The 144179-nt window shown below is 43.7% G+C and overlaps 2 protein-coding genes across 9 annotated transcripts; one reads left to right on the forward strand and one right to left on the reverse strand.

Moving 5' to 3' along the window:
• The first annotated feature begins 6318 nt into the window (after positions 1–6318).
• On the forward strand, positions 6319–98831 carry HAG1 (histone acetyltransferase of the GNAT family 1). 2 transcript variants are annotated; one of them, XM_087385058.1, is made up of 13 exons: positions 6319–7450; positions 14309–14373; positions 14471–14551; positions 24138–24209; positions 34593–34761; positions 66856–66899; positions 88896–88995; positions 95420–95488; positions 97035–97086; positions 97361–97479; positions 97568–97661; positions 97976–98117; positions 98324–98831. In XM_087385058.1, exons 1-13 carry the CDS (start codon positions 6716–6718, stop codon positions 98382–98384), a joined length of 1803 nt encoding a protein of 600 aa, XP_087241184.1. In that variant the 5' UTR covers positions 6319–6715; the 3' UTR covers positions 98385–98831. The 2 variants fall into 2 exon arrangements, with proteins under 2 accessions (XP_087241184.1, XP_087241183.1); XM_087385057.1 differs by having other exon boundaries at positions 6320–7450; positions 97032–97086.
• Positions 98832–120054: 21223 nt separating this feature from the next.
• LOC147894210 (uncharacterized) lies at positions 120055–142214 on the reverse strand. Of its 7 annotated transcripts, none has more exons than XM_087384374.1 (6): positions 142063–142214; positions 141898–141957; positions 125532–125605; positions 121431–121577; positions 120904–121286; positions 120055–120483 (listed from the first exon to the last, which is right to left on the reverse strand). In XM_087384374.1, exons 4-5 carry the CDS (start codon positions 121527–121529, stop codon positions 120945–120947), a joined length of 441 nt encoding a protein of 146 aa, XP_087240500.1. In that variant the 5' UTR covers positions 121530–121577; positions 125532–125605; positions 141898–141957; positions 142063–142214; the 3' UTR covers positions 120055–120483; positions 120904–120944. The 7 variants fall into 7 exon arrangements, with proteins under 7 accessions (XP_087240500.1, XP_087240501.1, XP_087240498.1 ...); XM_087384375.1 differs by having other exon boundaries at positions 125502–125605; XM_087384372.1 differs by lacking the exon at positions 125532–125605.
• Between the last annotated feature and the right edge of the window lie 1965 nt (positions 142215–144179).

Raw genomic sequence — 144179 nt, forward strand, 5'->3', positions numbered from 1 at the left:
AAGAAGATCACCATAACACTGTGTAAGATGTATATATCTCAGAGCAAGAGCTCATATATCTCTCAACACAAAACAGAGATGGAATGCTAGTAATAGCATGCGTACAAGAACAAGACATCGGTTAGCAACCATTGAAGACTGAACCATCAGCCATTGCGACTAACCTACCTGTGCACACCCCTTGCAGTCAGACTGCCGCTAACTCGCATGGTTATGCAATAACAACTACTTGGCCGGTTACCAGCTCGTTGAAGGTAGGATGCTCATGAGTTGTTGTGGATGTGCAGACGGCGTTGAAGCCTTTGTTAGAGTTACGTATGGAGTCGACTGAGTCGATGTAGGGATCCTCGAGTCAGTGGAGAGGCCATCTCTTGTGTAGAAGTTGTGAGGGTTTGCTATAAGAGTGATTGGTATTGGTAGGTCATGAGGAGCCACCTTGCTTCATTGCTAGTCTCGCAGCTGTTGAAGGAGTCAGTTGTCCTACTGATTTCTTCAGCCACTCTCTGTAAATGTGCTCATAATGCAAAGAATGGCACTTCTACTGCTGTCATAGTAGTTGAGCTGAAAGCTACAGTGATTGAAAGGCTAAGGCTTTAGCTAGTGGCAGATTCTTCGGGCAGGAGTTACAGTTTGAAGCTGGAGCTTGGGTGTCAAACAGCTCTCTCACTACAACCTTAATCTCTCTCATACATAATAGAACTCTCAAGGAAACCTATAAATTTTTCAATACCTTAGAGGGGAAAAGAGCTCTAAACAAAGAGATGTAGAGATGAAGATGCCTTATGAGGGAGGGCTTACACCTTGATGAAGCAAGGTCTTGCGTGACTTATGAAACAAGGGCTTGTACTCTCTCAAACTGAATACTCTCTCAATGGAGGATGCCTTGCAAGGAGGGCTTGACACTCATGAAGGGAGTGGGAGCACCATCAGCTCTGATACCATGATGAAGTGAATACTCTCTCAATGGAGGATGCCTTGCAAGGAGGGCTTGACACTCATGAAGGGAGTGGGAGCACCATCAGCTCTGATACCATGATGAAGTGGAGAGAGAGAGAGAGAAAGAGAGAGAGAGAGAGAGAGAGAGAGAGAGGAGTGCACATGATATAGCTACCTATACACTATGTTGTATTGAACATAAACATGAGAATATACACATGTGAACCCCTTAGGGCTAGGGTTAGGGTTTGTCCCTAATGCCCTATCTAGATGGTGCAATTTACACCATCCTTAACATCTCGGTGTATACATCCACAGTTTCATTGTCCATCTGCATCATTCTTTGCAATTGCTTGAGAGTATTCTCTTTGAATTGTGAAGACAGGAAGCACTTCTTCATTTTGTATTTGAATGATCCCATGTCTTCGGAATGTGTGTGCTTTCTACAAGCACAATCCACCATAATTGTGCACTACTTGTCATGTGACTTGTAGTAGGTTTCACCTTCTCAATCTCTTGGTATCATTCCCCCAAAAAGTATTAGTTGAAGGAACTTATTAAAGCATGTAGAGCTTGTCCATCATTTTAACCATCATATTTTGGAACAGTAAAAGTTGGCCTTTCCCATGTTGTCTTTGTACAGCTGGACTCATTTGAAGAAGTAGTGTCATGGTGTCGGTGTAGTGAAGTCTTCACATGACACTTCTTCTTTCTTTGATGTCTCACCCTACTTCTTCCATGCTTACTATCGGTGGTGTCTAATGATTGTCCACTTCCACTTTCTTCATCATCTCCATCCTTCATATACTTTTTGTGACTTCAATCATCTCTTGACATTGTTGCTTCTCATGCCAATAGAGTGCTTGCCACTCTTCCTTATTAGTAAGTGTCATCGGCGTTGGACTTCTCGTGATAGTTTTCCACATCCTCGTCATGATGCAGATCTTCAATACGAGCTATTTTTTATAGAATACGCTTTCCCAACTTAGTTAACTATGTGCATGATGTAAGCAAGAAATCTCTACGCAAGGAAATACACACAGAAACAAGACTTATCTTGATTTAGTTCCCGAGCTTTGAAAGCAGCTATTTGTTGAGTATAGTATCTTTGTGGCCTCTTAGACTCACACGATTCCAATGAGTGGATCCACGTTGCAAAGTACAAAGCAAAGCTCATTTCCAATAGCACTTGTAGTCTCTCATGAACACCTGCTTATGGCCTATAAAATTCCCACTTCCAAAATTTATTGGGTTGCTCTATTTCTTGCACTTTTTCCCTTGAAAGATATCTTTATCACTAGAAATTACAGATTATAGGGCAACAAAGTGACTTGACATAGTGGATAATGATTAATCACAATTGTTAAGCGTGCTTTGGCTAAAACAATCTTGGGATGGGTGACCTCCTGGGAAGTTTTGAGATTTGTCTCACAAGGCTCCCTCGCATGCATCTAGCCTTTGGTGCCAATTATGCCAAGGACTATGACTTGGTTGCCACCTTGGGGAAGATTTCAACAACTGCTTTAATCATAGTCTCTTCATCAGGTCCTTTGAGATTATGTGTACTCTTGAACCTCCTTTACAATTAAATCTTCCAATAGTGGTATTATTAGTCTTTATGGAGGTGACACATATAGCCTTATCTACCAGTGTGGGTTTTGGGTGATGGGCATGTTGGTCAAACTATTCATCATGCTAATTGGCATCGGATGCATGAGTTGAACAAAAAGTTCTTAATAGCCAAGTTGCAGTAGGTGCTCTCCACACTTTCATAGCCATTGCATTCTTGCTTCTGTATTTATCATTCTTGCATAGGTTTGTGGACAATTCTTGCTTGATGTTTGGTCGAGGACCTTCCTTGGCAATTAAGTTAGTGGATTCTAAAGGCCTCTTTTGGCTTGTCTCAGGTCGCTCCTTTGGCAATTCCACAATCGCAGCTTTGCCTTTCAACTTCATGAGGACCTTAGTAGTAGCATGTGCTTGCTACCTTCAAGCTAGTGCATCGGTCATGATAGGCTTCCCTTGGGTTCTCACAAGTAGTTTTCCTTGAAATTTGGTGACCTGGTAGCTAGTGCTTCCATCACCTTGATAAGAATGGGTCACTCCATGTCTGAGTCCGATTCTCTGCTTTCATTATTGTTCTTTGAGAGTTCAATGTGCTCGACATGCCCTCATCTTCACAAAATAAGCACTTGACCTTCCACTTGCCTCGGTATCATGATGCTCAGTTACAAGATCAATCTTGGCTATGATCTTGCCCTTGGACTAAGCAATCATTCCATGCATCTAGCCTAGGTATGGATCCTTGATCTTCCTTCGAGACTTGATTAGCCTTGATTTTTCTCATGCTTTTATAACTTTATCTGACACTCAATCATCATATGTTTTCTCCTATTACACCACTTCTCTTTGGGACTGGGTCTATCTTAAATTCCTAGTCCTTGGAGAGGCTTTCTCAACCCATTCATCAAAAAGTCATTTTTTAGTGTGAGAGAAGATGCAACCTCTTCCTCCTCATCATTGTTATTTATTGACTTCTTGTTTGCTTTTAGGTTTCCGAAGTGCACTCAGCAGTAACTTCTCATATAATGTACAAACAAACTCTAATAACACAACATGAGGTGCAATATGATACAACAAAAAACTCATGAATTGGCAACTGAAGTACACCGCACACTTTAGGTAGGGGATTTCCAAAGCACAACACCATTGATAGCAACAATAATCAATGTCACAAACTTTGATCTAATCTCAAGAAATACCTTGAAACATCAATAGTGTGGAGTTTGTATTCTTTTTATGCATTTTGTTTTCTTTAACTTGCATGAGAAAATAAGTCCTTATAAATTCCCTTTGCCTTGCCTACCCATGACTTTCTCTGCTGAACTGCCCCATTGGACCCTTAGTAGATGTTAGTGACTGTTATGATGAGCAGGTTTATTCGAGCGTGTTTTTCAAGAGATTTAAAAATGTGTATTTCTTTAGGAAACATGGTTTTTACACTTTTATTTTCACTAGAACTAGATCCCTTTATCATAAAAATATAAAGAATTGTCACTCATTCAATTTTACATAACACAAATTTTCTTCTTCATAGATATCCTTTGTATCCCTGATATTACCTTTAAAAAGTGTTGAAAAATAATTCTTTTAAGGAACATCCCTCATAATCACTCTCAATGTAATAATATTATACATACATAATTACTTATTAAATACATTTATATCAATATGACAAGAGCTTTCTAGTGTTTTAATAGCATAAATAACAAGATATTTATGAACATGTTTCTACAGAAGTTTAAATTACTATAAATAAGTATTAACTTGGGCTTATATATCACTTCCATAAAAATATATGTAATATCCAATACTATCTATGCAAGATTTTCCAAATTATAACCCCATATATGTGCTCAAATGGGGTTTTTTGATCAATTTGAGTGGTTGAATGACTATATTTGGACATTGGATGTGAAACTTATGCCACTTTTAAAAGTGTTGTCCATGGTAGTTTCGCCAGTAGTTTCACTAACGAAACTACCTTGGAAGACCTACTTCAAAGGGGTTTCACTGGCGAAACTACCTTGATGGTTTACTTCAATGAGGTCGTGCATGTTGAATTTCTCTTACCCAGGTAACCAATAATGAGGTGGATGAATATGATGTTGTTGTGACTTCATCAGATCCCTTTTTGCTTATTCTTCTTTTTTGCTTGATTTTAGAATACCCAATCATCATATTTTCCACAGTTACCATAGTTGGACCCTGGTGCTATCCTCTAAATAGTTTAGTGCATATGAAACCTTTGTAGGTATCGTCATAGATGTATTGGATATTGAATTGATGATTGTGGGTCTCCTTGTGTTTTGCAAAAAAATTCCTTCCAATTCTACCTTAATCATTGTTTAATCCCTTCTAATTGCTTCCTCAATCATCATTGTAGCATTGCATACATCGAGCATGCATCTTTCATTATTTTGCAACTATAAAACAATCACAGTTGTGCGGATGGATGTTTGCTACCTGCAAGCCACCTGCACACATCGCTTGTTGGACATAATTCTCATTCTATATGCAATGGGTGGCCTGTTACCCCCGAATGAGTCCTTTAACAGTGAACATCCATGCTTGCAACAAGCGGCATATGGGATCCTGCTAATAGATGCAGGACGCCACAAGGTGCCCTCATCTGGATGGGTCGAAAACCTGCCTAAGGCAGTGCTCACAATTATTAACTCACCCTCCAATCATACCCAATCAAACTTTTGGGTAGGTCGAAATGAAGTCAATGCCCATATAAGGCATTGACTATCTAAAGGCGGTTATCCATGTTCCATTACTATGTAACGGCGGTTCTAGATGCGTCTAAAAAGGACGTAGTGAGTATTCTTGTCTAGGTGCTTATTTTTTGACACCCCAGATGGATGTTTGCCGCTTGCAAGCCATGCATTGCTTGCCCACCATAATGCTCACTATTTGCGCACAATGGGCACTATGTTACCCCTGAGTGAGTTCTTTCATAGGGGACATCCATGCATGCAACAAACAGGTGGATGTAGGATGCCCCTGCAAGGTGGCCTCGTCCGGACGGGTATGAAACCTACCCAAGGCAATGCTCATGATTATGAAGGGCAGTTAGACACTACGTCACAGATGCTTGCTTCAACTCGCTAGCACCAATCGATGATAGAACGAAGCCTCGTGGGCGGTGCAGCTCGAATACACACCAAGTGGGGGACACCTTGTTTTTAGGGGAAGCATTCAATGCTAAAGTTTGTGCCCGTTAATTGTGTGGGATGGCAGCTTGCAGTGATTGACTGTGTAGGGGGTCCACTCCAAATTCGAGTTGCCGGATGCCCACTTTGGTGTGTTCTTAAGAGGGCCTCCCCATGCCAACGTTGGCGCCAGGAAGGGCAACCCACTTAGTAGCCTTCACGCTGGGGAAAGAGCATCCTCTTGTGTAGGATGGTACTCGGCTGTCTTGCTTGCATGGTTTTCACTATGCAAATAACTGGCCTCCAAAGCATTAAATTGCATTGAAGGCGGCCAACACACTGATTTTTCCAGTCAAGCACGCCAAGGCACGGTTGGAGATGGCAAGGCTGGATTGGCAGGCAAATGCTAATAAACGAAGTCCAAGAGTTGCTGCGTGGACCGCCCTAACTAGGACTTGAATCAAGATTCAAAACCCATCAAAACCCATTCACGAGAGTTTGAACTACCATGGATTCCAATGCCCGGATAGTTTACAAATTCAAATACAAAAATTTCAATCTTAGGTTTAAGCACATGGTCTGTTTTTTTTTTCCTGAATTCGCCTCATGAATTGCTAGCTCATCGCCAAATTCGTTCTTTCGCTCCCTGTTTTTGGCTCGCAATCGAACGAATTGCCCTCGGAAGAGTTTCAGGTTCTCGCGAGCCAAAATCGGTCGACTTATCGACGTGCAAACATTTCGTAGTTGTGAGCTCTGCAAGAATTGGATTTGCACATCGGCATTGCTTTGAATTTGATCTGGTTTAGTGTGATATGGCTCAGGGTCGATGATTTCCCCCCATTCCGAGCGCAATTGTGCACATTCATGCAAGAGCTAGGATGCAAGAAGTGGTTTACCGCTCACCAGACGGGAAAAATTTGCTCTTGAAGGCGATTTCGATGCAAGACATCCAGCGGAGCTGAAGAATCAAACAAGAAGTCGCCTTTCTTTCGCTGCAGCGAAATCAATCCACGAAATTTTGCGTCCTTTGTTTCACACAGTCTAGCAAGATAGGCAAGAAAATGGATGGCTTTTCAGGGCCCTCTGCGCCTGCCAGCTTGGGCCCTGGCTTCTCTCTGAGCTCCCAATCTCCTACTCCATCTCCTTCGCCATCCCACTCTGCTTCTGCTTCCCTCAGTGGGTCTGGTCAGAAACGCAAACGCAGTGATGACCATGCGTCTTCGTTGGGATTTCCAGGAAATCACCTTCCGCACACGTTTTCTAATCTCCATCCCACTGCCCATTCGCACCCTTCCTCTGTTTCGCATGAAAGTCGCGATGGTCCTGGAACCTCTATGGAAGAAGATGATGAGAATGGAACAGGTGGTGACGAAAGTGGACCGAACCATTCCCAGCTAGATAGTATAAGTGCAGGCGATCCCGAGGGGAGGGAAGAATACGAGGAGGAAGAAGAGGACGACGAAGGCAATGAGGATGATGGGGAGCAAGAAGAAGATGACGGGGAAGATGAGGACGATGAGGAGGAAGATGATACCATGAGGACGTTCAATGCGGCACGCTTAGATGGTAGCGCTTCTCGCCCAGTCACAGTGAAGACAGAAGGCTTTCAAACAAATGTGAAGAGTGAACTAACTGTCGAAGGAACGAAAGATGCAACCCCCACCCAATTAGCTTCCACGGGTACCGTTCAGTCAGGCATTGGAGCAGTGAAGGATGAGCCAAACAAGGTCGCTACTGCCGACACCATTCAGACAAGCGGTGCTTATTGCTCCAGAGAAGAGAATTTCAAACGAGAGGTATTGCATTGATTCTAAGATGTTGGCCGCCTTTGGAGTTTACCATAGAGATTGCATTCGGATCATGTGAGGAAAATTTACGAGGTTCTCATGCTAGACTAGTGTCTTGAGATAATGCAATAGATGTTCATAAGAAGACAAAGTTGGAGTTAACCTCGAGAGGAGGTTTCCGGAATTTTCCACGAGGTTGTGTAGATTGTCTGTCTTACTAATCAACGTGCAAATTAGGATACATTGCAATTATCATTGACCGTCCCTAGGCCCCGGAGAAAGCTGTTGATTCTCAACAGCTTTCTCCGGAGGAAGTTGTTGAGAATCAACAACTTTCTCCGGAGAAAGTTTAAGGTGGCCTTTCCAAAAGATGCAATGACTCAATGCAATATTTTATTTGTTGAACTAGGGCTACAAAACTAAGTTTGTTTGTAGTGTTAGAAAATACCCCCTAGCTCCAATATTGGCTTCTAGCACCATGTTAGAACATGCAATGGAAAATAAATTGTAACGAGCTCACACTTGAAAACTCTGGATCCTACTCAGGATGTGCACATATATGTAAACGAATACCACACTCAGATCTGAAGGAGACAGCAAGGTATGGCAACCAAAATACTGCTCTCTACACTAGGTGGACAGTGGGATACTGCTCCACTAGCACTAGATCTGAGGCTACGTACTGTCGTCCTATCTTCTGCTCACTCCTGCTGCTGTCCCTCAACTCCACTTTTGCACCTCTGTGATCTGCTCACCTCCTGAGCTCCTGTTCTTGAAGTCTCCACTCAGTGTGTATACCTGTATCTTCTTCCCTCTTGATGTCGATGGCGTTGTCCTCAGCCTGTGAATCTGAGCAACGCATGTCCTCCACCTTTTACAAAGGAATTTGATCCGGTGCACCAGCACTCGATGTTTGACATCTTAATTGTCAGTTCACTGTTCACAAATGTGCAACAAAGAAAAAAAAGTAGATAAAGGCTCTTCAAACGTCTTTCAGCCTATGGCCACGGGTTTCCCTCTCCCAGCTCCTCTTCCTTACGTGAGGTCTCCATTTTCGAGACCTCCTTCTAAGTTGAGTTGTTTCTCTTTGGAACCCTCCTTCATGCCCATCACTTGCCACTTGGCTTCCTTATTTGGTGCCCTGTAGGCTGTGTCCCACAAGGGACCCTTCCATAAAAGCCCTCTCATGGGCTTCCCTTTGCACCTCTTCACTAATGCCTAAGCCTCCAAAAATGACTATTAAATTTGCTATTCCGGTCATTAACTCTGCCGGATAGTAGCCATACAACCTATAAATATGCTCCATAAATAGCTTTGCTAATTTATGAGTTTTAATCTATTCATTTGTTGGAATAAAATGAGCCATCTTGGTCATCCGATCCACGATAACACACACAGTGTCGTGCCCCCTCTATGCCCTAGGTTATCCAACAATAAAATCCATGGAGATACTTTTCCATTTACCAGACGGGTTCTTTAAACGATGTAGTAGACCGCCTACCTTAAGACATTCAGCTTTATTAACTTGGCATTCTTGGCATTTCAATACATAATCTTGGGTGCCCTTATTTATTCTAGGCCACAAGTCTTTTCAAAAGTACATGTCTTCTGAATTCTTGGGTGTCTTGCACTTGGACTATCATGACACTCAAAAGGAATTTGGTGCCTAATGTTATTTTTGTTATCCGAAATGCATACTCTACCTTTGTAGAGCAGGTAGCCATTTTCAATACTATATTTTCTTGGGTCCTTATGACCAACTTGTGGTATGTGACCATTACTGTGTGACTTCTCAATGAAAGCTCCTGAACCTGTTGGATCCCTCTTCATAGTTGCTTTCCATATCCTAGAAAGTGAGCATCATGCTTATGTTTTCCTTCTAGGGACTCTAGGAAATCATTTTGGAATTGAGTAAAACTCAATTCATTAACCATTGACATTCAACTTAGGGAATGTGCTACCACATTGCATTTTCCCTTCTGATATGTCAATTGAATACTAAATTCTTACATTAATTCAGCCCATTTAGCTTTCTTCCCTTTAAGCCATAGTGGAAAGAGGCATGATGTAAGAGGCGCGTAAGGTACGAGACTTTAAAGGTTCTTAGGTTTTAGAGGTGTTAGATTTTTTCATATTTTTTTATATTTTCTCAGGGAGGGGGTTGTAGACTTAAAAACTATTCATATTTTTTATATTTTCTCGGGGAGGGGGTTGTAGACTTATAAACTATCATAGGTTCATAGGTCCTCATAGGAAATTAGAAAATAATTCAATGAACATCATATTAATCTCCATCATTGATGAATCATCAACCTAATAGTAAATACTAAAGACATAATAGACATAGTAAATACTACAGACATAATAGAAAATAGTATATACTAAAGGCATAGTAATTAGAAAATAGTAAATACTAAAGACATAAGAATAAATTTTAAATTGCATCATGCACATTGCATGTGACATATTATGTCCTTCTAAATAGGAATACATGCATATGCCATGAATCATTGTGCTCAATGCCCATCATGGACTCGTCATTGGACCCTGATCATCATTAGTGTCATTCTTCTTTCTCATTACCACCATCATTTGAAGAATGACTATCGGATGAAGAAGAAGACCCAAAGTCTCCTTTACTTACTACTTTGCCGTCATTGTCATACTCAAGGCTCCCCCACTACCATGTCTTCAAGAGCCTCCAATGCCTACCCCTACGAGATGTCCCCTGCATCCTTCTATGTTTTAAGCTTTGGCTGATTGCAAATCCATTTGATACTTTCTTAATAAAAAATGATCTTAAATTTAGCACTGTATAAATAGTGCATACATTTCTTTAATGCATAAACTACAACGTACAGCTCCTTCTCATATGCCGAGCAATTCCATTGAGCGCGGCTTAACTTTTTGCTTTCAAAAGCTATGGGTTGACCCATTTTTAGAAGTATTGCCCCAACAACAAAGTCACTGGCATCTGTTTCAATCACAAATGGTTCATTGCGATCCACTACTTTTATGACAAGGGCTGCAACTATAGTCAGTTTAATGTTTCAAAACTCTTCCTTTGAAGTTCATCTGAAACGAAGGTACTTCTCTTCCCCTTAAGTTGATCTATCATCGGAACAGCTATTTGAGCATACTGTTGGATGAATCTTTTATAAAATCTTGACAAACCTAAGAAGAACAGTAATTCTTCTATGTTTGTAGGAGTAGCCTTACCTTTTCCCAGGATCCCTTATTGGGATATAAGATGTCCTAAGAATTGTACTTATTTTGCAAAGAATTTACATTTGAATTCTTTAGCAAAAAGAGAGCCGTCTCTAAGCAATTGCGACATTTTCCTCAATTGTTCCATATGCTTCTTTCTTGTTTTACTATAAATAAGGATATCATCTAGAAATACTATAACAATATGGCCTTAAGTCTCTATTCATAAGTGTCATAAATGTTGTTCGAGCATTAGTTAAATCCAATTGCATTACTTTAAATTGATAATGCCCATACCTAGTATGAAAAGATGTTTTAGGAACATATTCTTCTCTAATTCGTACTTGGGATCTTAAATCAGTTCCAGTAAAATATTTAGCGCCTTGCAATAGATCTCTCATCAATGTGATGAATATGATATTTATTTTTCGTTGTTCTCTGCTCTGAGAGAGAGAGAGAGAGAGAGAGAGAGAGAGAGAGAGAGAGTTTAGGGTAGAGAAATGGAGTCAACAACCGATTGCCCTCCCCCACTCACTATAGGGGAGAATTAGCTTTAAACTTGGAGAACGTGAAAATACAAAAGACACTCCTCAAGAGTGCACGGAATGTGACTTTGAGGATGACACCTAAGAGCTGACCCATAAAGCCTGAGAAACAGTCCAGCCACAACCTAGGCCTCAATGCTGCCCACACTGACGTAGATCACTGTGCGAGGCTATCGAAGAGGATAGTGTTGTCCACGGGCATGTAGTAGAACTATGTGAATGAGAGAAGTGAACGGAGGTGGAACTGAGGATGGAAAGAGCTGAGATACGGAGCTGAGAACTGAGAGATGAGACCTGAGTGAAAGAGCTGTGAAAAGAGCTAATTAAGAGCTATAAACTGAAAGGGTAAAGTTGCTGCAACAGAACACCAAATTTCCCTCTGTTTGCTGGTCCAAACCCTGCTGGAGTGCTGCGTGTACACTCTCATGGAGAGGCTGATCTGTACTGCTGGTTTACTGCTGCTGTACAGGGGATCTCTGGAGAGGACGGGCTGCACAAGAGGGCTGGAGAGGAGCGGCTGAAGGCTGGGACTGAATGAGCAAAAGACTGGGCCAAGAGCCACTTATATAGGCCCCTGAAAGCCAGCCAACCAGCCAGCAATAGCCAACTGGCAGGTCGGTTTTGGCCGACCTGTTGGCTAGCTGCTGGGCCTATAAAAGGCCCTCCTTGCCTCATTTGAGGGGGAGTTTTTGTGGCAGCCTTGAACAGGTGCCTTCCCCTAGACATTGGTCAGCCTTTGGGGGCCTCTCTGGGGCTCCTAACCTAGGCTAAGACCTAGACCTAACAAAGGAAACACTACTCCTATTGAGTTCTCCAGTGGGTACCAGTGAACGAGGACTGAATTAAAGCTTGAGAGATTCACATACGTAGCTCGTGCTTGACTATCCTTGGACTAGGGCTCACAAAGAGGTCATGACATATAACAAAATCACCTTTGGAGGGATCTACTAAGGACTTATTGATGTAGCCATTGTGTCACCTTGCACCCAAGTGCAGGGTTGCATGTGACAAAAACACTTAGCCTGTGTTGCTCTCTTGAGCTTGTGTGAGCTCGTAGTAGTACCCTGCAATCCGCCTTCCTAACAACTAATTGTAAGGCAGTGCTTGCTCCTGATTGTTGTCTTCCTTAATGTTCCTGTGCACCATGATCCAGTAGTGTGCTTTTGGAATATGCGTGGACCTAAGATTTTCTTTTGCTGCAAACTGTAGCTCCTCTGCATATATCAGATGGCTGCTGATCTGCTCGGTAGACTTGGACTGGATTGCCCAAGAATTGAACTACAAAATGACCCCCTCTAAGGGGGCCCTTTTATAGGGTTGGAATGCCATGTGGTCGACTTTTCTATAGACTGGGCGACCCAGTTTTCCAACCACTGGTGGGTGGACCTCCACAGATTGCAAACAGTGCTGAAGTTTGCCAAGCTTGCATGGAGGGAAAGCAACACTGGAATGCATTCCTGAAGGAGGCTACGCGACGAGCTAAGGTTCCACTTGAGTTGGTACACTCTTGAAAGATGTGCATGACATCACTCTCAGGAGCCGGGTATCATCTGACCTTTATCAATGATTTCAATAGGATGATTTGGATCTATTGTTTTGCAAAGAAGCCTCAAGGTTTATCAAGTTCATGTTGATATTTCGACAAGTGGCGTTATCTAGTGGAGCAGTGTAATGAGGGAGCCCCAACCCTCAGCCACCTAGCCACTCCTAGAAGATTCATCCCTAAAACTGGATCCGGGGTATCGAGGTTTCTATCACCAAGGCTTTATATGCCTTGACATTGGCCTACCCCCTTTGTATGTGGGATTAAGCTATCCATTTAGCCCTCTTCCTGTTAACACTTGCACCTTCATGCACTCCTACTAGACCTTGTTGGGTTTTTACTAGCAAACCAGTCGGCTATTTTGGCAGGATCGAGAGCTCCCTCACTACCTATGAATAGGCGGCTATTTCTAATAATTTCTATGCAGCTACTGAAGCCTCTGAAGGCCTTGCAGATTGTGTAGAGTGTGGCAGAACTTCTCTTGTGTAGATCTTAGTAGGTGGCATCCATCCTTGACTACTATTTTGCCCGGCAAATCCGGTTGGATGTACTTGGCTCATCCTTGAGCAGTTTTCCCACGATTTGTGGATGGATGTACTGAGTTCTCTTTCCGCTGTACTTGCTGTATTGTCTGTGTGAGCTTCAGTGGATGAGTGCTGCTGCTTTTGTGGGAGATCAGTGAGTGATTTGAGTTTATTCCTTTGTGTTAGGGTTTTTGTTGTTCAAATAGTGACATTGGTAGGGATGTCATAGTAGATAGTCCTTGCCATGCGTGATGGAGTTTATGGTTTTCAACCTCGTGAATGACTGTCATGAGATTGAAATTGCATTATTTGTTGTGTTTTTAGAGGATAAATTTTGGGCATGTTCATCTAGATATACGGTCTACACCCACCATTGGGCGTTGATGACATCAGGGGGATGCCATACTAGCTAGTCCTTGCTATGCGTGATGGAGCTTATCGTTTTCAACCTCGTGAGTGATTGTATGGGATTGAAACTTCACTATTCCTGGATTCATGTAGATATATAAAAGCTCGTGCATCAAAACATAAGCTCTACCCTTTGTTGTAGCTCTCGTACAAGTCTTGTTGGTTAGTACCTAAGATTCTACCATGAAGACAAGATCAACATACACCTTAGATCATGCCTAACAGGCTGTTTTGAGGTTAAAGCCTAATAGGCTGTTTTGCGGTTAAAGAGTCAAGCTTTATGTATGTAGATTGTCGTGAAATAATGCTTGCAGGCATACTTAACACATTTGTAGATGAAAAAATATCTTGAATAGGTTGAGCATTTAGGATTCTACATATAGTTAGAGTATCCCGAGTTTGTGTTCATGTCCTTCAAGTGTTGAATTTTGTCTATGCATGTTGTTGCAGAGTCCCACTAACTTTGTGGGGTCTCACTTTTGTTTTTTAGTATCAAAGCTTTAGCCTTTTAGTCATAAATTATCCCCTAGGCTGGAATACGTTTTGGTCTTGCAAGATGTCTATTGACATAATGGCTTTAGTAGAAGTATTCAGATTGTGGTTGAGAACAAGAGGGTTGACAACAATATTTGCATGACAGGAGGATGCTGGGCGGCTGAAATTTGTATGCTACTCCAATGATGGTATTGATCAGCACATGATCTGGTAATGCTCAGATTTTTGTTATGTTGATACTTGCTTTCATTGTGTTCAAATGTGGTGTTTGCAATCATGATAGATCTATACTTTCCCTTAAATGCAGGCTTATAGGCTTGAAGAACATTTTTGCAAGACAGCTTCCGAATATGCCCAAGGAGTACATTGTGCGACTTGTAATGGATAGGTAGTAATTTGCATGTTACTTGTGATACCATTGTCTCCTTTATGCTTATAACACACATTTTTTAACAAAGTGTATGCAAGAGAGTGCCGTCTAAGTATCTGCAAGTCACAATTTGGTGAAGCGTGTGTTCTAAAGTAGCGAAACAGCTTTGAATGTCATCTTGATGTGTTGGAGATCATTTCCCACCCATGTGGCAAGTGTACACACAGACACATACTCACACGCACGCATGCACGCACGCAAGGGGAGACGGGCCAACATCACACACACACACGCACATGCACGCCGAACGCGTGTATGCGCACACACTCGCAAGGGGGAGGGGCAAATATGCAAGCGAGGAAAAAGGCACACGTGCCTCCCTAGGGTTGGTGGGGTCCTACGATCTTTAACTTAATGATTCAACGAAACCTTGGTTTTGACACCAAGTGTAAATCTAATCAGCATGCCTAAAACCCACCGTCTCATTAACTTTTTCAAGAGTGTCCCATGTTAGGCAATGAATAGAAGACCATTCTAAGCCTCGTTTGGGTCATCATGGTTGAGTCTGTCCTTCACCTCCGGAGTGCCGACATAAACTCAGTACGAAGACTTTGTATAAATGTATGCTCAAGTATGTGTGGGTGTGTGGATTTGTATGTGTGAGAGCATATTTTTATACTATGGTCTACACCCACTGTTGGGCGCTGATGACGTTAGTGGGGATGTCATAGTAGCTAGTCCTTGCTATGCATGATGGAGTTTATGGTTTTCAACCTTGTGAGTGACTATCATGAGATTGAAATTGCACTATGTTGTGTTTTTAGAGGATGAGTTTGGGAATGTTCCTGGATTCATCTAGGTATATTGGTAGAAGTCCCAAAAGTCGTGCAAATTTGGAATGTTGTGAAGACGAATGGAGGCGAGTATGCAAGGAGCTGGTGTAGAAACCTCATTAGATTCAGAATAGGGTAGAATAAGAGAGAGTAGTATAGAAGGGTATCAACATGACAAAGCCCTAACTCAAACCCTGCTAGGGTTTAAAGTGCACACACTCACCTATTGCAGAAAGCTTTGAACTTTATATGGAGAATGCTTTGGTGAAAAGAGCTACGATGTTTTGGTGTGTAGGACAATAGATGTAGCTGATCTCTCCTGCATGCAATCTCTCTTCTTTAATGGGTTAAAGTGGTGTTTGTTAGGACTTGGAAGAGTGCAAAAAGGCTCACAAATGATGGAGCAAGTGCCAAAAAAGCAAGTCCCACAAGGAAAAAAGCACCAGGATAAAGGGCGCCATTAATGAGGCCCCCATGGGGTTCTAGAAAGGCTAAAAGAGTTGCCCCAAGATGGGCAAAAGCAGGAAAGCTCAGCTTTTCTAAAAGGTAGCTTTTAGAAAGCAGGTCTAGCTTTTTGCTAGGCCAAGTCTGTAAAAGAAGGGCCTCAGGGCTCCTAGATTCATTCAAGAGTTTTACTCAGCTTCATGCTCTTCTCAAAGCCAGTTTTACAAAGTTATTTTCTATTGCAATTGCAATGAAGACCTTCGGGGGGAGGCCAGCCCTCCCTAGTGTGGTGTATTGTCTTTCTCTCTCCCTCCAAGTCCTCTCTCTTGTGCTGCGAATTCCTTCTATTGCTCCTGCATCTCCCAGGCTGAATTGTGAATTATTCCAGCACCTAAATCTCTGTCCCCTTTGCGCATGTGAGGTCTAGAGAGAGAGAAAGCTTGCTGTGATTTGTTTTCCTGTCACCAAGAGGCCACCTCTTGCTGTGATTTGGATTCCCAGGCTTCCCAAGTGTTCTAGGCTTGCTGCGAAGTGATCCAAGAGGCCAAGAATCTGTTGTGAATTGGGTTTTCAGTCCTCCAGAGTTACCTAGGTCTGCTGCGATTTTTTCCAGGAGGAGGAAACCTTGCCGTGATTTGTTCAGGAGCTCTTTGGAAGAGTTCTTGAGGTCTTTTCAGTGGTATTAGAGTGCGGTCTGGCCAATTTTGTTGGTGGCAACAATCCTCCATTTGAGCCAGGATAGTAGCGACTTCACAAGATCTGCGAAATTTTGTTTGCTGACGTGAAGATCTGGAGCAGAAGAACCTAAGCTCATCGCAATTTAATTCGGGCTGACATACACTATAATTTGGTCTGGCCACTTTCCTTGGTGGCAAACGATCCAAAGAATCCTCCGTGTGAGCTAGGATAGTAGCGACTTTGTAACTGCGTTTGCATGAGAGTTTGCGGATGTGAAGATCTAGAGCAAGAGAATGCAAGCTCATCGCAATTCAATTTGGGACGACCTACACTTGGTCCAAACTCTGGACTGTGGTTGAATCATACAACCAACAACCACTCTCACCCTTACTTCATCATGCATCGGGCTGCATCCTGTCTTCACTTCTAAGTGTTTACCTCCCTTGAAAGGAGTGGGGTTTTGCAGTTGATTGTTTTAGGCTGAGCCAAGCTTGATTCAATTTGGGTCCAATTTTTCATCTCCCACATCATGGTTTTAGAACGAGGTAGTTCAGCCACAAGACAACCCAGTATGAGACGTCCTATTGCACTTGATGAAGATCTTGATGAAGAGTTCGTGAAGGAAAGAATCAAGGAGTACCTGTCCCTGAAGTAGATTCCTCGTTTTCAGTACTTGTTTGAGAAGATGATGGCCAATCAAGTAGGCAACACCATGCTTTAGGAAAGCGTTCTCGAAGTTCCCCTTCAGTTCAAGGATATTCGGATTTGAAGAAAAGAGGATGAGCTGAAAATAGCTTCTGATTATAAGTCTCGATTGTATCTGTGGACATGGACGCACTTTCCCAAGCACTCTATTCAAGGAAATTTCAGAAAAGTCCAAGCTTTGAAAGTACAGGGCTGCTCTGCATCCAAGTATACATACCCAAGTAAGCATTCAGCGCCAGAGACTGTGAGATTTCTAAAGGACTCATCAGACCCAGTTCCTCACCCTTTTGTTCACCTATGCTTCTAGTTTGAAAGAAAGCTGGCTCCTGTTGTATGTGTGTTGATTATAGTGCCCTCAACAAAATGACAGTCAAGGATAGGTTTCCAATCCCTTGCATAGCGATATATTGGATAGACTAAAAGGGGCCAAGATCTCTAGTCGCATCGATTTGAAAAGCGGGATGTTCATAAGACAGCTTTTCGGACCACTTTCAGATTGTATCAATTTCCGTGATGCCCTTCGGGTTAACCAATGCAGCAACCTTTCGACCGCATGATGGATAGGATTTTCAGGCCTTATAGGCACTTTACAGGTATCTTCTTTGATGATATTTTGATCTTTTCAAAGACAAAGGAAGAACATAAGGAACATTTGGCGACTGTGTTTCGAGAACTTCGAAACCTCAAGCTTTTCATTAATGGCAAGAAAAGTGAATTCATTACCTCGGACACATTATCTCAAAAGAAGGGGTTCGGATGGATACCGCCAAGATGATACCGCCAAGATAATAGCTCTACATGAATGGCTAGAACTCACCTCGGTACATGAAGTACGCAGCTTTCTCGAGCTTTGCTCTTATTACAGATGCTTCATCAGACACTTTGTGATATAGCAGCCCCATTACATGATTTGACCAAGAAATCTGTAGTCTTTAGGTGGGGAGAATGGGCAAAGAACAACTTTCAATACTTTCAAAGAAAAGCTAACCACCCCGCCGATCCTCATTGTTCCACATCAACACAAACAGCTCGATGTGGACTGTGATGCATGTGGAGAGTGTGTGGGAGCTGCTCTTCAGTCATTCATGCCTTAACCATTTGGAAGCATTATCTTTTGGGAGCTGACTTTACAGTCAAGGCTGACCACTAGAGTCTCAGGTATTTCTTGACCCAGACAAAGATCTCTGAAAAGCAGATGAAATGGGCAAACTTCTTGTTCATGTTTCATTTATACTTCAGGAGACGGAACAGGGTAGCAAATGCTTTATCTAGAAGTCCCCGTGTGAACAATGTTACCATAGCTCATCACAGGGACCTAGAGGCCATGAAAGAGCTTTACTTATAGGATCTAGATTTCAAAGAGACCATGATAAATATTTAGCAAGGACAATCATCTAGCTAGTACACACTTAAGGAAAGTGTCCTTATGAAAGATGATCACCTTTGTGTGACTCAAGATATGCGAGCCAAAGTTTTGGAAGAATGTCATGGGTCATCGGGGTATATCATCTTCTACACAAGCCATTGAAAGATATTTCTTTTGGTCAGGAATGTAGAATGATATACACAAGTTTGTGATGGAATATCTCATGTGCCAAAAGGTGAAGTATGATAGGCACAAGGCCCCAGGATTTCTCATGCCTCTGCCAATACTGCAGGGACTGTGGGAGAGTATTGCGATGGACTTCATCTTTGACTTTTTCAGATCTAGGTATGGGAATGATGGGATAGGGACAATAATTGACAGCTTCAGGAAGCAGGCCCACTTCATTCTGGTAAGAAAAAGCATTAAGGCAGACCGTATGGCGAGGTTATTTCTAGCACAGATCTTCAGAAACCATGGGATGCCTAAGTCGATTGTGAGTGATTGAGACCCCAAGATGACTAGTTTCTTCTGGCGAGCATTGTTTGATAACATTGGTACGCCGTTGGATTTCTCATCTCCATTTCACCCTCATCTGTCCCCTTTTGCACGTGTGAGGTCCAGAGAGAGACAAAACAAGCTCCTTAGATTAAGAGGCTAAGCATTGCCCCTCAAAGACAAAGTGAGATAAGTGTGGAAACTTAGGTAGAGCTGCAATGTCCTAGAGATCAAATCTTTTTAGAGATATTCTCATCAGTATTTAGGAGTTGCTCTCTAAGTTCCTAGATCTATGCCACATTCTTCGACATATTGCCACTGTCATGCATATAGAGATTCTCAAGATCCTTCTTGAGAAATGAAAACCCTGCCTCATTCTTTGCCTGATACATGGTTTGTAAGACATGCCATGCACGCGTAGAGGCCCTACAAGACCTGATGTGTGGAACAGTAAACCTTTTGATTGACAAAGAAATCAAAGAAGATCCTGGGCATGGCGGGCATCCCATCTCTGTTGTTTAGCTATGATAGCTATAATTGTGGCATGTCACGGTGTGGTTACCATCGTGGCTTGTGTTCTACTAGGTGTGGTTGTGCAACAGGTGCGGCATCTATGGGACGTGAGTCATCTCGATTCACTAGTCCCCAATGCCCATAGACCTTTGGCGACCAAGCTACTAGCACATTTTTAACCATGAAACTCCATAAAGAGTAATTGGTGCCATCAAGTATGTCCTCCAAGGACAAAGCTCTACCAAGTAGATTATCATTCTGAGCCATTTTCTTAAAAATGCATAAATTGCTTGTAAATGTTACTGGCTGTGAATGGTTTCTAAACCAAATAAGTACTCTATCACGTCACCACAAGCCAATGTTTGGATAAATAACTGCACACTGAATGTATATGCAAATAACTGTTCCCTTGGCATGAGAGCCAAGAAAGAAGTAAAGGAGAGCAAAAGTCCCAAATTTATGAGGGCAAAGAAATGCGAGCACAAAGGATTGAATCCTTATCACAAAAACCCCCAAATGAATGGTAGCAAACAAATATCAGGAGAAACACGCAGTCCTTTACTGAAGAAGGGGATTAGTCATTGGATGTGCATTGCAAACTGAACTAACAGTAGTGCTGATTTTCTAGCATAAACTAAATTGAACTGAAATCTGCCTTGAAATGATGTCCAATTTATTGGTGGCCAGTCAAAAATATGACTGACCAAGTAGGAAATTACCTCTAGAGGTGTTGGCTAGTCAAAACTTGGCTGACCAGCCACGTTCTATGCAAAACAAAACTCCTTAGAAGATGGCAGCCAATCAAAACAAGGCCACTATCTCAACATTTGTCGTGATGAATTTGTCCAGTTAGGGTGCTAGGCAATGGAACTAAGACAGGATGGTTTGATTCCACGAGCTAAACCTGCTTTGATACAAATGAAGACGAATGGAGGCCAGTATGCAAGGAGTTGGTTTAGAAAACTCATGATCTGGAATAGTTCTGAATGAGAGAGTAGTACAAAACCCTAGCTCAACCTTTTACTAGGATTTAGAGCACACACTCACCTACTAACTGAACCACCAACCTTGCTTAGGAGTAAAAATCCTATACAAGGAAAAGGTGCCCTTAATCTTCTAACCTTCTTTCCAAGGGAAAACGTGCCCTTGACCTTCTAACCTTATTAATAATAGTGAAACTACCTTAATATTTCTGACATGTTGTGTATCCAAATGGCAAAACATGAGATGGTGATCCCACCACCCAATAGGAGTAGGGAGCGAGCCTTTTGAATATTCTAGATGACTAAGCTATTTATTTGAAATTGGACCTTGGGTCTACAATTGCAGAGGAGCTATGGGTCTCAAGGAGGATGACTTTCATTTGATAACTAGCACCTCATGGGGCAACACCTTTTAAAGAGTTGAGGACATGTGCTAGTTCAAGTGATTTTAATGTCAAGGATTGGGATTTATCAGCTTCCTCTCTTTTTTGGGATATAAGAACCATATGGTATTGCCACCTTGGATTTACATCGACACCAATATGCAAATGACATGGCAATGCCTTCCAAGGCTGGGTAGGAATAGGTCGGTCAGGAACTCGCTTTCTCTCCCTCCCTCCCATCCACCAAAGGATGCAAGTATCATAATATTCAATGTCTACGCTTTATAGTGGGCTTGCATAGGATGATACATATCCTTAAATAAATGGAGCTGCTCACTTACCATAGGTGCACACTCCAATATTTGTTGAATGTTTGCAAATTTATATTCAAGAACGACTGTTAGATTGAGGCACATTTTCCTCTCTTTGTATTGTACCTACTGTTTTCTCTTGCTTTAGTACTAGCTTATTTTTAGAGGTCGAGTCTTCGTGATAAAAAGTCATTACCCTCCTGCCAATTCATCTGCAAAAGGATGCAAGGATGATAACCTTCAGTGTCTACGCTTTATAGTGAGCTTGCATAGGACGACATCATTAAATACATGTCTTTGAATAAAATGAGCTGCTCATTTATTGCAGGTGCATGCTCCAGTATTTGTGGAATGTTTGCAAATTATATTTAATAACGATATTTAGTTTTAGGCACAGTTTCCTTTCTTTGTATTCTGCCTATGATTTTCTCTCGCTTTCGGGGAGTTACTACAACGCCATGTTTGGAAATACAAAGTGGCATGCGAGACTATCTACTACGCTGTGCGGAAGTGTACTGAATGTGTGTACATAGATGCATGCAAATAGAGAACTCAAGCACTAGGGATGCTTTATTTATGGTTTACAAATGTAAATAGAGAACTCAAGTACTAGGGATGCTTTATTTATGGTTTACAAATGCTGGCGAAAATGCCTAAATGACTCACTGTACATGGCTGCGAAACTGGATACAAAGATGCATCATGCGGGATACCGCTGATGGTGAAACTGAGGCAGATGGCGGCCCACTGAATGCAGAATGCTTGCTGAACTGATGTGCATGGTGGCTGCTCCTAGATCTCCTTCATAACAGGTCGGAACTATGCTGGAAAGGACCAGATCTGATGCATGCTTGGTTGCCTGTAGGTAGCTGTGGCAATTCGGTGAAGATGTGCCGCCGTTGTTTTGAGATGGCGATGAGGGGCAAAGGTGTGGGGCAGAATAGGCAGAAGATGGCATGGAATAGTCATGCCCAAGAATGGGAGCGTGAAGCCCCTTAAATAGGGCCTGGTCAACTAGCCAGGGCAACTCACTGACAAGCCGACCAGCCATCTGGTCCAACCTGGTCTTCCCTGTTCAGCCCTCCTCCGAAAGGCAATTGGTTGCTTGTGATCGGACCTTCCATATTGACCTTCTTTGATGTCCTTTCTGGTGGTTTTAACTGGTGATGAAAGCTGAGCTTAGCCAGCCAGTGTGTCACCATGCACCTGACATAGGGGTGCATGTGACATTAGTACTAGCTGGTGTAGATGATATTCTCTCACTTTAGTACTAGCTTGTGTGTAGAGGCTGAGTCTTCACGATAACAAGTCATTATCCTCCTTTGTCCCCTTTGTCCCAAATCCCTTTGTCAGAAATGACCCAACAGAGGGTACACACAGCGGAAGACTTATAGTAATGCCCAGGAGCTCACACAGTGTGATGTGGGTGTGGAATCACAAACTTCATAACTTAATGTGCATAATATAGATGTGCAGACTCATCAATAGACAATGAACCAGCCAGATAGAGAAACCACCAAAATATATATTTCCGTCCAAAACTATGGACACAATACAAAATAGATAGATCTAGAGTCCCAACAATGGTGTGGTCCTCTTGATCTAACCACAAGGTCCTTCTCCAGTTTGCTGGCTATCTCTAGACTCGAGCCCGCGTGCTCCACCTCGAGCGTCTGTAGACTTTCCGTCCAGTGTGTTCTTCTCCACCTTACTGCCTGTGAATCAACCTAGGTGGGCAGCCCCTGCCAAGCTTTGTCTGCAGCACACAGGTCCCTGTTCCACTGCTCCAACCTGCTTGTGAATGGCTGCTCCAGAAGGTATGATGATCTCAGCACCTTGCTGCCCTAGAAGACAGCCAAGGTCCAGCCTCTCCCTAGAGCTAAGTCTGCTGCACCTGTTGCACTCTCTCACCTTGTGTAGATAGGCCCAGAGAGTAGGCTTCCTGCTGCTCCTTTCTGCCCTGGAACTGCTGGCTATGCTGGATATTAAATGAGGCCAAGAGCCTCTCCTTATATAGGCCCTAAGGCCTGCTGAGAAAACCGACCAGCCAGCCTCATACTGGACGACCAGACTGGCCGACCAGTCTGCTGCTGGTCCAGCCCTTTAAGGGCTCACAAAACTAGGCCTTTATGGCCCACACTTTTAGGGCTTTTGGCCCTCCAATCTAGGCAAGGGCCCAGCCCCTAGGTCAGCCCTATATAAGGCCTGGTTGGCTGCCTCAAAGCAGCCCAACCAGCCTCTCTCCTGGCCGACCCATGTGCTGGTCTGTCCTGCCTCTGCTGCGCCACTCTGATCTGCCCACTTGCAGGCCCGCTCCATCACTTGGATGCCCTGCCAGCTGCACTGTAGTTCACGCCATTTGTTGCAGCCTTCTTCTCTTGTGAGGTCTGCCCATGTGGCAGCCCCCTCTCTCTCTCTTCTCTGGGCATCTTCTGCCCTAGGTCTCCCTCCCCCACGCTCTCCTCATTTGAGGGCTTACAGATGGGGAGGTGACCTTTCCAACACCCTTCACATTCCACTCAATATTTTTTTGGATTACCGGATGGTCATGGGCCTTGAAATAATGCTATGATCTCCTTTGCTCATTCATCAGTATATCTTTGTATGATGAGCATATTCTAGTCTTACAAAGGTATGTCTTTGTATGATGAGCAACTTCACTAAGACCATAGTTTAGCGATCTTTTCATATTTCCCTTGAATTGTATGTCTAGTTTCTCTTTAAAGTCAATGTGGTTACTATGCAACATCTTTTCTTACTTATGATTTAGTTTTGTCAAAGATTTGTGTATGCAATTGAATGTTGTAACTCATTGTGTTTTAAAAGCAAAGTATTTCTGTGGTCTATGTGGTGGATAGTCTCAACTTGTAAATATTTTTGTGACGATGCCTAGGAGCCACAAATCGATGATGATCATAAAGCTAAATCAAGTTGTTGGGGGCATCACATACCGACCATACACAAGGTATGCTCTATTTAGCCTGCTATGTCCGACAATTGTTGAGTGTTGAAGAAGGTAAACCCCCTTCGGTCAGCAAGACAATTGTTGAGTGTTGAAGAAGGTAAACCCCCTTTGGTCAGCATGATGATCTTGCTGAAGGTATTATTCGTACTTGGTTGAAGCAATGGCTGAGCAAAATGAAGTGGAAATTCTGTGGGTGTTGGATGAATGATGGGCCTTTGTCTTCAAGGGCAAATACAGATGCTTTTGCTGGAGGGATATATTTCCTTGTAGTTCAATGCATGTTTCCATGATTGATGTAAGAAGATTTGAAAAGTGTTGTATGAAACAAACACAATAGTGCATCACAATATGTAATTGAATCATAGTTACCTGGGAACGGCGTTTCATCTTCTTGGAACGTGGAAACGCCGTTTCAAGAAGCAAGCCGGAATTGGAACGGCCTCGGAACGTTTCCCTTTTTTTTTTGTTGCTGTTTGAAAGTTTTAAATGGGTATTTTAGAGCTTATATAGAAAGTTTAAAGCTGTAAAATGTTAGTTTCTTTCATTTTCTAACATAGTTTTATGTCGTATGATGACGTGTCGTGTATGACGTGGTGTTCCGGTTCCTGCTTCCTCGTTCCCCCTTCCCGGAATGTTCCACCTCGAATTTTACGTTCCCGTTCCTTGGTGACTATGAATTTAATGGGTGTATGAAGCAAAAGCATAGAAGATTTGTATTTTCTGTCTACAAACTCCTATCGTTACCAAGTAGCGTGAATGCCGCATGAAGCTTCATGTTCATCAGTAATTGGTCAAGCAAGAGTATTAAAAAAAAGGCCATCTTTGCATCATGTCATATAAGATACTGAGAAATTCTATGACCCTTAAAGTCCAACTGAAACTGTTCACTTCAAAATTTGGTTTGTCAATTAGAAAGCAATCTTGATATTTCCCTTGCTCTCTGTTGCCTCCCTCTCCTCTTTTCCATTTGGCTCAGCTCCCTCCTTGATCCTCTTGTTACTGGTTGTTGCAGCCTCTCCCCTCCATCTCTCCTCGCCTTCTCATTTTCACTCTCATTTTCAGGATCCTTGGATCAAGTCTTTTCTCTTTGATTTTTTGGTCCAGCCAATGGGTATGTATGGCAGTCCTTGTTGGGGGATCGACATATTAGAAGTAGATTGGGATCGAGTGGAGAGGCTTTAGGTTCTCTTGCTATCATGGATGATCCGCAGTACACCTTTAGTCCCACATGAGATAGTTTTGGTCCAGTTCAGAGCATCTCCACTATAGCTTGACTTAGCATTTCAGGTTATACGTAGCTTTAAGAAGTATGGCTTTTGTACCACAGGCGGAGGTAGGTTACCATGGTTGGCCCCATCTTCATCCATGACTTTAGCGGTCGAGGGTGATCAGAGGTGAGAGTTTGGGGCTCCACATAGATAGATTAACCCCTTTTAGTATAACATTGAGGCCTCTTCTGTTGCGCTCACCGATCATGAGGTAACTAGGTTATCTGTAAGGATCTCTTACAGCTACACACATTCTGGACCCGGCTAGTACCTAGCGAGCTCCTTGTGCAAAGGGGGAAACATGCAAAAACTTCGCATTTGGATTTCAAGGCAAAAATCCAAGTGTATCTGGTAAAGTCATCAATGAAAGTGACAAAATAGTAAAATCCTCTAATAAGTGTTTTTGCAGCAGGTACACTTTGTGAGAGCCACACATTTGCAGTGAAAAAGCTTTGAAGCTTGTGCAATAAATTGCCTTTTGGATTTGGGAGATTGCCTCCTCTCATTTGCATTGTCAGTTGGTGCCTTTGCGTTGCTTTTTGGCACTATGGTTGGCAATAAGGATGACTTGTTTGGGATGCTTGGGTCTGAGGACAAACTTGATGGCACAAATTACCCCGTGTGGGCTTATATGATGGGGCATGCCTTAGTTGCCAAGAATCTTTGGAATATTGTTACAGGTACTAAGGTTAGACTCACTAGACCTCCTGCTTTTGGTACATTTGGTAATACCTCTGGCTCATCTAGTGATGGGTCTAATGCTACTTCTAGTGCATCTGTCTCTTACACTACAGGTACTTTGCCTCCTACTCAGGAGCAGATTTAGTGGGATTGATGTGATGTCAAAGCACATGCCTTGATTGCTTTGTTAGTGAAAAGGTTTATTATCCCTTGTATCCGTTTATGCACGACATCTAAACAAGCATGGGATTAGCTTGCCTCCTAATATCAGGTGCGGAATGAGGCTAGAGTGGCCTATCTCCACAAGCAGTTGAAGGATTTAAAGCTTGAAGAGGGTGGTAACATGGATGCCTATCTTACCAGTGTTAAGGATTTGAAAGAGTAGTTGGCAAATATTGATGAGACAGTCCCACATTCTTAGCTTGTATCCACGACACTTGATGCATTGCCTGATTCCTACCAGGGCTTTACCACTACTTTGCGGTTGGTTGCCATGGGCAATGCTAACCACTACTCTTTTGACCAGGTGGGTGCCCTTTTGTACGGGAGGAACAAAGCTGTGTGAATAGAAATGCTTCTATGGCTAGTGATCAAGCCTTTACCACACATCATAGAAACAAGGGCGAGGGGAAAGTTCCAGTTCGTAAGCCCCTTCATATACATGCTGGTCATTCCTCTAATGCATCTTCTTCTGGAGAGAAGAAAAAGAAAAAGAGATGTAACTATTGCAGGAATCCTGTGCATGACATCATTGAGTGCAAAAAGAGAATTGCATTTGAAAAGGAGTCAGGTCTTGTAGTTTTTGGTACTCCTAGTACAGATGACAGGCACATGATCAACATTGGGCTTTTCTTGTCACTTGTTAGTGCAATCCTTCTATTCATGATGCCTGTATGACAGTTTTTGATGCTTCGGATGCCTGGTTCTTTAATAGTGGTGCTAGCAAGCACATCACTTCCTGCGGAAAGTTATTCAGCTCACTTATAGATGCACCAAACGGAGGAACCGTTACATGTGCAAATAATGCATCTTATTCAATTAAAGGCATTGGGTAGGTTGCCATTACTTCTGTATCAGGTGGTCTAGTCTCTCTACACAATGTACTATATGTACCAGGCATCCGCAAAACCTCATATCCATTCCAGCCTTAGCTGCTTGTGGATATTAGGTTCTCTTTGATGGTGTTAGTGGGGAACCGTTACATGTGCAAATAATGCATCTTATAAAGTTCAAGGCATTGGGCAGGTTGCCATTACTTCAGTATCTAGTCGTCTAGTCTCTCTACACAATGTACTATATGAACCAGGCAAAAACCTCATATCCATTTCAGCCTTAGCTACTTGGGGATATCAGGTCTTCTTTGATGGTGTTAGGTGTGCAGTCTATGATGTTACACATGCCTTCACCATGGTGTTGACTGGCATATTGCTTAGAGGATTTTACAGGCTTGATGCATATGACAGATGCTTGGATGATGCTGGACTTGCAATGCAGATGCTTATGCTGTTGATGCTTCTACCACGGCAGATACTCACTTATGGCATGAGACCTCAACTTTGGAGCTTTGATGAAGTTGTATAAGGAAGATATGGTTGTTGATCTTCCTAAGATGCATATGCCCTCAAAGCATGTTTGTGAAGCATGGACTTTGGAGCTTTGGTGAAGTTGCATAAGGAAGATATGGTTGATGATCTTCCTAAGATGCATATGCCCTCAAAGCATGTCTGTGAAGCATGTTTACATGGAAAAATGTACCGCTTTGCATTTCCCAAGGATGGAAAAGTTGGTGCACCTCGCAAGTTGTATTTGATTCACAGTGATGTTTGTGAACCCATGCAGGTTGCAGCTATCCAAAGGCAAAACAAGGCCTTACAAGGAAACATGGGGCCTTTCCACTATTCTAAGGAACGAAAGAAAGGATTGTTTTGCTGGAAATAAAAGAAGTCAATGCAGCAGGAGCTTACCAAGTGATGTTGACCAAAATTATAGTAAGAAAAAGGCTCCAAACTTGAGCACAGGTAGTCACCCTCGTAGGAGAGGTGAAATGGACAGCAAATGGCAACTGAGAGTGCCAAAAGAAGCTGGAATATGGAATTACAGCAAGATTATATGCTCCATAGCAATCAAGAGCTTGTGTGGAGGCTCCCACAAATGAAAGCTCGCAGCTCGAAGTAAAGAACCAGAAAATGAGAGCAAGGAGACTGCAAGAGAGGTCTCCAAAATGCAACAACAGGCTCCAAATGACCAAGTCAGCTGGTGTAGGGCTACTAAATGCAGTAGGAAGCTCCACGTGTGCAAGGCGGCTAATGTAGGTGCTCCATACTGCAGCAGCAAGCAGAGCAAATCGGCTGTCCAGAGCATCTGAAATGGCCCACATGTGTGAAAAGCGGCGGATTTGGGGCTCCTGTAGGCGTTGAAACAGCAAGGTGGCTCCTTTAGGGCTCCAAAATGCAAACCAGGGCCAAAATACAGCACTGGGAGCAGTAGGCTATGTAGCAGTAGCACCAAAAAGGTGTTTTCCCACGACGAAAGTGCTTGGGAGAGGCTCCAGGCATAGTCACAAGAAATGTTTCGAAACGTGAAAACGTGAAGCGTTTCTAAAAAAGCAAAATTTTTTTGAAACTCCTGGTTGTACTCTCTAGTGCCAAAAATGCCTATAATATGTCCCACATATATATGTAATGTTAAATTGATGATAAACATGTAGAAATACTAGTAATACCTACCATAAACATCTAGAATAGCAGCCATCCATTAAACATGTAGAAATACATGTAACCTACCATAAACATATAGAAAAAACATTAATACCTACCATAAACATGTAGAATAGCAGCCAACCACCATTAAAATTTAAGCCTCGTATTTATCACTGAAGTTTTCAACAGACATTATCCATAAATGAGTAGCAGCCAGCCAGCCTAGAGCCATGCTCCAGCCCCATGAATGATTAATCAGAAATTCAGAATTCAGATTTATCATTTGAGTCAAGAACACTGCATAGTAAATATTGAATAGTCAAGATATAAGTTCAAGTTTTGAAGCTTGAAAGTTCAGACATCAATTTGAAACCAGTTATAACTTATAAGTTAAGAGTCATGACTCAAATGCCAGCAGCCAGAAAGCATAAATTGAAACTTAAAAGTAGCAACTAGTAAACTGTAACTAACTAGAAGATACTAGTAGCTAGCTACAATCTCCCAAATACTGATTCTACTCTTCAAGGTCCACAGCTGGCTGAGATTCCCCATCAATGTCATCAGCATCAGCATCAGCATTAGCATCAGAACATAGTCACAACAAAATGCGTTTCATTGGAATTGAAACGTTTCGAAACGTTTCTCACCCAATGAAACGTGATTGGGGCAAATGAAAAATTGGGGCTTTATCCAAAGTCTTGTGATTTGGGGCTTTTTCTAAGGTTTCTAGACATTTGCGCCGACCTGCTCATCTTGGTACCCGTCCATACGTCCATTGAATTCGTGACCTCCCAGCATAGCGTGACGATCATGGAGCCCTGACAAGCCCGTACTATTTCGTTCGTACAGTGTATGGTTTGTCCGTACGACGATGTACAGTTTGGCTGTGAGCTTACGTACGGGACGCCCTTGACGTGCATCTTCCGTACAACCAGTACAGACCTAACATGAACCCTTCCGTACAATTATTGCGTAGACCCGTACGGTCCTTGGCGTAGGCATCCGTATAGTTGTACGGGTCCTTGACGTGGACATCTTGTAGTCGTATGGTCATAGCGTGGACCTCTTGTACAGTCCTGAGGTACTTACGTACGGTGAGTTGTTCTCTTCTTTCACCTAATTTCAGAGTCCTTCCAAATATGCATGCATGCACAGGCTATAGCCTCACTGTGAATGGGTTGTTGCAGGCAAAGCTTAGACCTACCTATATCTCTACTGTCAATTGAGTTCTCTCTTGCAAAGCTTAGAACCTACGTATATCTGACAAAGTATTTATCAGGTATATGCTGTGATACTTGAACCTTTCATCTTTTTTGGTGCATTATGCTGGCAGCTCTTTCCTCTTATCTGTTCAATGTTGTCAGTCTTAGTGATTGGAGCTGTATGTACTATGCACAGGTCATAGCATTGTATCATCATCTGAAGAGGATGATGTATATGAAGAAGAAGCAGAAGAAGAAGAGGCAGGAGTAGGTGCAACTGCAAGAGATGTAGATGCAGCACCCTCTCCTCCTGCAGCAGCTCATCGCCCATGGGTCTGTGATCGTGTGGCACGCAGTAACAATTCTCGCTCCTCAGCGAGATAGGCATACACATCATCATCCTCATTGCTGGGATGGAGCAAATCACCATCGTCCTCAGGTACCTCCACGTGTATTTTATTTGGATTCACCTCGATTGGACCTTGTGTCTTCTTCATTTGCCGAAGGAGACACAAGTTTGCATGGACATACACAAGCCTACCACAAAAATTATAGCAGTCATGCTTCAAAGTTCAACACAACTTTCGAATTTTCAGATTTCAATCTTGCTGTAAATTTGATTACTTACCTCTCAAGTTGAGGGGTGGATAGTCTATTTCTTTTCTTGGTGTGTATAAGGGAGAATACACTCCAATTCCTCTCGCAGGCACTAGATGAGCAGTCTTGTGAGAGGACTCTAATGGCAAGCAGCCTCAAGGCCGGAGTGCTCTTGCCATACTTGTCCCACCATGAAATAGGCCTCAATTGGGGGCCTCACAGATGCATGCATGCACAAGCTGTACCAAACTCCCCAAAGGAGTTTCTGAATGCGAGTTCATCCTCCACGGAGTTCTGCTGAGTTGCATCAGGGTATGCTCTCTCTAGGAACTTGGTCCATCCCTGTAGGCTGTGACAACTCCTTCATCATCAGTTTGGCCCTCCCTTCTCCATAGAGGGTGCAAAATGTGGGCTACTGCATGGATTGGCCTATGAAATTTATTCCATCTAGTCTCCCATATATCCAAGATTTGTTGCAGCCTGCCATAACAATGAACACATCCGAAATTCTAAGTAAAAGAAAGTCTCACGATTATTGATATTAGAATAATTTGAAATGGAAAGGAAATGCAGGCAAAAGATGAAACTTATTACTTGGATGTACCTATCTCTCTGCAACCAAGTGCAGCCCTTCATTGCCTCTCCAACCTTCTCCATGAACTCATACACCAATCCTATAGTGCAGCCCTCTTTGTCAGTGAGGCGAAGAGTAATAAAGAGGGGCTTTACAATGCCAATGATTTCCTCAGCTGCATGCCAAAAGTCTCCATCAAATATGATGTCCTCAAATGCCCTTGCCGTTGGTTTGTTGGACTTATCCCATCCTATCCATTCCTCACTCACAACCATGCGTTGCAAATTGGCCTTCACTTTTACCAAGCGTGCCAAGATAATGAAGAGATAGGCAAAGCGAGTTTTGGGGGGTTTCAAAATCTCCAATGTGCTGTGCTCTCTGAAAATAGCAAGGGCTCTATGCTTTCAGGTAATGAAGGTCACCGAAGCTCGTGCCTTATCAACCACCGTAGCTACCCATGGAAGCTTGCCTATATCCTCAATAAGGAGATCCAAACCGTGTGCGGCACAAGGTGTCCAAAAAATGTGGCTGTACTCACTCTCTATTAGTGCACCCATCCGTTGACAATTACTAGCATTATCAGTGATGACCTGCACCACGTTTTGAGGTCCCATATCCTCAATAGCCCTCTTAATATGACCATAAATATAATCACCTGTATGAGACTCATTGGCTGCATCTATGGACCTCAGAAACACAGTGCCAACACAACATGACACAAGGATGTTGATAAGAGGCCTCCTCTTTGTATCTGACCATCCATCAGACATGATAATGCATCCATATGTCTTCCATGCTGCCTTAATGGGCTGAAGCTCCTTTTTTACCTCGAACCGCTCTGCATGCAAGTCTCGAGTGCACAGCGTCTCTGAAGATAGAGGCTTAAATGATGGTCCTGCATCTCCCACTGCTTGCACAAACTCCATAAATGCAGGAGTTTGAGCAATATTAAATGGCAAATCACACTCGTAGAAGAACCTGTGACATGCCATGCCCTACGTGCATTTCTGGATAGACCTACAGCCCAACCAGCCCGTAAAGTTCCTGCCCTTGCTGCTCTGCTTTTCCCCCTTGCTGAATTGGATGAGGCTGCACGCATATCTGTAGATACAACCTGTGTAGGTAATGTAGTGGCCGATGACAAAAGCATAGGTGGTGGTCTAGATGTAGCATTCAATGGAAGACTTGACATGGGACTCCCAGGAGGAGATCCATGCATAGAAATAGCTTGGGGAGCCTCAAGTCTCTGTCTCTTCGATGAGCCTGGAATGCCTCCCAAAACAAGAAGCACATCATCTGGGACATCTCCTGCACAACTATTTACTCCCCTTCTAGAGATGCCAAGCAAGTGAGCTCTCACACGAGGTGCGCTTCCACGATAGGTGCCCCCACAGTGCTTGCACTTCCACTTCTTTGTCTCGGAAGCACCATAAGATTCCTCCACATCCACCTCCTTCCAAACGGGATCTTTTGAATGGCCCATTTTCTTCCCTTGTGAATCAGAAATTTCAGATAGCCTAGGCTAGTAGGCCCTAGAAGGCTGAATCAGTGAGGCTGTGACCTGTGCATAGTACATATAGCTCCAATCACTAAGATTGACAACATTGAACAGATAAGAGGAAAGAGCTGCCAGCATAATGCACCAAAAAAGATGAAAGGTTCAAGTATCACAGCACATACCTGATAAATACTTTGTCAGATATACGTAGGTTCTAAGCTTTGCAAGAGAGAACTCAATTGACAGTAGAGATATAGGTAGGTCTAAGCTTTGCTTGCAACAAGCCATTCACGGTGAGGCTGTAGCCTGTGCATGCATGCATATTTGAAAGGACTCTGAAATTAGGTGAAAGAAGAGGACCAACTCACCGTACGTCAGTACCTCAGGACCGTACAGGAGGTCCACGCTATGACTGTATGACTACAAGACGTCCACGTCAAGGACTCGTACAATTGTAAAGGATCGTACGGGTCTACGCAATAACCATACGGAAGGGCTCAGGTCAGGTCTGTACTGGTTGTACGGAAGATGCATGTCAGGGTGTAATTCCATACGGAAGCTCATAGCCAAACTGCATGTCGTCGTACGGACGAACCGTACACTGTATGGACGAAATAGTACGGGCTTGTTAGAGCTCCACGCTATGCCGGGAGGTCACGAATTCGATGGACGTACGGAAGGGTACTGGGATGAGCAGGTCGACACAAATATCTAGAAACCTTAGAAAAAGCCCCAAATCACAAGACTTTGGATAAAGCCCCAATTTTTCATTTGCCTCAATCACGTTTCATTGGGTGAGAAACGTTTCGAAACATTTCACTTCCAATGAAACGCGTTTTGTTGTGACTATGGAGCCTCTAGGTAGTTACTTGTGAGTCGTAGTTGACTAAGCAGTCAACTATATTTAGCTCTTTTGCCGCCATTTCCATGGAATTATTTAAAGTATGTGCTAGCTTATGTACAGTGTGAATGTCATCATTCATGATTTGTATCCACTGAAAACTTAAATTTATCCTTATTTTTTGGGAAACCTATATCAATACTTGCACCTGCAATTTTTCCATAAAAGGACTTACCTAAGGTTCCAAAGGCATTAGCAATTGCTATAGGAAAAGTAACAAGCCCATTGTGTGTCTCACTTCCCTTGGTCTCCAACATGAGCCCATTGCAGCATTCCTCTCTTCTTAAAAGGCATGCATTGGCATCCTTGTGCTGCAGGTATCCTCTAGGCCTGCTTCTCCCCTCGTTGTGCACTTAGATGCAAGGCGCACATGGCAGCCCGCGCTCTCTGTCAATCTTCTTCTTTGTACATGCAGTGCAAGGCAAAGGACTGTCTTTCCCATTGCACATATAGCCGACTTCAAGTCCCATCATCATTTTACCTTTTTTCTTTTGCTTCATATCTAGATTCTATCATGATTCATGCATGCATTTGCACCATTTTTATCTTGCAAATTGTTACGTTCTCGCAACATGTTGTAGGACTTGTGATTTCACAAGTATAATTCATATACTTACATATAAACGAGTTTTGATGTTGGAAAAGTGATTGATGAAAAAAATGGATTAGGTTGATGCAGGCTGAACTTTGAAGTATTGTTATGCACCTAGCTAGGTGATCAATTTGCACCATTAGAAATGTTACAGTTTGGGCTGCTAGGTGGTTGTTTCTTCTTTTTTCTCCCTTTCTGACTTTCTGTGCACATTTGTGTGTTGGGAGGGGGGGGATGTGATTTCTTTTTGCTTTTGTTGGGGTTGTGCCTCGGGGGGGGGGGGGGGGGGTACCTCTCCACTTTATGTTGTTTTTCATATATAGAACAGCTGCAAATGGTAATTACATTTTGCAGCTGTTTTTGACTTGCAGTCAGAAATTTGGAGAGATAGCCTTCTGTGCAATAACAGCAGATGAACAAGTAAAGGGCTATGGAACACGGCTAATGAATCATTTGAAGCAGCATGCTCGAGATGTTGATGGACTGGATCACTTTCTCACATATGCTGACAACAACGCTGTCGGTTATTTTATTAAACAAGTACTTTCGGCTACTTATATTTTTGCTTTGTTAGAAATTGTGAATTATAACATAAAAATAGTCAAATAGTTGCTTTCTGCCAAGATCAGTCGCAAGAGGCTTCCGAGTGTTGGTATGCTTTGTCTTTGTTGGTTTGTTTGGCTGCTACTGTCTTTTTAGTGCAGATCTTAAACATTAATTCTTGTCTTTTTAGTGCAGATCTTAAACATTAATTCTTGGATGTGATTTCTTGAAGAGAGAATCTGTTACAAAGTGTTCAGCGTGAGCTGTCTGATACAAAATCCAACGTGAATCAATATTACAAGAGCTTCAAGCTTATTTCAAATTGGCAACATGCCACTTGTCTAAAATCTAGACTAAAGTCCTATTACATGCCACTAAGGGAAACTCTGGAGTCTTCAAAGCAGTTGGTCACGCGAACCGTCTCCTAGATGCTTGTTAGGCTCCGTAGTGCTTAGGGAAAATAACCCTTCCTAGTACTTGCAACAATTAATTAAAGCGCACCACTATGGCACCCATTAATTGTTAGCGCTTTGCATGCAAATAACACAATGTGGACTAATTCTAGTCATGCTGGGGACGCCCACTGAACACATGTGCACATATAACAAATATATAAAAATATATTTATTCTCTGGTTGATCGGAGTCAACACTCTTGATAATAATTAAGGAGCTTTGACCAAGGATCGAGGTGCCTTAATTATAATCAAGTCTCTCCAACCGAAGTTGGCACATCTTGGTTAACTGTAGTTAATCCTCTTGGCGCATGCCAAGTCTTGTTGATCGAAGTCAACACTCTCTGACCGTAGTCAGCTCTGTGGTTCTCTGGTTAATAGTTAATCCTCTTAGTAATAAACCAAGTCTCCCCAACCAAAGTCAAGCTTACTTGACCAAAGTCAAGTATCTTTGATCCTAGTCAATTCTTTGACCATTAAAGGAACTCTTTGACCATAATTAACACATATGAAAACTCTTTAATTATGATCAGATAAATGGTCAACTGTACTTTGACTTAGGATATTTACATTGTGGTGACATGCCCTCGGCTTCTATTTAGTTGACCTCAACTGAAAAGCTTCCTTGTAAACATCCAAAAGTTGTGGATGATTGGACAGCATGTCTTTATCCATCCACTTGGCATCCAATGCTGTATAATTCTTGAATTTTACAAGATACCTATAAAACTCCTTGCCTTTTGAGGGCCTTTGCGTGTTGGGGTAAAGGCACATTGCCACCCTTTTGTTAAAGATAAGACATCTATGACTGTCTTAAGACAGTCATAGGGTAAAACCTAATCCTAATAAAACTAATGAGTTTGTGGTGTGGCTCATCACTTCACACCCGCACACCAGAGTCTTCTCTCTCTCACACTCTCCTCCCTCTTGCTCTTTTTCCCCCTTCAGGCCTTTCAACTGGTATCAGAGCCATCTCTCCCTCTACCCTAGCCTACCCACCCCCCTCGACCTCTACCTAGCCTCTTCACGGGCCAACGGGCCAGAAGGCTGACAGCGCCGTACGGACGTACGTCGTCCGTACATCCGTACGGACGGGCGTCGCACCGGCAGCAAGCGGAGCACAGCGACGGCATTGCATCGCGGGCGCGGGCACAGATCAGGGCGCGGGCGCGGTCGCGGGTGTAGAGCAGGGCACGACGCGGGCGCGGGCGCGGGCGTAGAGCAGGGCAGCAGTTGCTAGCTGCTAGCCTGCGCAGGGGCAGCCTGTGCACAGCACCAGGCTGCGCGGAACCAGAGCGCGCAGCGCGCGCTCAGGTACGGACATCCGTACCTGCTGCTGTACGGACTCCGTACAGGAGCCGTACATCCGTACGGATCTACACTCCGCAGGTACAGGGAGCTGCATCAGGGAGACAGTTGAATTTTTTTTTTCTTCTCTCTTCTGGGATTCCGTACACTGCGCAGGTACAGGAAGTACAGCAGGCGCAGATTTTTTCTTTGGGAAGAAAAAGAAGGAGAAAGAGCTCTCTGCTCTTGATTCAGGGTCATTTTTCAGTTCACAAAACTGTGTTATCTTGAAAGTACAGCAAGTACCTTCATTTACCTCGTGCTTGAGGTGAAGAGAACCACAGTGTGTGGTTGATTGCACAGTTATCTGTTTTCGTGAAGGAAATGCCTTGATTTTGCAGAGGACTTTTATGCTTTTACTGGGCTTGAATCTCAGTTTCCGGGTGAGTAGATCATAGGGCTTTTGCCTGGCAGTTGATGCTTTGTATGCCTTGAGGTAGTGTGGTGCCACAGAGCACACATTTGCCTCGATTTCCGCAGTGTCGAGGTGACATTTTCTTGCAGGTCACATTTCTTGTGCAACACTCCGAGAACCTCAGTTGAGCCACGCTTGGCCAGGGCACATCGAGTTTACTCGGTCCCTAACTGTCCATCGTTGACAGTGCTCAAAAGGTTCATCATTGAGTGTTTGTACGTTGGGATCTGTGTATGTCATTTCTACACAGGACAGTATATGCATTACACTGTTGGTTGATTTTGTCAGAGAGATTTTCACATTGCATGCTACCTCAGTGTTGAGGTGTTCTTCACTTGGTTCAGGTGTCAGATCAAGGGGCTTTTGCCCAGATTTTGTTTGATAGCACTTGGGATACCGACAGAGATCTTCAGATGCATTTTATCCCCTTGGCAGAAGGGTGATTGCTTGGGATTTATCCCATTTTCTGTTGCAGGTTTTGTGACAGGCTGAAGTGTCATTTTTTTTTTTTTGGGTGTTTGCCAAGTGGTTTATGCATATTAACTCAGTGCAATACCTCATCTGAGGTGGGAGAAGTGATCAGTACAGCCAGTACAGCAGTGTTTACAGCAGTGTTTGTGCCAGTACAGCCAGTACAGCAGTGTTTACAGCAGTGTTTGTGCTTTGTCAGCTGATTATGCACTGTTAAGCACTTGTTGAGCAGCTGCAGCAGTCTGAAATTATTGTTTTTATGCCTATTTGAGCATGGTACAGTGTTTCAGAAGGTACAGTAACTGGGAGAATTTTCTGTTTTGCTGCAGATTTCCTGACAGTAAAAAACAGCACTATTGTGAGTGCTCCTGGCTCTTGATAGAGCAGGTTTTTTCTGAGAAATCAGAATTTTTTATTCAGTCTTTTTTACTTCCAGGGAATCAGATACTTTCCTTATCTGATATGGCATCAGGGGGAAGTGAATCTTCAATTCTGAACATAAAGAAACTGGAAGGAGCACACAATTATGCATTATGGGCAGAACAGTGCTTGAATGTACTTCTGTTAAAGAAGATTTCTAAGCCCATAAGGGTGAAGGGTGTCAAGCCATCTGACATGGCAGCTGATGATTGGGAAGAGCTTGATTTGTCCGCAAGGGCAGCTATCATGCTCACTATTTCTGACACTCTTGTGTTCAATGTTCAGGCTGAAAAGACCTCTTATGGTCTATGGCAAAGGCTAGAAGAATTGTATGCCCAAAAGAGCTCAGCCAGTAAGGTTTATTGGTTGAAGAAGCTGGTTGATCTTCGCATGAAGGAAGGTACAGCTATGACCTCACACTTGAGTGAGTTCAATGCCATCTTTACACAGCTGATTGCACAGGGATTGAATCTTGATGAGGAGTTCAAGGCTACTTTCTTGCTGTGTACCCTCCCTGAGAGTTGGGACACTTTCAAGACCACCCTGTCAAATTCGAATGTCACTCTTATTTATGCTGATGTAGAGAGCTCTCTCCTTATGGAGGAGATGAGTAGGAAGAATAATGCGAGCAGCAAGTCTTCAAATGCCTTGCAGGTACAGGATAGAGGCAGGACTCAGCAGAAGGGGAGATCTGCTAGTAAGTCCAAATCCCGCAGTCAGTCCCGTGGCAAAAAGGATATTGAATGCTTTTATTGTGGCAAGAAGGGACATGTGAAGTCTAAGTGCTTCAAGTTCATACGGGATCAGAAAGCCAAGAAGGCTGAAACAAAGGATGTAGGCAATGGAAGCAAAGGCAAAGGCAAGGCCAAGGCAGATGACTTGGATGCAGTGAATGTTGCAGCAGAGGACAGTGACAGTGACATACATGATGTTTTATGCTCTTCTGCTGTAATAGCACATGCTTTGGTTATTGATGGCCATGACATGCACACCTGGCTCTTGGATTCAGGTGCTTCTTTTCATGTTACTCCTCATAGGGAGTGGTTTACTTCCTACACAGGTACTCATGGAGTTGTTCATCTTGGGAACAACTATGCATGTCAGATTGCAGGGATTGGCAGTATACAGATAGTATTTCCTGATGGACGCATATTCATGCTTGATGGTGTTCGCCATGTGCCGCAAATCAAGAAAAATCTGATTAGCACTGGCTTAGTGGATGACAGTGGTTACCACACCACATTTGGGGATTCCAAATGGGTGATTACTGATGGCCAGGTTGTAGTGGCTGAGGGTTTTAAGAGTGATACCTTGTACCCTCTTTATGTTTCCAGTGTGGGTAATCATGTTGTTGCCATAACCGAGCTGCCAAAGGTTTCATTGTGGCATAGCCGGTTGGGACACATGTCTGTTAAAGGAATGCAAGAACTGTCACGTTTGGGTTATCTGCCGTCTCTTTCTTTTTCAGATTTGCCTACTTGTGATCATTGCATATTTGGCAAGCATTCTGTGACTCCTCATAAGAGGAGAACTCCCCAGAGTAGAGCACCACTTGATCTAGTGCACACTGATTTGTGTGAGATGCCACAGTTATCACTAGGGGGTGCAAAATATTTTATTACTTTCATTGATGATGCCACACGCAAAGTGTGGGTCTATTTCTTGAAGCATAAGGGCGATGCCTTAGATGCTTTCAAGAAGTTTGTTGCTCAGGTTGAGAATCGGACAGGTCGCAGGCTGAAATGCCTCAGATCCGATAATGGGGGTGAGTATGTGTCACATACTTTTGTGCAGTTTTGCCAAGCTAAGGGCATCAAACAGGAACTCACAGCCCCTCATAATGCATCTCAAAATGGTGCAAGTGAGCGTATGAATAGAACTATTCAGGAGAAGGTTCGATGTATGTTGTCTTATGCTGCATTACCCCATGGCTTTTGGGCAGAAGCCGTGCAAACAGCAGTTCACATTATTAACAGGTCACCAAACAAGGCTTTGGAGTTGAAAGTGCCAGAGGAGGTGTGGTCTGGCAAGCCACCTTCATATAAGCACTTACGTGTATTTGGCTGCGAGTGCTTTGCTCATGTACGCAAAGAACTACGCACCAAACTGGATCCAAAGTCTATCAGATGCATCTTTATGGGTTATGGTGACGAAGGTGAAATGGGGTACAGGTTATGGGATCCCGTTAAACGGAAGATTATACGCAGCAATGATGTCATCTTTAAAGAGGATAGTGTACACAAGGAACCCGTGCAACCTGTGGAATACAGGAGGGTTATTTATGATGATGTTGGACAGCAAAGAATGCCCATTTATATGCAGCAGCAGGCTGCTGCAGATAACCCTGTTCAAGAGGGTATACAGGCTGAAAATCAGCCAGATAATTTTGCCAATGATGCACCACTGGATATGCCAGCAGATGGGGCTGTAGAACAGCGAGATATGGTAATACAGCCACCCGTCATGCATGACGAACAGGCTGGACAGCAGCCTAATCCGGAACATTTTGTTAGGAGGAGCACCCGTGTACAACGGCCTCCTGCGAGGTTTGTTCCAGGAGCCAATAATGTGGCTGATTTTATCATGCTGACAAATTGTGGTGAGCCTTCCAGCTTCAAGGAAGCTATGGGAAGAACAGAGAAAAAGAAGTGGAAGAAAGCCATGCAGTCAGAAATGGACTCCCTACTTCAAAATGATACATGGGACTTGGTGCAGCTACCTGCAGGCAGAAAGGTTTTGCCATGCAAGTGGGTTTACAAAGTCAAAGTGGATTCAAATGCTTTACCGAGGTATAAGGCCAGATTGGTTGCCAAGGGATTTAAGCAGGAGAAGGGCATTGACTTTGATGAGATCTTTTCCCCTGTAGTCAAGATGACTACTTTGAGAGCAGTGTTAGCTCTTGTTGCTCATGACGACATGGATTTATGTCAGATGGATGTGAAGACAGCCTTTCTTCACGGAGATCTCCATGATGAGATCTATATGAGTCAGCCAGAGGGATATGCTGTTGAAGGGAAAGAGCAGCTTGTGTGTAAGCTCAAGAGGAGCTTGTATGGACTCAAGCAGGCGCCAAGAGAATGGTACAAGAAGTTTGATGCCTTCATGCAGTCCCAAGGGTATCATAGGTGTGAGACCGATCATTGCTTGTACACCAAACGGGCAAAGGATGGCAGTTTGATGCTACTCATTCTATATGTGGATGACATGCTTATTGCCAGTAAATCTCAGCATGAGATTAGTGCTTTGAAGAAACAACTGCATAAGTCTTTTGACATGAAAGACTTGGGTGATGCAAATCATATTCTTGGCATGCGGATTACTCGTGATAGGTCCAAGGGACTTTTGTTTCTGTCACAGAAAGAGTACATTGACAAAGTACTGCAGCGCTTTAAAATGGAGGGGGGGAAGTCTATTAGTACCCCGTTGCCTCCACATTTAAAACTCAGCAGTAAGGACAGCCCCAGATCAGATGATGATAAGGCTGAAATGGCCAAGGTTCCGTATGCATCTGCAGCTGGATCTTTGATGTATGCCATGGTTGCCACTCGTCCGGATATTGCTTTTGCGGTGGGAGTCATCAGCAGGTATATGGAGCAAATCCAGGCAAGCGGCACTGGGAAGCAGTGAAAGGTGTCTTGAGGTATCTCAAGGGTACCAAAGACTTGTGCATATGCTATGGTAGGCAGGATGCATTGGTGCATGGTTTTACAGATTCAGACTATGCAGGCAATGCAGATAACCGGAAGTCTACTACCGGTTATATTTTCACATTTGCAGGAGGTGCTATATCATGGGTGTCTCGGTTGCAGAAATGCATTGCACTGTCAACTACTGAAGCTGAATATGTTGCAGCCACTGAGGCTTGCAAGGAAGCAATATGGCTTACTCGGCTGGTGGGAGACTTGGGCATTACAGGAGATATGCCAGTTTTGCATTGTGATAGTCAGAGTGCTATCATGTTGGCAAAGAATCCGGTCTTTCATCAGAAGACCAAGCACATAGATGTGAAATATCATTTCATCAGGGAGGTACTGGAAGACAAGCGACTTGAGCTTGTGAAGGTGCATACTGATGATAATCCTGCTGATTTGCTCACTAAGAGCTTGCCTACAGAGCGGTTTGCACATTGCCGCCACATCATGGGATTAGGATGAGACCACTCTTATTTTATGGTCTTGTATACAGTAACTGTATATTGCTGTAATTTTTATTCTTTTCTCCCCTTTAGGCACATTGGCCTTTAGGTGGGAGGTTGTTGGGGTAAAGGCACATTGCCACCCTTCTGTTAAAGATAAGACATCTATGACTGTCTTAAGACAGTCATAGGGTAAAACCTAATCCTATGAAACTAATGAGTTTGTGGTGTGGCTCATCACTTCACACCCGCACACCAGAGTCTTCTCTCTCTCACACTCTCCTCCCTCTTGCTCTTCTTCCCCCTTCAGGCCTTTCATTGCGTACAGTATGGTACACAATTTGCTCTGGCTGAAGGACCTCCTCCAGCTCATCCATTTTTGGTGGATCCTTTGATATTGGCTTTGTAGGCTCCGGCCCCTGGAATTTCTTTAGAAGACTCACATGGAATGCATTGTGAATCCTCCAATGCTCTAGCAATGCCAACCTGTATGCAACCGCATTTATTCTTTCTGTAATCTTGAAAGAGCCATAGTACCTGGAAGATAACTTTGCATACACTTTCTGTTTGCCTTTAAACTTGCGGAGCCTAGCTTTCTCGAACTTTAAAAGTACCCAATCCCCTTCCTTGAGATTTAACTGTCTCCTATGCTTATCTACAGCACTCTTATGCTTCTCTTGAGACCGTTTAATTGCTGTCCGGACTTGGCTGTAAGCTGTTTGGAGGTCTCTCACAAATTGATCAGCTGCAAATATTTCATCCTTGGTCCTCAGGATAGGTGGCAGAATCATCTTCCCATAAATGACCTCAAAGGGGGCTTTTCGTATAGAGCTGTGTACTGTATTATTGTAAGCAAACTCTACCAATGGTAGGTACTTTTCCCAGTCTGAACCTTGGTCACCCACGTAGCATTTCAGCATATCCACTGCTGTAGAATTTGCTACTTCAATTCGACCATTTGTTTAGGGGTGGAAAGAAGAAGAAAAATTCAGATTTGTCCCGACATTATCAAATAAAGCTCTCCAAAATAGACTGGTCATTCTGGGATCTCTATCACTGACAATGGACTTAGGCATACCATGGTGCTTAAAGATCTGTGCCATACAAAGCTTAGCCATATGATCTGCCTTCATGGTTTTGCGAACCGGAATGAAATGAGCTTGCTTGCTGAATCTATCAATGATAGTCCAAATCCCATCATTCCCTGACTTTGATCTTGGCAAATAAAAAATGAAGTCCATTGCAATACTTTCCCACGGTGCCAGAGGCACTGGAAGAAGCATAAGTAGGCTAGGCGCCTTCCGTCTATCATACTTCACTTTCTGACACGCAAGGCATTAAGTAATAAACTGATGTATATCTTTCCGCATCCCTGGCCAAAAGAAATACCTCTCTAGTGCTTGAGTTGTTGCTGCAATTCCTCTGTGTCCAGCATAGGGAGGTGCATGGCATTCCTCTTTCCTCATCTTTTGGGTGATGCATAGGCAGTCATCTTTCATTAAATTTCCTTCTTTCAGGGAATAGTGACTGGTGGACTGCCCCTCTTGCATTTGCTGTAAAATTTCACCAAAATCTGCATCATTAGCATATTTCTCTCTCATATCTTCCAGGTCTTGATGATAAGCAATAGTCACATTGTTGACCTGGGGTCTTCGAGACAAAGCATTTGCTACTCTGTTCCGAACTCCTGGAGTATGGACAATCTGAAAATGATACATTGATAGCATATTTGCCCATTTCATATGCTTCTCAGAAAGCTTTGTCTGAGTCAAAAAGTATCTCAGACTTTGGTGATTTGTCTTAAGTGTAAAATCTGCACCCAAAAGATAATGCTTCCATGTATGGATGGCATGAATTACAGCCAATAACTCTTTCTCATAGATTCCCAGATATCTCTTTGCATCTCGGAGTCTCCTACTCTCATAGGCCACTACATGACCATTCTGATGCAATGCAGTCCCAACACATTCCCCACAAGCATCACAATCCACATCAAATGGTTGATACAAATCTGGAACTATAAAGATTGGCTATGTGGTCAGCCTCTCTTTGAGTGTGATGAATGCTGTCTTTTGAGGAATTCCCCATCTGAAAGCTGCATTTTTCTTAGTAAGATCGTGGAGCGGATTGGCTATATCCACAAAATGCCTGATAAATCTTCTATAGTAAGAACACAGGCCTAGAAAACTTCGAACTTCATGCACAGTTTTCAGCTCTGGCCATTCCTGAATGGCACGGATCTTTGCCGGATCCATCCGTATCCCATCTTTGGATATTATATGCCCCAAGTAATGGATTTCTTCCAGGAAGGATTCACTTTTCTTGTTGTTTGCATAGAGCTGATGATTTCTCAGCTCTTGAAACACTATAGCAAGATGTTCCTTGTGCTCTTCTTCGGACTTAGAAAAGATAATTATGTCATCGAAGAAGGTACCAGTGCACTGTCTGTAGGGTCGGAAGATACGATTCATCATCCTATTGAAAGTAGCTGGAGCATTTGTTAGTCCAAAAGGCATCACCAGATATTCATACAACCCAAAAGTAGTGCGGAACGTTGTCTTGTGCACATCCTGAAGCTCTATCCTTACTTGGTGATAGCCACTCTTTAAGTCTATCCTACTGAAAACTGAAGCTCCATTTAACTGATCCAGCACATCATCAATGCGCGGAATAGGGAATCTATTCTTGATGGTCATTTTGTTCAGTGAGCAGTAATCGACGCTCATATGGAATGAGCCATCTTTCTTTTGCACTAGCAGTACAGGGGAACAAAAAGGAGAAGAACTGGGCTGAATCAGCCCCTTGGACAACAAGTCCTGCACCTGAGTCATAATCTCTTCTCACTGAGTTGCACTAACTCTGTATGGGGGCGTATTGGGTGGCTCGTTGCCAAGAATGAGTTCTATGCCATGATCCTCAGGTCTCTCAGGAGGTAGCTCCCTTGGCAAAGCGTTAGAAAAGCAGTCTTTAAATTTTCAAGAAACTGAAATTTATTCTGATTTGCCTCACTTATTTCAGCATGCATTTCCACATCTCTCTCTTTTACAAAAATCATGTAAGCTGAAACTGCAGACTTTATTTCTTTTCCAACAGAACTATTTGATACAATGGGAATAGTTTCCCCTCTATTCCTAGCAACCACACGATGTACTTTGTCCCTATGTACAAACTCTAGCACTCTTTTAGCACTCTTTCAGGAAGAGTCAACTTCACTGCCTTGTGATGAAACCAAGGCATACCCAAGACTACATCATGATGTTTCAGTGGAGAAATGAAGAAGTCTTCATGATCCACATAACTTTGTACATGAAGACAGAGCTTCCCTATCAAGGGAGTCACTGGCACAGAGGGTTCCCACAGCACATCTGATCGGCATCCAAAGCCTTACCCAACTCCTCTGTCTTTATTCCCAGCCTCAGAGCTAGATTCTCTGATATGAAGTTATCAGTAGCCCCTGGATCAAATAAAATCAGCGCTTGCTGGTCTCTGACTTTACCCCATGATAGCAGCAATTCTCGTTCTTCTGGGTTTGAAACATGACCAAGTATGTCAAGAATTCCTCCTGCCATTGGCTTTTGCGGTCCCCGTGGCTTCTCTGCCTCTTTTCCCTTCGAAGTTGAAGGTTTTTCTAGGCACTGGGCAGCCACACGCCCCTCTTTGCCGCACCTCAAGCATTTACCCTCTTTCCTGAAAGTTTCAATCTGTTCAGGGGTAAACTGTGCTCTTCCCTTATAGGGCTTTTGCACTTGGTTTCCCCTCGGCTTCTGAGGCTGAAATCCCCTCTTTTGAGCCTTGGGAAACTCTCTTATTTCAAACTTGGGGGTGGCTGACTTTTTATCCCTCAGTAACTCTGCTTGTAGTGAAGGCACATCAGTAGGATCCTGCATGTACATGAGACTAGCCACATTGGCTGAATGCATGAGATCTGATATTTCTTTAATATCTTTGGTGTTCACTTGGGCCTGTATCTTAGGAGTGAGTCCTACCTTGTACTTCCTGAGTTGAGTCTTGTCAGAAATATTCTTGAAAGGCGAATCGTGCAAGTATGCGTCCCAAAATTTCTGGTTGTAAGACTCAACTGTATCTTGTGCTTCCATATGAATGCTCTCCCAACCCAAAAGGACATGATCCCGAAATTGTTTGGGAATAAACTGTTTATAGAAAGCTTTCTTGAAGTCCTTCCATTTCCTGGGGGCTACATAGTTGGCTGTTTTAGCTATCCACCATGCACTGGCTGTACCAGTCAAGTGTAAACCAACCATATGAAGCTTTGAGGACTCACTGAACTTTTCGAGGCTAAAGGCAGCATCAAACTGCCTTATGAACTGCATAGCCTTTTCAGCTTGGCCATACTGGCCATTGTAAGTGGCAAATCTTACTTTTTTTTTTTTGCAAAAAGAGACTTCTATTAAGTATTAAAGAAAACCGTTAGAGCAAGCTCCATATGGGATACACCATGCAATGCATGAAAAGCTCAAGAGCCAAAAAGAAAGGATTGGGGCTGATAGTGCCATCTCAATCCGGTAGAAACCTCCGAAAAAAAGGGAGAACCCCTCCAAACTCGAAGAAATACAGTCCTCCTAGAAGAGGCTGCATGTGAAGGGCCCTGCATGCTAGCCCATATGGCTATCAAAGTGTGAAACGTGTCAGTCCAAATACTTGTGAACACTTGTGATGGGTGTATCTGGGTGCCATCCAAGGCCTCTGTACATTTGGCTCTCCAAATGTGCCAAGAGGAAATGCTAGCCAAAATCTCCCAAGAGGTGTCCATTGAAGCGTGAGAAGCTCTGAAGGGAGTAAGTGGTATATCCTGAAGAGAGTAGGGCTCTATCACCTGCCGGCGGACGGAGAGTGCCCAAGAAGAAGGCTTACCCTCATAAAACACCTGGGGCCTAGTAAGGGATAACCATGCGACCGAGCCCCAAGTCATGAAGAAAGGGGAAGTATGAAAAATGCTGAGTATCCGAGCAACCCCTTTCCAAACAGTCCTCGCCTGACTGCAGTCCCAAAGGCAATGTCGCACTGACTCCCCTGCAGAATGACAGCGAGGGCAAGTGGGATCAGCCCCAAATCGTGATCTCCACTGGTTCACTGCAATCCCTCCATGAATAGAAAGCCAAAAGAAAAGAGTGATCTTTCTATTTCTGAGGGATTTCCAGAGCCTCCTCCAGAAACTCCCACGCAAATCTGCGGTGATGAAGAAGATGTTCCAATGGGGGGCTCTAGAGGAAATCCAACCCCTACTGCTCAACTGAAATCTCCTGGCATTACCAACCGTGAAACGAAAGAAGGGAATCCCCCTCTCTCGGTGCCCATTATCTATCCATTCCCACTCTCCTGGGTCCCATTGCAAGCACCTGATAGGTGCACCTCCATATAACCACAATCTCCAGGATCCTAGGGCCAAGAGCAGAGGGTCAGGGTCTAAGTACCACTGCAAGCCCGCTCCATGGTCCACAAAACCAGCAATCCTGACAGGTTGAAAGGCAACCTCTAGAAGGATATCATCCGTGGATCTAGAGAGTATACCTCCATCCCCAATGTCAAAGACCAGTGCATCTTCCTCAAGACCTCGAAGAGCGATCACCTATAGAGGAACTGCTATCCTCGAAAAAGCTCCCATTCAAGTGGTGGAAGTAATAGGCATCTCAACTGTCCATTTCACCGGGATGGCTGCATCTATCTGCTGAATCCTGCGTGCTACCCCTCTGAGGTGACTCACTGACTATAGTCTCTGATCCTCAGGGAGCTTGATAAATGCCTTCCAAGTGCCTACTGTGTAGGTGGGGCCTCTCTCCCATCTAGACCATTGCATGTAATGGGAAGTGCCCTGTGGTCTGCCATGCTCATCAAGTATACTATCATTCCAAATGATCCGCTGCCTATCAATCTCTTCGAGGGTAGAGGGCGGAACCCTCCGAAGAGTGTTCTTGAAGCTCCCCCAAGCTTTCAAGATGGCAGTCATGAGAGGAGAGGCAGGAGATCTGAGAGGGGCGGAAGTAAAAATCCAGTGAGGGCTGTCTACCCAATCATCTCCCAAGGTAGGTGTGCAAGCTTGAATGCGCCAAAAAAAGAAATCCTTCCAAGGTTCCTGCCCAGGCATGAGTCCCCTCATCACCACCTTACAAATCAATGCCCTGCACTACAAGTCTGGGTCAATGATATTAAGGCCCCCTTCACATGTAGGGAGAATAATGGTCTCCCAGGCCACCCTTGTTGCAACATTTGCCGTGCCATCAAGTCCACTCCATAAAAAATTCCTAACTGGTCTAATGAGCTGAGTGATGCAATCCCTAGACGGGCATCAGCAAGAACACACAAACCAGGTGGTTGCCAAAAGAACCTGGTTCACTACCACAACTCTAGGTGCAAGGTCAAGTTTGGTTGAGCTCCAAAAAATTAGCTTTTTCCTTATACTCTCCAGTATTGGGGCAAACTGCTGTGCTGGAGAGATGCCCAACCCTACCTGGCATTCCAAATATCTGACAGGAATACCCCTCTGAATCCAGGAAAAGCCAATGTCAACTCCCCAGCCTGGAGTGTCCTCATCGTTGATCCAAAAGCCAAAGGATTTATGCTAGTTAATGTGTGCCCCTGCAGCTGAGCAAAAGATATCCAAGGCTGTCCGGAAAGAAACAAGTGACTGCGAAGAGGCCTCAATAAAAATAGCAGTGTCATCAGCCAACTCACAGTCAAGAAGCTCCTGCTCCTGTCTCAAGGGTAATCTCAGCCCATAAAGATCAGCCTGAGATCTAAGGAAGATACTCATAGCTTCTTCCACAAAAAGAAAGAGGAAGGGGGCTAAAGGGCATCCCTGACGAATTGACTTGGAAATCTGAGTCACCCCTTACCCCTCCGATCAAAACCTGGCCGTGGGCTGATCTAAAAAGGGAGGCCACCCCTCTAATCCATGCATCTGAAAATCCAAATCGTAGAAGAGTGCCCTCAAGAAAACCCCAATCTACTCTGTCATAGGCTTTCTCAAAGTCCAAGAGTAGAACTGTAGGCCATTCTTTGGTGGTTCTAGTGATGCCCTATTGGCCATGGTATGTGCCTTGTAGGCATAAATAAAGACACTTATAGTGTTGGTGTCTTTTAGGCCACATAGGACATTTAGTCCTATGTAACACCTAGGACACTTAGTCCTAGGTCTAGGTACTTGTACCTTGTATTCCTTTGTTTTTGGTTAATCCAAGATTTGACGTGACGGCTAACTCATCGCTTCTTTAGCTACCTGCACTCTCTCTCTCCTAATCGATCCTACAGTGGTATCAGAGTGGGGCTTGACTTGTCTTCCTGCCCCCGGACTCCCTGTTGTACGTGTCCGTACTAGGTTTTGTACTTGCGTCGTACAGATCCGTACCTACCATCGTACTTATGTAGTACAACTTACGTACTTACGCTGTATTGTCTGTCCCGTACCAGAGCCATGGTACATGTGCCACCATACAAATCAGTACTTGCATCGTCGTACTGTCCGTACTGACCGACGTGCATACACCGTACAGCCTGCACACAGGATTTGCATCACTGTACAGCCACGTGGGAATGCACCTACATCCGTACATCGTACTTTCGTTGTAAGTGATCCGTACATCGTGCATATTTCGTACCGCTCCTCCGTACAGCCACGTGTGCACGTACCAGGGTACCGTACAGTTCCGTACATATGTCATACTCAATTCCATACAGTTATCGTACACTGTTCCATACAAGCAACGTACTGCTTTCGTACCGGCATAGTACCTATTACCGTACTGGCATCCGTACAATTGTACTTGATCCGAAATTTGGTCAACAAAAATTTGGGACTTTTGCGTTGGAAGCTAAATTTCAACTGAGCAGTAACTCATACTTTTGAGTTTGGGACAATAACTCATACTTTTGCATTTTCAAGCCTTGAGGCTATACATTTGGGTCAATATTGCAGGACATTGAGTCACTTTTGCAGGACATTGAGTCAAATCTTCATACATTGGGTCACATTTGCAAAAAATTTCAGCAAAATTTGGGGCTTTTCTGTATTTGCCCTCTTTTTGGCCTATTTGCCCTCAATAAATTTGCAGCTTTTGCCAGATTTGCTGTTTTTGCAGTAAACATTGCTTGCCACAGTCACATTTGGCTCAGATCTGCATTTGCCCTTTGATTTGGGTCAGAAATTTGCAGATTTGTAGTGATAGCCTTGAGGCTTTTGGGTTTTCAGGTCTTTTTCAAGGTATCACATTTGCTATGGCTGGGAACAATCAAGAATTATTTGGAGTTCTTCGTGAAGATGATAAGTTGGATGGCACCAACTATCCGATGTGGTCTTATCTCATGAAACATATTCTTGTTGCAAAGCATTTGTGGAATATTGTTTCTGGGGCTGATCTAAGGCCAGCCAATGCTTGCCTCTACTGCTGGTCCTTTTGCAGGGGGTACTCCTCCTGCTGCCTCTTACTCCTGCTACTGCTCTTCCAACTCAAGAACAGTCAAGATGGGATGCAAGAGATGCAAATGCACATTCATGTATTGCTTTATCATACTGCTTTATCATACAAGAGAATCATTATTCCACACATCCGGTGTTGCAGGACAGCAAAGGATGCTTGGGATAAATTGGCTTCTCTCTATCAGATTCGCAATGAAGCTCGTGTTGCATATTTGAGAAGGCAATTACAGGAAGTCAGTATGAATGAAGGTGACTCTATGGATGCATACCTGACAAAGGTCAAGGACCTCATGGAACAGCTTGCCAACATTGATGAGGTGGTGCTAAATTCACAGCTTGTCAGTACCACATTGAATGGACTGCCAGATACATATCAAGGGCAAGGCTTCCAACCCTATGGGCAAGCCAAAATCTGCGCAAGCCTGCAATTCCTCCCATGCATCTAAAAATACAGCAGATAAGTCAAAGAAGAAAAGATGCAACTATTGTCGCAAGCCTGGACATGACATTTCAGAATGCAGGAAGCGAATTGCTTCAAAGAAAAAGAAAGTAGGATTGACAGTTAATGCCTCACATGCTATTGAATCCCATGAGCCAAAAGATGCTTCACATGCACATGCTCTTCAGGATGATTGGGCATGGGCTGTCCATTGCTCATTTGATCCCTCCAAAGCTGATGCATTCTTTACTGCTAATGATGCTCAGTCTTGGTACTTCGATAGTGGTGCTTCCAAGCATGTCACATCTTGCAGACAGTTGTTTCATTCTTTACCTGATGCACCTCGAGGGGGGATTGTCACATGTGCTAATAATGCTTCATATGCTATTAAAGGAATTGGAGATGTGCAGCTCACATCCATTTCAAGCCATCCTGTTACTCTGACAAATGTTCTTTTTGTGCCTAGAATTGAAGTCAACTTGATTTCAATTTCAGCAATTGCCACTTCAGGTTTCAGAGTTATTTTTGATGGCTACAGATGCCTACTTTATGATCTTCGTGATGACAATGCCATAGTTCTCACTGGCACTTTGCAAAAGGGGCTTTATCACCTTGATCATCACTTAGCTGCACTTTTTATTGAAGCATTGGCTATTTCAGATTCACAGCTTGCTGAAACTCATCTTTGGCATGAGAGAATGGGCCATCTCAATTATAGAGCTCTTGCAAAGCTACATTCACAGCAGATGGCAAATGATGTATCTCAAACTCACACAGTTTCCAAACATGTGTGTGAGGGTTGTCTTTTGGGTAAGATGCATCGGTTTCCTTTTCACAAGAATTGTCCAAAACTCTCACAAAGGAAATTGCAGCTAGTGCACAGTGATGTTTGTGGCCCAATGAGGACAAATGCCATTGGAGGGTACAAATATTTCATGACTCTCATTGATGATTTCACAAGATATTGCTGGATATATCCTTTAAAAGCCAAATCTGAATTTTTCTTATGCTTTCAGAGGTGGCTGAATATGGTTGAGATTGAATCAGGATGCAAGCTTGTCACCCTCAACACAGATAGGAGGGGGGAGTATATGTCTAAGGAGTTTGATGCATTTCTGTCTTCACGGGGCATCATTCACTCATGCACTACTCCTTACACTCCTCAGCAGAATCCCGTTTTTGAAAGGAACAACAGGTCCACAATGGAGATGGCCAGATGAATGCTTAAGGCCAAGTCTTTGCCCAATAAATTTTGGCTTGATGCAGTGATGTGTGCCAACTATGTGCTGAATAGATCACCTACACGGGCATTGAAGACTGTTACACCTTATGAAGCATTGAAAGGCAGGAAGCCTTCACTTTCACACGAGAGTTTTTGGGTCTCTTGCATATGTTCATGTACCATCTCAGCTGAGACATAAGCTTGATGACAAGGCAATCAAATGCATATTTATTGGTTACAGCCAGGAGAGTAGAGGGTATCGGTTATACCAACCAAATATTGGGAATATTATTGTCAGTAGAGATGTAATCTTTGCTGAACATTTAGCTTCTCCTCTTGTGGAATGCAAAGCCAAGCCAGATGTTGACATGTTTGATGCCTTTGAATCTTAGTTACCTCTGCCATCCTCAGAAGAGGACTTTGACCAGCAACATGAGCCTCCTGCAGGCCCTCCACCAAGCAATAATTAGCCACTACCTCATGCTGATTTACAGGTTTCTCTTCCGGCACAAAATGATCCCACTATTCATGATGTAGTCATTGAAGAAAGAGCTGTCAATAGACAGCAAAGGCAAGTTCCCAGATGGCTTCTTGATACATTGAGGGACAGCAAACAAGATCAGCCTTTTGCTGCCCGGACAAGATCAGGGAATAGACAGCATGGTCACTTTCTTGAGTTTGCACTCCTTGCTACAGCTTCCAATGAAGAGCCTCTGTGCCATAAAGATGCTTTTGACAGCAAAGAGTGGATGGATGCAATGAGCTGAATTACATTCCATCGCTAAAAATGACGCATGGGAATTAGTAGATCTCCCTCCAGGCAAGCATGCCATTGGAACTAGGTGGGTCTACAAATTAAAAAGGAAATCTGATGGTAGCATAGATCGATACAAAGCCCGTCTTGTTGCAAAAGGGTATGCCCAACAACAAGGCATTGACTTTGAGGAGACATTTGCTCCCACATCCAGGATTACTACCATTAGATGTGTCATTGCCATTGCAGCCCATCATCATTGGCAAGTGCACCAACTTGACATCAAGACTGCTTTTCTTCATGGGGATCTGCAGGAAGAAGTCTATGTCACACAACCTCCTGGCTTTGAGGTTGTTAATTCTGAAAATAAGGTATGCCGGCTTAGAAAAGCCCTTTATGGTTTGAAGCAGGCACCCAGGGCATGGTATGCCAAAATTCATGCACACTTACTATCCCTTGGTTTTCGGAATAGTCCCTCAGAACCCACTCTTTATGCTCGTGGGAGTGGATCTGGTTTTTTAGTGCTGATTTTATATGTGGATGATAAGCTCATCACGGGCCCAGATACTCAGCAAATTGCAGCTTTCAAGGCTGATTTGCAGCAGATTTTTGACATGTCAGACATGGGACAGCTTCATTATTATTTGGGCATTCAGTTTGCTCATGTTGAGGGGGGTATCATGATGTCTCAGTCCAAGTATATTGGACAGCTCCTTGATCGTTTTCAGTTTGAGGATTGCAAGCCAATCTCTACTCCAGTGGACCTTGGCTTCAAATTCTCAGCTCATGATGGGAGCCCAGCATGTGATATCACTCTTTATCAGCAAGCTGTTGGATGCCTTATTTATTTATGTCACACCAGACCTGACTTGCAGTATGCAGTATCTCAGCTCAGCAGATTCATGCACATGCCCAGTTCACAGCATTGGCAGGCAGTGAAGAGAGTCTTCAGATATGTCAGAGGCACTCAGGATTTAGCCCTTTTCTATGGTGATCAGGGTTCACTTACCATGCATGCTTACACGGATAGTGACTGGGCAAGATGTTCCGACACCAGAGTGTCACATACTGGCAATTGTTTTTTGCTTGGCAATTCATGTATCTCTTGGCTCAGCAAGAAGCAACCAACAGTTGCCACACTAGCTGTGAGGCTGAGTACAGGGCAGCTTTCACCGCTACAGTAGAGTGTGTTTGGCTTCGACAATTACTTACAGATCTTGGTATTCGCCATACATCCTCCACTATTGTCTACACTGACAGCCAGAGTGCTTTGGCCATTGCGCGTAACCCAATGTTTCATGCACGTACCAAGCATATTGAAGTTCATTATCATTATGTTCGGGAGCGGTTGTCAGCAGGAGACATAGAGTTGTCCTATCTTCCCACAGAGGACAACATAGCAGATATGTTTACAAAGGCACTTCCTCTTCCCAAGTTCGAAGTCTTTCGACAGGCTTTACACTTGGTTCCCTTTGTTACATGATCTGACATCTCTTGTACATTCATAGGTGGCTATATTCTTTTGGATGAACATGTGCCACCATGAGTATTCTGAGACGTTTCCAGAGTACTTCAGCCCATCCCATGGAGGGGGGTTTGTAGGCCATCCTCTGGTGGTTCTAGTGATGCCCTATAGGCCATGGTATGTGCCTTGTAGGCGTAAATAAAGACACTTATAGTATTAGTGTCTTTTAGGCCACCTAGGACATTTAGTCCTATGTGACACCTAGGACACTTAGTCCTAGGTCTAGGTACTTGTACCTTGTACTCCTTTGTTTTTGGTTAATCCAAGATTTGACGTGACGGTTAACTCATCGCTTCTTTAGCTACCTGCACTCTCTCTCTCCTAATTGATCCTACAAGAACTGCCAGCCTCTGCCTGCTTGGCATAGCCCACTCTGTGGCTTCCCAAAAGGAAAAGATATTATCAAATATGCTCTTGCCATGCACAAAGCCTGTCTGAGTATCATGGATGAGGTTCGGAAGAAGGGGCTGCAATTGGATGCTGATCGCCTTGGCAAGGATTTTGTATAGAGTGCCCAAAAGAGTGATGGGTCTCCAATGGGATACAAAATTCATGTTGCCACCTTTCGGGATAAGGTGTATGAGTCCCTCGGTTAGTGAGTCAAGCATCTCACCTGAGTCCCAAATGCCCTGCAGGGCTGAAGTAATATGATCACCTATCATATCCCAAAAGGCTGTAAAAAAAGATGGAGTAAGACCATCGGAACTAGTGCACTTGCCCTTCTGAAGGGTGGAGAGAGGAGTCCTGAACTCTGTGTTGGTAAAGCGTGCATCAAGTGAGCATATCATCTCTGGTGTGACCAACACAGGTAAACTCTGCCAAACTACATCTCTGGCCACATCTCTGGCCTGTGTGTCAGGATCTGCAGAAAGAAGGGAGGCATAAAATTTGTCGCTAAGTGCATGACGGTATCTGGATGAGATTGCAAAACGCCGTCAAAGTCAATAAGCTGCCTGACACTCTCTCTACTATGTCTAGGACCAAGTGTAGAGAAAAAGTGTTTATTGACTCTCCCTTCCATCTGTATCCAAAAGGACTCCGTGCATGAAAGGTGCATGAAAGGCATACTCTGCTCTTTGATCAAGCAATGTCTGCAAGTGAGCCCTTGCTGTAGCAGGGCGCTCTTGTATCCAAGCATCTGATGGTCATCTCTACTCCTCCCTCTGCAAGGCTGCCAATTGTCGGCGGATACCAATATCCCGCCTGAGTACCTCACCTCGCCGCCGAGCACTAGCGACAGAGTGATAAAAGTTGCTGATACTGGCAAGTGCTGTGGCCACGTGTGAAGGATCGGCTACCCCCCCTGCAAGTGAGAAACCTAGATCTCCAAGACTGCCTCTGTGAGAGTCTCATATGTGTATAAGGCATCGGGGATCCTGATACTGTGAGACTGTCCTCTCAGATGGGGCTCTTAGATAGATAAAACTACCAGAAAATAGTCGGAGGTGGAAACACCAGGTGCAACGCAAACTGTCCCCCTTCTATCAAGAGCCCAGTCATCCACATAGAATTTGTCAATTCGAGCATGGATAGGCATCTACACCCCATAGTTCGACCACGAAAACAAAAGTGACTGAGACTGAATATGAAATGCATTATCTGACCAAACATCTCTGCCACTGAACCTGAACAAGAAGGCATCCCAAGCTGCTCTCTCGAGGGAATGAATACCAATGTTTACTGGAGCTACTCTTACTTTTGTTGCACATTGCTCCTAATTCTGGAGTGATGAATGTGTTGCAATGACGATCATTTTCCATTAAAATAGCAACCATTTCTTCAATTTTCATCACACGAGCAACTCGAATGACACCAAGAATATCTGCATAGCTAGGATCGTCTTTGAGACTATTAAGAAGTGCAACCCTCTTATCATCATTATCAGGAGGAGCTTTCAAGGCATTGAGTTGTTGTACGAGGATACCTAAAACATTGTGAGTCCTTGAAGGAGAAATCCTTAATGGACAACTTATAAGATTGCTGCTTGAGAAAGAGTTTGAAGTTATTAAGACCTTCTCCCAATAGATCATGTTGGAATTGCAAAAAGGATTCAGCAAGTGAGGCAAAAGAGAGAGTTTATTCAAGAGAGACAATCCCAATATATAGGCTCCATTTATATCCAATAGTGACATCACATGTGAGCTCAGTAGAGCGCCTAGATCCTCAAATCTCTCAATCAGTTCCATGATTCTCTCAATCACACACCACACACCTAGATTCACTCAATCACACCTACTGACACCTATCCAAGCACACCATATGTTCACACACTCACAACCTTAGACCTTAGGACTCTAGATCCCATTATATCAATTTCTTCATTCCCCCCCACAAATTGATGACCTCAACCCTAGCAGTAGTCCATGGGAAACTTCTTGGCTTGCCCACCTCTAGTGGCAATATGCATGATCCACAACCTGGTACTCACTCTAGTTGCATCAACAGTAGACTCATTTGGGCATCCTCATCCCAACATGATCTCACTCTGACTTTGATTTGTTGGTTTACAATTGGGAGATAGACAATGACTATGCATGGGAATACCCTTAGATCCAACAAGGTAACACATAAGATTAACAATCATTTTAGGGGGACATCCCAAGGTAGAGAACCCTTATTGACCACACACACAAAAATATTCCTAATTTGAAGATGTGGGGAAATACCCCCCCTTTGATGGCATATCTTGTCCTTTTCCTCCTCCTCTTCCAAGCTACCATAGTGTGAGGTTCATTGTCATTGGAGAGGTTCTTGGTGTAGCCAATCTTGTAGTTCCTTTGCTCTTTGTCCTTTGCCCCCTTGCTTATCGGATGGTGCCTCAACCATGTTGAAGTCACCCCCAATAATCCATGAATCTGCAATGTCAGCCCATGAGAGCAACTCTTTCCAAAAAAGAACACGGTCCCCTCTGTTGTTCGGTTGAGAAAACCAACCTTACGTCCGTCAATCAAAAGTAAAATCGATTGAGCCCTGGAGGGGGGTGATGGTACCGTGTCCAATGACTAGAGGGAGAATAAAATCTGAAACTGATATGCATGTACCTCCTCTGGTTCCCAAGGCAGGAAGCCAAGAAGTTCGGTCTGAAAACAGCTTACCTGACTTGGAGCAATCTCTGGCATCCAATTTGTATTCCTGAAGAAAAAGAATGTCTAAGGAACCACTTGGCACACTTGGATGGAGTTGATTCCTGATCAACTGTCTGCGACGGCGATGAGGGATGCCGCCCAATCCCTGTATTTTCCAACTGGCTATCCTCATCGGTGGGAGGAAGCGGGTTGGAATACCTTACCCGACCTGGTGGCGGAAAAAGAACCCTCCACCGAAGTTGATCTCCTGCCATACACACGAGGTCCAAGGGCAGGAAAGTCCACAGGTGAGAGAGAGAAAGATCTCTCAATAGGGATCCCGATAACTAGCTCTCCGAAAGTGGAAGGTACAAAATCATCATCTAGGAGGTCAGAGAGGTCCTCAAGAGTGGAAAAGGAGTTCCGTTGAGCTAGTCCTGGGGAGGGGGTCCGAAGGATTCCTACCGAAGCAGGGAGAGAATGTAAGACCCCCTTCCCTCTATCCATGGAAGGAGGCACCTGTATTGGGTCTTGATCAAGAACTGCTGCGGACGAGGTGCCAACAACCTGGGCTATTGAGGGAGGTACAGCCTGATCTTGGGGTAGAGTGGAAGAAGGCTCTTGAACACTAGGCTCCAAGGCGTTAGGCTCCTGAGGCTCCAAGGGGGATGCCTCCAAAGCGGTGGAAGTATGATCTGAAGTAGAGGGCCTAACCCACTGTGGGCCAGAGGTGGTGCGGGGTGTAGGAGGGACTCGAGCAACCCTAGGAGGAGAGGGAGTCTGTGTCTGAGGCGGTGCCTGTGGAGCGGTAGGTCTTGCTCCTGCTCTTTGTCGTAAGCTAGTACGAGCTGATTGCTTTCTGGGCCTCTTTTTCTTCTTTGGGCAATCTCTGGCGAAGTGCCCTGAGGATATACGAATCTTGCACTGGTCCTGCCGACCTGCAACCTCAAATCTCTGGTGGAAGAATGACCCATCGGGTCTTTGTAGCATGATGTGGTCATCTGAAATATTAGGGTCCTTGACAATGACGCTAACCTTGGGTACTCCATCCATCCTGACCGCCTCAACAGCCAAAGAGGGCTCGCCAGGAAGAGGGGGGATCTCTGCTACCACACCAAACCTCTCGCCAATAACTGAAAGAAGCTGGTGATAAACTGAGGGGAGACCAGGGAACCTGATGAAAACAGAAACTCCCTGCTTGTTCTCTTCAACTGGGTCAAAGCCCAGCTGAAAGGGAAACAAAAAAATTCTCTTGTAGCTTAGAAATAGAAACCCAGCTTGTAGCAAGTCTCTCGTGACGTTCGGGGATTCTAGGCACATCTGAAAGAAACCTCGTCCCAACAAACGAACATCCTTAAGGTGGGGGGCGAGCTCCCGGGGAAGTGCCGCAAGCATCCAAAATCTCTAGCCTGTGATCTGGAGGGGTGTGAACCAAAGATGCGTGCGAAAAGAGTCGTGGAACACTCATGCTCCAAGTCCTTTTGCAACTGCTGCAGCTCGCCTTTTGAAAATGTGACGGTTCTCGCGACCGGTGTGTGCGGTAACGGATTGACTGAATGGGTACCCATTCATCAATTGAGGTGGGGAAGGCCGACTCAAACACACAAAAAAACTCCGTCCGCTTTCTGATGCCCAGGGGACCCCCAAAAAACGGGGGTACACCTGAAGGGAGAGGGTGAAGGAAGGAGGGAGAGAGGAGAGAGAGCAAGTCAGAAGAAGGGGGTAGGTTGAAGGAGGATGGGAGGTTGAAGAAGGGGGGAGCTGGAAGGGGGGAGAGGGAGGGCAGCAAGGGAGAGAAGGGAAAGGGATAGCAAGAGGAGAGGGGGAGGAGTGATGAGGAGAGAGGGAGGGGAGGAGAGAAGGAGAGGGAAGGGGGGGGGCGGGGGGGAGGTGCAAGCAGCAGCGCGGGGGGGGGCGTGGGAGGAGCAGCGGGGGGGGGCAGCGTAGGCAGCAGCAGGTGGGGGGCAGCATAGGCAGCAGCGTGGGGGTAATGCAGCAGCAGTGCGGGGGGGGGGGGGTAGCGCAGCAGCAGCGTGGGGGGGAAGGGGAGGGGAGGAAGGGGGAAGGGAAGGGACAGCAGGTAGGGAGGGAGGGAGGGGAGGGAGGAGGCAGCAAGGAGGGGAGTCGAGGGGAGGGCAGTAGGAGGAGCTGGGAGCAGCAGCAGCTCCCAAGATGAGAAGCTTTGCGAGTGTCCAATTACTTGAACACAACTCGTGGCTAATGGCAAATCTTATTGACTTCCCACCGTCCTTGAATTCTTTAGTCTGTGTCTTCCTACTGGACTTCTTCTTTTTCTTTTTCTTCTTTGACTCTGAAGATCCTGAAGAAGGAGGTGATGTCGAGGATGAAGAGGTAGAGCTAGAAGATGAAGACGAACTAGATGAACTGTGATGATGCTTCGCCTTCTTCTTCTTGCGAAGAGGACATGCACTTTTCCTCTTTTTGCTCTCCACCACTTCTTCCTGATCTGCTCCAGAGGGAGGGGAGGCTTTTCTGGCTTTCCCTCAAAAAGAGGTTGTACCATTTTGCGAAACAAGGAATTGCTTGTTGCCTCTCCCAACTGAGTAATCAACTCTCTGTAGGCATTCTCTTTGTTTATGCTTCAGCCTGCTGTACCTGGTTAGACTCTGCCATTCCCTCATGGGATGATTGGGCTTGCTGCTGTGAAGCCATCTCTACAACTTGTCTGAGATCTGCAACTCTCTCACACACACTGTGTAAGCAACTGATGCACTCAGCCTTTGCTTTTCAGAAAGAAAGTACCTCAACAAGAGGTGTCTTGCATTCACAACTTGTGCCAGTAATTGGGCTGTCAGATCAAAGCATAAACCCACAAAGTTGCCAAAGCATCAACAATTGTATTGCCCCTTTTCTGGCTACTGCAAAAAGCACTCAGAATGCATCTGATTCATCTTTCCAGTGCACAAAGGCATGCATTTTCTCTTTTCTGGAAATCTCTGATTTCTCTGCTCTTCTGCTGCTTTTCTGACAGTAAAGGTCTGACAGATAGGTGAAAATTGATGGCCAGAACTGTCTCTGCAACTGTCCTTTTTTTTTTTTTTTTGAAGACAGTAACTGGATGGGTAACTAGCTGGTTACACTAACCAGACTGACTGGTTCTGGTTTGGTTAGTCTGCAACTAGACTAACTGGACTGGTCACAGTCTGGTTACAGTGACCAGACTGGTCTGGTTGGGTCAACTAACTGGACCTCTAACCAGTCCACTAACCAAGGTTAGGTTAGCGTAACCTAAAGTTTGCCACATCAGCCACTTGTCTGCCATGTGTCAGTGCCACATCAGCATCTGATCTGGCTGCCACGTGTGGCCACATCATCTTTGTGCATACCTGCCACGTCAGTCACGTGTCAATCAGACCACATCAACGCCACGTGTCATTCAGACCACGTCAGAGAAAACTCAGGTTCCCGTGCAAATCCCGTCACGCCATCGCCTGCAACCCTGCGTAGATCAACATAATTCTAAACGCTCGGATGATTTCGCTTGGCACAATGATCTCGCAAAGCTTCCATCTGACGTGTATTTGCGTATGGAATTCGTCTACTATCTTTGCTGGGTCGGGCGTCGTGTCAATGTCTTCCAGAGACCTTCTGTGATGCTGCCCTGCGTCGATGGTCATAGCTCACATGAAGACATCGTTGGTCATCGATGCTTCTATGATGCCTTCGGACGATTTCGCTTGGCACAATGATCTCGCAAAGGTTCCATCTGACGTGTATTTGCGTATGGAATTCGTCTACTATCTCTGTTGGGTCGGGCGTCGTGTCAACGTCTTCCAGAGACCTTCTGTGATGCTGCCTTGCGTCGATGGTCATAGCTCACGTGAAGACGTCGTTGGTCATTGATGCTTCTATGATGCCTTCGTGCGTGGGCTTCCGTCAATTGTAAGCTCTTTGGAGTCTTCCATAGATGCAATCTCCGAGCCCGTGCGCCAGGTGGAAACCAAGGTAAACTCCCACCAAAATAGCGCCAAAACCTTGAGCACCTTCACCAATTGCTGAAACCTTATGCTCGTATGTAGAGCTCAAGGTGTCATGTTGTTTTACGCCTTCTCTACAAATTGCTATTGCACTCAGCAATTAACGAGCCAATTCCTTCTATGATCTAGAATCGTCACCTCTTTGAAAAGAGGTTGAACCACGCTCAAATACCAATGTAACCTTCTTCACACGCCAACGTCAAAATCCTGCGCTCAGGTTACTCTTACAAACTCTTGCGCTCAATTTACTCTTTTAGAAGCTCTTGCGCTCAATTTACTCTTTCAGAAGCTCTTCCTCACTTCCTCTCTCTAGAGATGCACTAGTACCCAGGACAACATGTTGGGTTGAACCCCCCCAAAGGTATTTTATTTCTTGAAGAGAGAATCTGTTACAAAGTGTTCAGTGTGGAGTTGTCTGATACAAAATCCAACGTGAATCAATATTACAAGAGCTTCAAGCTCATTTCAAATTGGCAACATGCCACTTGTCTAAAATCTAGACTAAGTCCTATTACATGCCACTAAGGGTAACTCTGGAGTCTTCAAAGCACTTGGTCACGCGAACCGCATCCTAGATGCTTGTTAGGCTCCGTAGTGCTTAGGAAAAATAACCCTTCCTACTACCTGCAACAATTAATTAAAGCGCACCACCAGGGCACCCATTAATTGTTAGCGCTTTGCATCCAAATAACACATTGTGGACTAATTCTAGTCACGCTGGGGACGCCCACTGAACACATGTGCGCATATAACAAATATATATAAATATATTTATTCTCTGGTTGACCGGAGTCAACACTCTTGATTATAATAGGGGCTTTGACCAAGGGTCGAGGGGCCTTAATTATAATCAAGTCTCTCCAACTGAACTTGGCACAACTCTTCAACCGAAAATGGCACATCTTGGTTAACCGTGGTTAATCCTCTTGACGCATGCCAAGTCTTGTTGACCGAAGTCAACACTCTCTGACCATAGTCAGCTCTGTGGTTCTCTGGTTAACCGTAGTTAACCCTCTTGGTAATAAACCAAGTCTCCCCGACCAAAGTCAGGCTTACTTGACCAGAGTCAAGTATCTTTGACCATAGTCAATTCTTTGACCATCAAAAGAACTCTTTGACCATAATTAACACATATGAAAACTCTTTAATTATGATCAGATAAATGGTCAACTGTACTTTGACTTAGGATATTTACATTGTGATGACATAGAGCCTGAGGGGTCAAATGACAATGGCCCGAGCTATCAATGATTTGACAATAAACGTTAAGCGCTAGTTGACAATGAGCATAGATCTGCAAAGGTGAAAGGTATCAGAAGGTACGATACGATCTAATGGCACCTACTTCTCTGACGGGCATGTGCGAATGGCTATAAGGGATGGGGTAGTTACCCATGGCAAAATGTGAGAAGAGATCATGTATATAGTCCTAGGAGTTTGGGTCATGCTTGCTACCTAAGCAACACGTATACATAGAGTGTGGCCTCTCGACACGTATATGAATGCTAATGAGCGAGTGATCAGATTTATCATTCAGGAATCAACAGACAATTGTCAACAATAGTGTACAAACCATAAACGAATAGGAGCGAGCCATTAATCATTAGATTTATCATTCAACAAACAATTGTCAACAATAGTGAAGACAAGTACCATATCCCCTCTCTCCTCCTGTAGCTCCTCATCGCCCATGCCCCACGGGTTTGTGATCATGTGGCATGCAAGAACAATTCTTACTCCTCAGTGAGAAAGACATACATATCATCATCCTCATGTCTGCGATCCTCCTCAGATACCTCTCACGTATTTTATCTGGGTTCACTCTAATGGACCTTCATTTGCCAAAGTAGCTGCAAGTTTGCATGGCTGTACTTAAGCCTACAACACAAAAATAAAAGACTTAAATCTAAAACATCCCATAGATTTTAGGAGTCATGCTTCAACACAAATTTCCAAATTTCAAATTTCTATACCAGTACAGTCTTACTTTAATTTTGATAATTACCTCTCAAGTTGAGTAGTGGATATTTCTGTTCCATTTCTTGGAGTGTACAAGGGAGAATACACTCTAAATCCTCTCGCATGCACTCGATGAGCAGTCCTTTGAGAGGACTCTAATGGTAAGCTGCATCAAGGCCAGAGTGCTCTTGCCATACTTCTACCACCACGAAATCGGCCTCAACTTAGCCTCACGGATGCATGCATGAGCTGTACCAAATCTTCTAGAGAGAGCAAACCAAATGTGAGGCAATAGAACTCCATGGAGGCTGAAGCTCTTGTATTGATAAACTCCGTCCATCCTTGTGACAACTTGTATCATCACTTTGGCCCTGCTTCCATAGCAAAATATGCGAGCCAATGCATTTCCATCTAAACTCCCATATGTCCATCATCTCTTGTAGCCTGCCATAACAAATGTCAAATACCAAGTAAAAGAAAGTCTTAGCTATTACAAATTTGAATTGGAAAGGAAAAAAGGCATTCAAGCATTCAAAATCTAAATCTTGAAGTTACTTTTCTCCAAGCAACCAAGTGCAGACTTTCATTGCCTCTCCAACCTTCTACATGAACTTATACACCAATCCTAAAGTGCAACCCTCTTTGTCGGTGAGGCAAAGGGTAATAAAGAGGGGTTTTACATTGTGAACGGCTTACTTTGCCACATGCCAAAAGTCTCCATCAAAGGTAATGCTCTCAAATGCCTGCCCTTCTTGGACTTATCCCATCCGATCCACTCCTCACTCACCACCTTGCCTTGCAAATTGGTCTTCAGTTTTAGGAAGCATGCCAAGATAATGAAAAGATAGGCAAAGTGAGTTTTAGATTGCTTCAAAATCTCTCATTTGCTCTTCGGACTGAAAAAAGTAAGGGGGCTCTATGCTTTTGGAAAAAGGTCACTAAAGTTCATGCCTTATCCACTACTATGGCTACCCATGAAACCTTGCCTATGTCCTCAATAAGGAGATCCAAACTAATGGCAGCACAAGATGTCCAAAAGATGTGACTATGCTTACCCTCTATTAGTGCACCCATGCGTTGACAGTTACTAGCATTGTCAGTGATGACTTGCACTACATTTTCAATATGAGTATAAACATAATCACCTCTATGAGAGTTATTAAATGCATCAATGGACCTGGGAAACACGGTGCCAACACAACATGACATAGGGATATTAATGAGAGGACCTCCTCTATCTAGTCCATGTTGCCTTAATAGGCTCTCTACCTGAAACCTTTCTGCATGTAGGTCTTGAGTCACAATCTCTTTGAACATAGAGGCTTGAATGAGAGTCCTGCATCTCCCACTGCTTGCACAAACTCCAAAAATGCAAGAAAACGAGCCATATTAAAGGGAAGGTCACACTCGTAGGAGAACTTGCGACATGCCTTGTGAGCATGTTTTGGTAAAGCTGCCAGCCCAACCAGCCCGTAGAGATCCTATCCTAGGTGGTGCTCTGCTTGTCCACCTTGGCGCTTTCAATGGGGCTGCATGTACATCTGTACTAGAGGCACCACAGGTAGGTACACCCTGTGTAGGATGGCATTGGATGACGACAACGAAAGCACAGGTGGTGGTCTGCATGTAGCAATCAATGGAAGATTCATACTGGGACTGCTGGGAGGAGATCCATGTACTAAAGTAGCACGGGGAGCTTCAAGCCTTTGTCTCTTTGATGATGAATGTGGAATGCCTCCCAAACCAAGAACGTCATTCATGACATCTCCTACACAACCATTCACGTCTCTCTCGGAGATGCAAAGCAAATGTGTCCTTACATGAACTGCACTTCCACAAAAGCACTTCCACTTCTTTGTCCAAGATGTGCCATATGATTCCTCCACATCCGCTTGTTGCCAAACGGGATCTTTTATACGGCCCATTTTTTTAACTTGTGAAGTTGTGAATTAGAAATAGAGCATAGAAGGCTAAAGCTTTGACCTGTCATCTGTGCATACAGTTCTCCAATTATTCACAATAGAGAAGAGAAAAGGCTGGAAAGCTGTGCATAATGAACCAGAAAAGAGGAAATATATCCACCTGACTAGACTCTAGATTGTAGAGCCAAAGCTGTAACTTGAAACTATCAATAATATAGACATCACTGTACATACCTGATAAACAAATTCAGCAGGATAGTTTTATGAAATCCAGCAGGGTATAGGCAGATTCTAAGCTTTGCACTGTGCAGGAGTGTGGACTGGACTCTAGAGAATCGTACTGTGTGCTGCATGGGGGAGCTAATCCAAGGGCCAATACTAGAGAATAGAGCCTTCTGCCTGCAACCACCATTCACTATCAAGCCCGAGCGCTCAGTGTGAGTGTAGTGAAAGCAAGCGTAGGGGGCATCAAGACAAGCAGCGTCAATTGCCAGTGACAACTGAAATGTACTAGCATGCAGCGTTCGATGAAGAACGTACTGTACTACTGAAGCATGTGGCTTAGGGCTGTGAGGGAGCGTCTGTTGATTGTTCTTCAGAGACTCAAATCTTACTCATTGCTGCATCACGCCATGCAGCTGTATCGGGTAGTAGTCTGGACATGCGAATTGATAGCATATGAACCAGCAATGAATCGACGTAGTAACGTAGCAGCTCGGTGGCACACGAATCCAAATCACCAAGGTTTTGAAAAACCCATAAATCCTTATCTCACTAATCTGCAAATGTTTCTTTGTGAAAGGTATGTTTTGAAATGTTTCTTTCACAAAGAAAAACATTTTGATGTGATTATGCTCCATCCCCCTTTCCCAATTGTTTTCTCGTGGCAGAACGCATGCTAAGGGCCCTTAAAATGCACACTAAGATAGGTAGCGTGTAACAATTTCCTTAAAAAAGAGAAACGATTAAGCATGCATAAGAACTGTTGAAAACCACTACTTTAGTCTTGGACAACTTTAATGAGAGTTTGCTGTCCACACAAAGCGTCCAAGCGGACCCATTTACTTGACAAAGATGTCAAGAATTTGCAGGCAAATGAAGAAATGTTTTGATACACAGAGTGAGAATTCAAAGGTAGGAGGCTTGGGTGAAGGGCTTAATGAGGGTACGTTGCCCAACTCAAGGTGGCACAAAGTGCTGGAATATAACCTGTCCATAAGTAGTCAACTTGAGAAGAAAGAGGGAGGGGAGAAAGAAGGGGAGAAAGGGAAGGTAGTAATGTCACATAGATTCAATATCCACATGTAGGTCTGGGAGAGGAGCATGAAACGAAGGATCGGATTGAGCTTCTATTGGAGTAGACGTTTGTAAAAGGATCATTCACTTCAACTTATTGAAAGTAGATTGGATGTTGTATTTTGGTTTCTTTTTCTTGTGCTATTTTCTTATTGCATTATTATTTTGGCTATGTTTATATGAGTTTGCAAGAAGGTGTACTTGTGTAATGACAGATGCATTGTGGTTCTGTTTTCAGGGTTTTACGAAGGAGATCGGCATGGAAAAGGAAAGATGGCAAGGGTATGGCCCCATTCATGAATGTGAGTTAGGATTCTAGTGCACAACGTAGTGTGTGATCTTTGATAGTAGCCTTGTCCTATTCACTAACCATCGTCTTAAATGGAGACATGCTTTTGTAATGCAAATCTTGAGAATCCTTATGCTGTATGCACCACGTGCTGTTGCTGTGTATAATTGTGAGGAAGAGCTGCTTTTAACAGTGTTTATTGTTATGAACATGGTTTTTTCCATACGTTACCATCGCATACTGCATACGGGTACGGAAGTATGATTGGAGTATGGATCAGCGTAATTTTACGTGACCCTAATTTTAGGGGGCAAAAAACAGGAAAATATACATGGTACACATTTAATTGTAGACATTTAATTGACAGAGCTACAAAACTTTCAACTTCAAACTTCCAACTTAAACTTGTATTAATTTTAAAGTCAAGAAACTGTTAAAAAAAAACTTTTCATAAAGGTATGGAAACCCCGTTTTTGTTAGAAACCGACCAAAGAGGATACACACAGTGGAAGACTGATAGAATAGCCCAGGAGCACACAATGTGTGTGGTGGGGTGGAATCACATACTTCTTTACTTAATGTGGATCACATAGATGTGTAGACTCTTCAATAGACAATGATCCAGCCACAGATATAGAAGCTACCAAAAGAATATATATTCCGTCCAAAGCTATGGACACAATACAAAAGAGAGAGAGAGATCCAAAGTCCCACCAGAGCATGGTCCTTTGATCTTACCAATTACTTCTACTATCTGCCGGATATCTTCAACACCTACAGAGAGATCTGGAGGCCTTAGAGGTGTTTTGCAGAGGGAGAGATCTGACGGTCAACCTTGAGAAAACTAAGGTTATGATCTTCAACACCTCACGAGCAGTGACTAACCGACTCACTTTCACCTATTGTGGTGAACCAGTGGAGATAGTGCAGTCATACACATATCTAGGAGCAGTCTTCACAGGACCCATCTTCACGATGAAACATGCAGCCCAGGCACGACTCACACAAGGGCGTAGTGCTTTGGCTAGACTAGAGCGGCAGTGTTTCCAAGCGCACTTCCAAGATCCACCAACGAAGGGCTGGCTTTTCGACACACTAATGCAACCGACTGTCATGTATGCAACACCTTTTTGGGGGTGCGATCTTTCGAGGACAGATTGGAGGAGCTTCGAGCGGCTATGGGTGACGATGGGATCCAGGATGATCCGATGTAAGCCCTCAATTCCACATGAGATAGTACAGGCAGAGTTCGCCATGACACCTCTCCAGGTTGATGCCATCTTTCAGACAGTGACTTTCATCCAGAGGGTGTAGGACTTACCCCATTGGAGACTTCTGAGATTGGCCCTAGAGTCATCCAGACGACTCGTAGAGAGCGGGGTAGACACATGGTATGCACACATATCTACATGGCTTGCTAGGCACGATATCCAGATGGATAGGCTTCCCTCCTTTCAGTACAACATGGATGCATCTCCTGAGTTGATCCCGCAAGATGAGATCAACCGCATTATACGGTTAGACCTCCTCTAGCTTCACACATCCCGGACTTGGGGGAAGGACTAGGAACTCCCCACCAAGACCCAGTTCTATCGCGACCACTTCCTGCGAGTATCAGAGGAGGGATTCATTATCAGACCCCAGTATCTCAAGGATAGAGGAGTATCTCATGCACTGAGGATTTCCATTGGTCAGATGCGGGTTTCATCCCATCAGCTGAGGATTGAGGCAGGGAGAGGAGCGGGTATACTTAGAGAGCAGCGGATCTGCACGCTATGTACGTTGGGGGCGGTTGAGACAGAGGAGCATTTCCTTTGTGTTTCCCAACCTGCTATGAGATTTGAGGATGCTACCACTATCTCTACCTAGAGGGGAGTGGCTTCGGTCCTTTGTCACGGCTGATCCATTTCCATGACCAGGTCTGTATCGGACTCTATCTGATGGAGATGCGGCGACACAGGGAGGCGCTTCTACGACAGATTAGAGAGCAGCATGGGTTAGTCAGACCACTACAGGACATAGAGGGTGACCGGGCACAGCGGCACGTCACAGACTTCTATACATTTGAGTCAGCCTCCGGACACAGTGGAGTGGAGGAAGAGGAGCTAGCCGATATGAGAGCAGTTTATATGAGCAGCCGTCACAGTACCACCGAGAGAGGGACGCAGAGGCCACATGTGCGACAGACAGCCCCCGGAGTACACTCTATTGAGGTCCGACTTATCACAGCTTTCCTCAGAGGAGATCGACAGAGATGAGGGATCACTCTAGACATAGCCGAGAGAGTCCAGAGAGCGAGGAGACCACGCCCCCCGCCACAGCTCGAGACAGCTCGATAGATGCAGATACGAGATATTTTCGCAGCCCACAAGAGAGCCATCACTGTACCAGGCCTCGATTTTGTCCCAGCGCCTGGATAGATTGATTGATATGATATGATTATGATTATGTTTATGATTATGATTCTGTTAGCATAGATTAGTACTCAGCAAGGGTCCTAGTGTACCCTTTGCTTCAGCCCATTGAGGCTTGTATGAGTTCGCTTTTGTGTGCCCCTTGTCCCATAGGCCCGCGAGGTCTCCCGTGGACGTTAATATATCTTTCTTTCTTTCTTTCTTTAATATATCTATCTTTCTTTCTAGACTTGAGCCTGCATGCTCCACCTCGAGCGTATGTAGACTCTCCGTCCAGATTCCTTTCACCTTGCTGTCCGGAAGCCAGCCTAGGTGGGCATCCCTTTCTCAGCTTTGTCTGTAGTCTATGATGTACCTCCTTCACCTTCAGAAGATAGGCCCAAGGTAGGTCTTCCTGCTGCTCCAATCTGCTGACTTCTGGCTGCTCCAGGTGATGATATATGAGGGCACAAGGCCCTCCCTTTTATAGGCCCAGAGGGCTGGCCAACCAACCGACCCAGCAGGCAAAAAATGGCCGACCTGCTGGCCCCCTCTGGCCTATATAATGTGACCCTTCTCTGGCGCTCAAAACAAGGGCTTGTTGACCCACAAAACTAGGGCATGAGCCCTCATTTCCATGCAGGGGCCCAGCCCCTAGATCTGCCCCAACCTGGGCCTGGTTGGGTGGCTCTTACCAGCCCAACCGGCCCTCCTTTCTGGCTGACCAGGATGCTGGTAACCCTAGCCAGGTTGCGCCACATACAGGGCCTGCTCCAGGTCGTTTTCCTGCCCATACCCACTGCCACGTGGCTCACCATAGAAGCTTCCGTACCCTGGGATACCCTGCCATCTTGCTGCTCATCAGAATCCTCTTGCCAGGGCAGGTCCAAGGCATGCTGCCCCTGCTATCTCTCCTGCACAAAGGCAACATCTGTTGCAGCCACTTTGATGCCTCCAGGTACATGATCTCTCTCTTCTTTGTTGTGAGGTGCTGCCCATGTAGCAGCCCCCTCTCTTTCTTTTCTCTTGGGCAAATCCTGCCCTAGATCTCCCTCCCCCACGCTCTCCCCATATGGGGACTTATAGATGGGGAGGTGACCTTTCCAGCAGTTTTCCCCCCCCCAAAAGAAGCCAAGTATGATTGGCCGTACCATACGCATACATAATAATTATTTCATACGGGTATGGCATTGTAACCAGAAAACGCGTTTGGCCCAGGCGAGATGTTTCTAGGCGAATTCGCCGAAACAGGCAAAACGCCAATGCATTGGGCGAAATGCCCTGGTGCCAGACTGTTACTTTTTTTGACTCTTTTGAGAGTGCTTAGTGTGTATGTGTGTATTTGGGATCTCTTTTCACACAAAGAGAGAGAATTTGGAGATAATTATTTATGTTTGCTATATAATTTATAAAAACTACAAAATTTAAACCCGTTTCTAGGTGTTTCGTTTGGCAAAATCTAGAAACATTTCTGGTGACACTGGTGTATGGTTCAGCCAACCATATGCGTACGGACCCAATTATGGTTATGTAGTCTTTTATGTGAGAGGATAAGTTTCCAACGTTTGAAAAGTATTTGGTGCTTTCAAACATGATCAAACAATCCCTCCCCCCCTCCTCCTCCTCCCCCCCCAGCCAAAACACGGTCATTGTCCTCGATTTCCTATGCACCTCTCCATCTATCTCTTGTCCCTTTGCTGGATGCAATACAAGACCCTGTTAGATACAAGGAAGAATGTACCATATCCCACCTGACCACACAGAAATCCTTTGTTCATCTCAAGTTGTCAGCATCAACTCACTTCAGCTTCTATTTTTTCTCCATCATTCTTTTTATGAGCCGTAGATGAGCCCCATTGTGGCCCTTTTTTTTCCCGGGGGGGGGGGGGGGGGGGGGGGGCAAGAAAAGGACTTCCATTAAGGATGAAAAAAACCATTGAGAGCAAGCTAAAGGCAGAAATACATCATGCAAGCGTAAAAATGAACTTCCTAAAAGGGGATTATAAACAGCTCCTCAGAGTGAATAAGAGAGAAATGAAGGTTGAGGCTGAAAGTGCCATCTTAACCATGTTGTGGACTTCGAGAAAAAGGGGGAGTCCCTCCATTCCCTAAGGAAAATAACCCTCTTGGCAGAGGCTGCCCGTGAAGTCCCCTGCATGCTCTCCCAAATGGCCATTAGCATATGTATAGTATGTGTCCAAATAATGGCTATTGTGTGAGAAGGGTGGACCAGGGATCCATCCAAGGCCTCGGTGCATCTGGCTCTCCGGATATGCTTGCCAGTATCTCCCAAGAGGAATCCACAAAAGCATGCACAGGCTTGAATTGTGAAAAGGGAACATCATCTAGAGAGCACAACTCAACTATATGTCATCGAATCAAGAGATCCCAAGAAGAGTCATGCCTTTTATGAACGGGTTGAGGCCCCAAAAGAGAGCCAAGCCACGGAGCCCCAAGGCATAATGAACGGGAAATGAGCAATTGTATTGAAAATCTTGGCAATATCTTTCCATACGACCCTTTCCTGTTTGCAATCCCATAAGCAATGCTGATAGACTCCACAGCAGAAAGGCAATGAGAACAAGTAGAGTCTGCCCCGAACTTGGACCGCCATAGGTTCAGTGCAATCACTCCAGTCTCCATGAATAGAAAGCCAAAAGAAGAGCGATTTTTCTATTTCCAAGGGATTTTGAGAGTCTCCTCCAAAAAACTTTGTGCAAATCCACAAAAACCTGAAAATTTCCCAATGAGGAATTGTGGAGGATCTCTAGCCTCTATAGTTGGGCTGAAATCTCCTGGCATTACTGATTGTGTAAAAGAAGGGAATGCTCTTCTCTTGGTGCCCTTCATCAATCCACTCCCACTCTCCAGGGTCCCACTGTGAACACTTTATTGGAATTCCTCAAATCCTCCATGAGCCCAAAGAGAGAAGAAGCGGATCTAGATCTAGGTGCCATTGTGAATCGGCCATTGCTCCACATAACCTATGATGTTGACAGACTGAAAAGAAACTACCAACAGAATATCATGTGTAGATCTACAGCTTGCCCCTGATTGAACATCAAAGATCAATTCATCATTGTCTGATCGTCATAGTGCTATGGCCTGAAATGGAATGCGTGAAAGCCTCCATGCAAGTAGAGCAAGAAATAGGCCTGTCATTTGTATCAACCCAATCCACGGGTATGGTTGCATCAATTTGTTGGATTCTCCTTGCACTTTCTCTGAGGTGACTTACCAATTGCAATTTACGATTTGCTTGAAGTTTTCTGAAAGCTTCCAAGGATCCCATAGAGGAGGTAGGCGTTGTTGGAAAACTGAAAGGAAAGCAAGGAGTGAACACAAACTGAGAATTCTTGCTTATGGAATGAAGAAAGGTGAGGTCCTTAAGTAGGCACCTCTTACATGATCACTGACATCACTGATGACCTCTGAGCTCCACAATCATCTCCTCAATCTGCTCCTAGATTCTCTCAATCATCCTATGTGGCTTCTACCACCACCTAACAGTGCTTATGGACACCTAACTGTGCCTCTAGCACACACACATAGAAACCAAGGTGTGCCTAGGGCATACACCTTGAGATATCCCATCATACCCCCCCTCAAGGTAATGCCTCAAGCTATGTCAAGGATACATCTAGTCTCATAGTTTCTCATGCCATCTCATGGTGGTCAAGGATAAATCTATGGCTAGGTTCTCATGCTAGCAAGGGGTTCCCAAGGGAGTGAAGTAAACAAAAGGGATACAAAAGACCTTCCAATAGTTATCTCCCGTGCATGTACATGCACACAATGTCTGCAGGAGGTACCATGGAGCAAAAACACATACACATGGCCTACATCATATGGTGACCAGAGGTGTTTACAAAACACACAATAGTTTATTTCATTCATTTTGGAGGACTATCCAGGCTGAGTACCTTGACTCAACAAAAACAGAGATCTGGAGCATACATGGAGATACTGGCAGAGAGCTATGTTGATACAGCATGGTACGCACGGGTATCCACATGGTTTGATAGCCACCGCATTTAGATGGACATACTTCCTGGTGGTGCATCCATGCTGTACTAAAAGGGTGAGCTGATCCCACGAGATGACATCAACCGTATCATATGGTTGGGCCTCCAGCTTCATACGTCTCGGGCTTGGGAGGGAGGCCAAGAGTTCCCTACCAAGATCCAATTCTACCATGACCACTTCCTGAGGGTCTCGGAGTATGGTCTCGTCATCAGACCTCAGTATCTCGAGGATTGGAGAGTCTCACATGCACTGAGGATTGCCATCGCATCAGCAGAGGATTGAGCTAGGGAGAGCCGCAGGCATACTAGAGAGCAGAGGATCTGCAGACTATGCACGATGGGGGAGGTCGAGACAGAGGAGCACTTTCTATGTGTGTGCCTAGTTTATTATGAGATGCGGGGATGGTATCACGGCCTCGTTCACGAGGGACATGGCTTTGGTCAGCTTAGACGACTGATCCATTTTTTTGACTAGGTTTGTATTGGGATCTATTTGATCGAGATGTGATGACACAGAGATATATTGATGCGATAGACCAGAGAGCAGCAGGGGGCGATGCCATAGGTCACCGTGATCGAGTGAGCACAGACACGTGTCACAGACTTCTATGCATTTGAGCCAGCTCCTGAGAAGGTTGAGGAAGAGGAGCTAGATGAGATGAGGGCAAAAAGAAAGAAAGAAATTTTATTAGAGTCTTCGGAAGACCGATGGGTCTATGAGATTGAAAGGAAACCTGATACAAATCACAGTAAGGGTGGAGCTACTGAAACAAGCATCATCACCCGTGCTGAATCCTAAGTCTGATCATACATAACGGATTAGGAATGATAGCTACTTCCACGATGCTGCCAGACGAGAGGCACACATTCCACATGTGGCACAGAGAGTCACTAGAGCACACACAATCGATGTTCGATTTATCTCAGCTCTCCTGAGAGGAGATAGCCATAGACGAGACACCACCCTTGATGTAGCCCATCGGATACAGAGATCGAGGAGATCACACCATCCGCCACCCCAAGAGATAACTTGATAGACACAGATACCAGAGCTCCTTACATCCCACCAGAGAGCCACCAGGATGCCTGGATACATGGAGCCTATACGTGTCCTCGGAGCATTAACTTTGAGCACCTGATGCTATTTTACTACTTTGCTATTTTGTTCACTGGTTTAGCACTTTAGCTTTCAGCAAGGGCCTTAGTGAAGCCTTCCGCAAATGTTAATACATCTCTCTCTCTCTCTATATATATATATGTGTGTGTGTGTGTGTGTGTGTTTATGTATATGTGAACATTGGAGGTTTATTGGAGAGTGTTCACATTAGGTAGCCTTAGCTGTAGTGTATTCTTTTGCCTATTCGGACTAGCAGCAAGGTCAAGGCAGCACCCTGGAATTAAGTTCTTGGATCTTTGTAGGTAGTGATTGCATATGACTTGTCTAGACTAGGATGTGTAGCAAGCTTAGAGACACTATGCTCCTATTTCATACTTGCTTGGAGCTAACTTGCATAGACATACCACTGTTGGGTGCGGGAAGCGATGAAAACAGTGTGGAATGCAAGGGAGCAAACAACAAGCTGAAGCAAACGTGGGTACTTGCAAAAGGATAATGAGAAAGTACAAAGGGGTGACTATATGGCCCCGAAGTCAACCATGTGGTTGACCAATGAAGTCATCCTAAAGGTTGACTCCTAAGACTAGCCTACAAGGCCATACCAAGGCTAAGTGCTAACACCACAGTGTCAGATGGTAATCTTTCCCATGGATGCCTCATTTTGTCGCCAGAAACTTGTTTTGGAGCATAAAAACAGTCTAGTGGCTATTTTTTGACTTATTGAGGTCTGATTTCGACGTTTTTCAAAATTTCTGAGCCCTCGCATACAAACAACCATGTCCCACACCATTTCAGCCGAAATTTTTTTGTCCATACAGTTGTATGGACGTCTGTACGGACACATGCGCGACGCTGCTAGGAATCCGTACGACCTGTCAAAAGTTGATTTCAAGCATTTTTGGGCTGCTTTTTGAGGTTTTTAACTCAGATTTGGACTCTTTTCAATCATTTGGGCCTTCCTCTAGCTGCTCCAACCTGCTCTAGCACCATTTTGCTGGGATTTGCTCCCTCTTGACGTAGTTCTTCCTATATTTGCCCTATTTTGATTCCATTTCAACTTTGACGTTGGGATTTTGGATCTATTGCTTGTAGATCGCGGGATATTTTCAGATTTGCAGGCTATTTTTTCACATGCCTAAATTAGGAGTGACATTTGGCTCCTTTGATATGAAATTGGGGCTTTTTCAGTGACATTGGCAAGAAATTGCAGCAGATTTGGTCACACTTGCAAAATTATAGCTTATTTTGAGGCTTTTAACAATTTTCCCTCTTTTTGGCATAATTGCAATCTCCAAATTTGGGGCTTTTGCTAGATTTGCTGATATTTGCAACATTCTTTGCTTGAGACAGCTAAATTTCAGATTTGCATCGGACAGATTTGCAGACATTTGCACTTTTTACTTGGGCTGGTCATTTGTAGGACAGCTACTTGTAGGGGGGTCCTTTGATTGGACTTGCAGGCCATTTTGGGAGCAGCTTGTGCATTTTGCTCAGAGTTTGAGCAGCCATCTTGGCATTGACACTTGCAACATTTGCTGTCATTTTTGTCTGATATTTGCAGCAAGTAGTCAGATACTGGGCAGCTAGCTCTTTGCATTGTTGCTTTTTGGGGATTTTCATTTGCAATGCCAAACCATGAATCTTTTGGGATGCTTGTTGCTGAAGACAAGCTTGATGGCACCAATTATCCGATGTGGTCATACTTGGTATGACACCTGTTGGTGTCCAGGAACTTTTGGGGAATTGTATCTGGATCGGAGATTAGACCATCATAGGCACTTGCTCCCACCGCAGCCACTTCTGCCACTTCTGGTTTATCTACCACTTGTAGGCCATTCTATGGGCTATCTATAGGTGCCAGTTATTCCTTGGTATGTGCCTTGTAGGCGTAGTTATAGTCAGTTAGGACTATTGGTACAGTTAGTATATGTACCACCTATGTCAGTTAGGATACTTAGTCCAGTTAGGGAAGTTAGCCCTAGGGTTTTGTTATGTTGGCTCTCTTGAGCCTCCACTCTCAATTTTTGTAGCAATCTATTATAGCATCTCGTTTTCATCCTTCTCACCTCCATTTTTGAGCTTCCATTGCTTGCCCTAGCCAATTGTGGTATCACTGTGGGTCAGGGATCCATCCTCTAGCCATTTCCAGCCACCCGGAGTCCTCCAGGAGCCATTGGGAGCTGTTTGGCAGCCCGTTTTCCTGCTGGTCGGTTCATTTCGTAGATTCGTTCCACACGTGTGAGCATTCAGGGCTTCTCCAAGCATTTCTGTCGTCAGAAACCTCTTCTGGAAGCTGCTGCTGCATAGCTACCTTGATTTCAGTGCACCATATATTTTTGACAACTTGATGCCTTTGTTTCCATCCGATGCTCAGGATGATGTTCCATCTGAGGTTGTACCTCCTCCATCGGTTGGTTATTTGCAGCCACATATTCAGCCTGATATGCCTCTCATTGATCAAGACCATTTGCACAAGGCTCTTGACCAGGAAAGAGCTGAAATCTAGGAGCCCAAAAAGGTCCCCTGTTGGCTCTAGCAAACAAGATACTCCTTCGCCAGTACTAGAGCAGCTGTTCGGAAAGAGCATGCTAGTTTTGTTGATTACGCCTTGGTTGCTACAGCATGCAATGAAGAGCCATTATGTCATCAAGATGCCTTTCAGAATGATTGTTGGTTGAAGGCTATGCAAGCTGAATTGGATTCTATCCATCAGAATAACACTTGGGAGTTGTGTGATTTGTCTCCTGGTAAGCATGCCTTTGGAACTAAGCGGGTTTATAAAATTAAACGGAAAGCTGATGGTTCAGTGGACCGTTACAAAGCCCGTCTTGTTGCTAAGGGCTATGCTTAGCAACAAGGCGTTGACTTTGAGGAGACTTTCCAGACTACTACTATTCGCATTGTTATTGCCTTTGCTGCCCACTTTCATTGGGAGGTCCATTAGCTTGATATGAAGACAGCTTTCCTTCATGGGCATTTGCAGGTAGAGGTCTATGTTTCCCAACCTCCTGGCTTTGAGGTTGAAGGTTCTGAAAGCAAGGTATGGCACTTGAAAAAAACCCTCTATGGATTGAAGTAGGCACCTCGGGCTTGTTATTACTCATTTTCTCACACTTGGCTTTTCAGAACAGCCCTACAGAGGCTACCCTTTACATCCGCAAGTGTGGAACAGATTTGCTGATTCTAGTCCTTTATGTGGATGACATGCTTGTGACTCGGACACATGCTCAGCAAATTGCAGATTTTAAGCTTGATTTGTAGAAGACATTTGCTATGTCTGATCTTAGTCTTTTGCACTACTATCTAGGCATCCAATTTGCTAGCAGTGAGTGGGGCATTTTGATGTCACGATCCAAGTACATTGGATAGCTTTTGCAGTGTTTTCAGTTTAAGGATTGTAAGCCATTATCCACATCATTAGAGCCTAGTTTTCACTTCTCTTCTGAGGATGGTAGCGGTACATGTGATGTCACTCTCTATTAGCAGGCAGTTGGTTGTTTGATTTACTTATGCCATACGAGACCTGATCTACAGTAATTTGTCTTACAGTTGAGCAGATATATGCACAATCCATCTATGCACCATTAGCACGCCGTGAAACGTGTTTTTAGATATCTCAAAGGCACTCAGCGTTTAGGCTTTCTTTATGGAGTTGATACTTCACTTGTCATGCATGGATTCACTGATAGTGATTGGGCTAGTTGTTACACTCCTGTGTCACATAGTGGCAACTGTTTCATCCTTGGTACTTCATGTGTTTCTTGGTTCAGCAAGAAGCAGAGTACAGTTGCTAGTACAGTTGCTACTTGTAGCTGTGAAGCTGAGTACAGAGCAGCCTTTACAACTCCAGTGGAGTGTGTTTGGCTTCGGGTACAGTTGCTACTTCTAGCTGTGAAGTTGAGTACAGAGCAGCCTTTACATCTCCAGTGGAGTGTGTTTGGCTTCGGAGGCTACTTGCAGATCTTTATGCATGTCAAACTGGTCGTACCGTCATCTTCACCGATAGTCTGAGTGCTTTGGTTGTTGCACGGAATCCTGTTTTCCATGCTCGCACAAAGCACATTAAGGTTCACTATCACTATGTCAGAGAGCGATTATCAATAGGTGATATTCAGTTGTCTTATGTTCCCACACTGAAGACTACTTGGCAAATCTATTTACGAAGGCTCTACCTCGATCTAAGTTTGAGGCTTTTCGGCAAGCTTTAAACTTGGCACCTTTTGTAACTTGATCTATTGTACTTTGTACAGTTATAGGTTGCTATATCCCTACAAGATGAACATGTGCAATCATGACATTAGATATTTAGGTATCCTTAGCCATGTCCAGGATGCTTCAGCCCATACCATGGAGGGGGGTTTGTAGGCTATTCTATGGGCTAGCCATAGGTGCCACTTATTCCTTGGTATGTGCCTTGTAGGCCTAGTTATATCAGTTAGGACTATTGGTACAGTTAGTTTATGTACCACCTAGGTCAGTCAGGACACTTAGTCCAGTTAGGGCAGTTAGCCCTAGGGATCCAAGAGAAATGGGGGACAAAGCCAAGAAAGACGACCAAAAAAAAAAAAAAAAAAGCAAACGACACTTAAATTGGAGGATGTGAATACACGTTACAATCGAAGTGGACTCAGGGTAGACAGTTTGGCAAAGGCAGGATCCGCCTCAGCTTCTTCAGCCTCTATCTCTACCTCAACCTCAATTCCCGCTACAGTTTCAGTTTCAGTTTCAGTTTCAGCTCTAGCCTCAGCTCCCTCTATCTCTATCTCTACTTCGACTTCAGCCCCCGCTTCAGTCTCAGCTCTAGTTCTAGTCTCAGCTCCCTCTACATCTACGATCAGTGACATACTCATGCCCATGGCGTCGGTTGTTGTTCCCTTCCCCTTCTCTCCTGTTACAGCTCTGGCACAGCTTATGACCCCTACTTCGGAGGTGTCATACATTGTTCCGCATTACGCTTCACTCTCCCCTCTCCCTCTCAGTCAGCCCACACTCCCACACCCCGTTGGGACTGCCTCATCCATTCCACTATCATCTCCATTCCTCACTCAGTCACCGTCCAATTTTCGGACTCAGTCCCACACTTTCATGCCACAGTCACCACAGTTTTAGCATGGACATGGGTGGGCTAATACACGAGAGGCCCGTGAGACCTTACTCATGGAGATACATAGTTTTCGTGAGTGTGAGATGGAGCTGACTCGCTTCGCACGAGAGCAAGTCCGCTTCAACCAAGAGCAGAGCCGAATCATACAGAAGCAGGCTAGGGCCATTTAAGAGCAGGCGGGTCTTATTCAGGGACTCATACAGGATATCATGCAGCTCCGACAGGAGGTCATAGCCATACACACTATCTTGGGGAGTACCCCGGTGGTTGAGGCACAGATTGCGAGCATGCAATCTACTATTGAGGAGGCTTGCAGATGGGTTGACGTGGCCAAACGGGAACCCGCAAGGGTAACTGTTTCGACTACCCTCATGGAGCAGCAGCAGAGAGCCAATAAGGCTCTCAACATCAGAGTACGCGGGATCCCACGCATTGAGGCTACACCGATGGTAGATGCGACTGCGTTCGTGGCCACTACCCTGGGTGTTGTTGAGCACAAGATAGAGAGGGCATGGCGGGTGGGGAGAGATCCCAATCGAGAGCAACCCTTGATCATACGGTTCCATGACACTTAGGCACGACTTTTTGCTCTATGACGCAGGTCAATCCTTTGAGGTCAGCCAACGATCTCTATGAATGAGGACCTCACACCTCTACAAGTTGAGGAGAGGCGCTCTTTGCTACAACAGCGAGATCAGGCCCGGAAGGAGGGAAAGTGGGCAGTGGTAGGAGAGGGACGACTTATTACAGGCCCCCGTAGGGCATGTGCTCCCTCCCCTACATAGGGAAGCGGGGTCTATGAGACTCAGATCCTTTCCTGCACCATTTGGAACTATAATGGTACCTTATGGTCAGATTCAGGAAACTTCTCGGAATCCTATATAGGCCACGACATAGTCTTTTATACAGAGACACATTTGAGTCCAGAGCCCCCTCTTCCAATAGTCAGCGGCCGGGTATACATGGGAGTCTGCCTACAGAGATGAGACGAGGGGTACAGGAGGAGTTCGAGGTTCAGGTGGAGTTGCAGTCCTTTCCAGATCCACACTTCGGGGGACCATTTCAGTAGAGCAGAGAGATACACATTCCAAATTTCTTTGGATCCGGATTCGACACATGGACAGTCGGGATCTGTTTGTTGCAGTTTGCTACTTCCCCCCTGAGACCTCCCACTTTGCCAGAGATATCTGAGGTGATGATGAGACGTCCCCATTTGCTGTCTAGCCGCGGAGAAGTCCTTCTAGTGGGGGACTTCAACGCGAGGACAAGGGCCCGTCAGGTACCACTTCTTGACTTTAGAGATGATTCCACTCTACTGCCAGATATTGACCTTGAGGAGGCAGGTATGCTACGGGTTTCGGCTGACAGGCGAGGTCCATTCTCATCTTATGGGCAGGTCCTATTAGACCTCGGTAGGATACATGATCTCATTATCTATAATGGTCTTGACAGATGGCTTGCTTCAGGTGGTTTCACATGCTTTCCACATGGGGGGGGCTCTAGTGTTATTGATTACATCATGGGATCCCCTGTCTTCACATCTCGCATTACTGACTTCATTGTAGCACCTCTCCCCCCAGGGGCTGATCATACATACCTTTTCTTTAGCATCTCCTCCTCCCTTAGCACAGCACCTTCCACCCCACTCAATGCTTACTCCATCTACCACGATATATGCTTTGATCGGGATCACTCACCTTCTTACTCTGGCCGTCTGTACATACTTCTCGCTTATATTGACTTCATACCCCTTTTAGAGAATGGTGCTGCCCTTGTCACTGGCTCACTACACGAGGCTGCCATTCACGCTTTCCCCCACTCCACCTGCTCCACCCGCCTACCACCCCCTGGAACCGTACCCTGTAATAGTTGGTAACGATGATGAGTGTAAGGCTTTACGCCGTCAACTCAGATTCGAAACCAAAAAACAGTCTTCCGAGTGCACCAGATACGCTACGTGAATACCATAGACTGGTATGGAGGAAGAAACTAGACTTCATTTGTTGGAATGAGGAGGAGCTACTGAACATTTTGTTTAGTAACAACTCTAAGGACTTCTGGCGGAGATTTCTAGAAGGACGGTCCCCTCCGCCACTCACTGGCACTCAGATCTGGTTTGATTATGCACACACTTTATGACGTCCTAAATCAGCCAGTCCCTAACCTCTCACACATGCCTCGTCCCACATCCTGCACCCAGTGAAGAGGAGGGGTAAAGGATGCCGCAATGAAACTTCATAATGGCTGAGCGAAGGATCATGAGGAGCTATGCACTGAGTTCATTGCATATGGGATTAACCGACTAGCCCCGATCTTAGCAAAGCTTTTTAATGAAGATGTTTGTTTGGGATTTCCACACACTTGGGCCATTAACACTATCTCACCCATCCACAAGGCAGGGGATCCCATGAGCCCGAAGAACTACAGGACCATTATGATTAGACATGTCATGTCTAAGATTTATGCATTAGTACTTCACTTCGAGGTTAGCAGACTTGCAGAGTGTCGAGGACTTAGAGCGGCAAGACAGGCCAGATTTCGGCGTGATCATGGAACCATGGACCACATTCTCACGCTCAGATGTATCATAGAGGAGGCGAGGTCACGGAAGCAGAGGGTTTATTATTGCTTTGTGGATTTTCGCAAGGCATTTGACACGGTTCCGAGAGCCCGCCTCATCTCGCCTCATACGGCAGAGTTCGGGCGGGATCCGGGTGGACAGACGAGATCATGAGCACCATCGGGGTCAAACAAGGGTGTCCTTTGTCGCCTACCTTGTTTGGCCTCTACATTGACGAGCTTGAGACAGTGATGCAGACACAGGGAGGTGTAGGTTGCTCTCTTGCGGGCACGCTGATCCAGATTTTACTCTATGCAGATGATGTGGCTCTCTTGTCTTCCTCAGCAGAGGGGCTTCAGAGACACCTAGACACACTACAATCCTTTTGTGAGTCTTATGATTTGAAGGTCAACTTGGATAAAACCAAGGTCATGATCTTCAATACATCTCGAGCCATCATGCGTCAGGAGCAGTTCACATTTGCGGGGTCATCTATTGAGATAGTTTTATCTTACACTTATCTTGGGGTTATCCTCTCCGGACCCAGCTTCACTATGGGACCCGCGATGCAGGCACACTTGAGTAGAGGGTATGCTTCATTGGCCAGACTAGAGAGGTAGTGCTTCCACTCGCACTTTCAGGATCCACGCACCAAGGGGTTGCTTTTTGACTCCTTGGCTCGTTCAGTGGGGATGTACGGCAGCCCTTGTTGGGGGCCAAACTTGTCAGATACAGAGTGGGCCCGTGTGGAGCAGCTACATGTTCTCATGTTATCACGGATGATTTGTGGTAAGTCATCTGTTCCTCACCAGATTGTTGAGGCTGAGTTTGGGTCATCCCCTTTACAGCTAGATGCTGCATTTCAGGTCATCACATATCTGAACCGAGTTAGGGAATATGGGGATTATACCTCGGGGCGTAGTAGGCTACCATGGATAGCTCTATCCTCTTCTATGGCACGTGCAGCAGCAAGAGACCAGAGGTGCTGGTATGCATGTATAGAGAGATGGTTTGAGCGATTGGGGCTCCATATGGATAGACTACCTTCCTTCCACTACAGCATGGATGCTCCGTTTTCTCCCCTCTTATCACACGAGGTCAACCAAGTTATCCGTGAGGATCTACTACAACTACATACATTTCGGACCTGGTTGGGACCGAGTGAACTCCCAGTGAAGCTTAGCTTCTACAGAGATCACTTCTTACATATCACAGCGGAGGGTTTCATTGACCCACCAGGATACACGCTGATTCACCTACCCCACTCGTTGAGGATCTCTCTTGGGCAGTTCCGGGTCTCTTCACACAGACTTCACATCGAGAGCGGCAGAGCAGAGCGACTACCCAGGGAGAGGCGCATATGCACACTGTGTGACATGCAGGAGGTTGAGACAGAGGAGCATTTCATCTTCAGGTGTCTTGTGTACTATGAGATCCAAGGGCGTTTCCACTGCCTCTTCAAGGATAGTTATGGGATTTTGGCCTGTTTCCTCTCCTACCAAACCAGTAGTGTTTGGCAGGTTTCATTTATGAGCCACTTAGACACCGTGAGAGGATACTTCGAGCACAGAGACGGAAGCAGACTTCTTCCTCGGCTGATCCGTCTCGGAGCTCTATCACGGAGTTCTTTTAGCTAGATCAGATGGACCCCCACGAGACGAGGCCTCGACATGACCGTGACCCAGAGCCTGTGATCCGACAACTCAGACAAAGAATCGACACACAGATCACACTTAGGGACATCTCCTTCTTCTTTAGAGTCGGAGCCCGACTGACGGGGGTCATAGTAGCCCTGGTCAGACGCAGGGCTACGACCAGGAGACGTGCCAGGACCGCACCTCTGAGTGGCCGACAACACTCTATTGCCGACTTCATGCCTCCATTGCCTCATCCATCGTGATATCTTGCTGCTGCCAATGATGATGATGATGATGCTGAGATTGATATAGAGTCAACCATAGACATGACTATGTTGTACTTAGGACTTAGTACTGCCATTCTGCATTTTTGAATTTTGCATTGGTATGGATGCTCGTTTAGTAGCTCCACTACCACAGCTTGTTTTATCAGGATTTTTACAGTCTCATAGACCCATCGGTCTTCCGAAGACTTTAATAAACTTTCTTTCTTTCTTTCTTTCTTTCTCTCTTGAGCCTCCACTCTCAGTTTTTGCGGCAATCTATTACAGCATCTCGTTTTTCTCCTTCTCACCTCCATTTTTGAGCTTCCATTGCTTGCCCTAGCCAACACCACTACTCCCTCTGTGCCTTCCGTCGACCCTCCAATACAAGAACAGATTCGTTGGGATCAGCGAGATGCACAAGCACATGCAGTGATTGCCATGAATTGCACGAGAGTTGTTATACCTCACATTCGGTCTTGCAAAACAACCAAGGCTGCATTGGATACTTTGGCCAGTCTAAGAGCTGATTATTTGCGCAAGCAGCTTGTCAATGTTAAGATGAATGAAGGGGGCAGCATGGATGCCTATTTGACACAGGTCAAGGACTTCAAAGAGCAGCTCATCAATGTTGATGAGATTGTACCAGACTCATAGGTTGTGTCCACCACACTCGATGGACTCCCTAAGTCATATCAGGGATTTGCTAAAACACCTAGACTAGTGGCCATGGGTAACCCCAACCACTATTCTTATGATCAGCTTGTTTCCCTACTTCTATAGGAGGAGTAGAGTCGTCAAAACATGGCTGCTTCTACTCATGCAGATCAAGCCTTTGCCACTGATCATAGGGGCAAAGGAAAAGGGGGGGAAAATTACAGCAAGCCCAAACCTACATCTAGTACCTCATCCTCTTCCTCTCCTGCTGATGGGAAGAAGAAGAAACACTGCAATTATTGCAGGAAACCAAGTCATGACATCTCTGACTGCCGGAACCGTATTGCTTTCGAGAAGAAGCAGGGACAAGGGGGTGAGTACTTGTCCTGGGAATTTCTGATTTGTTAGCAGCCCTGGGTATGATTCATTAGTGCACAGTGGCCTACACTCCGCAACAAAATGGACTTGCCGAGCGCAAGAAAAGAACAGGAACGGAAATGGGCAGGTGCATGCTTAAGGGGAAGTCTTTGCCCAATAAATTCTAGTTGGATGCAATTATGTATGCCAGCTATGTGCTCAACCAAGCACCCACTCCGGCATTGAAGACCATGACTCCCTATGAAGCATGGACATGTCGTAAGCCCGTCATTTTTCACATGTGGGTGTTTGAGTCTCTTGTGTATGTGTATGTATCCTCTTAGTTGAGGCATAAGCTTGATGATAAGGCTGTTAAATGCATCTTCATTGGCTACAGCACTCAAAGCAAAGGTTACAAGTTGTTTTAGCCTAACACAGGCAAGATGATTGTCAATAGGGATGTGGTTTTTGCTGAGCATGACCCTTTACCTTGGATGGACTGTAAAACGCAGCCTTCATTGGAAGCCTGTGAAACACAGCCTTTACTGGAAGCCTCTGATGTGTATGATTCTATTCTGCCTTTCATAGATACAGATGCCATAGTGCAGAGCACCATGCCACATGCTTCTACCAGCTCCAATCCTCCTCCCGTTGCTCCTGCTCAGCCTGATTTTCCACCGCTAGATGGCCTTGCTATCGAGCAAGCGGTTCAAGAGGAGAGGGCTCTCATGAGACAAGAAAAATCAGCCCCTCGTTGGCTTTTGGATACCCTCAGGGACATCGACCAGGCTGAGCCTTTGGCTGCTCGCACTAGAGGTTTTCACAAACAAATGCAAGGCAATTTTTTGGTTGTAGCTTTGATTGCCATTGCTTGTAATGAAGAGCCACTATGTCATAAGGATGCTTTTGACAACAGAGAATGGATGGATGCTATGAATGCTGAACTTGAGTCCATTCATGAAAATGGCACTTGGGAGTTGTGTGACTTGCCTGCAGGCAAGCATGCTATAGGCAGCATTACCACTTCAAAGCTCGTCCTGTTGCAAAGGGTTATGCACAGCAACATGACATTGATTTCGAAGAGACCTTTGCTCCCACCTCACGCATCATGAACATACGGTGCATCATTGCTCTTGCATCCCACAGACATTGGGAAATGCATCAGTTGGACATTAAGACCGCCTATAGGAAGAGGTCTATGTCACTCAGCCTCCTAGCTTTGAAAAAAAGGTTTTGAAAATCAGGTTTGCGGGCTCAAAAAGGCCCTTTATGGATTGAAGCAGGCACCCCGGCCATGGTATGCCAAGATAGATGCATATTTGACAGTCCGTGGCTTTCAAAACAGCCGTTCGGAAGCAACTCTTTATGTCCGAAAGAGTTCTGTAGAATTTTTAATTCTCATTCTTTATGTGGATGACATGCTTGTCGCTGGGCCAGATATGGACAAAATTGCAGATTTCAAAGCTGATTTGCAGAAAATCATTTGCAATGACAGACATGGGCCAGTTGCGCTATTACTAGGGCATCCAATTTGCATATGTTGAGGGGGTATAATGATGAGTCAGTCCAAGTACATTGGATGGCTCTTAGACCGCTTCCAGTTTGAAGATTGCAAGCCAGTTTCTACACCATTGGAGCTTGGCTTTCGTTTTTCCTCCGAGGGATGGGAGTGCACCCTTTGATGCCACTCTTTATCAGCAGGCTATGGGCTGCTTTATTATTTATGTCATACCCGGCCTGATCTTCACGATGCCGTCTCCCAGTTGAGCAGGTACATGGTACACATCATTGGCAAGCAGTGAAGCGGGTCTTCCATTACTTGCAGGCCACACAAAATTTGGGACTGTTCTATGGTGATGAGTCTCCACTGGTCTTGCATGCTTTCACAGACAGTGATTGGACAGGTTGTTATGACACAAGAGTGTCTCACAGTGGTGACTGTTTCATGCTTGGATCTTCATGCCTTTCATGGTTCAGCAAGAAGCAGCCTACGATTGCTACTTCCAATTGTGAACAGAATATAGGGCACTGATACTGTGTCTCCGGACCAAGTGGAGACCTAAAGGAGCATGAGTGTGCTGACTCGTCTACATCTCCTGAGTCAGCATTCACAGCTACAGTAGAGTGTGTCTGGCTTCGTAAGCTACTTGCAGATCTTGACATCAGTTAGCGAGCTTCTACTACCATCTACATTGACAGCCAGAGTGCTTAGTGATTCATGCGCTCACAAAGCGCATTGAGGTCCATTATCATTATGTTCGAGAGCGACTGTCAATTGGATACATACAGTTGTCCTATGTTCCCACGAAGGACAACTTAGTAGATCTCTGCACAAAGGCTCTACCATGGCCCAAGTTTGAGGTTTTTCGACATGTCTTACACTTGGCACCATTTGTTACATGATGTTGATCTCCCTGTACTGTCATGGGTTGCTATATCCATCTTGAACGAATATGTGCAACCATGATATAGTTTCTAGGTATACTTGAGATGTATCCCGGATACTTCAGCCATGCCATGGAGGGGGGTTTGTTACCACTTAGCCTTGGTATGGCCTTGTAGGTTAGTCTTAGGACTTAGTCAACCTTTAGGTTGACTTCATTGGTCAGCCATATGGTTGACTTCGGTGCCATATAGGCCTCCCCTTTGTACTTTCTCATTATCCATTTGCAAGTACTCACGTTTGCTTCAGCTTGTTATTTTCTCCCTTGTATTCCACTCCGTTTCCATTGCTTCCCGCACCCAACATGTGGTAGCCATCCTGTCCTCCCAATGGAAAGTATATATCACTACTGTAACACAAAGCTGAAAATGCAAATCTGAAAGTGCATAATCTGATTAGAGCCAGCAAGAAAACCTCCAAGAACTGCAGGATCAAGGCTCTACACTGTAGGTGAATCGCTTTGTGTGCTGGGTTGCCGCTTCTTCACCAAAATGCTCCTCCTAAATGCAGGAGGAGGAGTGCACAAGTGAACGAGGAAGAGCTAAGGGGGAGGGGGGGTTGAAGACCTAATTTATAGGATGGGCCTTGCTTATTAACTGGCTTACTAGGTTTCAAGTGGTCCATTTTTGTTTTGTTTTGAGAGTTGGCTTTGCTTGTGAGGCACTTATACCACCAAGCATCGCATGGAGAATTCTTTCCTCCCACCTTATTTATTCGCCACCTCAAGTGTGGACCCTCTATATTAAGCGGTCCATTGGTTGACCGCCTGAGTTTCTATGTAAGCTCCATTCTTTGGATGATGCTCTCCATGTTGTGCTACATTAACTTGGAACTTCTCCTTGCTTCACCATTTCTTGGCTTGTTCTTTGTTGGCCTTCTTCGTGCTAGTGCCATGTCTTGTTGTTTGTAGATGCCTTTATCATTCATGTTCTTTTTCTGGCCTGATCAAGCCCACCAAGTCATAAATTGAGCCCCTCTACATAGCCCTCCAGGGCTCCTAGAGCAATTGGACAATCAATAGCTACCCCATGGCCCTTCTTGTGGGCCTTGGTGGTGGAGAATTCCTCGCTATCCACACCTATCGTTATGATTAGATGAGCTAATTGTACAAGTAGATTGTAAATTACACATGAAGTTGATATACTTGTTTAAAACTACAAATTTGATCTTATTGTATTTTTGCTACTCTATCATCATTTCCCATATGAATATCTTTTTTCTCCCAAATACTTGGACACAATTATTTCTTGGCACCCTTCTTCATATTTAACATCTTCATTCTTGAACTTGTTGTAGCTATAAAAAAGGATTACGATGGTGGGACATTGATGGAATGTAAAGATTTGTGTAAATTGTTTTGTCCCAAATGTATGCACAATTGTTTCTTGGTGCCAGTCTTCATAAATAACACCTCATTCTTGAACTTAATGTAGTTATATCAAGGATTATGATGGTGGAACATTGATGGAATGTAAGGTTGATGCCAAGCTACCATATACGGACCTTCCTGCCATGATACGCCGCCAGAGACAGGTGCTCGATTTCTTCTTTCTTGATGGAATGTTCAATCATGCATTTATGTAACTTTGATTGGAGTGTTCATGACCTAGTCACAAGGGAATGGGAACACCTATAGAAAAGGGGAATGCGAACAGGAACGCCAATTCAATGGGCATTGGGAACAGGAAGAAAAACAGGGAATAGGAATGTTGAGGAGACAATAGCTGAGACTACTCATGATAAAAACTTGATTCATGATACATGTTAGGACATGATAAGAACTACTCCCGGACTCATGGAGTCTTTCTTGTGGCTCCTAGGATCACTAGTATGTAAATCTTTGTATTCGGGGATACAATAGTTACCTCCCATTCCTCCCACAGGGGGTGTACTTTCACGTTAACCAAGTAGGCTTTTTTGGCCTTTTGCAGACATAATAAACCTCTCTCTCTCTCTCTCTCTCTCTCTCTCTAAAAACTGCTCAAGCAGCAAGCCAAAAAGCTAGGAAGCTACTTTGAAAGAGATTCTAGAACACTGCAACAAGGTACTGAGACTAGCACACACACTAGCCCAACAAGTGGCTAAAATGAAGGATCCTCAGAAGGAAGGAAAGAGGGCTATTAAAGAGATGGAAAACGTTAATTAGAGACTTCAAAACTAGACCCAAAGGCTCTTGTCTTAAACTGATGTAAATGCAGGTGGATTATCTTTACAGTTGATCATAGCTAGGCTATAGTAATTTTGTTAGATGCCATATGCACTCCTAGGAGATGCATTGTGCACTCCTGCGACCCTCTAATTACTCTGATGTAGTGGCTACTCTTTTTGGATTGTATTTTGTCACATAGACTGTGAGGCCTTCCAGAGGCGTTAATATCTCACAGTTTGCCGCTCCCGCTCAACTTGTCGTTCCATCCAGCAGCTCCCTCTCAGCTCCTCGTTCTAGGTGACTGTAAACAGCAGCTTCTTCTTCAAGTCTTCAGCTCTAGCTTGGTTTCACAGACGGTAGCAACAGCCTTTCTTTTCCTAGATCCCAAGTTGGGCTGAAACCCCAGGCCCCAACCGGGGGGTTTAGCTTCTGTCAGAGGGTAATCTTAGATTTGGCCAATATGAAACAGCTTTGTTTCTCTCCGAAATCCCCCTCCCCATCCTCTCAAGCAGTTCTCCTGAAGACGGTAATACATCTTTCTTTCTTTCTCCAACCTCTATTCACAGTTGCAGCTTTGATACCTTCTCAATATGCAAAGGCATATCAACCGGGGCGTGCTTAATCGACCCCTCATTGGACCTCAAGATATTACAGTAGGAAGTGCATGCGTTGAAGTTGCAGTTGGCAATTGTGATAGCTAGACTTCAGGTTCTTGAAGGACCTGGCAAGCAGGCAGTAATAGATGAAGTAATGAAGACCTTGCAGGGCTTCTTCCCCTACCCCTCAACTAGTCTCTATAGTTAAAGACAATGTAAACAAACAATTAAGAAAGAACTGATTGTGGAGGTTGATACAAGTAGAATTGAAATTCAAGAACAGATTAAGGAGCATGAAGCTAGAGGCGACAATGCATTGAAGATTAGAGTATGGGGGTTCCTTGAAGGCTAGTACAAAGAGGACTCTTTTAGTGAGATTTAGCATATGCCAAAGCAGCCATGCCTAGCATTGAATGGACGGTGGACGACGATGAAGATGCCAGAGAAACTAGTATCTTGCATTCTAGAGGACATGCTATCATTACACTCTCCGACGATAATACAAGTTGAAATGGATAGCCGAGGAACTCACACGAGTTTAATTGAAAAATAACGCAACTAAATAAGCCAAGGTCAAGGCTGCTAGGAAGGATTGAAAATGGGAAGTATACCGTGAGGGCGTAGCACTTATCAAGGAGTTTAAATCCTAGTCAAAAGACTCTCAATCTTAAACTGATGTATGGCTGATTATGTTTTCGATTTTCAGACTATAATGTCTGTAATCCAAAAACTTGGCCCTGCTTTGTTTTCTTTCTTCTTCTTTTTTTGGGAACTACTTGCGAGCTGCCATATGCCCTCCCTTAGCGGATGTACTAACTGTTTTTTTTGCTGTCCCATAGACCTGTTGGTCTCCCGTGGACATTACTAGACTCTCCTATTGCTTACTAAGTTCTTTTTCTTCTTTTTTATTTTTCTCATTTACTCATTAAAAGAAAAACCCTTTGTTCTTTTGCTTGTTCTATTAAAAAAATTAGCCAAACCTGTGCATCACCATCAATGCCTGCTCCAAAAACTCGCAATTTGTGTGGCCGTTTTTGTCACCCTCCTTGGAACAACCCCTCTTGGGCCTGTTCTAGGTTCTCTTCTGCTATATACAAGGGGCTCTCCTGCCCCACACCTGCCCCTAAGCAGTACTGCTTGCCCAAGGCCAAGCACAACAACAAGAAATGAAGCTACCATCAAGGAAAAGGCACCTAGCTACTCCGACTAGCCCTCAGGTTTGCCGTCGCGACTGTAAATGGAGGGCCAACCCTCTCCCTTATGTGTGAGATAATTGGCCAATGACCTGTCCATGTCTCATAAGGCGTGAGTCTTTAATGCCCTACTTGTTGACTTGTTTAAGACATAATTGGCACACACGAGACAACATCCAACAAGAATTTATTTGGGAAAGATTTCTCTTTCATTATACAGTGTGTCATCTCTGTGAAAAGTTCTATTGTTTTGATGTGCAACATCATTCTACCGTGATGTATATGGCAATATACACTGGTGTATGATGCTGCGAGATGCTAAAAAATCTACAAACTCATAGGACATGTACTCACTCCTCCCAAGTCCCTTTGTCAGTCCGGAGTGTGAGAAGCATGTGTCCACTCTCATTCTCAACCATGGCAACAGATCGCTTAAAGAAGGCAGACATTTGACTTGGATTTCAATGGGTAAACCCAAGTATGCCTAGTGAAATCATCCATCAAGGTGGAGTAGACCCCAATAGATGTCCCATACACATCATTGTGTACCAAATGCGACTTAAAGGATGCACCAACATTCTTGTCTTTTGGGAAAGAAGACGGGTCCATTTTCCCAAGTAGGCATCCCTCACAATCATGTTTTGGTCAACACATGCATATTTGGGAGATCAACAACCATATTTTGTGAATGCAATCTTACCTAGGCTGTCATAATTCAAATGTTCAAAGCGCTTATGTCACAAATGAGTATCTCCAACCACGGATTCTCTATTGCAACTGCTCTAGTGTCTGTGTAGGCGCATCAAGTCTATATAGACCCCATGTCAATGTCCTAGTGATAACAATGGTATTATGGCACAAGGGTAAACTGTCAGACCTCTATATCCTGATGTAGCTATAGGAAAATAGATTCTTCTCGATCCTTGGAACATACAAAACACGATCACCCAATGCTGTAGAGAATGATTTCAACTTGGCCACTGTCCTTCATGGTATACGAATCACGATGCATTATTGGATCATGTCACAATGCTCCCCTTCAATGCATCACACAAAAAAGAAGTAACTTCTTGCAAGAATTCATGTGCTTAGAAGCACCAATGTCAAAATACCATGTGCTAAAAAGAACTGAGTGTAATTTGTCGAGATACTGAAGTGCTAGGAACCGTGTCCAAATGTCCTTCACGAACTCTGTCCACCCATAATGAGGTGTCTTCTCATGTGCATCATAGTGGTCCTTGTGCTACTTGTGCCACCATGTGACCGCCTCGCCTGTGAGGTGCATCGATGAGAGAATAACACCTCTCATCTTCCATAGGCACAACTAAGAAATAGCTCTCGAACTGGTTGAGCCAAGGAATCAACACTTACCATCATACCGAAGAAAATTAAGCTTCCTTGGAAATGAAGCTTTGACGGGCTGCGGAGCTCTCTCCCATTCCTCATTGCCCTGTGGGCGGAGTAGAGAAATGAGAAGATGTCAGTCCCGCTCTTCTTGAGTCGGCAATATTACCAGCACCTATCGTGGCAGGTGTAGTGGCTTCAAGTGCCTATGACGGAGGTCAACATGCAATAATGTTCCACAAGTTCTTAGCCACCAACACATGACACATCATACATGGGGTAGATTGTGCCATCAAGCTTGTCTTCAAGAGCAAGCATGCCAAAAGGGTCATTGTTTGCCATTGTAGATAAGACACAAGTGCAAATAACCCAATGAAAACTGATTGAATCAAATGACGACACTACACCAAGTGCAACTGTGTGATTTTGACTACACAAGGTCAATGGCCTGCTCAAAATGTGTAACTTGAATGACTTACAAATTGAACCCAAGGCACGAAGACAAATGTGCCAGAGAAAGGGCAAGGCAGGCCCAAATTCTTAACAGAAAAGCTTGCAAAGCAAATGCAGCAAATGCGAAGTCCACCATAGGTCATTTGTAAGAGCTTCAAACTGCATACAAATGTTCCTGTAACTGCTCCGGCCAGTTTGACTGTTCAAACTGAACCTAAAAGACTGAGGCAGAGGCTTACAAAGTAAGAAACTAGTATTAAAACAATTTCAAATGTGTTTCTGCAGATAGTTGCTCCAGAAAATTGCACAAAATTGCCTTTAAAGGAGCCAAATAGCTGCGAAATTCATAGATGCAGTTAAAAAATGCATGCCAACAAAAGTTGGCTCAAATGTGTATGGAAAACTGTTTTGCAAGCTTTCAGAGCTTCAAAAAGTGTAACAGCTGAGCTCAGAATTGTATGCAGCAGTTACTGTGCAGCAAAAAACAGCTCAGAACAGCTGTAAACAGCTTCAAAAGAGGTCACACATTAGGGCAACAGCTGTGAGAAGCTTCGGAAAGCTACAAATGATGCTGCATAGAAAATAGCAGCTTTAAATCAGTCGCACGAGCAGGAAACAGCTCTAGGAAGCTCCAGATCAAGTTGCACAGGCAGAAAACAGCTCCAAGGAGCTCCAAACTGCTCTAAAATAGGTCACAAGTTTGCAGGCAAGCTGCTGCAGGTGGTGCGGCTGCTCTTGGACAGTTTGTCTGAAGCAGTTGCTCACTCTGTCCCACAATGGAAGGCTTCCAAAATGGATAGAAATGGATAGGGCTCCCTCTCCTCCTCCCTCCTCCCTTCTTCTCTCCCTTCTTTCCCCCCATGCTCTTACATCTTCTTCCTCTCCCACTCCTATGCTCCCCCTAAACCCTTAGTTCCTCAACCAGATCTGTTACCATTGAAGGGTTGCAAGGAAGTAGTGGAGAGCTGAAAAGTGAGCTGTGTTATTACACCAACACTCAAATGCAAGAGAAAGCAAGTGAAAGTGATGGAACACCACAGGGCAAACCCTCAAGCCCTAGCCGAGTCAACCCACTTAAGTTATGGGATTGACTTTATGCAAATGAACTAATAATAGTGCACAATTACGCACACTAGCACACAAACTAGCCAAGGCCATATGAGGGCTAAAGCCTATCAATCTGAGTCATAGAAACCATTAGAAGGTCTCCTAAGCTATAGCTGATGTTCTACTCATGCCTCTATTGTAACGAATAATTCGTATGGCAGCAATCCAATGATTATTCCTTGGCTCTGTCGAAAACTAACTCAGCATCCCAATTGAAAAGCTTATGTCGGGTCTTGTATTGGGGAGAGAGATGAGGCTACCAATCTACCTCCCATGCTCTGTGATGTTCACCGGTGGAGATAAGTCTTCTTGGATAGCTTTTTATGTACCTCCATTTGAGTTGCTGCTGGTATGCATTCTTCCATCTGATAAGCCTCTTGAAATTTTCAGGTATATTTCTTCTACGAGATAAAGATGCCACTTCATCCTGATGCACCTCAATCCAAGAACATAATCCAACAATCCAAGATCTTTCATCTAAAACTTCTCCTTGACGTGCCCTTGGATATCTTTAATCTGCATTACTCTCTTACCTCCTTTCCAATACGTGAAGCCTTGAGGCTGTTATGTGCACGGTAAGGGTGCAGCATGGACATTGTACGCTAATGAGCAGGCTGCAGCTTTGATGAACATGGGCAAGTGTGCATTGTGAAGAAACATGCAATGTCAACCTTGCAATGGAGCCTTGCTTGGGCATGGGATGATGTTGATAGGTGGTGCTACTTTGTATTGAGCAATGCAGACATATCTGCAAATGGTTGCATGTTTAAAAGTGTCCCAGAGGTCTGTTTGGCAACAGCCATGTGTTTATTTAGCAAACGTTATGTTTGCTGGATGTGCAAAACACGTATGTTTGCAACTATAGCTATGATAAGTACTTGAAACCCTGTCTATCGTTTGTATATCTGATACAATGAAATGTACATGAATTCGATTTCTCATCTCTTTTTGTATGTGAATTCATCAGTAACAATCTTTAAGCTAAAATTACATGGATAGATAATTGTTTATGTTTGTGCACATTTCCAAAAGCTAAGTAGGTGTACTTATATATGTATGTGCACAACAACAATTGAAGGAAACCATGAGTTCATGACGTTTTTCAATCCTTACAGGCAATAGACGAGAAGATCAGAGAACTTTCAAACTGCCACATCGTGTACCAAGGCATTGAGATACCAAAGGTTCGTTTTCTTTTCACTATTTGGATGGGTGAGAGAGAGAGAGAGAGAGAGAGAGAGAGAGAGTACCGTCTGCGAAAGACCTATGGGCCTATGAGGCAAAAAAGTACATCCAATGTTGATCCAAGTGCAAGCTGAGAGAGAGAGAGAGAAAGAAAGAAATTTTTTTATTAGAGTCTTCAGAAGACCGATGGGTCTATGAGACTCAAAAAAAACCTGATACAAATCACAGTAAGGGTGGAGCTACTAAAACAAGCATCATCACCCGTGCTGAATCCTGAGTTTGATCATACATAATCAAATACATTTGGGTATGACAATGAAAATAAAAAATACTGGAGTGGAATGGAATCGTCCGTATGTCATGTCGCCCTGGCTGGTGCATAGCCGGATGCTGGCATCCGTCAAGGGGTCCCGTGCGTCTCGGTCTCCTGGAGGAGGCTTGACACAAGACCAGAGCCACCGGGACTCCCGTGGGACGTATCCCGGGTCTAAACAATGACGGGAGGTCCCCCAGAGTGATCTGTGTGTCCCCTCGACGTCTCATGTGTCGTGCTGCGATTGTCCGGTCGGGGTCTCTGTCACATCTGCGGCTAGAGACTGCACGATCAATGTCACGCGATGGGAAGAACTCTATGATCCTGCTCTGAGAGGTGTCTGATGGTGTGGCCAAGCCCCGTCGCTTGAGTAAGTACTCTCTGTGTCGGACCCCTCGTGAATGAAGGCTGCGAGGCATCTCTGATCTGGGTAGGCGAGGAATTTGGAAAGGAGCCTGGAGCCGTCTCTAAAGAGACAGTGGTAGCGACCTCGGATCTTGTAGTACACTGGGCACCTGAAAATAAAATGCTCCTCCGACTCAACCTCCTAAGAGAGAGCGAGCGAGAGAGCGAGAGAGAGAGAGAGAGAGAGAGAGAGAGAGAGAGAGAGAGAGAGAGAGGCTCAACATGGTGAACGGGACCTGGCATACCTGTCGTTTATGCGGTCCTTGGGCCCCCCAAGAAAAGGGGTTGTGACCCTCTCCACTCCTTTGGATCCTCAAACTTTGGAATGGCATGGCACCATTCCAATTTCCACCTCGTCCTGATATGTTTACTTACCACCATAGGATCCCCTCTACTTTCAGACACAAATTCCATTACTGCCATGTAGTCATATAGCTTTGCCTTTTGACTCTTTTTAGAGTCATACTGGCATATTGAGCATCACTGATATTCAGATCATTTTCACTCTTTTTCCCCTTCTTTCATGGTCTCGTCCCTACTGTCCTTGAGGGGAGACATCCGATAACTATGCTGTGCATGTGTTGTGATTTCCATGTAGTTTCGACCTTTGCAAGCACTGGTATTGAACAAAAGGTCTGCTAGATCCTGCCACTCAATACTAGGTTTGTATGGCTTAAAGCTTTCTGGTCAAAACGTTTGGTCCACTTTTCACTTTTCATCAAGGACAATACAGTCTTTCATTCAACATAATATATTGGAGCTAATAAGCAGGAATCGATCTTCCAAAAATGAAAGAAATTATGTGATATCAAACTGTGGTGCAGAAGGAGGCCGGCGTCCCACGAAGACCTCTTCGAATTGAGGATATACCTGGCGTGAGTAAGCCTCTTCTTTAATTTGAAATGGTTTATTCTATCAGAAGAGCTTTTCTTGCTATTTGATCGTCCAGAGCTTTTGGTTGTTAAGCCCACAATCTACCCTTTGCTCAGGGGGCCATGCAACTTCTGATCTGGTTGATGTAAGGATTGTGCTGGAAATAGGAGGCTGGCTAGTCGTTCATTATGCTTGTTGAACCCACATTCTAATTATTGCTCTCATGTTGCTGTGGGTAAATGTATAATGTAGTTGACAATTTGGAAATGTTTTTGAACAGAGGAGGCTGGCTGGGCACCAGAGCAATGGGGCAATCCTAAAATCCGTCTTCCAAATTCAAGTGCAGATGGCCCTCCAACTCGCCAGTCTTTGCATGCTTTCTTGCGCATTTTGCTGAAGGTATGATATCATTTCAATTTACTTGGAGGAACAATAATTGTTATGAGTTCATTTTAGAAATCGTAATTCAATCAGTGCTGCCATACAGGCTGTCATTGAGCATGTGGATGCATGGCCATTCAAGGAGCCGGTAGATCAGCGCGAGGTACCTGACTATTATGAGATTATAAAAGATCCTATTGGTGAGTGGTGTTTTTCTGTTCCAAAAGGATTTTATTTCATGGGCAAAAGAAATCAAGGCATAATTACAGTGCAGGTTGAACAAATGGAACATTTTTATGGATGCATGACATCCCTTAGTATACATTACAGCTGTGATGATCAAGGATGCTGTGTCTTTGCATGATAAGGTGTCTATGCCGTAATGCATAGACCTCCTCCTTTTGAATTTGAATAGGATCTCATGAATTGCTCGTGAACTTTCATGTTTGTTATCTCTAAGGAATGCACTTGGAAGGTGAGATGCTTTCTGAAGTCTCTCTTTGTTGCCATGCAGATCTGAAAACTATTTCCAAAAGGCTGGACAGTGAAGCTTACTATCTAACGCTGGAAATGTTTGGTGCTGACATGAGACGAATGTTTGCAAATGCCCGGACGTATAATTCACCAGACACTATCTATTATAAGTGTGCTAACAGGTACTGGTTTATACGTCTATCTTATTGTTTATTTTAGTAAGTAGGTTCTTATGTAAAGAGAACCAGTAGCACACGTGCTTCCCCCAATTGAAAGAAGAAAAAACAAAACTAAATCAGTACGATGGCTAATACTTGATGCAAAACGGACTTACAAAAACTCTTTAATATATAGTTACAAAAGTCGTCTCTTTGGGCAACTTGTGCAGATTGGAAGCATTCTTCACCAACAAACTACAGGCAGGTATCCAGACAAACACTAGGCCATAAGCTTGCCTCGCAAAATTGGTGGACACACATGGGTTTGAAAGGAGCACGTCAAGGCTTCGTTGTGCCAAAAAATCTGAATCTCACACGGGACACGATATGGAAGGTAATGAATTTTGCAGATGCCACTTTAGAGAGCACTGCTTGGGAGTTGAGCGAAATTTCAATGAGGCTCGAACTAAAGGGAATTTGTTAATCATATGCATATCTACGTCATAATGTCTCCTTTTGAGTTCATCAAGGATGTTGGAGTTGTATCTTATATTATGTAACAGGGTAAATGATAAGTTTACGTGGAAAACATCATGGCCTATGTGGAGGTAGATGCAAATGTTAAAATACATCATTGATCCTATGCTCTATCTTAAAACGCTAAAGTAGAGCAAAGCAAAGCAAGATCAACATAAATGATACAATTACCTAAGCCTCGCTCTATGGAATCTCAACAATACCCAATCACCTTCTTGATACTTGACCTTTTTGTTGCTTATTATCTAGACTAGATAATATTTTTCCTTACATAATCATATGAATATATATATGTATATCTATGTATGTATGTATGTATGTCACATACATACATACATACAATGTATGCATGTATGTATATATATAAAGCCTTTGTATGCATAACAATTTAAGGCAATGATCTACAAAAATCGATGTCAAATGGTGTCTTACCAATGGATGAATGGATAATGTTGTTGTAAGTTAGTTGAACCATGGGCCAATACTTCCACTTTCTTAGCCGCTTCATTGTGGCTCTCTGTCTTTGAATGAGAAGACGAAGAAGACTCTAGCTTTCAGCTTGAATCTAAAAAAGTGTTTGCTAAAAATTACCAGTAAATTTATTCTCTCGATTTGAGACAATCATCTTGGGAACTACAAAGCTAAACTTGAAAAGCAAAGAAGATGTCAAGGTATTCCTACATGCATGCTTACTAAAGTTGCCTAGTATAGTAAGGTGACTCATCAATCCACAATTAGGGGAAACAAAAAATGCAAATGTTTTGGGATTTTTGAGAGGATTGAAACGAGAGAACATGGCATGTATAAGGCGGTTTAGAAAGGGAGTTTTGCGATTATATTCAATAGGGGGTTTTGATATTGCATTCAACACAATGAGCACACATTTAGAAATTAGAATTACAACCTACTCGTAACTTAAACACAATGTATAGTATATACTACAAATTTAAAATGATTGGAGATTTACTTAGCACTATATTTGAAATCAGTGAAGAAAGATTAAAGCTTAAAAAGAGTTACAAAATGCCAAATGGCAATATATTGTCATATTTGTCAGATACAAAACCCAAAAAGCATAGGCTCTAACCCATACATCAAGATAAGAGATATCTAGCTCATTCATGGAATCCTTGTCCTCAAGGCTCAAGTTGTTGCTCCTCGTATTCCTCATTCAAGAAATTTATCATGGCTCATCTTGTCAAGTACATACAAGTTTGCATTAACAAAGTGGCCCTTTCTCTTCTTTGTACAGACTTGGCTTAGAATTTGAATGGCAAGCCATTGCAATCTATAATCCCTTGTATGGATTTGGAAAATCAGCTCCATAATCCTTCCACCATGTGACAACCTTAGTTCGAAATTTGAAATTGCAAAGCTCATATATTTTTTATATATGCATAGTATGTGTAATGTACTATAAAATACTAAAATGTGAAAATTATGAATTACTAAAATTTAAAAATAAGAATGAGTTAAGATTACTTCTCATGTTGTGCATTTGGTCATTCAAATATCTTCTCTTTATTGTGATAATTGGTGAGTTGGTCCTTCATTGTCTATTGAGCATTTGGAGTTGGCATCATCTTTGAAAAGTGAGATTCCAACCATCAAGCACCTTTGAATCATTTATTGTGCGCTTGTGTTAAAACTTCGGATTCAACTGCATGAATGGGAGTAATATTACTTTCACTTGCCCATTGTTAACTCTTTTAGCTCTCTCAACCTTTGGGTATCTTTCTCTAGCTTTGACATTTTCAATCATGTGCACGTCCTTGCATATACCTTTCTAATAAAAGATGTATCTCTATCAAATATTTAGTAACTTCACAATTAGCTTACACAAAGAAAGAAGGTGCGATGCATCAGCTCGAAAATCATCGCTATCTAGACACGTGTCACAGTACAATGTTCTAAGGGTCTGCTTACAAGTGAGCCGTGCATCCCACATTTAACTTGCTACAACCTATTTAAGTGTAGGTCTCATTTCTAGGAGTTTTCGAAGCATGAAAAAATTGTATGCAAACCCTATCTTTGCATACTTCAAAAGCTCCTTTCTTGCAAGCTTGCAATATAAGGAAAGAGAAAAATGATGACATGTGATAAATCCAACCACCTCTCTTTCACTTTTAATAACATTCTAGATTCAAGACAATTTGCCAATGTCTTTTAACTAATTATTGATGAGAATACCTTTGCTCGAATAACATACTTTATGGAATGCACGTAGAGGGAAAAATCCTCTACAATATGCCAAAATGCACTCACGTGAGCAACTTTGCACATCACTCCAACCATTTGTAGCCAAAATTGCCTCATATTTTTGCCATTTTTTCTTCATAGGTTGAATGGCTTCATTAATTCCCTTTACCTCATCATTTAGAAGCTTTCCCTTCAATGCATCAAAAGTAGGATGGGCCCAAATGTTGTGTTTTTAGATATCATCTCCTTGAAATAAGTAGGAAGGTGGAACTTTGAAACTAACCCCATTTAAGTATCAAAAATGGGCCACAGTTGCATCTCGTGCCTTCCTTTGCAGATGCCATGTTGTGTAAAGGGTGCTTTGCCTTTTTGCAGGTGTAAGAGGTGAATGAGATGCATGCACACCGACCTGTAGCTCCAAGAACATGTGCACTCCCAGAATAAGAAACTATAGTAGCAACACAGGGAAGAGGATGCTATCTTGTAGTAGCCACATGAGAATATGAAGTAGCTCCTCCACCAGTGGATGCAATAGTCCTTTCCCTCTTCGTAGGAGGAAGTGTCTTGACCTCTTGTTGCATCCTTTCTTTCTCTTCTTGTGGGATAATGTTGCATATTGTAATCTCCTCCTTAATGCCAAGAAGATGGATCTTCACCCTATCAAGGGCCCCACCTCTTCTCAATTCATACTACTTGCACATATGTGCCTCCTTTCTTGGAGTCGTGCTTGCCTTGCAAATCAATTTGACTCTATCAATAATCTGATTGGGTGAATTCCCCCTTGGGTTCACACTCGGAGATCCCTCTTCCAGAAGCCATGGCCACAGTGCAAAGAGAGGGCTGGAACTTGAAAGAAGGCTAAAGGAGTGGACAAGAGGGTTGAAAGAGGGGGTTGAAGGACAACTGACATAAGGTTGAAGCCTAAAAGAGAGGGATGAAGGAGTGGAGGCTGAACTTTGAAGAAGGGTTGAAGGAGAGATTCAATATTGGAGTCTGAAGGGGAGTTGAAGGAGTGGATGGGCTAAAGGACCTAAAGGAATGCAAGGAATGGAGGTGTAAGAGTGGAGTTTTTGTAAGGAGGGTTGAGATGCCCTCCAAACGTTGAAAATTGAGACAAGCTCCAAGATATGAGATCTAGAAGTGGGTTTAGGACTTGTTGGAGAATGGCTTTATTCTCCTAACGATTAATATTTGAAAAGAGCACCAGATTTTAGCTAAATATATTTGAGGAGTGTTTGTCATTAAGTGAAAAAAGAACCATAGGATATTCATAACATTGCTTTTTGCACATCTTAGGGATTGTATAAGTATCTTGTTGTATGATTTAGGTTGAGTAATTCTCTCCTATTTTAATTGAATGACAAGTTGCATCTTGTAGAGGCATACATCCTTTGTAGGGACATTCTTTGATGACATCATAGTTTATCACAAGGGGATAGGCAATTTTTGAAAGTGGTGTTTAATCTATTTAAGGACAATCAATTGTTTATAAATGCTGAGAAGCTCAACTTCTTTCTATTTGAGATATGGTTCCTTGGCTACATAATCTTAGAGAAGCTCAACTTCTTTCTATTTGAGATATGGTTCCTTGGCTACATAATCTTAGAAAGTGAGATCAAGATGGATCTGAACACGTTGAAGGTGATTCATGGGTTGCTAGATCTTTAGATTGTGTGTGAAGTTAGGTCTTTTCTATACCTATGTTGCTTTATTGGTGGTTTATCCATTTCTTCACACATAAAGCTTAACTGTTGTATGGTTTGAGATGAAAGATTCACTTGGAAAGTGACAAAGAAGTCAAATTTTGAGCAATTAAAGAAGACATTAAAAAAGGTTTATCCATTTCTTCACGCAAAGCTTCATTGTTGCATGATTGGAGATGATAGATTCACTTGGAAAGTGACAAAGCAGTCAACTTTTGACCAATTAAAAAGACATTTACTTTAGCTCATATGTAAGGGATTGCAAAATTGTGGAGTTCCTTTAGAGTCAAGAAAATGCTAGTGGAGGTTGTATTGGAGCAAAGCTTTTACAAGATGGTCATGCAATTGGTTATGAGAGCAGGACATTGAAAGATGTAGAGCTTAACCATCATGTGTATGAAGAAGAGTTACTTGGACTTATTCATGCACTACATGTTTAGAATAGGAGATGACTTTCTTATTTAGACTCACCAATAAAGTACATGCTATTTTCTTATGCAACCTTTCATAGGAGAAAAGCACATGTGTTAGCTGAATTCCCTTATGGCATTTTATTTTTCATTTCAGCATATGCTTGACAATAATGATATTGTGATAGATGCTTATTATGGAAACCACAAGTTCATGCAATCTTTGAAGCCTCCCTTGAGGAGGTGGCTATCACAAAGGATGCTAGATATATCTCCTGTTTAGATAGATTTGAGTGAGTCATGGACACAAAAAATAATTTCTGTATGCTAGATACTTTTGAGACTAGAATCATATGAACATCACCAAAGCTTAAGGGATAAGGTGTTGAAGAAATGTCTTCATCCACCTTTTATTTGTCATAGAGGTATTTTTCTCTTTAACGTAGCTCAAGCAGTTTAGGATACTTTTTCTAATTGACAAAAGCTCCATTAGTGTGCTATTATACTTATGTGGAAAAAAATAATGCAACTATATGTATTGTATAGTTGCCCAATGAGAGCTTGATTGTTCCCTAGATGATGAAATCCTCTACATAGAGATGAAAATAATAAACCTATTCTGTTCTTTGAAAAATAGAGGGATGGATCTAATTTGTCCTTTTTTAATGTGAAATAAGCTTTTTCCTTTTACAGCATGATGTGGGTGCTTGCTTGGGTCCATCAAGTGACTTGTGAAACCTAGAAAGATTTTGTAATTATTTGCTCTACACGAAGCCAAGCTGTTGGTTGATATAGTTAGGTCTCCATTCAAGAAGGGTGATGTTCTCATCTCTGTGATGCCATGAAAATTTACATAAAATATACCCCTAGTACCTTTGGTAAGTAGAGTTAATAATTAAAATGAACCAATAATAACACATTATTAATGTAATATAAAATAAGGATGTCTATGGGTCATGGTTGAGCAAGCGAGGTGACCAATGTGTGCCCTTCCATGTAGGCAGTCCCATGTGTGCATTATCCATGGTTGTAGTAATTATTATTGTAAAGTTGGATGAGGTGGCATGTTATGCCCATGCACCACCCTTCTAGATAAGCGAGCCCATATAATCATTAAGTGAGTAGAGGTGCAAGGTTGATGGGAGGTGTATTCCATGTTGAGGAGAGGAGGCAAGCATCTTTGTGCCAACCTTCCACTTGTCCTCATGGGTATTTTAAAAATGGAAAGTTTCAAAAGGGTATTTTAGCTTTAAAGATTAGGGCGTGATTTATGTGGAAAATTGAGGCAGAGGTTTGTTGCATGAAATTAAGGGTTCTCAACATGACGGTACCCAACTCACACTATGTAGAGGGGAAATTAATTGACATGAAATTCAATTATAAAGGAGAAGCAGCACATTGATGTGATAGGATCCACCTCCTCACCACTCTTGTAAATTGCTACCTCCGATTTCAATAAATCTATGAACCTCCTCCTTCTCCCTTATTGATGCCTACAATTTTCTCATCCCTCTCCGAGTCCTCATTCCTAGCTTTCTCCCTTGTCTTGCCACCACCTCTATTCTATGGATTACTTTTTGTTCATTATACCCCCATGTTCAACCTCTTGATGCAAATGTGGAAAGTGATGATGTTCTTGCAAAGGTCTTCTCGTTGTTTCTTGGAAATTCCATTACTATTTAATGTGGATATTGGGATTTAAAACTCTACAAAAATGGTGTCCTTGAATTGGGATGTGCCATGAAGAAGAAAAGTGTGTTTTTTCAAGCTCTTCCACAATGATAGGAGGTGCTTGAATTGGGAGGTGCTATGAAGAAGAGAAGTGTGTGGCTTTTCAAGCTCTTTGACAATGATAGGAGCAGATCTTGCATTTGGAGCTAACTAGAGGATATGCTAAGTAAAATCAGCCTCTCAAGGAGGCAATTGGTAACTTTTAATAAGTGGCTTCCTTTTCCTTGAAATCATACCACATTATGAGATTTATACTATCATCTTATTTAAAAGAAAATCAATCACTTGTTGCAAAGGATTGTAAGTTTAATTTGGTGCTACATAATTAGCAAAAGTTTTAACCTTGCCTTGTCCTCTCATTCTTCCCATTTCGATTTTTATCAAGCTTGGGATGTATGTATATAGTGTTGTTACAATTTTGGAAAAGAAAGATGCCAAGTCGAATACCACTATAGGGGATGGCATGGCGGTTGTAAAAAATTGAAGAGGAAGAAGGAGTTGCTCAGGCTCTTCATCTTCTACCATTATTAATGACCCCTTGTTTGCACTCATGAACCACTTGATGTATCATCACACTCATTAAGAGGAAGTTATTATATAGTTTTCCTTCATTTGCACATTCCTCTCTTTTCTTCATCATGGATGCATGGATGAAAACTACAACAGTGTCCTATTAATAGCTTTCAAGCATAATTGCATGTCTTTGAACTTCCTCACAAATAATAGATGGTTGTTGGTGCTCCCCACATTCTTAGAAGATTTGGCATAGGTCTAGTATGAAAACCAGATTGATGTTGTCTAGACAAGTTGGCCACGGTTGACCATGGAACTTGGTGAATATTTCAACTAAGGTGAAGAACCTGAAAATGTACATCTAATGGTGTGGCAATATTGAGGCAAGGAGAAGGCCGGATGGCTCTCTGATATGTGGATTCGATGTCTACTCTTTTTGATTGCCTAATTACCATGAAACCACATAATGAAGGTTTCACAATTGGGATGACTTAAAACACACGTTGAGTCAAATGGTGTTAGAATTGGCTGATGAGTTTTGCTTAAAGCTCAAGTGGAAGAACCTAGAGATGATGCCAAAAGCACAAGAGATAGAATACAAGTATGAAAAAGTGTAGTCTAAACCTATAGCAAGAAATCTCCCATTTATATGTCGCCACGTGTAGTTGATCCTCCATAATGGGTGATCCATCAACCTCATCCACAAGCCCCCCTCTTGCCTACCCCCACTATCAACCTCAGAGGATAACAAATAGAATCTAATATCCAAATCTCTAAATGAATTGCACCTTGAAATGGTAGGCACTAATAATCTTGTCAATTGAGCAACAAGAGACTGTGCTAATGTGATCTTCCACTAGTGATGTTAAAATGGCCATTATCACAAAAAATATCATAATGCACCTCACATGAACATTCTCAAAGATTTAGATACTAAGGATTATAATGTGGAAATTATTGACCTCAAAGTAAGAAGGTGAATCCTCAACTACATGTGGGTTACAAATGCCCAAAAAGAAAGTAACAATCTCTTAACCCCCTGTGATGCTAGGTATAGCGATGTCGACTTCTCCAATGAAAAAAGTGAGCATTTTTAGTTCTCAAAGAAACACATGCATGCTACTTGATTTTTCTTTCGTTGTGGCACAACGGGATTATTCAGTTAAGGAGCATATTGTACATCGGTCACTCAAAATCATACTTCCCAAAATCATTGCACTTATCCCACGAGTATGATATAGAGGCTCTCCTTTGTAAGTTCAAAAAGAAAGAAAAGGTACATGGGATCTTATCTATCCCAAAAGATATCAATCGTGATCCTCATATGGTTGATGTAGTGATTGATAATTGTCATGCTAAGGGTGCCTAAGTTGATGGTGGAGTTACTTATAACTCATGGTGCCTTGGATAATGAAGAATTTGAATCACCAAAAAGCTATCTACATTAAAATAGCTGATATAAAAGTCTCACCACTTTAGGAGTCACCAAAAGCTCTTCCAATCACAATGAATAATTTGACAACCACTAGGAATCTCTATGTGGTAGACATTGAAGATATAGGTGGAAGTTACCAAACTTTCCTAGGATGACCTTCGCTCAAAAAGAGTGATGTAGCCAGTTATTAGAAGATTGGATGCAATTTGGTGCTGATAAACCAAAGGAAGAAGACTCTACAACATTGTCAAAAATGCTAATGACACATATAAGGGGAAGAGGTTTGAAGTCTACGTGATGGAAGCCTCTCAAACACCTTTGTGAGAGGAGATGGTAATTGCTCCTCTTGAGCAATCAAAGTTAATGCTATCTCAAGATCTCATGCTTGAAACTATATAGTATAGAAGAATCTTGCCAAAAATAGATCACTTAGATGAAACATAGCCGGTTAACATATATTGTGATAATTAATCAACTCACGACCTGGCAAAGAAAGCAATATATCATTCTAGAACAAAACATAGTGATGTTGGGGACCATTGCAGCCCTGAAAGAGTACTCAATGGAGAGATCACATAGCGATACTATGCAAGAAAAGATAATGTTGCAAATATTATATTTATGAGACCTTGTGAATGTGTTGACTAACCATTCATGTACATCTAATACTAGGCTTTAATTGCAACAACACACAACTATCAAGGGATAGTTGAGTGCCATACCTATAGTGTCTATCAACACATCACATCATATCAAGCTTAGACTGCAGCACACAACTCTCAAGGGAGACAAGAGAGCCAGATTAAGAACTTATGAAAACATCTCTAAACTTAGACTACAACACATCATACATCATGAAACCATGATGGATCATTCCAAGAAAGCCTATTTGTCCATGGATGATGAAAACATGCACTATGGAGGCATGTTATAGAGGCCCTTCCAAAGAGAAGAATGATTGTATAAGAGAGTCAAAATCATGTTTTGATTGGGCTAACATTAGACATGAGGTTTATTCATGTTATCATAAAGAAACCATATTTCTTTGATGCCATGAAATGCATTCTCCGACACTCTTTGTCCATGCTTCTTTAGAAAAGGTGCCATATTGAGCCTAGATGATATAAGCATTTCCCATTAAAGAAAGGTGCTCAAAGAGTGTCCAATCTTGCTCCAAGTGAGACCAAGTTATGCATGGTGATTTCTTAGACTTTTGTTACAATTTCTAATCAAGTATATATTCAGCCCCTTTATTCTAGATAAATACTATCAAAGGAAACCTAAGGAAAACTTTGAATGATATTGTATAGATAGAATAATCCCTTGCCAATTCACATGGTATGACTTATACAAGTGATCACTCCATGCAATATTTGTCTAAAGTGCATGAATTATTTTGTCTATTCTTTAGTGAAAGATGCATTCAAGGTGCAAGCTTTCTCATGACACAAACGATTGTCAAAGAGAGAGGCATTAAGGGTTATTTCAACTTGTCCAAAATTATGAATGGGCCTTTGTCACATCATTTTCAATGCAAACATGATGTCTGAGAGAGAGAGAGAGAGAGAGAGAGAGAGAGAGAGAGAGAGAGAGAGAGAGAGAGAATTGCAATTTTATTTTATATTGACCAAAATTCTTAAATTTTCTACTCATATTTAAAAAAAAACTAATCTTTTAGAATAACCACTGTATTTATCTCTTGCTCTACATCCATATGATTTTTCTTTTTGTGTTGTTCTTCACCATAAAAATAAACTTCCATGAATTATGAAAGAGATAATACATGAACACAAAGACTCAAGCTAAGAGGGTGGCTGAAAATGCCAAAACAAGCAAGAGGGAGACTCATACAAGAAGGGGCTATGCCTCCATTATCTACAAAATTTCTATTCTTGGCAAATGTTGATATGCAAGAGCCCTAGATGCTTGGCCATGTAGCCTTTAGGTTATGCACAGTTTCCACCTTTATGCAACAAAGCTCGAAAAAGGATGAACTTGTAATCTTTCTAATGCCTTTGTACATTTGGCTCTTTAGATTTTTCGGCCTATGTTATTGCATTATCTCCCATCTCATATCCACTTGTGCTCAAGGGATCCAGAGTTAGAAACTAGAATAGAGAGAACCTATAAGTGAGTAATTTGATGGTGAGACTTGATAGCCAATGAGGGGTCCACTCATTAATTAATTGAGTCCCAGTGGAAAACCACACTATAAAACCCCAAATAAGATATAGAGTGGAAGGGATCAAGCTACCAAAAATTCTTCCAGTCATTAAATACTGGAGGCCCAGTCAATGACAACCACACTATCAAACCCTGAGTAAGATATGGAGTGGAGGGATGAAGCTACCAAAAAGCCATATAATCCTTGACCAAATAATTGTGCCATGCCTACAATCCCAAAGGAAATGTATGATAGATTGTGAGGCATGTGAGAATTGTGGCCATGAAAGATTTTCCCCAGAAGTCTCCCTCCACTTATGGACTGCAATCTCTCCATGGATAGAAATACTAAAGGGACAGATATTTCTTCATGTATTGGAGTATTCTCCAAAGACTCATCCATAATTATGTGAAATCTCTCCCAATGAGATGCTTTGAAGAGGCATGTCACAATCATAAAATATTAATGCATTTCACATGATAGGATACTTGTCAATCTCATTTGATATGGAAGAAAGAGCACGTAAGACTGTGCTAAGATTTCACAATGGTTGTTAGGGGAGAGATGACATCTTGATGTGTATAGAATTGAAAATTCACTTATTATTGTCCATCCAATCACTGTTGAGAAGGAAATACAAGGATGAATGCAATGTAAGACAAAATCCTTCCAAGTCTCATTCCTTAGCAATAATTTCTTGACAATGAGCTTGCAAAGCAAAGCTCAAATCTGAATGTCTCATGGGTATGAAGAATCAATATCTCTTGTGCCACTTTCTTGACTCTAGAATCTATTGAACCACCCAAACCACTCCAAAGAAATTTATTTGAGATAGGTCTCTTCAGTTGACCAATGCAACGGTGTGAGTGGCACCAACATGAGCAAAAAAATCAAGCAGTGGGTAAGAGGACTTAGTTGACCACCACCACTCTAGAGGCAAGATCTAGCTTTGTAGAACTCTAAAATAAAAGCTTCCTCTTGATGCTCTCTAACACTTGTGCAATCTATTGCCAAGGTAACGTGGAAACCCAAATAACTAACTAAGGTACCCTTTGATTCAAGCCAATATCTTATCCCAAAATCTAGAGAAACCTAATTACTTGCCCAAAATCTATTGGATTTGTGCCGGTTATAATGTATTATTTTCCAATTCACTATCAAACAACTCCTTATCCTCTTTGATATGAATTTTCAAGACTAGAATCTTAGTTTGAGATATCTAGAAAACACTCATGGCATATGCCACAAAGAGAGGAAGAAATGGGACAAGTGGGCATCTAAAGTGTGTATTTCTAGACCAAAACTTGTCCCCTCTAGCACCCTTCATAACAACCTCGCTATCCGTTGTCTAATAAAGTTAGAATACACCTCTGACCTAAGAATTTGTGAAGCCTATATGTAGTACCATATGCTCTAGAAAGCCCCGATCTTCTTTGTGTCATCCAGCGCGGTGACTCCACATGTTGCAGGGATCTTGAAGAGATGCCAATGGAGACTCCTCTCCCGACCAACTTCTCATGAGAGCTTTGCAAAAAGCAAGAACCTATCACTTGTGTCATGCAGTGCCTTCCGCATTGTGACAATGTGATTCCACAAGAGGGAAGAAGGAGGGAGGGGAGGGAGAATGGAAGAGAGGGGGAGAGGAAAATCACAAGGCAACACACAATGGAAACAACAAGAATTCTCAACTCAACAAGACGAAGGAGAGAATGAGAGAGCTTGTATTCCCAAGTTTTTAATACACAATGAAGACCATAGTCAACAATTTGCTCTTATATACAAGCCACCTTTTTAAGGGAGAGCTAACCATTTTTCTTGAACCTCTCTCTTTTTACAAAGTCTCTTGGGCCCATTTGGTGCCAAGGCATGTTTTCATCTATCTTCTTCTACTCTCTTCTACTAGCCGCTCCCATACCAAAATGAGGCACCCATGGGGTTAACATGCCCCCCTTCCTGTTGATCCACCCCTAGCCTCGTTGCAGTAGTGTGGTGGTGAAGATTGATTGGATTATGGCATAGCAATCCATTCATGATTCGTGACTAAAGTAAGGGCAATATTTCCAGAAGTAGGTAGCATGCATGTCTTCGTATGTCAAAAAATGATGATAGTGGAGGTTGTGGACTTAGAGGTACATGTGGATGTCCTGGAACACTGTGAGGGGCATGTGTCTAGATCAAAGACAATCTGATTGGTAAGATTATGGATCTTGTCATTGATGGGGCGGTTGTGATTTGAAAGGTTGCAGAGGAGAGGAATAATCAAGCAGATAAAGTAGATGTCTGCCACATTAGATGGGTCAGAGATGGAAGCATACATCTTGTTGAAGGCCTCAAGTCGGTGATAGAGCCCTTGTTGAGTAAGATCCTTGGAAAAGTTAAAGTTTGGGAAGTTATATACAATATTGTGGAATTTGGACTACTACCACCGCCTTGGGCTTGTACCTTGTGGAATTTGGACTACTACCACCGCCTTTCCATTGGCATTTACTGTGGGTGGATGCGGCGTTCGCATGGGGCACCATGATAGAACCACAAAAATTGCTCTTTCTTAAAAAATGGAACCTGCTAGTTGAATTGTAACCAAGAATCTTTGCCTTTTACTGGGACGAGGGCATGTCGGTCTAAGTGGTAGCATCCTTGTGTTCATTGAGGATTTTGGGGGGATTTTGTCCCTCCACTCCTAGAATGTCTAAGCAATGAATTTTGTCAATGGCAAAACCTCCATGATTTTATAGGGATGGAGACGTGACCCTTTGAGTTGCTATTTCCAATGATGCATCTGGGTACTTATGGGAATGTCTTGGAAGCCCCCAAGATCTGACCACCAATCCAATTGTTCTGCTGGAGGGGATTGCCCTACAAGGGGCTCTTCATCATTGTTTATTGGAAACGTATCCTCCTCCTGTAGCGTGTTGGCATTGAGAGTGGTTGGGATCATAAGAATGACTGTCGTGGGGCGTCACAGAGTATTAAGAGCCTCAAGATCTACAAGAGCAAAGGAGGAGATTGTCTAGGAGGCTTTGTGTGCCATGTGTTGTGAGATGGAGGCAACCTATTGTGATGTATTAGAGGCATGTGAAGAGTGATCGGGGTGATGTGGGTGGGGCGGTGGGGGTGGGACAGGATTGATAGAGGGTTTTTAGGGGTTGGGCAATGGGTTAGTATCAGGGGGAAGTGGTGCAATGGAATTGAAATGGTTAACTGCATCTTAGGCTTCTACTTTAGTTATACATTCCAGATAAGCCACATGTATAGTCTCAAAATTGCTCATAAGGGATTCTTGCATATCCCTTGAGTTTATTGTGCTATCCTTGAGTTTGTGGCCACCCCTGAGTTTGTCTGACTCTGATGTTGATTTTTGCGAAGTGGGTCTGATTTTCAACATTGATGGGCTCGGTGATGGGCTCTTTGTTTAGCGTTGTAAGAAATTTTGGAGTCTTACCTCTTCTCACTACTTTCGGGCCTCTTCTTCCACTCTTTTTCTTTGCTCATGGGATGTAGAAGATTCTCCTGGGAAACAAGTGGGGGGTTTTAGGGGCTTCCTTGTATGCCCCATCCTTCCATTGATAAGGCCCTTGTCTTCTTCCTTGGTGGGTTCTAACATTGAAGACCTTGCCGTATGTGACACTTCAAAGGGAAGCACAAAATTATCATTTTGGGCCTTGCCAATCATGTTGTCACTTAGGCATATAGCCACCTTGCCACAGAGCTCAAAAGATGAGGGGTTCATGGAAAATAGATGATCATGAAGAAGCTTTGGATCTGCTACCCTATGAAGAAGCGCGGCAGTACACTCATCCTCTCATGAGGCTGGCAGGGAGAGTTGAGGTGCTTTATCCTAGCAATATAGCCTCATCGAGATTCATTCTTCTTCTTCACCTCGTAAAGTTGGTTTATTGGGCTCTACTTAGGGCCGCTGGCGCAAAACCTACAATGAAGGCTTTGTGCAGTGCCTCCCAATCGATCTTCTCTTCAGGGTTAAGAGCCTTATACCATTGGTCCTTGTCATCTAAGCTAAAGCCAAAGGCATTTACCATTTCCAGGTCTCCAGCAGCACCAAAAGCCCCATATATCTGCTAAAATTTCTCCACATGGGAGACCGGATCTCCTTCACCTACAAATTTCTTCATTAGTTTGGAGATGGCAATGGGTCTACTTGTGGTGGAGGGATTTAGGTCCCTACTGGGAATGCTGGAGGCAGAGCGACCCCCCTTCCTAGCCCTTCTATGAGGATTGCATAGCCTCGTTTGACAGAACTATTTGGGGTGCCGACAGAGGCTGCATCACAATGGGCCTTGTAGCATACATTGGTGGCCTTACACCCTATGGATTTGGTGCTGGGGATGGCACCCACTGATTCATAGGTATGGATGTTGGAACTAAGAATCACGCCTATCCAAACATGGGAGTTGTGATGACTAAGTGGTGGAGAGGTCTGCTTCCCTTGTTGGGTAGCTCACTTGGCATCGGCATAGTTATTCCTTGCATAGGCCCATTGGGGGGGGCGGGGGGGGGCTCGGTAGCGCACACCACTCATAGCATGTGGCCAAGTTGCACAAGTTAGGGGAACTTGGAAGGTCTGGGGTCTGAAAGGGGGACCCTCTTGGAAGGCCTATGTGTTTTCAAGTCCTGGATTCTGTGGGACTTAGGGGTTTTGAGGGCCATATTGGTCTCTGAGCCATTGGTCATTGTCATGACCACGTGAGTGGGATAGGGAAGTTATGTGCTCAGTCCGTGGGATAGCTTGGTATCCTTACGGATTGGTGGGTTGGGTGGTTCAGCTAACATGTGGCCATAGGGATAACTGAATGTCTCTTTGGGTTGGCAGCATACCAGCCGCGACGGGGTAGGTATCTCGACGAGATAGCAGCTACTGGAGAAGATTGACGGGATATAGCCTTAAGCCACCAGATTGGAGGGATAGAAGTCAGGGAGATAGCTGTCTAACCCATGGGATAAACATTCTGACAAGTCATTAATCAGGTAGGTGGGTTAGGTGTTTGTTGATACATGTTAGTTGGGGGGGAGGGGACTATCCCTTCGGGTCAGAGGGATAACAGGCTATCCCTCCAGGTCACGGGGATAACAATCTATCTCTCTTCACGTGAATTTTCCAAAGTTTCTATTCCAGATTTGAGTGGGGTGCTCTATGCTACCTTAACTACCTCTACAAAGCAAAAAACAAGACAAAACACCTTTTGGAATGCAAATGAGAGATTTCTTCGAGAGGTGACTATCAATGCTCAAAAACCATTTTGACTTTAGCTCAAATCTTCATTCTATGTTGTTTTTTCATGATATTTTACAATGCACACACCTTAGAAATCACCCAAATTAGTTTCTCCTATGATCTAACAACAAAAAACAACCCAAAACAACCTTGAATGTATCAAAAAGGCTCTATGGACAAAAAATGACACTTTTCAATTTTGTACTCAAAACACACTCCTAATCTCCACCCACTAACAACACCTCTAGTTATGCTAGAAAGCATTGTGCAATGGGTAGTTTATGAAAGGAGGAAAATGTTAAGCAAAAGCATACCTTCCCTTCCCAGCAAGGGTGCCAAAGTTGTATTGTCTGAGAAGTGACTCCACATGTCTCGGGGATGTTGAAGGGATGCCAAGGAGACTCCTCTCCCAAACAACTCCTCGTGAGAGCTTTACGAAGGAAGTAACACCATGCAAGTGCCTACTAGATTATGACAATGTGATTCCACAAGAGGGAAGAAGGAGGAGGGAGGAAGGAAGGGAGGAGAAGTGAGGGGAGGGAGTATGGAAGAGAGGGGGAGAGTGAAAGGGGGTGAGGGGCTATCACAAGGCAACACAAATTAAGAAGTCTTGACTCAACAAGACAAAGGAGAGAATGAGAGAGCTTGTATTCCCAAAAGTTTGCAATACACAATGAACACCATAGTCAACAATTTGGTCTTATCTATAGTCCACCTTGGGAGGGCTAACCATTTCTCTTGAACCTCTCTCTCTTTTTACGAAGGTTCCCATATTGAGACGTGGCACCCATGGGATTAACATACTCCGTTGTATGATTTTTGAAATATAAAAGAATAAATAAGTTTTGGTCCTTTGCCTAGCCCAGTCTAAAGCCTCCAAAAAGGAAAGATATGATTAAAAATGCTCCTACCATACACAAGGCCCACCTGTCATGCATCAACTCTAAAAGCAAAGGTTGATTGCCTTGGCTAATATTTGGTCATCTATGTCCAATAAGGTAATTGGCCTCCACCGTGTGATCAAGGTCCTATCCCTCCTTTAGGAATGAGATGAGTCAAAACCTCAAAAAGAGAAAGAGGCATATTACTCTAGAGTCCCAAATCTCCTAAAGGGTTGATGTGACAAGGTCACTAATGCCATTTCAGAAGGTAATGAAAGAGGAGGGTCTCAATACATCTCAACCAGGGAAACTCCCCTTATGAAGGGCAAATAAAGTATCTCAAAGCTTTGTGTTGCGAAAGTGCATCAAGGATAATCCTGATCTCGAGGGCAACAACCACTGAAATAGTTTACTACACCATGAACTTTGCCATGTCTCTATCTAAGGCATTAAGGACTCGTGATGGTAGTATGCTGCAAGTCCGATACAAAAGGCTAGCAATTTGTAGAACCCCCCTAGCTCTTTTGTCCAGCCAATGGTGGGTGGTCAAGGTGTAAAGATTTCTCAGGGAATCTCCTATCCCTCCTTTAGGAATGAGATGAATCAAAACCTCAAAAAGAGGAGGCATATTACTCTAGAGTCCCAAATCTCCCAAATCTCCTAAAGGGTTGATGATGTGACAAGATCACCAATGACATTTCAAAAAGTAATGAAAGAGGAGGGTCTTAATACATCTCAACCAGGGAAACTCCCCTAAATAAAGTATCTCGAAGCTTTGTGTTGTGAAAGTGCATCAAAGATAATTCTGATCTCGGGGGCAACAACCAGTGAAATAGTCTACTACACCCTAAACCTTGCCATGTATCTATCAAAGGCATTAAGGAATCTTCATGGTAGTATGCTGCAAGTTCGATACAAAAGGCTAGCAATTCGTAGAACCTCACTAGGGTGGTCAAGGTGTAAAGATATCTCAGGGAATCGACACAACGCGTCATCGGCCTCACTTCATCCCAGCCCAAATAACTCTACAACAATTCATCAGACCGTTCAATTGTCTTCTCTGCTCAACACCTTTGTCCGATCACGAAGAGCAAAAAAACATACCCAAAGGTGGCTATGCCGGGGCCCTCCAAAGGCCCTATTGTCATTAGTGCTTTCTATCATCCTCTAGTGATATTAGAATCAAGATTGTCCCCCGAATACTAAAGTATATAAGTAGTTGCAATTGCTTCATATCTACCTCAAAGATTTTACTTATCTATTCCCACCATCGCTAATTTTCTCGCCCTAGATTTCGCCTTCCAACTTCTGAGGAGAAGCCACAAAACCAATGCTTTATCAGTTAGCTCAACAACAAGGTTCTCCACTTTCACCTTCGTTGATGATTGTTGTCTTGGGGGAGTTACCCTTTTCTTTTTGGAGCGTCAAGAGTGGATTATCTCCATCCCAACTATCAACTCCAAAAGCTCCCTCAATCGGTAAGCTACAGGTGAAGCCGGATGATTGTGAGTAGCCAGAGTAGGTACTGTGAGCTAGCATGAGCAGGGGTTACCAGTGACGATGATTGCGAACTACCAGAGGAGCAAAACCGAACGGCTAGCCTTGCTAGATTCTTGCATCTACTGATAGCGAGATAGCAAGGTGGAGGCAATTGCTACGAGTAATAGTACCTTGCAACAGTGAAAGAGCTGTGAAGAAGAAAACCAAGTAGAAGATTACACTAGGCTTCCTATTGTAGCATGGATCACAAGTACTGCAAGTTGTGAACCGTGAAAACAAGAACCGGATGGAAGATCGTCAACAACAGCGTTGTTGATCCAGTTGTGTTAGATCTATTTTGGAACACAGATGAGCTCCATCGTTTCCCACATGGAAGACTGTGATCGAGTGCGGATGCATTAGAATTACATTGCCCTTCTCGTCCCTGTATTAATTGTTCGTGATCCAGTCAGGCGGTACTTCTTAGTGCTTTCCGCCACTCGCCCAATGACTCTACCACTGATCTGATTCAAGCCATCATTTTTGAGGCGTCTCACTGAGACAAGATCGGAGGCTTAACCTACAGTGGGCAAGGCCCCATCTGTTGCACTCTCAATCTAGCCAGGGAACGAGGTTGTAAGCAAGGCGAACTAATTATACAACCTTCATCAGATGACAGAATTTGGCCGTATTCCACGACCGTGGCGTTCGAAGGAGATTCCCTTGAAGCTATCATGCCTCGAGATAGTTTGGGTATCACTAAAACTGGAACGTACAATCCCTATTTTGTCTTTTGCGATCCGCAGCTGGTTGGTGTGGTGATAGATGGGACGACGGTCTGAAAGAATTCCGCGAGCTGTTTGCCAGGTGAGATGGCACCTCTGCTGAGATTTAAATGTCTTTAGCAAACCTTGTACTTGCCGTGGCATGGACTTCCCAGTACATTCGTTTCTCCAAAGACAGACTGACATTCCAGGGCGCCCTCATGTGGCTTATCGGTCAAGGTCAGTTTGAGGTGGTCCTTTGGTATTTTGGATATGCAAATCTCAATGCTACACAAACATCCCTTTTGCACATTAGGGGTACTACTCATGACTGGGTGCAATTGTTCGTTGAGCCAATGTTTAACTCTTTCTAGGCAATGGGATTTGGGATGTTACGAATCGTTTGCTCGAGAACGATTCTTTGGTTGTTTTCCATGGGGTATGCTGTGGTTCGTCCTGCAAAGGTAGCTTGGAACCGTATCAGTCACGTATAGAAGCCTCTCATCAAGGGAAACGCGAGCCCATTTGGTTTCACAAACCCTTCCGCCACAATGTTTACTGCACCTGATGGGCTTATTCGGTACACTTTATTGCTCATTGTCAGAGGCGTTTTGAAGCCTTGTACCCTGCATAACCCGGCCTATTCATAAGCAAAGTTACGCTTGCATTTTAAAAAACCCTGCTTCCATTTCGAGAAGTCCGAGCATGGAGAAGAAATCTACCACCCATTCACACAAGTTGGGTTTCCGCAGTCCGCCAGGAATGGATGCGCTTCTACTATGGTTCCTTATAGGACCCCGTTCGTTGCAAAATTTCTCAAGATCAATGGGACTTTTCAAGCACAAAAGACGGATCAAAGTACCGGATTTTCTATTGTCAACAGGCAACGTTCTTCATCTGAGAAAGTTTCAAGGAGTCTTTGTTTGCCCATGCTGAACTTCTCATACTCAATTGAAGACGCGAGCAAGCGGTACAACAGAAGGCCTCGGTTCCCTCACTAATGGATCACTAATCATGAGAGGCAAGTTGATGGCTACCATTCTTGTGCTAGGTGAAGAGCTTGTAGACTCACAAAAGATGTAAAGAATTGATCGTTTTGCTTCAGGTGTGGAAAAGATATTATACAAAGTCAAAACCGTTTGTTGAACTTACCAGTGATGATATTATTAGGTATTACTTGTGAATTGCCAGTGTATGCAAGAGAGTTTCCGAGTTCATGCTTGAGACATTCTTGGCAAATGGCAAATCCACCGATGTGGATTGGTTAGAGATTTGTACGATGCCTTGTCATCATGTTTTTTGCGTTAGAATTAGCTTACGGATGATCTAGGACATCTATGCACTCATGCATATTACAATTCTTTAATGCACTTATGCATATAAATTTTATTTGATTTTGTTAGGTAACGTAATGATGTTGTGACTTGTGTGATTTCAGGTCTGTAATTGATCGAAATCTAGCAGATTTTTTAGAATTAAGCAAGGCATTGTAGGCATATAGGTCGATACAATAAGCTTTGACTTTTTGGTAATTACTTTCATAACAATGGTGTCATCAACAAGTATCCATGAATCAACAAAAATCTTGGAGGATTATTCAATATCTTAATGAGAAGAATATTTACATACAAAAAAAGGAGATGAAATGTCAAGCTAATATAAAGACACAAAAAAAAAAAAACAAAGTGGATCCCATCGTTCGATCTTGAAGTGCTACACTTATATTTTGAAGGAAACTTTAACTTTTCTCGCATGTAAAATAATTTATATTAATGTAACTGAACAATGAATTAATTACAACAGATTTTGAGCCAAGGCTTTTTTACTTTTGTTAGAAATATAATTTTATATTACAACATTACATGTAATTTATAAATGTATTCTTGAAAATGACATTTATATTGCAACACATATAGCAATTTATATATAAAATTTTAATAAAAGCTAGACTAATGATTTGTTGTTCAATAATATCGTATTTTGATATTGTTTCCATTTCAGACGTGTTTTTTGCATCTTTTCAAAAAGTGAAGCAAACGTACATACATGGTATGCACACGAATTTGGATGCTCAACTTAGAACAAACACACCCATTGAGATTTAGGTAATTTATCAGTCTCTTACATATTCACGATACTCAATCTCGACACTAACATTCTCGACGATTCCAATCTCAACGCACAAGAAAGGACCCGTTTCCTCATATTATAACTCTTTGGGAAAGGAAGCGCACCGCCTCCCCACCCACACACTGTGTCGATATATAAAGCATATTATATACATATATATATATGTTTTGAATTTCACATTGTTTGTAGACTTTTACTTTTGCATATTCTAAATTCTTATCTGTTTTTGTGTTGACGTACTCGGAAGAAGGGAATGCTTAAACACACATGACATTTGCTCGAACCTACTATTGCCTGCTTGGTTTATAGTCAAGTATTTTTCTTTCTTGACGTTTAAAACTTAGAAAAATCATATTTTTCGGTTTTCCTTGAGCCACAACGAATATGAACCCCTAGATTTATTTTAGCCCTTAGATTGATTTCAATTAATGTCGACCATCAAGGTTTTATTCAAATAGCGTCTATGCTCTTTAAACGCGAAAAAAGCAAAAAGCATACAATTCTGATATTCTCAACTTACTTTTTTCATTTCTAATTAAAACATTGTTAATTGAAATCAACTTATAATAAATTTTGTAATTCGTACCGCCTTTCCCCTTAGGCAACCTACCGCACCCTAGTTATCCAACCTATTGCACCCTAGTTATCCAAAAACATGTCAAGTATTTTTTCTTGATAATACAACCAACACAAAATAAAAGAGGAATATACCTAGGGCAAGATTACTTGAAGAAACTTCAAGATGTTGCTTATCACAAAGTTTAAAATGTAGAGCTAGTTCAAAATGGACTAAGCAAAGAGTTGATTTATTCATGCCTACAACTGTTACCACAGAATCCTTTTCATGAGTTCATGTTGTAGTGTAGAAATAGAAATGCAAAGTTCGTTCCAATGAAAGCTTGGTAACAAGCTTCAATTATCCAAAAAAAGTTAAATATCGAGTACATATCCACAAAAGGACTTGCTGTGACATATAAATGATGTTTGCAAATGCTGATATCACAAGATTTCTAGGATAATCTACGCCTGAAGATGAAACATCATTAAACTGTTTAGAATGCTCACCTCGCCATTTGACTCCCAGATCGTTCTTATTCATCTTTCAAAGCATTTTCCTTTTTGCCTGTGAAGGGATTCTCAATCCCCTGATAGAAGTTAAGATGCAGTTCAACCTTGGATATTTTTGTAGATCTTTCAAATAAGTATTCTCTAGACTGCTTGAAAAATACTATAATCAGTTGCAAAATCCTTTAGTATAAAGAGCTTTTAAATATCACCAGGGATGAGAAACTCTGCAGCCATTCTTAAAAGTGTAAATGAGATACAAGAATTGGCTAATAATCTGAAATCCCTACTCAAATTTTCCTACAATTGACATACACTTGCATGAGAGGCTACGCTTCGTGTGAATCTAATAACTAAACCGTAAAGACATAAGGATAAGACCAACATGTTGCAAAATCATGTACACTATGGGGCCTTTTAATTCCACAAGCATGAAGACTAATAAAAAAAGATGGTACTTCTTTATACCACAAGATAGCCCTCATTCTATTGCACGAAGTAGCTTCCACAAACATAAACAAACAGTCATTCCATGTATTCACGGATTTAGTTTATGAGATGTTGCTTACCAGTGTCTCAGCAATAACCCTTTCCATGAGACAGTACATCGTCAGGAAGGTGTGGCCTCATACCCATGTGACCTGGGATCTCTTTCACCTACGACACATCCTTCTTCTCCAAGCTCAGGCCCAAAGTCATTACCTTCCAAGATGGCATCTTCAATAAGATGTTCTGGTGGGTTTACCAAATCCTTGCATTGTGCTGTATTCCCACTAGTTACAGAATCAACACACTTTCCATGATCCTCTCCTAGTGCCGTTGAGGCATCTACAATGGCATCCTCCCATTCCCCATGACTAGGTCCTGAATTTTCAATACATTTACCCGCACATTCTGGTACCAGTCCAACCATTCTTGACTTGACCACCTCTGCTGCACGACGGAAAGCTTCCTGCAGGAAAAATGCCAGCTCTTTACAACATAGCAAAATTCATAAAACAAGACAAGGTTGATGTTCTCATTGAGATACATGTATCCGTGAATCTATCACAAATTAACAAAAAAGCTTGGCTGAAAACCAGTAACCGATGGATACCTGAATTCCTTCCATAGGCAGTGCAGGTTCTTCAAGGCCTGCATCCTCAAGCCTAGGAGGATGTATAGAAAAATAATTCGTGCTACCATGGCTTTCCATAACTCTTGCTTTAGAAGAATGTGTGAATCATTTATCAGGTATTCCACTCTGTTGATATCACAAGGTTAAAAGAATGAGCTACATATATTCTAGCAGTGGAAGACACCATTTTTCTCAAAAAATCTCATAATGGAGCACAGCTACAGGTATTCCACTCTGTTGATATCACAAGGTTAAAAGAATGAGCTACATATATTCTAGCAGTGGAAGACACCATTTTTCTCAAAAAATCTCATAATGGAGCACAGCTACAGGGATGTATACAGCGGGCATCTCCCTGATATTTCTTAATCACCATTTGTAAGCGTATAACACTACTCAGATCCAAAACTGAACACATCATACAGACCCAAAGACATCAAAATTACGCATGCACAATTAACAAAATAGAAGCCCCAAATTTTCCTAGAATCAGTAGAATGGCATACCTATCTACTCTGTCCAACCTCATACTTAACTAGCATTTGGTAGAGAGAAGAGCCCAAGGGTAAGAAAGGAAATCAAGCCACTATTAAAAGCCTGCAAAAAATATACTATGTTTTGATAATGATGAAGAAACAAGATAATGTCAGAATGATTGTCACACTACAAGATTCTAAAATATTGTAGATGTTTGAAGTGCAGAATGCATGGAAACATCATTGGCAAACCACGGATATCAAAATGTAAGGAATTTCAAGCAAGCATTGCACAAGATTCTAGCCCAAAGAAACATACTCTCTATCCCAAAGACACATTTATATAAAGAAAATTGCAACAGGTTTAAGATCTAGCTTGCTAAAACCTTTGCTCCTTTTTTCACATCCAACTAATCACCAACTCTAGGAATCAGGTACAGGTTTCTTAACGTGAGTTCTGAAAGCTATGTAGTACAACAGGAGCTCCAAATGGTGAGCTTCTGGATTGTACTAACTCTTTAAAAATTATCAGATTTTGAGAGTTTGAAACCAAATGGCAACTTAACCATTTTCAAAGCGCTCTTTGGTTGTGTCGGAGAAATCAATTGGAAAAGGCGTAAACCAGTTTCTCCTTTACTAAGAATCTTAACTCCTTGGTGAATAAATGAAAAATTATGCAAACAAAAATTGATTTCAGGTAGAAAGTCATAGCATCATGGTTTCCCAAGCATTATGTCCATGTCATAAAATGCACCCACAAGTAACTTCATGGTCTTGATATTTTGGAGTTCTGAATTTTATAGCTTAGCCATTTCATTTAAGTATGTTCTCCAATATGACCACAAGTGTTGTGTGTGCTTCGTCTCCTTCTCTCCCTTTGTTCTATCGTGAAGAATCTTTGAGATAAGTGCTGCAATTCTGATTTTCAGATTTTAGTTTGCGTTCTCCAATTTCTTTCGTGAAGTTCTTGTGAAATATTGCAAAAATATTGCGTGGAAGTAGCAATCTCTGTTCTTCCTCTCCCTCTCTTAGTTCGTTTTGATTCCCAGAAGAAATTTGCTGCTGCTCCTAGTTAGATGAAGCTATTAGATGCTGTTTTTCCTTGTTATCTATGAAATTCAAAATCTATCTTGGTGATTATCTCCTGCGAATCAAAGATCCAAGCTGCGTTTCTACCAGCACAGTGATTCATTTTTAGGGTTTCAAAGCTGAATACAGATTTGTTTTAGGGTTTTGGGTCCGGCTTCAGTGGTATCAGAGCATAGGATTTTCACTTTCCTTCGTAGAAACGGTCCAAGGCTAGCATGCAGCTGTGAATCAAGGTGAGGTGCACCTGTTTTTGTATCAGTTCGAGTGCTGGAGGGTGAGGCGCACCAATTGTGACCTGATTCTTGCTCGAGAAGGTGGGCCGCTCCTGTTTGTGAACTAATACACATCCAGGAAGGTGGGGCACTGCTGTTTGGAGGCTCGGCACTAGGAGCTGAGGCACATCTTTTCTCTTCTCTCTCTATTAGTTGTCCGCTTCCATATCCCGTTCAGACATGCGGGAGGGTTGATTTGCATTAGTTACATTCTGATCCGCCTTGGGGAGGTTGCTTGCATTAGCCATGAGGGAAACAATAAAGGGATACCCAAAAGGGAAAAGAAACTGTAGACTGTAAGACCTGGAAGCGATTCAGAATAAGGAGAGCTGATCTGGTGGACAAAGTGAAGGTGAGCTGCTGTAGAATCACCCAGTTGGTCAGATCCTTGGAATCTGCATTGGAATAACTGTGCCAAGTCCCGCTCTCTACTGACGAACCAGCCTAAGATTTGAGGACCTCCAAGACCCCAACCAAACAGTGAAGCGTACGGCCAACCAGCAGCGAAATGTATGAGCAATCAATTGCGACTTGTACAGCCAGCAAGCTCTCTATCATAAACTCAATACAAATTTTCGACATCGTTAAGCTTTCTGCTGTAATATGCCACGGGCAAATCTTCTTGCTACAAAACTGCCCTGATGGCGGCATTGCTAGCGTCTGTGATTACCAGAAATGGATCATCCCAAGAGGCGATCTTCATAACTGGTGTTGTGGTGGCCAGCCATTGCTAGTCATGGAAGGCCTACAAAGCTTTTCCTGTGACTTGATCTTTTTGTCTGCACGTCTTTACTCCCTATAAATAGGGGGCGTCCAAGCCCTCTTTCCTCATCCAGTTCCCCCCCTCCTTCAGCCTCCTACAGCCCCTCCTAAGAACAGCTTGACACTCACCCCTAGCGCATCAGATGGGGAGTCAGGACAGCAAACGGAGTTAAGGTCTTGGGTCTGTTTCAGCAGCTCTTTTCAGTTCTCTCTTCCAATTTTACACAACTCATTCTCAGCTCTTTATTTCAGTCATCTCTCAGCTCTCTTATAGGATCTATCACTCCTAGCTTTCACTCTCACTCACGCAGTAACCCTGCATTCCGGTGGACAGCACAAGCCTCTCTCTTGCCTTGCAGAAGCGTCCTACATCGTCAGTGTGGACAGCATCAAGGTCTTGGTATTAGTCGGCGTTGCCTCTCAGGTCTTTGGGTTTGCTCTACGTGTGCACAGTGAGCTCTTCAGAAGCGCGTTCTGTGCTCTCTCGAAGAGTGTTCTTTGTATTTCTTAGTTCTCCAAGTATAAAGTAAATTCTCCCCTGATTGGGGGAGGGGGCCCTCAGTGGGTACAGGGACCCAATCAGTTGTTGACTCTACTCTCTCTCTACCCTCATCTCCTGTCTCTCTCTATGGTGGTCATTACACTAATTCCTCACTAAAGGTTTAAAGAAGGTCTTGCTGTGAATTACACGATCAGATTACCGTTGCATGTTACACACTCTCTGCTGATGAACCAGCCTAGGATCTGAGGAACTCCAAGACCCCAGCCAAACGTACGGCCAACCAACAACGAGCTGCATGGGCAATCAACCGCGACTTGTACACCAGCGAGCAGCAACGAAGGGTAGAAAATATGGCGAAGTTGGTGCGATGGGATGGCAGGAGGTAGGGAGCTACTATGCAAGCGAAAATTCTAGGCTAGAAGAGGCTATAGCACAGGCAAACGAAGAGCTGGCTGCCAACAAAATAAGGGTGCCCCCTTTGAATGCAAAAGTCATAGGCCTTTATTCCGATTCGTGGCCTAGCTTTTGGAAAGCATGGCCAGCCAAATCTAGTGGCTCGCTTTTAGGGTTTTCTTGGCAAGAAAGCAAAGTTGCTTTTTTTTTTCCTTCTCCATCAGCTGACAGAGATTTCCCCCATCTGTCAGGGTACGTGCAAGCATGCCCATGCACCTCTGAGATTTCTTGAAAGAAATCCTCACCCTGGTGCTCTTCTCCTTGTCAACGCGTCTCCTACCAGTAAGAATCAGCTTCCAAACGCCCCCAACAAAATTCGCCTACCCTTCTTCTACAAATTCACATCTCTCTCCCTCGAAATCGTATTCTACCTCCCCATCAGGCACTAATCCAACCAGACTCATCCACCCTCATATGGAAATCACAACATCCCTACTTGCTGACAAAATAGTTAGATTTCTAGCCACCCAGTGCAAAAAATGAAATCTACACTTACTCGGAAGATCCATACACAATTCGCAATTACCTCCAGAAACTCGCCATCCAGAAGTGGCTCTGATACCACCTAACACAACCACGATCGCTCCTAGAAATCCACACCTGCATGTTGGGGTAAAGGCACATTGCCAACCCTTCTTTAAAAGATAGGACACGTATGACTGTCCTAAGACAGTCATAGGGTAAACCTAATCCTAATAAAACATAAGTGAGTTTGTGGTGTGGCTCACTCTCTCTTCACACCCGCACTAGAGTGTCACTCTCTCTCACTCTCACTCTCTTGCTCTCTTCCATTCCTCTCCCCCTCTCAACTGGTATCAGAGCCTACCTAGCTCCCCCCCTTCCCTACCCAGCCTCCTCTCCCTAGCCTATCCTTTCTGTACGGACGTACGGACAGAGCCGTACGGCCGTACGTCGTCCGTACGGTTGTACGGACGGACTTGGCGCGGCCATACCTGCGCAGGACGACCAACAGTACGGGCGCGACAGCGGATCAGGGCCACGGTGAAGGCGAGGGCTGCGCGGCGTGAAGGCGAGGGCTGCGCGGCGTTTTTGCGCAGGCTGCTAGGGCGGCGCATTTCGCTGCTAGGGCGGCGCATTTCGTGGGCAGCTTCAGGGCGTCGTCGTCTTCTTTGTTGCAGCTGTACAGCAGCTGCCGTACACCGCGACGCTGCATCAGGCAGCTGCCTAGCTGCTGTGCGCAGCTAGTCATACGGCAATCGTACGGACTGTCCGTACAGTCGTACGGACTGCCGTACAACTGCGTCTCTTTCACGGTTGTACGGACGACTCCTTCACTTGTTTGTTCTTGCTGCAAGACTCGTTTTTTTTTTTGGGAAGTGTGCCTGCCACAGGCACCGATAGTACACAGGTACTCTGCAGGGATAGAAGTACAGCAGGTACTTTGCAGGTACTAAAAAGTACAGCAGATTTTCTGATTGGAAGAGGAATAGTGCTGAAGCACTCTGTTTTGTGCATGTGCGCGCAGTACATGAAGTATTTCTGATACATTCCTGAAGCATTCTAGCAGTATATTGTGCATTTGTTGAGGTACATCAGGTACTCTCGTGTCACTCACGCTTGAGGTGACTTGTGCCACAGTGGTGGTGTTTATGCAGTTACTTGTCATTCAGGAAGGTCAGATGCTTGTTTTGCAGAGGCTTCTATGCATTTACTGAGTGCAATTCTCAGTTTTGGGTGACCATTTCAAAGGGCTTTTGCCTGGATGTGTTTGCAGTATATGCCTTGAGGCAGTGTGTAGCCAGGGAGCACACATTTGCTTTGTTTCCGCAGTGCATTTGGTGACATTTGTTGCAGGTCACATTCTTTGTACGCACTTTGAAAATCTCAGTTGAGCCACGCTTGGTCAGGGCGCATCGAGTTTACTCGGTCCCTAACTGCCCATCGTTGACAGTGCTCAAAAGATTTTCTTCTTGGTGTCTGTACTTTGTGATTTGTGTTGTTACTGAGTACACAGGGGCAGTCTATGCATTGCACATTGTCAGGTACAAGTGTCAGAGAGATTTCATATTGCATGCTACCTCAGTGTTGAGGTGTTCTCCACTTGATTCAGTTGTCAGATCAAGGGGCTTTTGCCCAGACTTTGTTTGATAGCACTTGGGTTACCGACAGAGATCTTCAGATGCATTTTCTCCCCTTGGTATAAGGGTGATTGCTTGGGATTTATCCCATTTACTGTTGCAGGTTTTGTGACAGGCTGAAGGATCATTTACTGTTTTGGGGTGTTTGTCAAGTGGTTTCTGCAATTTAACTCAGTGCAAGACCTCATCTGAGGTGGGAGAAGTGATCAATACAGTCAGTACAGCAGTGTTTACAGCAGTATTGTTGGTTTTGTCAGATGATTATGCACTGTTAAGCACTTGTTGAGCAGCAGCAGCAGTCTGAAATTACTGTTTTTTATGCCTTTTTTGAGCTCAGAACAGTTTGTCAGAAGGTACAGTATTTGCAGGGACATTTACTGTTTTGCTGCAGATTTTACTGACAGTAAAAACAGCACCATTGAGAGTGCTTCTGGCTCTTGAATAGAGCAGGTTTTTTCTGAGAAATCAGAACTTTTATTCAGTCTTTTTACTTCCAGGGTGTCAGGTACTTTCCTCATCTGATATGGCATCAGGGGGAAGTGATTCTTCAATTCTGAACATAAAGAAACTGGAAGGAGCACACAACTATCCATTATGGGCAGAACAGTGCTTGAATGTACTTCTGTTAAAGAAGATTGCCAAGCCCATAAGGGTGAAGGGTGTCAAGCCATCTGACATGGCAGCTGATGACTGGGAAGAGCTTGATTTGTCCGCGAGGGCAGCTATCATGCTCACTATTTCAGACACTCTTGTGTTCAATGTACAGGCTGAAAAGACCTCTTATGGTCTATGGCAAAGACTAGAAGAATTGTATGCCCAAAAGAGCTCAGCCAGTAAGGTTTATTGGCTGAAGAAGCTGGTTGATCTTCGCATGAAGGAAGGTACAGCTATGACCTCACACTTGAGTGAGTTCAATGCTATCTTTACACAGCTGATTGCACAGGGGTTGAACCTTGATGAGGAGTTCAAGGCTACTTTCTTGCTGTGTACCCTCCCTGAGAGTTGGGACACTTTCAAGACCACCCTGTCAAACTCGAATGCCACTCTTATTTATGCTGATGTAGAGAGCTCTCTCCTTATGGAGGAGATGAGCAGGAAGAATAATGCGGGCAGCAAGTCTTCAAATGCTTTGCAGGTACAGGACAGAGACAGGACTCAGCAGAAGGGGAGATCTGCTAGTAAGTCCAAATCCCGCAGTCAGTCCCGTGGCAAAAAGGACATTGAATGCTTTTATTGTGGCAAGAAGGGACATGTGAAGTCGAAGTGCTTCAAGTTCATACGGGATCAGAAAGCCAAGAAGGCTGAAACAAAGGATGCAGGAAATGCAAGCAAAGGCAAAGGCAAGGCCAAGGCAGATGACTTGGATGCAGTGAATGTTGCAGCAGAGGACAGTGACAGTGACATACATGATGTTTTATGCTCTTCTGCTGTAATAGCACATGCTTTGGTTATTGATGGCCATGACATGCACACCTGGCTCTTGGATTCAGGTGCTTCTTTTCATGTTACTCCTCATAGGGAGTGGTTTACTTCCTACACAGGTACTCATGGAGTTGTTCATCTTGGGAACAACTATGCATGTCAGATTGCAGGGATTGGCAGTATACAGATAGTATTTCCTGATGGACAGTCATTTATGCTTGATGGTGGTCGCCATGTGCCGCAAATCAAGAAAAATTTGATTAGCACTGGCTTATTGGATGACAGTGGTTACCACACCACATTTGGGGATTCCAAATGGGTAATTACTGATGGCCATACTGTAGTGGCTGAGGGTTTTAAGAGTGATACCTTGTACCCTCTTTATGTTTCCAGTGTGGGTAATCATGTTGTTGCCATAACCGAGCTGCCAAAGGTTTCATTGTGGCATAGCCGGTTGGGACACATGTCTGTTAAGGGAATGCAAGAACTGTCACGTTTGGGTTATCTGCCGCCTCTCTCCTTTTCAGATTTGCCTACTTGTGATCATTGTATTTTTGGCAAGCATTCTGTGACTCCTCATAAGAGGAGAACTCCCCAGAATAGAGCACCACTTGATCTAGTGCACACTGATTTGTGTGAGATGCCACAGCTGTCACTAGGGGGTGCAAAATATTTTATTACTTTCATTGATGATGCCACACGTAAGGTGTGGGTCTATTTCTTGAAGCATAAGGGAGATGCCTTAGATGCTTTCAAGAAGTTTGTCGCTCAGGTTGAGAATCGGACAGGTCGTAGGTTGAAATGCCTCAGATCCGATAATGGGGGTGAGTATGTGTCACATGCTTTTGTGCAGTTTTGCCAAGCTAAGGGCATCAAACAGGAACTCACAGCCCCTCATAATGCATCTCAGAATGGTGCAAGTGAGCGGATGAATCGAACTGTTCAGGAGAAGGTTCGATGTATGTTGTCTTATGCTGCATTACCCCATGGCTTTTGGGCAGAAGCCGTGCAAACAGCAGTTCACATTATTAACAGGTCACCAAATAAGGCTTTGGAATTGAAAGTGCCAGAGGAGGTGTGGTCTGGCAAGCCACCCTCATATAAGCACTTACGTGTATTTGGCTGCGAGTGCTTTCCTCATGTACGCAAAGAACTACGCACCAAACTGGATCCAAAGTCTATCAGATGCATCTTTATGGGTTATGGTGACGAAGGTGAAATGGGGTACAGGTTATGGGATCCCGTTAAACGGAAGATTATACGCAGCAATGATGTCATCTTTAAAGAAGATAGTGTACACAAGGAACCCGTGCAACCTGTGGAATACAGGAGGGTTATTTATGATGATGTTGGACAGCAAAGAATGCCCATTTATATGCAGCAGCAGGCTGCTGCAGATCACCCTGTTCAAGAGGGTTTACAGGCTGGAAATCAGCCAGATAATTTTGCCAATGATGTACCACTGGATATGCCAACAGATGGAGCTGTAGCACAGCCAGATATGGTGGTACAGCCACCTGTCATGCATGAAGAACAGGCTGGACAGCAGCCTAATCCGGAACATTTTGTTAGGAGGAGCTCCCGTGCACAACGGCACAACGGCCTCCTGCCAGGTTTGTTCCAGGAGCCAATAATGTGGCTGATTTTATCATGCTGACAGATTGTGGTGAGCCTTCCAGCTTCAAGGAAGCTATGGGAAGAGTAGAGAAAAAGAAGTGGGAGAAAGCCATGCAGTCAGAAATGGACTCCCTACTTCAGAATGATACATGGGACTTGGTGCAGTTACCTGCAGGCAGAAAGGTTTTGCCATGCAAGTGGGTTTACAAAGTCAAAGTGGATTCAAATGCTTTACCTCGGTATAAGGCCAGATTGGTTGCCAAGGGATTTAAGCAGGAAAAGGGCATTGACTTTGATGAGATTTTTTCCCCTGTAGTCAAAATGACTACTTTGAGAGCAGTGTTAGCTCTTGTTGCTCATGATGACATGGATTTATGTCAGATGGATGTGAAGACAGCTTTTCTTCACGGAGATCTTCATGATGAGATCTATATGAGTCAGCCAGAGGGATATGCTGTTAAAGGGAAAGAACAGCTTGTGTGTAAGCTCAAGAGGAGCTTGTATGGACTCAAGCAGGCGCCAAGGGAATGGTACAAGAAGTTTGATGCCTTCATGCAGTCCCAAGGGTATCATCGGTGTGAGACCGATCATTGCTTATACACCAAACGGGCAAAGGATGGCAGTTTGATGCTACTCATTCTATATGTGGATGACATGCTTATTGCCAGTAAATCTCAGCATGAGATTAGTGCTTTGAAGAAACAACTGCATAAGTCTTTTGACATGAAAGACTTGGGTGATGCAAATCATATTCTTGGCATGCGTATTACTCGTGACAGTTCCAAGGGACTTTTGTTTCTGTCACAGAAAGAGTACATTGACAAAGTACTGCAGAGGTTTAAAATGGAGGGGGGGAAGTCCATTAGTACCCCGTTGCCTCCACATTTAAAACTCAGCAGTAAGGACAGCCCCAGATCAGATGATGATAAGGCTGAAATAGCCAAGGTTCCGTATGCATCTGCAGTTGGATCTTTGATGTATGCCATGGTTGCCACTCGTCCGGATATTGCTTTTGCGGTGGGAGTCATCAGCAGGTATATGGCAAATCCAGGCAAGCGGCATTGGGAAGCAGTGAAAGGTGTCTTGAGGTATCTCAAAGGTACCAAAGACTTGTGCATATGCTATGGTAGGCAGGATGCATTGGTGCATGGTTTTACAGATTCAGACTATGCAGGGAATGCAGATAACCGGAAGTCTACTACCGGTTATATTTTCACATTTGCAGGAGGTGCTATATCATGGGTGTCTCGGTTGCAGAAATGCGTTGCACTGTCAACCACAGAAGCTGAATATGTTGCAGCCACTGAGGCTTGCAAGGAAGCAATATGGCTTACTCGGCTGGTGGGAGATTTGGGCATTACAGGAGATATGCCAGTTTTGCATTGTGATAGTCAGAGTGCTATCATGTTGGCAAAGAATCCGGTCTTTCATCAGAAGACCAAGCACATAGAAGTGAAATATCATTTCATCAGGGAGGTACTGGAAGACAAGCGACTTGAGCTTGTGAAAGTACATACTGATGATAATCCTGCAGATTTGCTCACTAAGAGCTTGCCTACGCTGCGCATTGCCGCCACATCATGGGATTAGGATGAGACCATTCTTATTTTATGGTCTTGTATACAGTAACTGTATATTGCTGTAATTTTTATTCTTTTCTCCCCTTTAGGCACATTGGCCTTTAGGTGGGAGGTTGTTGGGGTAAAGGCACATTGCCAACCCTTCTTTAAAAGATAGGACACCTATGACTGTCCTAAGACAGTCATAGGGTAAACCTAATCCTAATAAAACATAAGTGAGTTTGTGGTGTGGCTCACTCTCTCTTCACACCCGCACTAGAGTGTCACTCTCTCTCACTCTCACTCTCTTGCTCTCTTCCATTCCTCTCCCCCTCTCACTGCACACAAGCACAAACCACCAATCATAGAATCACAAAGAGAGGCACGTGCATGCTCACCACCCAACCGTGATTCTCACAAGTCGAGGACTTGTAGAATCCGAGCATCCTCAAGCCACAGGCTAGGTTGTTGGCACAAACATCTGCATCCAACTAGTCCAAAACGTCCTGGCATCCCATACCACTAGAAGGTGCCCATAGGGCCTCACTCAACAGGCTTGTCGTGATGCAGGTTCAAGTCCTTCTATACCCAAACCTAAAACACGTGATTGCACTGGGAATCCGGGCTATGCTAGAAAGCAGGTGCACGTCCGCAGCACGATCTAGGATCTAGACCAGCAAGGAAGAGCAAGACCTGCTCTAACTTGAGTGAATGAAAACGGAACCCCTAGGGCCCTTATATAGGCTCTAGCCCAGTGCTGCTAAAAATAAGTTCGAACTCTAAGTCGTTCGGTGCCCTTGCAACCCCACCTAAGAATCGCCTGCCTAGCCACTAGCCTCCCCATCCTATCAAAGTTAGTCGTATGCGCCTAAGCACATGTCAGATACAATCCATGCACATGCCACCTTGGCGACAGTTCAAAGCACCTCTAGTCTACTTGAATCAACTCAAATCCCTTGTAGACTTGCCTTATGCCTTCTCCTTCTTCCTTTCTCCTTTTTTCCTTGTACTTTTCCCCTAGCTTGCTCCAAACTTCCTTTGTTCCCGTCCTTTGAACTTTTTTTCCTTAAAGCCATCCTTGTCTTTGCTGCCTCCACTCTTTCTCATCTTTCTTCCCTTTTACTAGCACAGTACGGAGTTTGTACTTGACTAAGGCAAGGACCCTTAAATACCGACCACTTGGTCTGGCTAGTAGTAAACATGGTTCTTGCTTGAGTTTGGGACAGTTTTCCGCTTAGTGTTTAGCTTCTCAAAAAGCTAGATCATGTATTCTAACATGGTATCGGGCAAGAAACTCAAAGCTCCATCGGAGGAAGGGTGACTCTATGTGGAAATTGTACCAAGGAGTGCAAACTCTCTATGGGTTCGCTTTGGTCCTTCCCGTTGACATGCATCACATCTTTGAGCATATGAATTACAATCTCTAACAATCCCTGGCTATCAATACCATCCTTGCATTATTATTATATAATTTTTCTTGCTATGTTACCAAGAGAAGCATGCCCACCTCTCATACCCACATGGATCTCCTCTAGAATTCGTGGCATGGGGTAGGACACACTCTCTAAGAATGTTTTTTCTCCCAAGTTCGTATAGTTGAACTAAATCGTCATACCCAAATAGAATGGCTTCAGCTACAAAAAGACATGCATCAAATGTGTCTACCTCAAAGAATGTTGGATCCAAAAGTTTGTCTTCCGCAATTCATAGCCACGCTCTCATGGATCTAGCCTACATAGATGGTCTGCTAGCTCGTGAAGTCTCCCCAAGCTGGCATCTCAAAATGGAATTATTGAAAAGAGCATCGGCGTCCTGACTTTTCCATCCAATTTAGCATATATATTCATTTCTTGATCTTTATTGTGAACTTATTCCCCCATAAATAATGTCTGAACTTTATCATAGAATATTCAATGTGTTGTAAAGTCCATTTTGCATTAATCAGATACTCACCGTAGAAGTTAGTGCCCTCGTTTGGCTGAGCCAACAATGCCCCAATTGCACAAAAAATTTGCATGTGTATAAACAAGGAAGATTGCGTCCTAGTTAGCTGCCTCAAGGTTGGTGCTTTCACCAACATTCCCTTCAAAAACTCAAAATCGTATTGTTCAATCTTTGTCCAATGAAAGGGCCTATCTTGCCTTTGCAAGTTTTGTGAGAGGCATTACAATCTCAACGTAGAGGCATACATACCGTCTATAGAATCCCACATGTCCCGAACTGATTTGATACCTTTGGAATGGCAAGGGATGGACAAGCTCACATGGCCTCCACCTTGCGTGAACCAGTGGCCATTCCAGTAGTAGCTGAGACAATGTGGCCCAAAAAGACCCCGCTTAATGCCAAGAACACACACTTCTTCCATAGTTCCCAAAAATGCCGTTTTGGAAGGTCCGAAATGAGCCGTTTTTGAAACAAGAAACAGCATTTCGGATAGGCTCTTGTTCTTCCCCAAATTTTTCCTACGTAGCACTCAACGAAACATTTTCCTGCGTCGACAAGTCATGATTTCTACACATGCCCTCTCTCCTATGCTTCGCGGCTGCTCTCCCTTGCTTCTTGCTCCTCTGCTTGTCCTTTTCCTTCACCTGCACACACGTTAGGCTTGTCTCCCTATCCTTTTACTTCACCTACATCAAGCTTGAAAGCTGGTCCTTTGACTTCGCTCGAATCTCCAGCTTCCTTCCAAGTTCGTTTACTTCCTGAATCCTCTATCATTGATCTTCCCCTTCCTCTGCCCTACTACGTGTTGGAAAGGTCACCTCCCCATCTGTAAGCCCCCAAATGAGGAGAGCGTGGGGGAGGGAGACCTAGGGCAGGATGTGCCCCAAAAGAAGAAAGAAGGGTACCTGGCAAGTCGTGGAGCTCTTGATGTACACGGCAGACACGTGGACATCAGGGACGTGCAGCAGCCTGATTGCGCAGGGATTTCCAGCAAGGACAGACGGTGCAGCAGTTCGGAAGGGTACGGTATGCATACGTGGCTGTACGGGGCTGGTGAAGGCCTGGCAAGAGGCAAGGATGCTGCAGCAGGAAGGCGCCTGCATGAAGAAAGACACGGGGCAGATGGCAGAGGCTATGGGCAGGAGTACAGCCTGCAATAGGGTCTCCAGCAGCAGCAAAGGGCAGCCTAGCAGCAGCCCAAAAGGGCCTGGCTAGGGCCCTTATATAGGGCTGGGACCTTGCCTTAATTGGAGGGCCAAATGCCCTAAAAGTGTGGGCCATAAAGGCCTAGTTTTGTGAGCCCTTAAAGGGCTGGTTGGGCTGAGCCAACCAGGTCGGTTGGGCCAGCCAACCTGGTCTGTCCAGTCGGCCCAGATTGGGACAGACTGGTCGGGTCTTTGACAGGCCCCTAGGCCTATAAAAGGAGGGGCTTCATGCCCCATTAATCATCCAGCAGTCAGCAGTTCCAGGGCAGAAAGGAGCAGCAGGAATCCTACTCTCTGGGCCTATCTACAGGAGGTGAGAGAGTGCAACAGGTGCTGCAGACTTAGCTCTAGGGAGAGGCTGGACCTTGGCTGTCTTCTAGGGCAGCAAGGTGCTGAGATCATCATACCTTCTGGAGCAGCCATTCACAAGCAGGTTGGAGCAGTAAGGACCTGTGTGCTGCAGACAAAGCTTGGCAGGGGCTGCCCACCTAGGCTGATTCACAGGCAGTAAGGTGGAGAAGAACACACTGGACGGAAAGTCTACAGACGCTCGAGGTGGAGCACGCGGACTCGATTCTAGAGGGCAGATAGGAGAAGGACCTTGTGGTTAGATCAGAGGACCACACCATTGGTGGGACTCTGGATCTCTCTCTTTTGTATTGTGTCCATAGTTTTTAACAGAAATATATATTTTGGTGTCTTCTATATCTGGCTGGTTCATTGTCTATTGATGAGTCTGCACACCTATTTGAATGCACATAAGTAAAGAAGTTTGTGATTCCACACTCACACCGCACACTGTGTGAGCTCCTGGGCATTACTATAAGTCTTCCGTTGTGTGTACCCTCTGTTGGGTCAAACACTACGCTCTCCCTCTTTGAACTTGATCAAAGATGTATCTTTCAAGCTTTTGAAATTCTCTCATTAATCATATATGTATGTATAGTATATAATATATACACATTATTAACCTTAAAAACCGAAACTCTATTCCAATGGTTCTTCCGGTGCCCGAAACTTTGAAACACTATTTCCCGCCATTCTCCATATCACTGCTTCCGAAACTCCTAGGAACTATGACTTTCTTAAATTGAGGCATAGTGAAATCTTTCTGCAGTTTCCAAAGACCCAACAAAATGTCTACAAATGGTCTCGATAAGAGACACCCAAGCCAAAAAATCATACAAGGACACCTATTTTGTCTTGGAATATTTAGTGACCAGCTTTTGCAAGATGGCTTGGGTATTACGCATCTCGAATGACATGTTCATACTCGTACATGCCCCGAGGAGTTACGAAGGCTTCCTTTTGATCATGAGTAGCACTTACTCAAACCTGGTTGTATCCAATATTTCCATCCATGAAGCCCCGAGGAGTTACGAAGGCTTCCTTTTGATCATGAGTAGCACTTACTCAAACCTGGTTGTATCCAATATATCCATCCATGAAGGAATACAAGGCATGGCCTACCACCATCCCAAGACCACATTAGTGAATGGCAATCGGAAGTGGTCAGGTCTGCTCGCAGCATTGAGACTTCTATAGTTGACACATGCCGCTCTGTTGCTTGGGAGTAATGACTATGCCATTTTTCCATTCAGCATAGTCCATTAGTAAACTTGCCGCTCTCTTGCTTGGGAGTAATGACTATGCCACTTTTCCATTCAGCATAGTCCATTAGGGAGATGGGTCTTGCTTGTTCCATCTTGTTGGAAATCTACCTTTACCACCTTGGCATAATTTGGGTTCATTCTATATGGCCCTTTCAATAGTAGCACAATATGTAGATATCAGATCGGTATTGTTGGCAAAGTAAGGTCAACTCCCCATATCTAAGCCCACAAATGTGGAGCTCGATGGGGAGGGACACCTATAGGGTGACAAGGGAATGAGAAGCTACCATGTGGGTAGTACATTGGCTGCTACATGGACAGTGCAATTATGTCCTTGAATTTGATTGGACCCCTCACATAGGGCTGAACAGTCCACAAGGGACTGCCATCGAGCTGCCCATCTTGGGGGCGGCTCCAAGACCCATGTGGGAGGCCAAGGGACTTTCGTTGCATATCTCGCTGTCTATCAGCCAGATTTGTGCGTTTATTTCATGCTTGTGTGCATATATTGAGTAGGATCTAGATCAGTGTGAGATCTCAAAGGTTAAAACATTTTCCGCTTTGTGGTTTGGTTTGGGCTTGCCTTTGCAAGCAAGGCCCATTCAAAGTTAATATATACCTTTGTAAGACTAGAATATGTCCAATCATACAAATTTTGATTATTTGTTGTTCTAAAGACCAAAAAGCTACACAGAAAATAAAAGAGAAAACGAAAGAGAAGGAAAAATAGAGGTAAACAAAAACTTTAATGAAAAACAAAAGGAAGACATGCTTAGCAAGCAAAGCAACATTTATGTCGTCATCAGTGCCCAAGCATAAGCAACTAAACTGGGTTAATCTCATAGTAACGGTGACAATTCAAAAGAGTGGGTGAGGATCTAAAGATCTACTTGGAATCTGGAGGAAGAGTTTTGCAAATCAAATCCAGACAGGTGTGCTTTAAACAAGGGAAGTACGGTGTACTACCTGTCAGCTTTATCTTTCAACTTTCTTCAAGTCTAATGGCTTCATGGATAACGTTACCCAACTTTGGGTGACAATGGAAACCAGGAAGATAAAGGTAGTCATCAGTGCAAAGTTGAAACCATGCAGCTAGCAGGATTCCATTGGGAAAGTAGTGACACCAGCAAACCCAGCTAGAGAGGAAGAAAGGGAGGAGAGGGATGCAGATGTGCTATCTATGAATATTGATACTACCACAGATGAAGTGCTTCCACATGTCTAGTCGGCAGACACGTCAGAGGAAGCCTAATCCTGAAAAACATGTTTTAGACAAATACCACTCACAAAATTCCAACGCTTTGGAATCAGTACTTAACAATGAGGATTCAGGAAGGAGACCTTGTAAGTGAGCACTTAGTGAAGGTCAAGGTAGTCACGGATCAGCTTACAGTTGTTGGTCAAAAGGTCAACACAAATCAATTAGCATTATTGGTTCCCAAAGTGCTTCCTAAGAAGCTCAGGGGATTGGCGACGACATTAACTACAGCAGAGCGATCCAGGCCATTCACTTATACCTAGATGAATCCAGGCCATTCACTCTTTAGGAGCTAGGACTGATGCTTCTGCAAGAGGAAGCCAGAAACAAGAAATACAGTAAGAGCAGTATGGAAAAGACCTTTGCAACAACAAGAGCAAGCTTGGACAAGCCCTGCAACAGTAGGGCAGTCTGTGGGCCTGAATTCCACAGACCTGGTCAGCCAATTCAGTGTCCAGTGTGTGGATCTGATCTCAGGCGGCGAGTTCTGGAGAAGGGCAGCCCCTCCCTTATCTATAATAGGGCCCATTTGAGGCCTTACACAGAGGCCACTGAAGCTCACAGGAGCATGCAACCTTATAAGTGCAGGGGGAGAGTATCAAGTGTCACGTAGCAAGTAACTAGCCTTTTGTAACTCATGCGACAAAAAATCCATTGACGGAATAGTAGTTCATCAATTGGCATTTGGCCATTTGATCTACTATGTGGCTTAACAGCTGTGTAATGCTAGTGCTTATGGTAGCCCTAGGATAGTGGAGGGTGGCCATGTGAATGCCACTGAATTTGGTACATAAGAGCTAGTTATGGGTCAGAGAGGCCAAATGGGCAGGTCATGTGGTCAGATCAGAGTACACATAAGGCCTGCCAACAAGGTAGTGCTGCAACAGGGTCTGCAGAGGACACCACAGTAGTACACATGCTGGACAGCAAGTATGGGCCTGCTTACAGACTAACCAGGAGGTGCAGGCACCTGGAGCAGGAGTGCACATGGCGGACTGCAGAAAGCCATCAGATCTGGGCTGCAGGTGATAAGCCAGTCAGAGTCGTGCCAAATGCAGCAGGTTGGCTGTCAGCAGTATCACAGACTGGGTCGGCCCAGTCGGGTTAGATCAGCAGACTGATTGGTCAGTCTACAGATCTGGAGGGGATTGTGCCCTATGAAAAGTCCCCTGGGTGGGGGCAGTCCATTATTCATGTTGTGCCTCACATAGAAGCAGCAGGGAATCCAGGAATCAGGATGCCTTGTGCCTCAACAGTGGCTACAGACAGGAGCAGCACAGAGGTCAATGAACAGAAAAATATTAGTGCCTCATCTCAGGCTACATTGCAGAGCAGCAAGGTCATCTGACGAAGTGGTATCTGAGAAGCCTACTGAAGCTCCATAAGCTGACAGAGTTTTGGATGACGTAGAACAACAGATCTGAGGTGCAAGGGATCCACATCCAGGCAGTACCCTATCTACCACATTGAGCACACCTTTCCTATAAGATTTTGTCCATCTTTCGAATTCGAGAACTACATGTTTATTGTTTCTACTCTACTGTCCATGATTCAATATCTGTCTCTATCTATCTTTATCTATGTGGATCAGCTTAATTTGGTACCTTTTTGGTCGCATCCTTTTCATCTTCAGGCTTTAGATCCTCTCCCACTGTTATCTTCCACAACTTCTTTGCCACTAGGTGGCTGCGCAGGTTCACCTTCAAGATAGGGTAGTTATCCCCTTCCAGCTTGCCCGCTTCTTCAACTTTTGGAATGGGTGCATGTGTTGCCATTTGAACTGAAGGTCTTGGAATAAAATCAAGACAAATGACACAACAAGAAGCAATCCCCCACTGAGGCACACCTGTCTGACTCTTTTCTCATTGCAAAGATACCTGTCCTTCAGACGGAGTGATTCCACACATTCAGTTGGCAGGTTCTTCAAAGGAAGCATGGGACATTCTGTAGGGCCTGTATGCAACGAACAACCAGTCAAGGATCCTTAACCTCCAGAACCAATTGCTCACCATGAGGATGGAGGGTGACACCCTGCGGAACTACCTTACAAAAGTGAAAGGTATTGAAAGGCCGACTCGGTGCAGTCGGTCATGAGGTGGACCTGGTTTAGTTGCCAATGCTCATCTCAACATGTTACCGAAGAGCTTCAGGACCTTCGTAACTAGCATTACGACTTCAGAAAGGTCAAGGCGGCTCACCTTTTGGAGATGGGGGCCATGTTGGTACAGGAAGACGGTAGGGCAAAGATCTATGACCGGGAGAGTGGCAATGACAAAGACCTCATTGCTCAAGGCAAGAATGAGGAGGACACAGGAAAGGACAAGCAAGATGAGGAGGACTCTTCTAATGAAGGATGCAAGAAAAAGGAGGGCTTCTACCGCGCCCAGCTAGGACATTATGGGAGGGACTGCAGAGAGAAATAGGCTGAACAGAAGGAGTCGTCAAAGTAAGAATCAGAGGAGTTAAAACCAGCCGCAAATAAGGTAGCAGAGACAAGAGAACTTTCATTGGTGACAACTCCAAGCGTTGCTGAGATCAGGTCTGCAGATCTAGGAAGAGCTGTTCTTATGTCTACCATTGAGAGATGCTCTGATGAACTAGAGGGACAAGAAGCCTCTGTCAAAGTGGAGGACAGCAATGGTTACTCAGATTGTTGTTTTGAGAACAAGGCTGACAGCACTTGCATAAGGGATAGCGTCTTTGGAGAGCCTTCCAGGATCAGAGTCAGAGGAGTAGAAGGACAATGAAGATAGTAGCAAATAGCCAATTTGGTGGATCCAACGGTATGTCTATTCTTTGTTGGCAGCAGGTCAGCTGTCAGCAGTCTCACAGACTGGGTCGGCCCAGTCTGTGGGTCAGGTCACGTCAGACCAGCAGACTGGTTGGCCAGTCTGCAGATCTGGTCGGTCAGATCTGGAGGGCATTGTGGGGCAGCCCATTATTCATATTGTGCTTCATGTTTGACTGCACACAGAAGCAGCAGGGAGGCACAGGAATCAGGGTGCCTTGTGCCTCACACAGTGGCTGCAGACAGGAGCAGCAACTCACCCTGTTCACAAAAAAGACTCAGTCACTGGAAACCAATCACTCCGTGGCACAAAGTGCAATTCTGATTCCAGGCAGTCTCCCATCATGGGTTAAGCTGTCACGATTCCAAAGCACTGGTGAGATCTTCAATTGGAGCGTGAGGTAACAAGACTCTTAGGCGAGGCACTTCAGGGCCTTACTTTTCGGCCCCTGTGCTTGCAGGTCTTGGGACCTTAGCCAGGTTCCTTTATGGTATCTTCGTTTCAGGAAGTTTCAGTCTATCCGCCCTTTATCAATAGAACAAACAATCACTCCTTTTGTTGGGCCGCCCGAGAGGGGACACTGGGGGGTGTCAGTGGTTCCAAAATAGTGTTAGGTAGGTCTCACTTAACGCAAATATGTGAGAGAAGATAACAATCTACATGCTTAGTGTGTTCCAAAGCTAGTCTGTTATGCAATCAAGATTTTGCACACATTACAAGGAAGCATAACACTATGCGATGAAAGAATGGGGGAAAGATAGAAGAGGATACTCATCGCACTTCATTTGCAGGAAAATCATGCGAAACCCTGCTCTGATACCATGATACTCTTAAGATGACGGAGATCATTTAGGAAGCTCGAGAGGTCTATGGAAGACTGAAGTCATGATTTAATCTGTATATTTCAGGCTTCTCTGACAGCCACCAATGAGACGTATTGTCTAAGCCTCCGAACATTTTACGAGTCTCACACGTGGTGAGTATGCAGGCTATTTATGCAAGCCATGCCTAGAGAATCGACAAGGCAAGGGTTCTAAGATGCAATCATACAATGAAACATGGTGCCATTTTCAAAATTCTCTTAGCAGCCTTTGCTGCCAAAAACTCAAAACTGTTGTTCCTAATTATCCCAGTCCACAGGCACACCATTTCAGCTGTTCCCACAAGTCTTTTCCCTCTCCCACAACCTCTCAACACTGCAGGGAGGTGCGATTTTATACAAGGAGGGAATTCAGAAGGACAAAGATCTGGAAAAGCTCTAAAAAGAAATCGTATGAGTGTTTAAAGCGTCGGCGATTGTAGGTAAGGCGTTTAATTCATGTTAAATACTCCAAAGCGACTTGGATAGAAACCTCAATTATACCCACAAGCAACACACAAGCTTACCAAATTGCAGTGACGATTCACGAGTGATGATCGATCGGCACCATAAGCCAGAGCCTTTCCCTGCAACAAGAGAGTATGGCATCGAGTAGCAAATTTGGGGCCATAAAGAAATACATCAAGCAATAAAAACACGTGGTGAGGAGACTTGTTGGTTACGAAAGTGACCCTTGTGTTGAGTTCGATCGACGTCCGAGACCCTAACTCGTGGCCAGAAGTTAAAAAATTTCTTCCTCTCCTCGCCTTTTCTTCTCCTCCTCCCTCTCTCTCTCTCTCTCTCTCTCACACACACACACACGCTATTTCTCGCACGCATCATGTGTCCTCCTAGCTTGTGCCCCGACATAAAAAACCCCTCATCTCTCTCTCTCTCTCTCTCTCTCTCTCTCCCATTTTTCTAAAAAAAAAAAAGAATAGAACTTTATTCTATACCTTTAACACAATTAAAAAGATAGTTGCAATGTAAGGGCAATTGAAGCAACCATATACAAGGACAATGTGCATGGAATGGAGGTATTATTAGGGAATAGATGCTTTAAAAATCAAAGACAAAGAATATGGCACCTTTTTCTAGCCGAAAAATAGAAATAGACCCTTAGAAAGAAGCTTTATTCTATACCTTAACATAATCGTTGCAATGTGATGGCAATGAAAGCAACCATAGGGACAACCACCGTGGTGGGAGATGAGTGACGGCCATTGGGCTTGACATGCTCTATAGTAATTGTGTGGTGAGGACCATCTAATCCACCAAGATCTTGTAGGTGTTGAAATTGACTGAGCTCCAATGACCAATAATGCACGCACGCATGTGTGTGTGCACGTTTGCATGTGCGTGCGCGTGTGCAAACACACACACACACACACACACTCACTCACTCACTCACTCACTCACTCACTCACTCACGCATGCACACGCGTATGTACGCACACACACAAAAAAGACTCATGTGAACACACAAATGCTCATGCCCATTCGTGCACACACACACCCATGTGCTCATGCACACAAAGACACACACATGTACATGATATTTTCATTGCCAATTCCCAAAATTTAAAAGTCTTTAGCTATTATTCCCCCCACGCTTAGTTGTTTTGAACTTGTGATTAATCGTAGGGGAAAAACTATATAACATGTTAAAGGTTACAAACTCCTGACACATTTGGTCAATGCACCCTTAAATAACATATGAGCATTGGGAGAGCTTGAACTAGCAAGACAGGGGATAGTTTTAAGTATTTTCTTCTTCCCCACTCCTACATACCAAATTTTCGTAGATTGTACATGCTTATGCAATGGAGGGTTGTGTGAAGCCGTACAAGACATCAAGGGATCTACATGATGTTGTTCAATGTGGAAGACCCATGACCTACTTAGGACAACAATGGTCTCACACACTCTGCTGATGACATACATCATAATAATCAATCATTATCAATGTTGAGGTATTGCAATAATTAATCATTGTCAAGATTATGAAAAGATTAAAAAGAAAAGAAAAATAGGGGATCATAAAAGATGGAAAGTTGATTTCTTGAAGCCCTTATGTTCTTGATCTTTGTTAAGTTATAACTATGCTCATTTTCCAAGCTAAGAATACCTTCACGTAAATGATTTATTATGGAAAATTGTAATTTTGGCTTTCATAAACATGCTTAAACTTTGGGATAATTCCAAGTTCCAATGTTATAGAAAATTCACTATTACTTTCATGCCATGCTTGATTCAAGCATGGCATATAATTTTCAAGTGTTCCATGCCCGAACTTAAGTTCGAGCACTAGCATATACTTTTCAATAAAGAGGATAAAGAGAGAGGGAGAGAGATGATCAAATTCATCCCAACATCAAGGAATTGTCCCAAAATTACTAAAACAGCCTTTAAAGGCCAAAGGGTTGTTGTCAGACACTTGATCTTACATAGTAAATATTTTTTTCAAAATCATGAAGCAGCAATGCCAACCAGCATACACACCAAACAAAAGTAGACCAAGCATTGTCACCTAAGCTAGTATGACCTCTCATAGACCATAAGAAAAGCATACTATTAACATGTAAAGACCAAATCATGCAAGATGATGAGGATAAGGTCAAAGCAATATCACTGTAGAAAAACCCAAGAGCTAGGACACAATTTAACCAAAGTTGATCAAATTATGCATAACATACTATAAAACATTGCAAAGGGACAATGTTGATGTTACACTTCCACTATTTAGTGAAACAGGTAGTTCACTATAGTTGGACCCTTTTGCTTCTACATTATTTCTCTACTCCTTGAC

Source organism: Dipteris shenzhenensis, chromosome 14 (assembly GCF_047967505.1).
Source record: "Dipteris shenzhenensis isolate YYH24624 ecotype China chromosome 14, Dip_SZ_1.0, whole genome shotgun sequence".
Taxonomy (NCBI): Eukaryota; Viridiplantae; Streptophyta; class Polypodiopsida; order Gleicheniales; family Dipteridaceae; genus Dipteris; species Dipteris shenzhenensis.

Coding starts and splice junctions, on each gene's coding strand:
- HAG1 (XM_087385057.1), top strand. CDS start 6,716: ATGGATGGCTTTTCAGGGCCCTCTGCGCCTGCCAGCTTGGGCCCTGGC. Junction 14,374..14,470: donor ATTGATCAGCACATGATCTG/GTAATGCTCAGA, acceptor CCTTAAATGCAG/GCTTATAGGCTTGAAGAACA. Junction 97,087..97,360: donor TGAGGATATACCTGGCGTGA/GTAAGCCTCTTC, acceptor GTTTTTGAACAG/AGGAGGCTGGCTGGGCACCA.
- LOC147894210 (XM_087384372.1), bottom strand. CDS start 121,529: ATGGAAAGCCATGGTAGCACGAATTATTTTTCTATACATCCTCCTAGG. Junction 121,287..121,430: donor TGCCTATGGAAGGAATTCAG/GTATCCATCGGT, acceptor TTTTTCCTGCAG/GAAGCTTTCCGTCGTGCAGC.